The sequence below is a fragment of the Rhineura floridana genome, chromosome 9, assembly GCF_030035675.1.
Source record: "Rhineura floridana isolate rRhiFlo1 chromosome 9, rRhiFlo1.hap2, whole genome shotgun sequence".
NCBI classification, from domain to species: domain Eukaryota; kingdom Metazoa; phylum Chordata; class Lepidosauria; order Squamata; family Rhineuridae; genus Rhineura; species Rhineura floridana.
The window spans coordinates 186,887-300,925 of record NC_084488.1 but is presented as its reverse complement, the minus strand read 5'-3'; the positions used below and the strand labels follow the sequence as shown (position 1 = coordinate 300,925).

Below are 114,039 nucleotides of genomic sequence, written 5' to 3'. Positions count from 1 at the left end.
GTTCTCAGGTTGGTTTGGAAAGTGGTAATTTGATAGCTTTGCCTTTAAATTGAAACTAAATTGAATTTTATCCCTATCCAAAACTCTGTAGAGCCTTGGCCAGTCGTGCAACTCAGCCTCCAGATTCTCCCCCTCCATCTCTGATTAGAAAGAATCATGCTGAAGAGCACCGCCAGGGAGCTGTTTATCAACCTGCTTATTAAACATGTTTTAGTCACCAGCTTCCGTGTAAGAGCCTGAATATGGTGAAGGTTTGACCGAAACATGTTTGTGGGCTTCCCAGGGGTGTAGTCATCCAGAGTTTTGGTGGGCCTGAGACCTTTTACCTTTTTGAGAGCAGAGTCCCAGCAGGGTCCCTTTGTCTCCAGCATCCTATAATAAGCCAATAAGCAGGAAAAAGGAGTGTGTTGGTCACTGAGAAGAGTCTTCTAACATGCTTCCTTGTCCTTTTCTGCTCATTGGAGCCAATCAGAGTGAAAGGAGGTGAGTCAGCCACTGAGAAAGCTCTTCTCAGTAGCTAACATACTGCCCTTTCATGCTCATAGAAGGTTGTATAATCTTAGAAGGTGTGGCTATGAGGGGGCATGGCTGTGACTATCATAAAAGGACCCTGCACTTCTGAATTTGCCACTACACCTCTGGAGTTTCCCATGATAGCCCTACTTAGAGCAGCGAAGCCATTGACATTCATGGAGATGACTAACCTAGGCCTATTAATTTCAATGGATCTGCTCTAAGTATGACTTAGCGCAGCCTTTCCCAGCCTTGGGGTCCCCACATGTTGCTGGACTTACTATTCCCATCATTCCTGACCATTGGCCATGCTGGCTGGGGCTGGTGGGAGATGTAGTCCAACAACATCTGGGGGCCCAAAGGTTTGGAAAGGTTGATTTAGTGGGACACGACCCACTCCTATTTGAAGTGGCATTTAGGAAAGGGATCAGCTGCAGCTGATTCTAGCCATGCACAATTTGTCACAAAATAGGCGTCTATGCTATTTTCATACATACAGACATACATGTTTTCCTCTACAAAATGGACACCATGGAGGCAAAATGCCATGCGGCATCGTATGCATGCCCTTGTACTCAGAAGCAAGTGAAGCTGAATGCGGGAAGGTCTAGGACAGACACAAGAAAGCCCTTGCATCTGCTCCCACAAGCGGTGTAGTGACGGCCACCAACTTGAATGGCTTTGAAAGGGGATTATACATATTCATGGAGGACAGTGCTATCGGTGGATACTAGCCACAAAGGCTATGTTCTGCCTCCACTGTCAGAGGCAGTATGTCTCTGAATATCAGTTGCTGGGAATCGCAGGTGGGGAGAGTGCTCCTGCACTCAGGTCCTGCTTGCAGGCTTCCCATAAGCACCTGGATGGACACTAGGGTTGCCAGGTTCCATCCCTGAGACTGATCCTGCATCTTTAGGAGAAGAGAAAGTCAGCCAGGTGCAGGTGTTCTTGCAACCCTGTAATAGGAAAAACCACAAGGTGGAATTCTCCCTTCCCCCTGCACAACTTTTAAAGATATAGGAGACCTCTTGGTTGCCAGGCCCACCCTCCAAGAGGTCTTTTGTATCTTTAAAAGTTGTGCAGGGAGGAGGGAGAATTCCACCTTTTGGTTTTTCCCATTACAGTGTTGCAAGAACACCTGCACTTGGCTGACTTTCTTTTCTCCTAAAGATACAGGATCAGTCTCAGGGATGGAACCTGGCAACCCTAATGAACACTATGAGAAGAGTATGCTCGACTAGATGGGCTTTGGACCTGATCCAGCAGGCTCTTATATTCATATGTCCTGTTGTGTTTTTACTTTCCTGAACTTGAGCAGGACTAGAACTGCTTTCAGACATGGAGCTTATTGCATTAGTTTAACAGATTAAAATGGCAGCACTTCTGTCCCGATTTCTAATATTCCTTTCACACTGCAATACCTGTTGCATTAAGGAACAGTTGCTTTTTCAGCCGATACGCCGGCATTTCGCACAAATGTCATTCACACGGCTGCAATGAACAACATCTTGTTTTCGTCCCTCTCCAATCATACACATGTGCACTGTAGTTCCCCACTGTGTAGGAGATCTAAGTCGCCATGCAGCCCTTTCCCTTTAGCATCTGACTTTTATTTTTTTGAGTTGTATAGACACAAGTGTGTGTGTGTGAAATGCTGCTGCTACCTGTGCTTAAGACGGAATACCGGTACAATTTTAGTCAGGCAAAAATCTCTGCTCTTCTAGAGGACAGGAGTGCACTGAATGCTGGGGTGCCTGTCACATGAGCAGCTGAAGCTAGTAAAACCCCCCCCCAATTTTCCTGGTTCCCAGGCTTGCAAGCAGATTGTTTCTGGTATTATTTGTCATGAAAATTAGTGCTAAACTTGCACTATATTCCACAAGATTTCTGGAAGTAGCTTGTACATCGTGCGAAAGATAAAATATAATGCACAAATGACGAGGTCAGAAATCATCAGAATAACTGAATAACTGCAGTGTGAAAGCAGGCCATATGAGACAGCTCCAAAGGCACAGTGTCCATATCACATTCTTCACTCCGGAGCTAGCGGAACCCTTGGCTTTAATCAGCAACTAATTCCTCTTGTCACTGGGGTTGCTAGTCCGAAAGGTCAGCTTCCTAGCTTCCGTTATCAGCTTTTTCCTTCTGTCTCCCTGGAGAAAGATCATGATAAGAGAGAATAAGTTTCTGCCTGCTAGCTAGTTATGGCCCTTTCCCTGACTAGAGTCGCGGAGGGTTAATTGGCTCAGAGTCAGCCCAAAACAATTTTGTGCAGCCCCTGCTAACTCCCCTGCATTTTAATCCAAAAGAGCAGAAAGTAAGAAAATTCTTTTCAAAAGAGGAGAGAGAAAGGTGTGTGTGTGTGTGTGTAGAGAGATATTTTACACTGGAATGTAAATTACCTAGAAGGGTAGTCATCTGGGGTCTTGAGGGGGAGGTGTCTTAGACCCCTTAGTTTTTTAGGAGCAGGGTTCCATCAGGGTCCATATGTCTCCAGCATTCTACAAGCCAATCAGCATGAAAGGGGAGTGTGTTACCACTAAGAAGAGTCTTCTAATATGCTTCCCTGTCCTTTCCTGATGATTGGAGCCAGAGTGAAAGGGAGTCAGCCTCTGAGAAGGCTCTTCTCAGTAGCTAACACTCTCCCCTTTCATGCTTATTGGCTCCTAGGGAGATCTGTTGTTATGGGAGAAGGCATTAACAAAGATCTCACTCTCAATCTGGCAGCAAAAGGGGGGCATGAAGGGACCCTGCACTTCTGAATTTGCCACTGCACTACTGGATTTGTCCAATCTCTCTTGTGGCTTCTGCAAGACCCTTTCAGTCTTTACATTTAGCCCTAGGGGTCTCTTTCCTGTGTTATGAGTTCACAGTCCATGGGCTGCAGCCTCCTCACTTCCTTCCTGAGCCTTCCCACTTCCTCTACGCCAGATCCTTTGCCAAAGCTGTTGGTCTTGCCCTTTCCAAAATTTACTCCCTATTGTCTTTTTCAGATTTCAGCATGTCAAGGTGGTGTTTTTTTAGGGGGGGGCTGCAAAAGCAAAGGGGAAAGTATTGTATCCACTGCGATAACCTCTGTATCTCTAGTACAATCTGCAAAGTAATACATCCAGGAAAATGCATCTGATGTGTGCATGTGCATAGACATTAAAACCTTTCTCTTCTCTGAGGCATTTTAATCTAAGTTATTTATGTAAATGTTGTAATTTTTATTTTAGATGGTGTACTTTTATATTTGTTATACTGATCTTGTAATTTTATTATTGTATATGTTGCTATGTTTGCCGCCCAGAGAGCTGTTTGCTAGTCGGGCGGGATATAAGCTGAATAAAATAAATAAATAAAATAAATAAGACAGAGACACGCGAATGGCTGGTGGCCATTGAAAGTGGAAGGAAGGAAGGAAGGGAGGGAGGCCACCTGTAGGAGGAGCTGGAGCCAAAGATCAGCAGAACCAACCTGTTCTAGTTTTGTCCCCCTCCTCCTCCCGGTAGAGTTCTGCAAGGGCAACACCAAGCTGAAGGAGGAGGGAGCTGACAGCCAGGGCCACCACCCTCTGGTTGTAAGCAGCGGCGGCTGGTGACGCCATGTCAGTGGGGCAGTGGAATCTGCTCTGGGTTTTAGTCTGAACTTTCAAGAGTTGTCCAAGGTGCTTTCAAGGAGCTGTCCAAGCAGATTCCACTGCCCCACTGATATGAAGCCACCAGCCGCTACTGGCTGTAAGTAAGACAGCAGGCGGGATTGGAGGATTCAGTTTGTGGGGCAGTGCCTCAAATGCCATAATGGACTAGCCTCCAGTGTAGACACCCAAGCAGATCTGGTAACACTCTACCAACTAACTGGTGGAACGAGCCCTCCATCTACGTACTTCACCTTCTCTTCCTCTCTTCCTTCCTTCTCCACAGATGGCAACTCCCTCGGATTGTATTTGGCGAATCCAAGAGCATCGGGAACTGCTCCTGTGCTGGGTCGAACCCAACCAAGCCCCTCTGCTCCGCCGGCTCTATGACTGTGGGCTCCTGACCCAGCTGGAGTACTTCTCCTTGCTGGAGACAAACCCCAAGACCAACCAAGTCATTGCTCTTCTGGACAGGGTCTGCTGCAAGCCTGAGGAGAGTCGGAAATTCCTGGAAGAGCTGAAGGAGCTACAACAGGGCTACTGCCCTGAGCTTCAGAACTGGCTGCATATCAGCCATCCTGAGGATTTAAAAGAAGAAGCTTCTCCAACCCAGCCGGGTATGGCAGTGATACAACTAGCTTGTAGGGCAAGGGGTGGGGAACCTTTTTCAGCCCAAGGTAGGGATGGAAGGATCTGTCAATTCAATTCTCAGTTTCTCATTTTCCCCCCAATCTTAAATACAGTTCTCCATATTTCTGCAGCAATTTGTGATTCCCTTTAAAAAAACAAAAACAAATTTCTCCTGCATTTTAGTGAGAATTTCTCCTACTAAGCATATTTTTGTATGCTGTTTTGACTAATGTACACATTTTTGCAAGCAATTTCTCCTAACATGCTTCATTTTGGTATGTTGTTTTCAGTAATATATTCATTTTTATGCACACTTCCCCGTAATATATGCATATTTGCCCACAGTGCCTAGTTAGAGAACTGTATTGCAAAATTTGGATCAGTGCGAATTTTGACAATGGCTCTGTTTTGGTTCTTACGTTGTTTCGGAAAGTGCGAATTTGATAAATTTGACTTTAAATGTGAACTGAATTGAATTCCTCCCCCATCCCTAGCCCAAGGGCCACATTCCCTTCTGGGCAAGCTTCAGGGGCCACATGCCAGTGGTGGGTGGAGCCAGAGGCAAAGGTGGGCAAAGCAATGCATGCAAATGTTACCTTGGTACAGTAGGCTAGCTTCTAGTGGTGTGTGATGCATGCCATGCTAAAACCGATGTGGGGAAGGGCCATAGCTCAGTGGCTGAGCATCTGCCTTGCATGCAGAAGGTCCCCGGTTCAATCCCAGGTGTCTCCACGTAGGGTTAGGAAAGACTCCCTGTCTGTAACCCTGCAGAGCCACTGCCAGTCAGTGTGGATAATACTGAGCTGGATGGACCAATGGTCTGACTTGATATGAGGCAGCTTTCTATGTCGCTGTGCTCCCAGTGGTGTGTGATACATGTCATGCTAATGTAGTCTGGCCCTGAGATTTCACTGTTGTCTTGTCCACACACTTTCAAGCCTATCCTTGCAAACATAAGGATGCTTTCTGCACAAGCCCACTCCACATACCCATATCTGGGATGGTGAGAGGGGGATTAAGTTCTGGTCCAGAGATGTGACCTGCCAAGAGGCATCTGCCACTGCACTGATTCACCTTCATCATTGCTCTTGTCCCTGTTTCAATCTAGATCCTCCTCCTAAAACCCACAAAAGATCTCGACTGAAATTGTGGAAGTCAAAGAAATACAAGATTCCAATGGTGTCTGCAGGCAAGTCATTCTCCTGCATCACTCTGTAAGAGGGGGGTGCATGTCTGTGTTTGGTTATATTTGTATCAAGTAGAGGATAGTGTGGTGGGGTGGTGGGGCTTACCTGACCTCTTGTGAGTTGCATTGCTGCTGCTCACCAGGAAGTGCTGGGGAATGAGCAAGGTGGTGGCCAGGTTTGCTCTCTACAAACACACTGGCGGGAGCACCAAATTTGCTCTACCAGTGTGTTTGCCACAATGTAGGATCAATTTCTTGCATGTGCAAAGCAAACATTATGTGGCACTTGTCAAAGTAATGATAACGCAGATCTGTGGACAGTATGGGAAAACTGACTGAACTGAGACAAGAATTGTCCCAGTTTCATACCAAGGCAACCCTTTCAGAACCCTTCTGAAAAGTGGTATGCCAGTCTGTGGGCAGGTGCTGCTGGTCCTACCATTAAGCCAGGTATGGGGAACCTTTGGCCCTCCAGATGTTTCTTAACTACAGCTCCCATCATCCCTGCCCATTGGCTATGCTTGCGGAGAATGATGGGAATGGTAGTTGAGCAATATCTGGAGGGCCAATGGTTCCCTGCGCCCGTGTTGGGCAGAGTGTGGTGGTTGTCTCAGGTGGAACATGATGGGAAGTAGAGTGTAGTTTCGAGGTGTTGGAAGCCGGCCTGTGCCCCCTAAGCTAGCCTGTTTCCCTTAGGAGGACACTGTCCTATTGCTGGTGTCAAAATAAGATTCAACTGCTGATGAAAGCAACTTCTGTACAAGACATGAGGGCACCATCTCATCTTTCATCTCAGGCAACAAAATCTCTTGGGTGGGAGGTCTCTGCAGAGTGCCTGTTCCACACACAGAAAATACCTTCTCTTGTCATAGCAGATGAAGAAACGAACAATGACCTGACTTTCCGAAGAGCCCTGAGCCGACAACTCAAAGGTAAAGAAAAGAAAAGATAATGGCATAGTAACGGAGGGATGAAAGAAGCAAGTATTCAAACAGAGGTCAGGACTAAGCGGGGCTATGGTGCAGAACAAGGATGGGGAGCCATTTTCGGACTGAGGGCCAGAGGCAAAAGTGAGCAGAGCAACAGATGTGACTCTTACCTTTGTACAGCAGGCTACAGTACAGCCACACAAAGACCAGAGGTTCACACACACACACACGCATGTACGCAAGCCAGCAAGCCAGAAGCATTATCAGAGTTGAAGGATACATTCTAGCCAACCACTTGAGATGACGCAGCAGAGGTCTGGTGAGGGGTGTGAGCTGGGAGAGTCCTGAGTGCTGGACAGAAAGCCTAGCAGGCCATATTTGGCCCACAGGCTGGATGTTTCTTATCCCTTGGTATAGGAAGATAATCCTAGGTTTGGGAAACCATGAACTGTGTAAGCAACTGGGGGCCCTTGGCCAAATCTGGCCCATTTATGACCACCCTAGTTGCCAACCCCAGATGGAAAGGTGGGATCTGGATGAGCAAGCAAAGGTGGGATCTGGGTCAATAGGACTTGGAAACAGATGTGGCCTCAGAGCCTTCCAACATAGATATTTTTCCAAATGGGAGTTTCAAACTAAAGGGGGGGATCCCCTTGCTCGTGCTTGTGTTCCATCAGAATTATCCTCCATATTTCTCTGGGTCTCTTCCTACCCCTTCATTGCCACTGCTATCCTCCTGCCAGCTGCTCTGCAAAACCACCGCTGCTCACTGCTGACCCGCACAGAGAAGCTTTGCACCAACATGGATGACAGTGAATCCTGCGGGCACATTGAGATCCGCTACACCGACCTGCTACTGTCTGACAGCCCCCAATCTGCTTCCACCAGCCATGACTACTTGCAGCTGGCCTCTCGCCGGGCTCGCCTCTACTCCCTCCATGCCCCCCGTCGCCTGGCCCTACGCCAGCTTTTCTCTTCAGTTTCCAAGGAGAGCCCTCCACCTCGCCGTGTGATGCTGAGTGGGGCTGCTGGCATTGGTAAGAGCGTAGCAGCCCAGAAGATTCTCCATGACTGGGCACTGGGTGCAGCCTTCCAGGATTTCCTTTGCCTGCTGGACTTTTCCTTCCGAGAGCTCAGCCTCATCAGGACGCCCCAGAGCCTCGAAGACCTGATCATCACCAAGCACATCCACCTAAACAGGGTTCTTCCTGAGCTGTTGGATCGGCCTGGAGAACTTCTGGTGATTTTAGATGGTCTGGATGAGTTCAGGCACTCTCTGGAGAACAAGAATTCTTGTTTCCAAATGAACCAGCCAGCTCATGTCAAAGATCTGGCGCACGGGCTCCTCTATAGGACATTGCTACCTGAGTCCACCATTGTAGTCACATCCAGGCCTTCTGTCACCCTTCCAGAAGATCTCTTTGATCGCCATGTTGTTATTCTTGGCTTTCAAGAACAGCAGATTAAGGACTACTTCCTCCGGTTCTTCCGGAATCCAGAGCGTGCTACGGCTGTGCTTGGCTACATCTCTGCCCATGAAGGTTTAGCCAGCCTCAGTTTTATTCCTCTCTATTGCTTCATTCTTTGCACAGCTCTGGACGAATTCTTCCCACATGTTGGAGTGAGGAGGCCTCCCCACCCAGCACCATCACCGAGGTCTACCGCCAGTATTTATGCACCATCCTTCGGCTGCACCGGCATTCGCTGCAGCAAGCTGGAGGACCAAACTGTGCTCTAGAAAAAGCCAAAGACTTGGTACTGCAGCTTGGCAAGCTTGCCTACGCTGCTCTGCTGAGAGGACAGATTGTGTTTCGGCTTTGACCCAGAGAACCTGCCTGGCACTTTCTTGAACCGGATCTTCTTCAAGGAGAAAGATGAGGTCCATGGCTTCTTCCACTTGACCATACAGGAGTTCTTAGCTGCATTGTACTCTGTGGCTATCTTGGACCCTAGTGGTGAGGAGCTAACTTCTTGCCTGGATCTTTGGTGGGATGGAAACATTCAAGAATATGGTGAGACCAAGAGATTTCTATCCCTACCAGATGGATCTGCTGTAGAGGGACTTCTCGGCTACACCAAGGAGTTCCTGAGTGGAGGCCAACAGTGGGACAATCTGCAAATGTTTTCCAGGTTCTTCATGGGCCTCTTGAGCTCCAGGATGAAGGGCAAGCTGGAGGGCTTGGTTGGGGGCTTGACAGGGGACCCCCCTTGTGCCTTTGGCAGAATGGCTAGGGAAGAAAGTTCAATATGAATGTGACAGGAAGCTGCTCTCCTTGCTGCACTGCCTGGCAGAACTGCACCAGGATGGGGTGACCCGGAACGTAGCTTCCAATCTGGATGAGGTGGATCTGTTCAAGGTGACCTTGAACCCAGCTGATTGCGCTGCTCTGGCCTATGTCTTAGGCTGCTCAGAGCATAAGACGCTCCGGAATCTCAACTTGTTACAGCAACATGGGCGTGGGAGGATTGAGGCGGCTGCAGGGCCTTCTCCATCGTTGTGAGACTCTGCAGTGAGTATGTTCTTGGCAGTTTTCTAGCCTCAGCTTTGGCCTTATGTGGGAGGGGGAGGCTGCAGGACCCCAGCATCCTATTCCCAGCTGTGCAAATGTGGTGGCATTTAGGTCAGGTCTAGTTAGGATCAGTTTTCCAGCTCAGATGAACCAGATAGGTGGCCAGTGCAAGCCATGTTGGCTGCAGCTCATCCGGTCTGGCCAATTTGTGTCAATGGCCAGTCTGTCTGTGGTTGGTATTTCTGGATTCTAGACATGATATAGGGCTTAGCAACCGGCAGGAGATTAAACGTCTGGGTCCCTGGAGGCAGCGGGAGTGGAGTGACATCTGCAGTGTCTTTTTGAATGGACTGAGAAAATCAGCATTGTCCTATCCAAATTAATCTCTTATTTTCCAGGTTGCGATACAATTCTCTGGACTGCAAGGCAGCAGTAATAGAAGCTGAAATACTGAAGTCCCCGCAGTGCCAGGTGAAACGACTGCTGTGAGTTGCCAGGCCACCCCACTGGCCCCTACTGACCTGTAGCACGCTGTTTGGCTCACTTGTTCGAGTTATCTGAAGCTCTTTGCTTTTGTATACTGCCTTGGGATGGCAACCTATCTTAGATTTCATAGGTTGTTCTCGGAAGGATCCTTCCTTTCGCTGGGAGATTGGATCATGTGACCCTCTGGCCACTTTCAACTCTATATTACATTGCGTTTGAATTGACATTGGACTGTTATTGTAATGCTATATTGATACTTTTTTTTCTGTGGTGTTGTGTGCCTCTTTATTTTATTTATTTTATTTTATTCGATTTCTATACCGCCCACAGCCCGAAGGCTCTCAGGGCGGTGCACAACATAGGATAAAATACAATAGAATCACAAAAACAGTAAAAGCATACATATTAAACAATTAAACGACCTGATATACATTAAAAGCTAAAAGATAGAATTAAAATGCCTGGGAGAATAAAAAGGTTTTAACCTGGCGCCGAAAAGATAAAAGTGTAGGCGCCAGGCGCACCTCATCGGAGAGACTGTTCCATAATTTGGGGGCAACCACCGAAAAGGCCCTAGATCTTGTTACGACCCTCCGAGCTTCTCTGTGAGTCGGAACTCGGAGGAGGGCCTTAGATGTTGAACGTAGTGAACGGGTAGGTTCATATCGGGAGAGGCGTTCCGCTAGGTATTGTGGTCCCGCGCTGTGTAAGGCTTTATAAGTCAAAACTAGCACTTTGAATTTGGCCCGGAAACAGATAGGTAGCCAGTGCAAACGAGCCAGAACAGGGTTATATATGCGGACCGCCTAGTCCTCGTCAACAGTCTAGCTGCTGCATTTTGCACTAGCTGTAGTTTCCGAACTGTCTTCAAAGGCAGCCCCACGCAGAGCGCATTGCAGTAATCCAATCTAGAGGTTACCAGAGCATGCACAACTGAAGCGAGGTCGTCGCTTTCCAGATAGGGACGTAGCTGGGCTACCAATGCTCTTTGGGTACATTTGGGTGGAAAAGTGGGATGCAAATTGAATAAACACACAAACAAATAAATAATGTGATAGCAACGCCTAATCCCCAGATGATCTGTTTTTGCTTTATTCATTCTGATAATTTGGGTTTTCCTGTACAAGAATGCTCAAGGTGTTAGTTTGAAATCCATTATTAGCGGGAGTTCTTCCTTGTTTTAAGTTAAACTTTCTTCTCTCTCTGTTTCTCCTCTCCCCCCCCCCGCATTGTTAAGGTTTTGTGGAAACTGCCTGGGTTCTGAGGGGGTGAGAAGCCTATGGGATGCCCTCCAGATCAACAACACTCTTGAAGAGCTCTACCTGGATATCACAGGAATCACGGACAGTGGCCTGGATAATATTGTGGATTCCCTGATGGGCAACACAACTCTCCAGCTCTTGACGTGAGTAACTTTGGTTGATATTTCAGTATAATATTTTTGCAAACATCTGGAAAAAAACCCCAAAGCCTGGCAGGATAGAGTTTTAGTGGGGCAGGCAACATGGAATCAATGAGACATGGCCGCTTCCTCCCCCCCCAAAGATCACACACTCTCACACACTATACTGCAATGCTATGTAGGTAGAACCTGGTGATACAATATGTTACAAATAAATGATTAATCAATGACCAGATAATACTTTCATGAACAATTTGAGTCCAGGAAAGACAGCCTGAGCTCGATCACTAAGATCACCCAGAGGAGTGCGGTCGGTTGTCCGCTGTGTTACAGAGCCCCAGCTGGCCGCACCAGAAGTTGGACATTTAGTGTTGCCCATTTCATGCTGCGGAACATTCTTCCAGTGCACATCTGACAGGCACCCTCCCTTTTGACTTTTATGTGTCTCTTGAAGATTTTTTTATACTAACTTGCCTATTTATTTATTTATTGTATTTATATACCACCCCATAGCCGAAGCTCTCTGGGCGGTTTACAATAACCTATGCACTGGTTTGAAATGTTGTTGCGCAGCCAGTTGCTTTCACAATTGTTCTGTATTGCTTTTAAAGGTTTTTTCCCTTCTGTACACCAGCCTGTTGTTTTGTGAGAGGTTTATTTATTTAATAAACAAATAAAGGAACTTACAGTATTTTTACATACAGGAAATTTGTTGTGTCACATTCCTTGTTAACCTAACAGGTGCTGTAATTGCTATAGCATTTGTTTTCAATGTGTGTATATTATAGAATATGGAAACATGTGTATCTTTTATACACAGACACATACGTATGCACACACAACATCTTTTGTGTATGCATATCGTATTTGATTTTCACCTCCTTAAAATAAAATAACCATAGTTGAAAAGGGGAGGACAGATTCCTTGAGCTGAGCTGCAGTGAGGAGGAACAGACGGCCATCAAGGCAGAAATGCGGAGCCTGTGGCCTGCCAGCTCTTTGTTGGACTTCAACTCCCATCGTTTGGCTGAATGGCCTGTAGCTCAGGGGTAGAGCATCTGCCTTGCGTGCAGAAGGTCTCAGTTCAATCCCCAATGGCATCTCCAGGTAGAGCTGGGAGAGTACCCAAGCTGAATCCCTGGAGAGCCACTGCCAGTCTGATTCAGTATAAGGCAGCTCCCTGTGTCCCCTACCTCTGACCACTGACCATCCCTGGGGGTAATAGGAGTCCCTTCTTCCTGCGCTTCCATAGGCAACACCTTCATGCCATGTTAGAAGCCCAAGCCCAAGCTCCACCCCACAGTATCTGCCAGCACCAACTAGGGAGGCCAAGAGAAAGCTTCCTGCCACGCCCCACTAGAATCTACTCCAGAGATGGCTAACGTGTGCCCTCCCGATGCTCCTGCACTACAACTCCCGTCATCCCTGATCTTTGGCCATTCCATCTGAGGTTCATGGGAACTGGAGGCACGGAGGAGAAGGCTATCAATAGCTACTGTGTTTCTCAATAACCACAGGAAGGGACAGTGCTCTTTCACTCAGGTCTTCCTGGCGGGCTTCTCATGGGCTTCTGGTCAGCCAAGGTGAGAACAGGATGCTGGATTATATGGGCCATGGGCTTATCCAGCAGGGCTCTTCTTGTGTTTTTATGTTCTTATGAGTTCAGCAACCTCTTTAGAGGGTCAGTAGTTAGCCTCCCCGACCTGTTCTATGACCTTTTTAAGAAGGCCCAGCCATGACCCTTCCCAGACACCAACACTTTTTAAAATCAGACATGATTTATTTATTTATTTATTACATTTTTATACCGCCCCATAGCCGAAGCTCTCTGGGCGGTTTACAACAATTAAACTGTTGAAACCGTTGTTGTGTAGGCTGGCTACCCATGACCCAAACTCTGTTTAATATTTATCATCATCATCATATCCATCCATTTATTGCAGTATAATCACTTGCTGCTATACAAATGAGGCCATATATCAAAGAAACAAATCTTATCTATTAATAAAAGTTTCATGAAAAAAACCATTTAAAAATATCAGATCTTGACCTCAGAAGAAAATAAGGATCTTAATCAGCCTTTGCTATCCTGATGCCCTCTAGAGGTCATCATCCTCAGCTACCACTGAGACAGCATACACACGTAACTAGTAGCCAACATTATTATTATTATTATTAAAAAAACAATATAAAGCTAACCCAAACAGAAAGTAACCCCCCCACACATACACACACAATACATGGATAAGATGGTGGAACAATTCACCTCCTAAAAGAGGCCAAAACGTCAAAAGGTCTCCAAGAACCCTCCAAATAGACAAATGCTTGGGAGAAGAGGAATGTTTTTGCCTGGTGCCTAATGATGGATAATGATGGTGTCAGGTGTGCCTCTCTGTTGAGAGCATGCCATAAGCGGGTGGCCACCACTGAGAAGGCCTGTTCTCGTGTCACCATCCTCCGTACCTCCCTCGGAGGAGGCACATAAATGAATTTGTTAAACCCCCTTTTACATTCATAGACAAGAGGGATAGCCACATGACGTGGCCGCCCAGAGCTCCTTCTGGAAGGAAGGGTGGGATAGAAATTAAATAAACCCTCCTCACATATTTCTTGAATTTGTGGAGCAGGGGTTTGCGTGTCAACTGAATGCTTTCCTATTACCGTATAAGATCTGCTTGTTTGCATATTATGGGTTGAATCCAGGCTAAGTTAACTGCCCCACTGAAAATCTATGGGGAAAGTTAGTCATGGTTAACTTAAGTTTCAATGGGACCTGATTACTTTAGTATAGACCCAACCCCATGTCTAGCCAACCTTTCCCAGTGTCCTTTACAAGCCTTGTTTACTTTTCTCAGCATCGTGGGGAACCGCCTGAGCAAGGCTGGGAGAGAAGTACTCTCTGAGCTGAGTCGCAGGAAACCTGAGCTCAAGATCATAAGCAGTTTCCTATCCGACATGGGATTGCTACAGGCATATTTGGACTGGGTGGAAGAGAATTCAGAGCTTGGAAAAGTTACTTTTTTGAACTACAACTCCCATCAGCCCCAGCCAGCATGTGCTGGCTGGGGCTGATGGGAGTTGTAGTTCAAAAAAGTAACTTTTCCAAGCTCTGAAGAGATCAAAGCGGACCCAGAACAGATGGAGTCGGTCAAGAACGCTGATGCCTTGCGCTCAGTCCTGGAAGTTTTGGTGGAAACAGACGATCCGGGAGCCAGCCAGGAAGCTCAAGAAAGAGCCCAGCAACTGAAGAAGCAGATCAGTGCCCTCCTAGGGGAGGAGAAAGGAAGAGAAAATGGGACCCCATGATGTCTACTTGGCTTAATTTGACCTGCAAATCGAGGCACCTTCTTGGAGGTCAAAAGGCACCACCTCAGTGGAGAAGTTCATTCCTTAATGTGTCTGAGGGCCCCTCCAGACTGGTGTGCTTTTTATGGGTATATTCCGCAACATGGCACTGACACAATAATAGTGTAGAAATGGTGGGTTTATGCTGGACCGCCAACACAATGTTCAGCTTTATTTGTTGTTCGGCGACGCTTCCTCAGCATTACTGCATTATTGCCCTCCGGAGGGGCACTCTTGTGCTACAGCCTGACAAAGGCGGGACTGAAAAAAACAACATCTGGAACATTTGTGATAGGACAAGTTACAGCATTTCAGCAGGAAGCTACAGGACTTGCACTGATTGGAAACAGAGAAATTGACCACCCCTAAACATTTGCAGGTGCAAATAATGAGAACACATATAACCGCCTGATACTATCATGAGCACAAATCATCACGAATGCATAGTTCATGCCCGGAGGGGCCCTCAGCCGAGCCACACTTTCTCCGCATAGAGCGTCCTCAGACTGAGGCCCATCTGCACTACACATTTAAAGCAGTATCATGTCCCTTTAGACCAGCCTTTCCCAACCAGTGTGCCTCCAGATGTTGTTGGACCACAACTCCCATCAGCCTCAGCCAGCATGGCTGAGGCTGATGGGAGTTGTGGTCCAACAACATCTGGAGGCACACTGGTTGGGAAAGGCTGCTTTAGACAATCAGAGCTTCTTCCAAAGAATCCTGGGAACTATAGTTCGCTAAGGGTGCTGAGGGTCATTAGGTGACCCCTGTTCCTTCTACAGAGCAACAGTTCCTAGAGTTCCCTGGGAAGAGGGATTGACTGTTAAACCACTCTGAGAATGTGTCATTACATTTGAACAACACACACATACACACACCAAACAAATATATTACCAGAAGGCACATCAGGCATGATGTAGGAGATCTGTAATCAGGACTGCTGAAAAACGTTTATGCTAAAGCAACTGCTCTAATTTTGATTATAGCAGTGGTACATGGGGAGTTTGCCACCATGCAATTTTTTCCCCAGTTTACGTGACATACTGATCTAAGGCCCCATCTGCACTATGCATTCAAAGCAGTATCATACTGCTTTAAACAATTGTGGCTTTCCCCCAAGAATCATGGTAAATGTAGTTTGTTAAGGGTGCTGAGAGCTGTTAGGAGACCCTTATTTCCCCCTCAGTGTTACAATTCCCAGAATTCCCTGAGAAGAGGGATTGATTGTTAAATCACATGGTAAACTGTGTCTGGGTAAATCACAGGATTTAAATTTTACCCACTATCTCTGCCCCGATCACTACCGTGCTGAAGAAAACTGTGTACAAACCATCCATTTAAAGCAGGGGTTCCCAAACTCACCCCTCCCCGTGGATCATGTTAAAATTGCTGAGGGTCTTGGCGGGCCACTTAAAGATTTCTCTGCCTCTTGTAGCAATTGTAATGTGCTATGCTAGGCACTGTATGATTTTTAGTTGTATTTTTCTTGATCCTTTCATTTCCTATGTATTGTATTCCATACAATTCAAACTGTAATAAAATACAGTACAATATAAGAAATAAAAGAAGCGATTAAAATAAATTAAAAATCAATGTGAATATTTAATGTGATGGATGTGCTCTCTCCTGTCTTCAACTGCAGATCCACAGGCATGTCACTGGCTACCTGAACGAAACTCACGACCACTGATCACAGTTTGGGAATGTCTTATTTAAAGGACATTGAAAGTATATAACCACCACCACCCTGTCCCAACCAGTCCTGGGATCCATAATTTAATCCTCACAGAGTTTTAGTTCCCCAAATCCTTAACAAGCAACACTGCCCAAGATTCTGTTGGGGAAGGAAGGAATGTGCTTTTGTCATAAATGAATGGCATGCGGTGTGTGTATGCAGCCATGAAGGAAATCTCTCTAATCCAAGGTGAAAAAGAAAAGGAAAAGAATTGTCACTTTTCCCCAACCCTCCCAAAGGGGGCTCCTAAACCTTTTGTAGCAGTGCTTTTCGGCCACTCTACCTCACTCATTCACTCCCTCTCCCTCCCTCCCTCTCTCTCTCTTTCTCACACACACACTCCCAATCCCTGCCTTTTTTATGCTGGGGGAAAAGTCCCTCCAAGCATGAAATTGCAGGAATGGGAGAAAAGGTCAAAGTCAACCTACTAAACTTCAGCTTGTTATGCAGCTTTAAAAGGCACAAGAGCCTTGTTTACCAAGGGGGGGGAGTGCGGGGGCTGGCCTATCATCATCATCATCAAACAGGATTTATTAACGGAATAAATTTAATTTTCCATAACTTAGTAATAACTGAAAATACAATCAGTAAATAGGGAAGGGAAAAATTATATAGATTTCTGTGCATTTTAAAGGAAAGAAAGGGGGGAAATCACATTTTTATATAAATAAAGATATTTCTCTTTTTCATATTATTTTCTTTTTCCTTTTATAGTAATATATATAAAGAATATGGATAAATATTATCTTGGATCTTGTTCCAAAACATAATAAATAAAGACCACAGTTCTACAAATCTATTTACTCTTTTTTTTCTCTTCTAAGGTATGTTAATTTTATGATTAATATTGTCTCCCAGACTTTATTAAACCAATCCAAGATTAACAGAGCTTCTTTTCCCCCCATACCTATTGTCATTTTTGTTACTATATTATTATTTAGTCTTCATCATCGTAGTAGCATTGGGTTGCCAGGGGTGTAGTCATCTGGGGTTTCAGACACCTTAATTTTGTATCTCCATCATCCTATGAGCAAATCAGCATAAAAGGGGAGCGTATTAGCCACTGAAAAGTCTTCTAACATGCTTCCTTGTCTTTTCCTGCTGATTGGAGAGTGAAGGGAGGTGAGCAGCTAACACTCTCTTTTCACCTGCTTGGCTCCTGTGTTGTTAGGAGAGAAGGTATTAACAAGGATCTCATTCTCAACCCCGCAGCAAAAACAAGGGGGGTAGGGGCGTGGCTGTGACTATCATGAAGGGACCCTGAATTTGCCGCTACAGCACTGTATTCAAGTGTAGGCCCACTGAAATGATGGACCCTAAGTTAATTATGGCTATTAAGTTAAATGGGTCTACTTTGAATAGGGCTAGCACTGAATACCACCCATAGTTAATTGTCATTGCTATTAGTATTGTGGTTAATAAGAACTATTACTACTAGCAGTATTACTGTAGCAGTTGATTATCATCATCAGTATTCCTCCCCTCCTGATCTTCAGGCTTCGTTCTTATCTTTTTTTTGCTATTCCTCCAATCACACAGCGTAAGGTGAAGCTCCGCCCCTTCTGCTAGCTTTATAGACCCCTCCCCTCGCTAGGCTCCTCCCAGCACTCCACTTCTTTTTCTTGTTTGTAAACAAAGCCTCTGGGTTCCACCCTCCGGCTGGAGCCGCGCCTATAGCCATCTTTAGGGCTAATGCGCATGCGTTGTGTACCCCTTCCTCGTGCGACAGTTGCTGCTTTGGCCGCGTGGAAAACAACGGAAAAAGAGCGTGAGAGGGCAAAGCGGATCGCAGGTAAAACACACGGATGTTTCTCTTTCCTGTCCCCACGATTGTGTGCGCCATCTGTAGACTGCAATGAAGGAAGCTGCGCTAAACCGATTTATATCCCTAAGTGCCCAAGCAGGCTACCTTCTTTAAAAAAAGAAAATCCGCTCCAAAACCCCTTCATTTTATAGGCAGAACTCCTTCCTTTGCCCCAGTGTGAACCGAGGTGGGATTCCTCTTTCCTCAGGAAGCCCCTCGGTCAAATCGGATCTGATGTGGGGCACCTTGCTCCAGCGCCCCAGTTGCGAACTCGAATGCAAAATTATAACGAACAACTCTATAGATTACTCTTCTGTATGCAGGCTAAATATACTTCCCCAGGGAATAAGTCCCTGCATAGGATTGCGCTGTAAGGCAGCGGGGGAGTTGGTCAGGTTCCAACTTGCTTGCAAAGCCATGTGCTGTGAATTGGGAGGGGCTTCCCCTGAGTCCCACATCTGTGGGGGCTGCTTATAAATTCAGATGTTAACAGAAAGAGCCACTGTGCACATGCAAAGATGTTTTCTTTACTGTTGGTTTCTATACTGTTAGCTCTGGATGGTTAAAAATGTTTTTACTATATATGTGTGTTTATATAATATATACAGTATGTGTGTGTGTTTATTTATAGTGCCTCCTAAAAATAATTTGGTGATATCTGAATGTAATCCAAAGCATCATAATGAGTTTACATGTGATCCCATCAAACTGAATCCATGAACCTGTATCAAACACATTGAGTTAAGGTGGCGTTTCCCAAACTCTGGTCTGCAGACCACCAGTGGCTCATCAGCTTCCTTCAAGTGGGGTGTTAGTGGATTTGTAGTTGAAGATGGGAGATGGCACATCTGTTGCATTACATATTCATATTGATTTTTAATTGCATTTGTATTGCCTGTTTTATTTCATGTATGTTTTATTTTACTGTACAGTATCACAATTTTAATTCCATAGAATTCAAATTGTAATACAGTAAAATACAATATATATCAGAAATAAAAGAAGCAATAAAATACAGTTAAAATATGCAGCACCTAGCACAGCACATTATAATAGCTATAACAGGCAGAAGAATCATGAAGTGGGTCTGCCAAGACCCTCACCAATTTTCAAGTGGTCCTTGCGGGGGGGGGAGTTTGGGAACCAAGTTAAGGTAACATTTCCATCTTTGCCAGATCAAAATGTCTTTGCTCATAGAGCACAAATACAGTAAAAGGTTCTAGTAGTCTTTTACTTTCTGTTTCTCTGTGTGCAGGGAGTCAAACACAATTTCCCTCCTCTGTTGCAAACTGAAATTATATGACTTCATACAGGGTGATTTATTGTCATGTGCAGAGCTATGCTTACAGTGCAATCCTTTGCATGTCTCCTCAGGAGCAAGTTCCATCGAGCTCAGTGGGGGTTCCGTGCAAATAAGTGGGTATGTCATGGCAGCCTTGCTTGTCCTTATAGGAAAAGGAAATGGATTGCCTTCAAGTCGATCTCGACTTATGGCGACCCTATGAATAGGGTTTTCATGGTAAGTGGTATTCAGAGCGGGGTTACCATTGCCTTCCTCTGAGGCTGAGTGGCAGTGACTGGCCCAAGGTCAGGTGGCTAATCTTTTTTTTTTTTTGAGCCAACCTTTGTGAGGGTGCATGCTAGCGGTGGGTGAGACTGGAAGAGCCCCACACATGCACACACTCATGCACACACAGCTCCCCCAGCTCATCCATGCAAATCTGTCAGGGGTAGTAGTGATTGCCCACCTCCAGCTTATTAGATCGGTCTGAACGTTGGGAGGACAATTTCTCCTCCCAATCAGGGTCCTGATCTCCACCCACCCCAGCACTCTCTGCTTAAACTTTTTTCATTTGGGGGCCACCACCAAAATTGGTGGTGCTTGTGGGGACATGAAAATGTCCTTGAGGTTCCAAATTAGGCTCTGAACCTGGGGGTTAGCCACTTCTGTTTTATACTTTCCTACCTCAGGAGATTGGGGTGAGGGGAATGGTCATAAAGATCTTCTGAGGTAGGACTTTTCTCAGGTAGAACATTGTATTGCTGCCATAGAAAATAATACCTAGAAAATAATGAGACACTTGTTTTATTCTTTGTTCTGCAGTTTCTTCATTCCAGCTACCAGTGCCAGCATCGCACAGGAGGCCCCCATGGCTCAGAATCACCAAGCCAATAGCAGTTCTCCTGAGAGGAGACCAGTCCTGGTGTCATCTGGTTCATCCTCCAGTGAGCTCTCCTCATCTGGGCCTACCAACCTGCAGCCCTTCTCCCTGGGCCGTGTGTCATCCTCCTCTTCAAGCAATCTCTCCTCCATCACGGTGCCTGTGCGCTTGGATGTCCTCTACTTCCTCCTCAACAGCGCTGCCAAAGGAGCACAGTATGCTCTGCGTCCAACACCCATTCATGGTGGACAGGGGTCTTTCGCCATGTGCCATTGTCCGGCTGCTCATAGCACAGTGAGCTGCTGCCACTCGAGTTGCCACAGCGTGCCGAGCAGTGCTGGCATCCAGCCACAGCCGGGCGGAGTCCACCAACAGGGAGCACCTTATGGAGGTTATGGTGGCTGTGGAGGGCTGAATAGCGGAGTCAGAGAGCGTCAAAATGATGGATGCCATTGGACCAGTGTGGCCCAACGAGGTGATGGAAAGAGCTGGTCTGACTGTAGCCCATCCCACTTGGCAGGGGGTTGGAAGAGAACTCAGTCCCCAATGGGCTGGAAGGAGAACCAAAGAGGAGGAGGAGGAGGAGGAGGAGACCGTGCTACTGGGGGTAGTTGGCAAGGCAAGCAGCAGAATTTCAGAAGGTTCTGGGGTGACCGGAGGCAAGGCACTGTTGAGTCGAGCTCTTGGAAGTCAGGCTTGCAAGGCTGGAGGAGAGAAGGGTCTCCTTTCAGGTCAAGCACCAGCAACGGTAAAAGTAACCCAGAAGGGAGCCATTGGCAGAGTTCCAGGGAAGCCCCCGAAGCAAAAAGGAGTTTGGATGGTGCCACCGGGAAGGGATGGCAGAAAACTCAAGGAACTGGAGAATCTGCTAGCTTTGTAGGCAAGGCTAAAGATGCTGGACTGGCCAAAACAGCAGCTCAGGAGAGCGGAGAAGACTGGGAGGTGGATTATGAGAGTGGGCAATCGGTTGTCCCTGCTACGGGGAGTGTTCCCTGCACTCCCCACCAGAATGACCATTCCAACACTTCCGAAGCAAGTGAAGATTGGGAAAGGGAATGTGCTTCGTCTGCTGATCCTCCCAAACTGAGGCTGTTGACCTCTCCTCTTCCAGAGTCGGCTTCCAACGACCAGGGAGTAACTGCTGCAGATTGGAGCAAGAACGGCGGGTTTGTCAGATACCTGAAGAACCTTTATACTGACCTGCCGGGGAAGTCCAGCTCTGAAGGCTCCATGGATCTGTCCATTGACACCGAAGTGAAGCCATCCGAACCAGATGAGGAGGAGCAGTCCCTAGAGAATGCCGCTGTTGCGGAATCTAAATCTTGAGAGAGAAGAGCGAAACCACACGATTTGGCTGGGAAGGGGTTGAGAGAAGAGATTGATTGCCAGAAATACAGATCAGCAGCATGGAGAGTCTCTGTATGATGGCAGCCACTGACAGCCCTAATTCAGGTGTTGTTGCAAACTAGAAATTCCATACCTAGGTTGGAGTGCTGGGATGAGTGCCTTAAGGATATCTGTCACCCTCAGAGTTCAAGGACAACTGTCTGCAGTAGCAAAGTCTCCTGTACTTACGAAGTCTCTTTCATGATGTAGCAGACTTCTACATTGCACAGGGAGCCTAAGCAAGTAGGCCCTGCTTCACACAGGCTGCATGCACACCACGCATTTAAAGCACATGGCTTCCCCCAAAGAATCCTGGTATTTTTTTACCCTTCACGGAACTATATTTTCCAGCACCCTTGACAAACTGCAGTTCCTGGGATTTTTTGGTGGCGGTCTGGTGGTTTTAAATACAAGATGTGTACGCAGCCACACTTGCTCTTGAAACTTGCAGCTTGTCCCTGTGCTTCCCCCACCCCACTCCAGCACACATGGGATTTCCAGTTTGCAGTAACACCTGAATAGGATGGATGTGTTTAGTTGTTCTAAACAATAATAGTTGGGGTGGGTAGGTGCCAGTGGCCAAAGATGCCATTTTTGGTGGCATTCGCTGAACAGTTGTAATATGTGCTCTGTTCCTCTGTCGATGGTGTGCTATTGTAGTCAATTTGAAAAAGACAACTGTTTGTTTCAGCAAATGGATGGCATGGTTTGCAAGCCATTGAAGACAAAAGAATTTGGATGGATGCCTGTGCAATCCATGGCAGGAATTTTACTGCAGTATTTCTTTTTGACGGGTGTGGGCGTGCATTTGATCTTAACTATGAAGGGTTAAGCTTTTGGTTCTGTTTGTATTTAATATGAGAACAAGTTACATTTTGAAGGCGAAGGGAGAAGCACACACACACAAATCTTCTAAACGTTGGTTGATTCAGTCGTTGATATATGTAGCAGTTATGTTAAAGTGAACTAGGTGTTTTGCAGAAGTTAATTATCATTGTAATATTTTGATAAAGAAATCCAGAACTGGAAAGCTCAGAGGGTGAGACTGCATGCAGATAAACCACGTGATGCAGAGATCCTGAGAGTACCATTTCAGACTCTACATGGGGGAATCATGTTTGAATGCTTCTCCATGTAAAAACTGAAAGGAAATTCCTTCCTGTGGAAACTCTCTCATGTGGTGGCCTTTATGTAGGGAGACTTACTTTATGTGGAAGAAGCATTCAGACATGAAGTTTGTTGCCTACACTCTGAAATGGTATCATCCCAGGAGTACTACATTGCACTATTTGTCTGCACGTGTATATCAGCTCTAAGATGATGATGTTTGGTGTAGCTGGCAAATCTAGGTGCATTAACCTAGCAATCTAAAAAACTTGGGGTTTATGTTGGGGATTTCTGTAAAGATTTTTTTTAAAATCCCTATACTTCTAATGTAGTGAACCTGGCTTGCTTTGAAAGGTCCAAGATAAATACCACTGTGGTGAGTTTGGAATGTATGTTACATCATCATTTTCAACTTAACTTTTCTGTGGGCTCAGCCTTTTATCCCCTTCAAGCCATGTACACCAAGATGGTTGTTTGTTTAATTACAAATGTGTAAAATCACATTTTTCTGTAAACTTACTGCAATAAAGATAAAGTTGGCGTCACTTTGTAGCAGTGTGGGCTGTTTTCAACATAGCAGCTGCGGCTGTATTTTTCCCCTCCTGAGTGTGCTTGGCCAGAGGGGTCATTTTTTTTTATTGGAATAAAGATGCAAGAGCATGGACAAAAGATGTGGAGACAACAGAGTAAGGCTGTATGTCATGGATGCATGCTGACTTGGGAGTTGATACCACTGAATTCGGAGGAATTGCTGAGTATCAAGCAAAGTGTCTATTTGTTTAATCCAGTGCTTTCTCAGGCTGTGTTCTAGGGAACCCAGGAAGATTATCAAAGATTCCTCATTCGAGAAGTTTGGGAATGGGGGCCAAGTTCTTCTTTTAAAGGCCCAATGTAGGGGCAGCCACATCCTGGCCCCTCTACAATTCCCCCTGGCAGTGACAGAATTTCATCAAGCCCTGTTGCTCAAAAGGGAGCTTGTTCTGTGTTCATTCATGGTACCTGGTGGTGGCATCTGGACGACGTTATTTCAAAAGGTCTAAAGAAAAAAAAGGGTTTGTGGAGGTAGCGTGCAACCCTTGGGCCACCTCCTAAGTAGTAATTTGAACTGTTTTAAACCCAGAGACCCTCATAATGGAATCTGCTGGATTGTGAAATAGGAGATAGGTCCAATCCATGTCATGGTCCACCCAGATCTGGTCAGGTGAGTTTGCTGTGGAGTCTAAGTAAGATCAATTCCTCCATCCCTTGATGGCTGGTGGCTCAGTGGCAGCAGCTGCTGGGAGCACCTTGAAAGTTTGGACTAAAACCCGGAGCAGATTCCATTGCCCCACTGACATGGAGCCACAAGCCACCTCTGCCATCCCTATTAGAGCGTCAGATGTGGATTGGAGAGACTTATTCAGATATCTAGTTAGCTGAAGCTCACTGGGTAACAGTCTTGGCCAATCCTTCATAAGAACATAAGAACAGCCTGCTGGATCAGGCCAGTGGCCCATCTAGTCCAGCATCCTGTTCTCACAGTGGCCAACCAGGTGCCTGGGGGAAGCCTGCAAGCAGGACCCGAGTGCAAGAACACTCTCCCCTCCTGAGGCTTCCGGCAACTGGTTTTCAGAAGCATGCTGCCTCTGACTAGGGTGGCAGAGCATAGCCATCATGGCTAGTAGTGTAATTTGCAGAGTATTTGTGATGATAAATGGACTGGTGGATGAATATATACACCACCCTGAGTTCTTTGGATGGAAGGTGGGATATAAATTAAGATTTTATTTATTTATTAAATTTGTGTCCCGCTCTTCCTCTCAAGGGAACCCAGGGGAACAACCGTCAAAATGTTAAAGCAATACAATTAAAAACAAACATTAAACCAACTGCAACAATCAAACATTTAAAAGCAATCACATACACTCATAGCTGCACATTTCAAGATTTTTTTTTTCTGGAGGTAATCCTACCCTTATTCAGTGCTGAAACTTGCAGCTACGGCATCCCTGACAAATAGCTGGCTAGCTGTGGTCAGAGGCAATATGCCTCCCAATACCAGTTGATCAAAACTGTAGGAGGGGAGAGTGCTGTTACACTCAGGTCCTGACTGGGCTTCCCATAGGCATCTGGTTGGCCACTATGAGAACAGGATGCTGAACTAGATGGACCATTGGCCTGATCCAGTTGGGCTTTTCTTACGTTCTTACCAAGCCTTTGTTTAAATACCCCACACCTCCAGCGTGACAGCTCCTTGACGGTTTGGGCTGAAACCCGGAGCAGATTCTACTGCCCCACTGACATGGAGCCACCAACTGCTGCTGCTCCTGTCCTGATGCAGTTTGTTCTACTGTGAACCAGCTCTCAGTGTTAGGAAGCTTCTCCTAATGTTCAACCAAAATCTGCTTCCCTATAATTTCCACCCATTGATATGAACTGAATTGAATTTCTTCCTCATCCCCTATTCTAATCTAGAGTGGCGATAGACTGCAGACAGACTTGATTTTTTAGTGGGTTGAGTTTGCGGTCCATTGTCAAAACGTTCCAATGAAATATAAATTGCTGGTTCCCCCTTGCAGCACTGCATCTTAAAACATTTAGATTTCGCTCTTAATATTCGTTTACTTTCAGCATTGATGACGGAGTGTATCAGCCTTGTACTTCATTGATACACGGTCACAGACCTGCTCAAATAAAATAATCAATAAAACATCAAAACAGTTAAAATACAGAAATGTAAAAATACAACATAGAAGAAATAACGGTTAAGAAAAAAAATTCTCAGCTGATTTTTTGATATACTCTTTTGTCTCCTAACAAATATTCAAGGTGGTTTATAGTGAAAATCAGACACTACAAAATGATTTTCAACATTCATTAAAGCCAAGAGGCAATCTTAGCAAAAAGTAAAAAAGCTATAGCGGTCAGGATACGCGGGGTCATTTACAAATGCTTGCTGAAATAAAAGTCTCGATGCCCATTTTGCACCCTCAGGCCATGAGGGGCAAACACAAGGACCTACCACCACATTTTCTGATGCATTTAGGAGGTGGTTTGGGGATTGGGGTTAGTACTGTAGGACATCAGCCAATTCCTTTCTATTGTGGCAGAGTGAAGGAGACAGATTTAGGTTTAAACATGAAATCCTTACAAAGGCTGCAATGTAACACTGTCTAGGGAACTTATAGTGGAATCTCCTGCCTTGCAGACATGGAAGTGATGCTCGCCATATCTCAACCTAGCCTACCTCAAACGATGTGATAAGGCTAAGATTGTTTAATTCCACATTTGCCATCCTGAGTGTCATGGAGGGAAGAGGGAAGGGCAGGATTCCACAGGTGGGATGGTTTAGGTGAGACTACTGATGGAGGGAGGGTTCAGTCCCTCCGTTTGCCTGCCCATGCTTCACTTCAAATATCTATTCCCCCATACCCTGTGAGTTTTGTATAGGAGTAGTGGGGAACCTGTGATCCACCAAATGTTGTTGGGACTCCAATTCCCATCAGCCCTAGCCAGCATAGCCAATTGTCGGGGATGATGGGAGATGAAGCCGTCTGGAGGGCCATAGGTTCCCAGCCCAATTTAGGGTTTGTATTACGACCTCATGAACACAGCTAATCAATACAATTGATCAGGCACTAATATATATCCAAGAAGCCCAAGATTTAATTAGCCAACAAATGGGTTTTTTCCTTGATTTCAGAGATTGCTGCTTCATTTGAGCAGTCTATACAGGGGAAGAATGGTTAACATCAGAGAGATGACCCCCACAAACCTGAGCCCAGGGGTGTGCATCACAGAACTAGCCCAAGAGCTCTTTAAACAGTACGCTGTGCAGATGCATCAAATGTGTGTATCGTACAGGTAGAGGGAGCTAGAATTGGCTGGAGTGCCCTGCTGAGTATCAGGTTTGCCCCATGTAATGTATGAATGAGCACTCACGGCTCTTTTCACAACTTTTATGTTGTGATGTAGGACCAAAGAAGGAGACCTGGTGAGCAACATGATTCAATGCTGGAAGGATCTCAAGGCAGACGTGGAACAAGTCGAGAGACAGACATGGCCATCCCCTGTGAATTGCCCTCAACTTTTGGTAAACTGCCTCTGACCATGGAGGTTCCATTCCTAGTTAGTATGGCCTCCATTCATTCCTGGCTTGTGAGCCCTCCAGAGGCATCTGGCTGACCTCTGTTGGAAGCAGACTGCTGGAACGAGATGGACCCAGCTTCATCCAACCCAGCAAAGCTTTTCTTATGCTGTTTAAAACTTTGCCAGTTGAATTTCTGCCAGTCTTGCAACCTCAAGAGTCCTGCTAGAAGCAAAAGAAAAAAGAAAGAAAAGCTTCCCACATTTATCTCCACTGAGATCTCTGTTTTTTAAGGGGCTCTAGTGAAGTTAACCCTTTTATTGTTTTCGTTGACAGGGCTCTTGTACATTTAACCAACAGCTTTGTCAATTAGCCCAGGAGGCCTGCCGGTGGGGGGGGAGTGGCACCTCCAGAAATCCTGAAATATGAGAATGAATTCAGCAAAAGGGAGATGAGTGGTTGAGCTGAGAGGATGTGGTGATGGCCTAAGAGTCTTAGGGCCAAGCTAGATAAGACACAATTTACACAATTAGCATGGAAATGGGGCAATTATTATTGGTGGGGCACAGATCAAGACTGGGACCCTGGAGGTAGGAGGTATAACCCTTTGCCCCCTGCTGTGGTCCTGATTCTGACTGAGGGGGGCACTCCTGCTGATTATGTTTATTGCTCAATCAGCCGCTGCAGAGAGGACTAGTTCAGTCTCCCAGCATTCTCCAACTGACATAACCAACATAGGACTACCCCATTAGTGCATTTGTGCTGGCTGAGCTGGGCCTTCCTGAGTAGTCACAAAATACTCATCTACATCAGCTCTCGTGCATAAAAGGGATCTGCGCCCAGCTCAAGCACTGAATTCCTCCTGTCTAAATCAGAAGGGCGTGAGCACAGCTCCTTTCAAGACCGAGGACTGGTAAAAAGAAGGGAGGAAAAGATTAAACTTCTGTGCATATACCTTCAGGTGTAGTAAGATTTCTGTTGCTGGAGAAAGGAAACCTCTGTGTTAAGTGGGAGGAGAAGACTGAGGCCAAAAGCACCTTAGAGCTGATCTGCAAAGTGGATTTCACTAAAGCTCCTAACTCCAGCCGTGGGAGAGGAAGGGGCAAAGACACCTCCCAAGGCCAAGTTAGAGGATGACAATTTCACACTTGGTGAGAAATCCTATAGAGCTAAATCATAAATCCTGAGCATGAGAAAAATCACACGACCCAAATCTTTGCAGAAGCAGGAGCAGGATTCGGGGATCTGGTGGGCTACTGATGCCAGGGTGGGGAACCCAGGGGCTGGATGCAGTCCTCCAGACCTCGCTCTCTGGCCCTTGCAACTCTCTCCTGGTTCTGCCTGCTGGAAGGTGGCGTTGAACTCTTGCTCTCCAGGACGGAGGATCAAAAGCTGTGTGTGGAGAAATGAGCCTACTGAACAAAGGCTCACTTTTGCCTCTGGCCCTACGCACCACTGGAACGCGGCCCCTGGAAGGTTCCCCAGATCAGAAAGTGGCCCTCAGCCTGAAAAATGTTCCCCATGCCTGCTTTTTAGCATGGTTCGCTGTTGATACATGGATAACTGCTGGGAAATGGTTAGTGGGTGGGCATTTGGGGCTCCCTTCTGCAACGGGCAGGTGCCCTCTTTGTTCCAGAGATACCTTTCTAGTAATCTACACTGAATACGTGTCTCTGGACTTAAAACAAACAATACAGCCCGGCCTGCATTTTCACTGTTCCTGTTGGGGAACACACATTCCTGTTTCTTCTAACCAGACCAGTCGCTGTCGCCAAGTGTTCATCCTCCACCAGCCTCCTCTGTTGGCATCTGCAGGTCGACCCAGTCACTGAGCGGGATGGAAAATCTGCTGGAGATGTTTTAAAGAGAACGGAACAAAGGCAGCTGGGTGCTGACCTGCATAGTAAGCAACATTTCCCAGCCTCTTGCGGACTGTTTTTGAACCACTCCTAATTATTGTGTCACTAAAAGCCAATTTGCACCCAGGCAGATTGACATCTGTTTGTCGGCAGCAGTTGCCTTTCCTGGCATAATTGAAATTATTGTTTTTAGCGTACATTGTCAGGGAAAATGACATTCTTGCTGATATGACAGAAGTGACTTGTATTCACTGCAGGGCTAAACAGATATTGTCAGGTGCAAGATGCCAAGTTGTTCTCCTCTTTCAGGCAGAAATATCTCATTATCGCTAACTGTAATGATGATGGCAGAGAGGCATTTGGATACCAGGGGATGGCAAGGGGACTTTGCATGCCCATCAAAGCTCAACAGAGCCAGGTGGAGGGCACCCTAACTGGATGTTCCGCATGCCCCAGTTCTGTGAGCGAAAAGAGGTTCCAGCACTTACCCTTGGAATGAGGTACCTGAGACATCAGGCATTTTGTAATATTTTTAGGGTTGCCAACATGGAGCCTGTGGTCACCAGTGTGCCTCCCAGTACCTCCAGTGGTGCCTGCAAAGGTCTCAGTGAATATCTCCTCAAAAATCCACAATACCCAAGAGACTGTTTGCTGTTATTTGTTTTCTTTATTTATTGAATATATCTGTATACTGCTTAAGACAGTCTGTGAGAGGTTTGCAAGATAATAAAATAATTATATTTAGTAAACAGTGAAACTGGGCAACCACAATAGAACCCAATACAGTTTGTTTGTTTCTTTCTTTCCCACCCTTCCTCCCAGTAGGAGCCCAGGGCAGGAAACAAAAACACTAAGAACACTCTAAAACATCATAAAAAAGACTTTAAAACTTATTACAACAAAACATCTTTAAAAATATATTAAAACAAGACACCTTGAAAAACATATTCTTTTAAAAAGCTTTAAAAACATCTTACAAAGTAATTCCAACACAGACAGTCTCTACTTAAAAGGCTTGTTGAAAGAGGAAGGTCCTCAGTAGGCACCAAAAAGATAACAGAGATGGCGCCTGTCTAATAGTTAAGCGGAGGGAATTTCAAAGGGTAGGTGCCACTAAACTAAAGGTCTGCTTCCTATGTTGTGATGAGACAGTATCTGCAGGAGGCCCTCCCCTGCAGAGCACAGTGATCGACTGGGTATATAAGGGGTAAGATGATCTTTCAGGTATCCTGGTCCTAAGATGTATAGGGCTTTGTACACCGAAACTAAAACCTTGAACTTGGCCTCGTAGCAAATGGGCAGCCAATGCAATTCTTTCAACAGTGGGGTTACATGTTGGCGATACCCTGCCCCAGTGAGCAGGCACACAGCCATATTTTGCACCAGCTGAAATTTCCTGAACAACCTCAAGGGCAGCCCCACATAGAACACATTACAGTAATCCAGCCTGGAGGTTACCAGTGCATGGACAACAGTGGTCAGGCTATCCTAGTCCAGAAATGGCCGCAGCTGTTTTACCAACCAAAGCTGGTAAAAGGCACTCCTAGACACTGAGGTCACCTGGGCCTCTAGTGACAAAAATGGATCCAGGAGCACCCCCAGACTATGGACCTGCTCTTTCAGAGGGAGTACAACCCCATCCAAGCAACTGACCAATTATCCAAACTAGGAACCACCCACTGTCTTGGTAGGATTCAGACTCAATTTATTAGCCCTCATCCAGCCCACCACTGAGTCCACGCAGTGGTCCAGGGCTTACACGGCCTCTCCTGATTCAGATGTTACAGAGAAATAGAGCTGGGTATCATCAGCATACAGCTGACACCTTACCCCAAATCTCCTGATGACCGCTCCCAAGGGCTTCATATAGATGTTAAACAGCATGGGAGACAAGATGGTACCCTACGGCACCCCATAGCACAACTGACAGGGCTGAAAGACAATCACCCAGTGCTATTCTCTGAAAATGACCCTGGAAGCAGGATCAGAACCACTGTAAAACAGTGCCTCCAATACCCATCTCACCAAGTCGGGCCAGAAGGATGCCATGGCCAATAGTATCAAAAGCCACCAAGAGATCAAGTCAGAATAACAGGGTTGCACTCCCCCTGTCCTTCTCCTGATAAAGGTCATCCATCAAGGCGACCAAGGCTGATTCAGTCCCATAACCAGGCCTGAACCCAGATTGGAATGGGTCAAGATAATCTGTTTCATCCAAGAGTACTTGCAATTGGTGCACCACAACCCTCTCAATCACCTTCCCTAAGAAGGGGATATTTGTGACCGGGTGGTAGTTGTCTCAAACCAATGGGTCCAGGATGGGCTTTTTCAGGAGCAGTCGGATCACCTCCCCTTTCAGGGTGGCTGGAACCACTACTTCGTGCAATGATACATTGACCACACCCTCGTTCCACTCGGTCATACCCCCTTGGCAAGCTTTAATAAACCAAGAAGGGCAATACCTTGTCCACATCATCATGCTAAATCAACTGACACCATTCCCAAGAAGTTGCAACAGATGTTGCACTGGACACCTCATTGGGGACTACAATAGATGTGGATGGGGCATCAAGATTGCTACGGAGGCAAGCAACTTTACCCTCAACGTGCCTTGCAAACAACTCACAGTGGGCCTCCAAAGGGTCTAAAAATCCATTTCTTGATGTTGATGTCAACAGACCCCTGACAATATGGGAAAGCTCCACTGGACAGCTACTTGAGGATGTGATGGTGGCAGAGAAGTGGGCCTTCTTTGCCGCCGTCACTGCCACACAGGAGGCATGGCTATGGTGTCTTACTCGTGCCCAACCAGCCTCACAGCAATTCCTGCTCAGTTCTTGTCCAAACTGGCTCAGCCCCTCCTACTTTGGAATCCATTATGCCACACCCCTACAGCAGCCATTTTGTGACTGGCAGCCACAGTACTTTCTCAAAGTTCCAAATGTGCCCCCTGCCCTCAAAAGGCTGGCAACCCCGATTTACAAATGTGCAATACTTACAAGCATAGGTGGCAATTCACAGCATCAAAATCCTAACAGACAATCCCTATCAGATTTCTAGCAGGAATGTCAGGGCCCTAAAGATCCTTCCAGAGCACCAAGTGCAGTTCTGTTTCTGTCCCAGACTGCCATCCAGAATCCCACAGCCTGCCTGTGTTGCTCCCTCATTTACACATTTGCTAATTTAATTAGCACACTGCCCAGCTGGGAGGAGGGAGAAGGAAAATAAGCCCTGATTCTTAGAACGGTCCACAGGAGAAATACCCACAGAGAAGAAATGGTATTTGGCCACTTTGCCAGGCCCATCATGATAATCTTCATTAGTTTTATTGGTTAGACCAGTCTGGAGTATCACACTCACCTTCCAATCCCGTTACATTTCTCATTCTAGGTTCTTGGTGGGAAGAGGAGATATTTGCTCAGGTCTCTGAGTGCTGGAGGTTGTCCATGCCATCTCTTCAACTCAGCTCCCTGAAATCAGTTACTGGGAGGTTGAAGAGTCAAAGGCATTGAAGCTCCACTGGCCAGGCCAAGGCAGAAGTCTAGGTTACCATGAGGGCTGTCGGGGAATCCAAGTGAAGACAGAGACGGGAATGGAAATTGTCAATGTTCGCTTATGCATCCCATGTCTGAAATCATCATTTTATTACTGTCTGGCCGTAGGCCTCAAACAGGTCATACACTTAGTGAGGTGAATCATTTTGAAATTACAATTGGGATCTTAAATATTATTACTATAAAATAAATGGTACATTTTCTATCAGGTAAACATTTTTAAAATATAATTAAAATCATTGTTATTATAACAATCAGTATAGCAACATGTATTATCTAGACAGTAAGTCCTAGTTCCTCTATACGTTTCTTCCGTAATTTCTGCGCTGCTAGGGCAAATAAAGCTACCCTGTATGTAATGCCTGGGTCCCTGTCTGAGAGAAGGAAGGAAATACGCGAGAGTAGGTCTACGGGCGCATGTGTCAGCGCCTCGTCCAGGAATTTTGACCGGGGGTGTTTGTATAGGGAGCATTCTAGCAAGTAGTGTGGAAGATCTTCCACCTCGGGAGTGTCACAGATGCACAGTCTTTGGGCACGGGGGGTCCCGTTATATCTGCCAGTCAAGTATGCCGAAGGCATCGATTGGAATCTCAAAGCTGTGAAGGCATGATGAAGATTTACTGCTGTAAGAAAATCTAAATAGTTCGCTTTGGTTTGATCTGATTTGAAAAGACTATACCATCGTGTGAAATTAGAATTTATTATAGTTAGCCTATCCATCCAAGCAATATGCCGGAGAAGAACCTCCGTGAAGCTGGTTTTGTTAGAAGGGTCTTGTAGGGCTTTAGGGTCTATGTGGTAAAGTTGGCAAATTTTTGTTAGTTGGGCAGACCAAAATTTGTCCGACCATACACTTATTGAGCTGATTTTCAAAATTTGCCTTGGGGAAGATTGCTTATTCGCCTTCCAGTAATTTACCAGGGTTGAATGAATTTTTGCCCTAACTGATGAAATCCCTGTCTCGGCCCGAATTAGCACCGCTGGGGTCGCTGATGGTAGAAGCAGAAGTTTTTTTAGAAATTTGTTTTGAACTATCTCTAATTGGTCAAGTAGAGGGTTTTCCCATCCCCAAATAGGTGCTCCATATTGCATCATAGGAACAACTTTGGCTTGAAATAATTTTAGAGCCGGGGAGACTAGGTTGCCACCTACTGAGCGATAGAAATTCTGGATAGTTCCACTAGCTCTAAGTGCGGCCAGTTTAGTGCACTCTATATGCTTTCTCCAAGAAAGGGAATCGGAGAAATGGACACCAAGATATTTAAAAGTTCGACATTGCTCGATTGGGTGACCATTGATTGATCATTTGTGCATTGGTGACCTTTTGCCAAATACCATGATTTTTGTTTTGGAGCTATTAATTTGTAGTTTTTCGGTAACACAATATGATGATAACTTTACTAGAGCCCTTTTGAGTCCGTTGCGGGTTATTGACAATAAAACCATATCGTCTGGGTATAACATGAGGGAAACTTTCCTTTGACCCAAAGAAGGGGGGAAAAGGTCCATTCCCGAGACTGCCGATACAATATCGTTTAAATAGAAGTTAAATAAGAATGGGGCCAAGGGACATCCCTGTTTAACTCCTTTAGTTATTAAAAAAGGGTCTGTCAGGGAGCCTGTTGGGCCCACTCTGACTCTGGAGCTGGTGTTAGAGTATAATGATTTTATTAAGAATAGAAGACGACTATCTATTTTGGAATTTTTAAGTTTCTCCCATAGTCTTGGTCTATCTATTGAATCAAACGCAGCCGCTAGATCTACAAAGGCTACGTATAAACGTTTTGTCGGACCTTGCATTGATTTTTTTGCTAGGAAGGAAAGAGTAGCGCAGTGATCTGTAGTGCTACAGCCTTTCCTAAATCCTGCTTGTTTGGGGCAGATTATCTGATTTTCCTCCTCCCACTCCTCTAGTTTCATCATAAGAAATTTTGTGTACAGTTTAGCTCCAATATCTATCAGGCTTATGGGTTGATAGTTATTCGGGTCTGAGCGATCACCTTTTTTGTATATTGGGATGATTATACTTGTATTCCAACCAACTGGAAGAACGCCTGAGATGTTTATTTGTGTGAAAAGCTTGGCCAAGACAGGAGCCCACCAGTCTGGGAAGTTTTTATAAGTTTCTGGGAGTATCATGTCCTCACCAGGGGCCTTCCCATGTTTGAGAGAAGAGATTAAGTCCTTAATTAAAAGTGGTGAGACTGTTGGCCAGTGAGGCATTGATGTCTCCTGCCGTGGGAGGGGCAGGGGGTGTGGTGAAATTTGTTGATTATTATGACCGACATAGTAATCGAACCATTGTTTTGCTGTAATCTGACAAGGCTCTCGGGGTCGGTTTGTCCCTCTAGATATCAAATCCCAGAACTTACTCTCGTTTCTGTCCTTAACCGCTTGTGCTAGAGAGAGCCAGCCGGTTCTGGCAAATTAGTTCTTTTTCTGTGTTAACAACTGCTTATAACTTGATCTGCGTGACACTAAAGTTATTCGAGTAAAGTTTGTCAGATCTCGTAAAAAACCCCTTGCATATTTCATTAACTGTTTCCTGGCCTTTTTGCAATCTCTGTCAAACCATGACTTGGCCCAATATCTATGTGGCTCCTGTAAGTGTATCTTTATTAATTTTGGTCTTAGGGCTTGAGTTATGTTTTGATAGTGGGCCAGGGCTTCACCAGAATCATTTATAAGATTTTGTTTGAGGACTTGAAGTTGGGAACTTGTCAGGAGATGGTCAATAGAGGTATGTACCTCTTGAGACCAGGGCTTTCTCCGTTCTGTTAGTAAACACCCATCCCTCACGAGCTTTTTAGGAGGAAGGCTGGGAAGGGGCGTTTTTAAAGACAGCAATAGGGGAAAGTGATCACTCTCTGGCCTGTTGTCTACTTTGAACCCAGTGACCTTTGAGTAAAGGGGCATCGAAATAAACATGTAATCGATTACGCTTGCCCCTCTACTGGTCATATATGTGTGTGTTCCATTAGAAGAGTCCTTTTCAGAGCCATGTGGACTATGGAGAGATGACAGTTTCAAGAACTCTGCTAGCCAACGTCCTTGCTTGTTGGTGAATATGTCTTGCGATGACCTGATTTCTATGACTGGGGATGGGAAAGGATCAAAGTTCGAAGTGACTTCCATCCATGTACTTATTTGGCCTAGTCTGGCGTTAAAGTCCCCACAAAGAATGAAATGGGATTGTGGATGTTGTTTCTTTATTTCGCTCATTATGTCTGAAAGGTGTTCCCACGCTGATTCCATTCGAGCTATTTTAGGTGGGAAGTAGATGTTTATGCATATAAGTGAACCAAACTTCTCATCAAATAGTCTTACAGGTAAGGCATATTGTGAATCACCGCAGGGTAGTATCTCAGACTCCAGCAGTAAATCCACCGAGATTAATGTAGTAAGGCCCCCGCTTGCTCTCCCTTTGTTTTTGATTTTTATTGCCGGTATATTAAAAACTCGGTAGCCTCGGAGAAATGGTGCATCTTCTGCAGGAAGCCATGTTTCTTGTAAACATATGATCTTAAATTTTTGTAGGTATAATGACCATTCAGCGTCATGGGATTTGTTGTTCCATCCCATGATATTCCATGAAAGAATCTGAAAGGGTCAATTGCTATTTGTTCCAGAGGTACTATCAAAACTAATATTTGAACACTCTTTCTGTTTCGGCAAATTTGTTATCTCTTTATGCACATAGTTGGATGTCGGTGGAGATATCCTCTCTGATTGGGCTAAGTTCCACTCATTTCCGGCTCCAGTGGTACTGGATAACGGAGAGGGAACATTTGGCATTGGGAGCTGGATATGTGCATTCACCAGGCGAAATTTCATGAGGTCCAGTCTGGCGAGAATTGCAATTCTTTCATTGAACGGAAGTGCAGCAAAAGCTTCCAGGAGTGATATTTCATCCTCATCGAGAGGTTCCTGTGACCAGTATAGAGTTTGGTTCAACTCTTGTGCGGGTGAAGTCCTCGAGGTATCCGAATCTGATGTTATCGTTTTTGGAACCGTGGATTGCTCTGCGTGGTCCAAGAAAGTTGAATTCTCTGGTGTTTTGGATCTCATGTTGTATGTCGGGTATGGTAGAGAACTGAAAGTCTTTTTGACAAACAGAGGTTGAGGAGTTGCCTTATTTTCAAAGTAACGTTGAGCATAAACCCCCTGTCGAGCAAGTGAGAATCTTTCTTGCCAGAAATTTTTTGCCTTCCACAGTGTAGCAAACGAGATCACTGCCCTGGCATTAATTCCGTTGTAATATAGGTATTCGACCCTTTTTATATCTTTCATGTGGAAATTGAATTGGGAACATTGTTGTAAAAACATTAGGAGGTGTTGTTTCCTTGCCGTTTGAAATTGCAAACCAGTTGGTTTGGGATAGTTGACAGGGACTATTTTATGTTGAATCCATCTCAGGTTCCATGATTCTTGTTGGTATGCATGGTCATGGTCATCAATTGGGTGGTCATGTGAGGTCTGCGGGCTTGCTCTTAGATTATTCGTCTCCTGAATGTCCATGTTGCCCTTTGTTAGAGTGGCTTTCTTTCTCCTGCCTGATTTTCCTTTCATATGTGATGTATTCTGATCCAGTCTCTTGAATAACTTGTGAAAAATTATTTTGTTCCCTTTCACTGATTTTATGTTTTTTATGTTCTTTGTTTTTTTTTCTTTTTGGTGGGATTTTTGTTTTCATCTTTTTTCCTTTCAGTTGTTTTTTGGGAACTAGTACTTTGTCTTCGGGAAGATGAACGTTCTTTGAGCTAATTACTGGTTTTTGCTGATGAGGAGCCAGAAGTTTTAAATGAAATTCCGCTAGATCTGTTAATAGGCGATTACACTCAGTAAGGAATACTCTTATCTGTCCTAACTCGACATTTAACTTAGACAGGCTTGAGGGGTGTAAGTACTGTTGATCGTGTCTTTGTGCTGTGTGTTCTATGAAGGTCATGTTGCCATAGTCTTCAACTGAGAGTAATGCATTAGCAGTCTTTTCAGTGGGAGTGTCCCCCTCGAGGAATTTATTACCTTGAGCAGATAATTTGGCATACTCCCGATCCTTTTGTTCAGCCATCTCCAGCTCTAACGCCAGGTTAGGGGTTGTTGGAGAGGCATCTTCCCATTCAATTAGATTTTTAGTATCTATTGACCATTCATTTGGGCATAGGGGGATCCACCTCTCTGAGTGTTCCTTTTGGATTTTTAGAGTTGGCTGGAAGAATTGGGTTATTTTTTGCTGACTCCCATCCTCTTTGTTATCCTTAACAACAAGAGTTATTGTAGAGGGCTGTGGCTGTTCTGTTCCCTGACCATTTTGAGATGTTTCTGCTGCTTTAAATGGTGAGCTTGCTTCAAGCACTTTTCGTGCCCTCCTTGTCAATACCATTTCAGGTTTATTAGGTAGATAAATAAGTAACTCTTCAGGAGTACGAGGTGTTCCCTTTGCTCTGATAAAGGAATTTCCTGGGCTCTACTTCGTTTGTTTCTACTGCTTTCAAACGAAATGTCGGCAGCCAGGGGCTTAATCTGTTTTCCTGCTTGCTGTTATCTGCCATTTAGCCGTTTAGCTGTTAACCTCCCTTTACTGATAGCATGTCTGAAAAGGAAACTAATCCAGTGTATGGGATCAGCATTCACTGCTGCTGTTGTTGCTATCAGTCCATACCTCAGTTTTTTCACCATTTGCATTGTTTCCTTTCCATTTCAATGAATGGGGTGGAATAACGTCATGACAATGTAATTTATGTATTTTTTTAAATTACGGAAGTTATGTATTTTCGCCATAGTGGACAGCGAGATAGTTTTTAGAGGAAGAGGAACTGCAACAGAATGGAAACAGTCCTGCATGCGATGAATAGTGGGCGAAACAGACAAAATCCCTAGTTACCATTGCTTGTACCAGGCCTATCTAGAGCCTTCTTACTGCCTGCCAACCAGTCACAGGGACTGTCGCTGAACACATGTGTTCCATTTAGTGCCTGAAAAGAGCTCTGAGCAAACACAGTCATAGGTTTCCCCCTAGGCTGAGTCTCAGGTCCTAACTATCCCTTCCATTAATAGCATGGCTTGCAACTGCATAAGAGATCTTTCCATTGAACATGAGGTGTGGGGAGCCTATTTCAATGGAGACCACACCACATGGAAGGACAGGCTTATACAGGAAGAGGTGGTCTTCCAGATATGCCACTGGACAGCACCAGTACCTTGAATTGTGCTGACAACTAATATTGTGCTGATATAGGGCTGGTGTTATAGGAAAGCAGCGTGCCTCTGTTGCTGGGAATCACAAGTGGGAAGAGTGCTCTTGTGCTCAAGTCCTACTTGCAGGCTTCCCTTTGGGGCATCTGGCTGGTCACTGTGAGAAGAACAGGACGCTGGACTAGATGTGCCCCCTTTGATCTGATCCAGCAACGCTCTTTGTATCTTCTAATGCCCATAGAGCACGCACAAGATGACAGCCTATCTTGTCCCAATGAATATGTGACAGGACGTCTCATAAGAACATAAGAACATAAGAAGAGCCTGCTGGATCAGGCCAGTGGCCCATCTAGTCCAGCATCCTGTTCTCACAGTGGCCAACCAGGTGCCTGGGGGAAGCCCACAAGCAGGACCCGAGTGCAAGAACACTCTCCCCTCCTGAGGCTTCCGGCAACTGGTTTTCAGAAGCATGCTGCCTCTGACTAGGGTGGCAGAGCACAGCCATCACGGCTAGTAGCCATTGATAGCCCCGTCCTCCATGAATTTGTCTAATCTTCTTTTAAAGCCGTCCAAGCTGGTGGCCATTACTGCATCTTGTGGGAGCAAATTCCATAGTTTAACTATGCGCTGAGTCAAGAAGTACTTCCTTTTGTCTGTCCTGAATCTTCCAACATTCAGCTTCTTTGAATGTCCACGAGTTCTAGTATTATGAGAGAGGGAGAAGAACTTTTCTCTATCCACTTTCTCAATGCCATGCATAATTTTATACACTTCTATCATGTCTCCTCTGACCCGCCTTTTCTCTAAACTAAAAAGCCCCAAATGCTGCAACCTTTGCTCGTAAGGGAGTCGCTCCATCCCCTTGATCATTCTGGTTGCCCTCTTCTGAACCTTTTCCAACTCTATAATATCCTTTTTGAGATGAGGCGACCAGAACTGTACACAGTATTCCAAATGCGGCCGCACCATAGATTTATACAACGGCATTATGATATCGGCTGTTTTATTTTCAATACCTTTCCTAATTATCCCTAGCATGGAATTTTCCTTTTTCACAGCTGCTGCACACTGGGTCGACATTTTCATCGTGCTGTCCACTACAACCCCGAGGTCTCTCTCCTGGTCGGTCACCGCCAGTTCAGACCCCATGAGCGTATATGTGAAATTCAGAGTTTTTGCTCCAATATGCATAATTTTACACTTGTTTATATTGAATTGTATTTGCCATTTTTCTGCCCATTCACTCAGTTTGGAGAGGTCTTTTTGGAGCTCTTCGCAATCCCTTTTTGTTTTAACAACCCTGAACAATTTAGTGTCGTCAGCAAACTTGGCCACTTCACTGCTCACACCTAATTCTAGGTCATTAATGAACAAGTTGAAAAGTACAGGTCCCAATACCAATCCTTGAGGGACTCCACTTTCTACAGCCCTCCATTGGGAGAACTGTCCGTTTATTCCTACTCTCTGCTTTCTGCTTCTTAACCAATTTCTTATCCACAAGAGGACCTCTCCTCTTATTCCATGACTGCTAAGCTTCCTCAGAAGTCTTTGGTGAGGTACCTTGTCAAACGCTTTTTGAAAGTCTAAGTACACTATGTCCACTGGATCACCTCTATCTATATGCTTGTTGACACTCTCAAAGAATTCTAATAGGTTACTGAGACAGGACTTTCCCTTGCAGAAGCCATGCTGGCTCTGCTTCAGCAAGGCTTGTTCTTCTATGTGCTTAGTTAATCTAGCTTTAATAATACTTTCTACCAGTTTTCCAGGGACAGAAGTTAAGCTAACTGGCCTGTAATTTCTGGGATCCCCTCTGGATCCCTTTTTGAAGATTGGCGTTACATTTGCCACTTTCCAGTCCTCAGGCACAGAGGAGGACCCGAGGGACAAGTTACATATTTTAGTTAGCAGATCAGCAATTTCACATTTGAGTTCTTTGAGAACTCTCAGGTGGATGCCATCCGGGCCCGGTGATTTGTCAGTTTTTATATTGTCCATTAAGCCTAGAACTTCCTCTCTCGTTACCACTATTTGTCTCAGTTCCTCAGAATCCCTTCCTGCAAATGTTAGTTCAGGTTCAGGGATCTCCATCCTTATCAAAATGCTTTTCGGATTCTTTAAAAGCAGAAGAATGGCAGCTGGGCTCCAGTTTGCTCTGAAACTTTGTGCATCTAGCAAATTAATACAGACACACACACAGTTTTCTAAATTAGACTCATAACTAGATTATTAACCCTATATTTAGATCAGGTGGCTGGTCAGCTTTGTGGTACCTCTGCTCTGTGTGCTCTCCCTCTTCCTTCCGTTGTTATGACAAAACAAAGATACAAACAAATGTCTGGTCCTTTCCCACAGCACTCAAATATTTATGAATGAGGGTTTTTTTCTCCAGATGATGAGGCTTTGAAGATTTGATCCTGTTTCACTTGCTGACTGTTTTAAGAACTCAGGAAATGAAGCACCCACTATCTCTCTTCTCTTCTCTCTCTCTCTCTCTCACTCACTCACACGCACACTATTTAAAAGAGTCTTGCACATTCTCTTCCATCTTTCTCCTGAGTCTCTTGCAAAGGAATCATTTTCTTTGGATGACTGAAGTTCCAATGCGACTTGACAAAAGTCTGACATTCTGAATGCTTGAATCCATTACCATCCCTGAGCTCCAAAGTGATTTGGGCTGCAGATGCCAGATCATCTACATTACAATTTTAAATGTTTTCAGAAGAACAGAACCCCCTGGAGGCAATTTCTATTCCATTCTTTGGCCCAATGCATTTGGGAAAGGAAAATGCAATAACAGATCAGGGATCAAGTTGATGTCGATGGTTTAAGGTGCTGATATATATATATATTAAAAAAATGGATGTGATTCCTGCACTATCCAATCCATTTTACAAGAGACATTTAAGGCAAGAGAAACAAGATACTGACCCCAAAATTCTTGTGCTCTCTCTCTCTCTCTCTCTCTCTCTCTCTCACACACACACACACACACACACATGTGCCCTGCTCTATCCATAGGAGGTCAGGGCATGTAACAGCTGTGAATGTCTGGCAGTTTTGGTTTGTCATTTTTCGGTCTTAAAATTCTGTTTGCTACATTTCTATCAACATACATTTATTGTACTATTATTCCACTTTAAACAGTCATGGCTTCCTCCAAAGAATCCTGGGAACTGTAGTTTGTGAAGGGTGCTGAGAGTTCTTAAGAGACCCCTATTCTCCTCGATGACCTGCAATGACCAGAGTTCCCTGGGAAGAGGGGCTGACTGTTAAACCACTGTGGAGATTGCAGCTCTGTGAGGGGAATAAGGGTCTCCTAATAACTCTTAGCACCCTTCACAAACTTCACTTCCCAAGATTCTTTGGGAGAATCCATAGCTGTTTAAAGTGGAATAATAATGCAGCAAATGTGTGGTGTGAATATGGCCTATGTCAGTTTGTGATTTATTTTTTTTAAAAAGTCATCATGAAAATACAGCATCATTTCAGTGCCAATTTCTCCTAACGTACATATTTCACGCATGAGTAGTATCAGATTTCTTTTGGGAAACTGTTTTAATCTGTCTAACTCACTGTATTTTTACTGTCATACATTGCTGTGATATTTCCTAATGTTTAGCAGTCCAAACATTTTTCAACTAAATAAATCTTTGTATGCAATTTCCCTTTTTGTTTTGCAGGTTATTTGGGGGAATGAGCCATAGCTCACTGTTAGAGCCCCTGCTTTGCATGCAGAAGGTCCCAGTTCCAATCCCCAGCATCTCCAGGTAGGGCTGGAAATGACTCCCTGTCTGAAACCTCAGAGAGCAGCTGCCAGTCAGTGCAGACAATACTGAGCTAGGGGGACCAGTAATCTGATTCGGTATACAGCAGCGTCCCATGTTCTACTTATATATGGATATTTATGGACATGTTTCCCTAATGCATTGTTGTACACATTTTTAATTTGATTGCAAAGTTTGGAGAGGTGTGACTTTCCAAGGACAGCTGTGTTTTGGTTCATGGATCGCTTCAGGAAGTGCAAGTTATGAAAGGTACACTAATCAAATTTCTCTGCCATCCCTAGTAACAGCCACCCATTCCGAGCACCATATAAGATCCTGATTATGAATGCTGGTTCCAGGATGCATGGGGCCCTTTGGCAAGTGGCCCTTGGTGCCCCACACCCCCTGCTTGACGGCTGCTACCTCCAGCTCACCACTGCTGTCCCTGCCTGTTCAGCTGGGCCCAATCAGTGCCACCTCCAAGAGGACAACAATCTGGAGGTCCCTGCTCCTTCTCCTCCATCTGCTCACTCGCTCAGAGAGAGCAGGTGCACAGGCAGTGCCCCCCTAGTGAGGAATACACCTTGGCAAATGCCCAACAATGCCAACTTCTGGCACTGGAAGTAACCCTAAGAAGGTGTGGCTTTTCATACCTGCATCTCTCTGCCTAGTTATGACCTCAGAGATTCGTGAAGGAGGAATTCTTCATGCTAGGGTGAGGAAAATCAGGCCTAGGGGACAGATGATGCCCCACAGGCCTCTCTGCCTGGCCCTTGAGGTCCTCTCTTGAGGACCTTGCCAAGCCTCACCTCTCACCAGCCCCACTCCATGCCCCATTTCAGTGTCTTTGCCTGGTCGGAGTGTGGCTGTGATCATGCATGGTGGGATCTGAGTCGGATTTCAGAATCAAAGAGGCATTCTGGGTGAACGTCCTCCCACTCCAGACATGTCAAATCCCACACCTTCTCCCTCAATGGCCCATTTACCTGGAACTCAATTCTTCTGCCTCACCTTCTTTCCCCTCTCTCACTTTGTTGTACCTCCTGCTGTCTAAAATTATTGACTGTAAGTTGCATGGGGCAAGTACCCATCTTCACTCTCTGGACTCGTCCATACGACTGTATAATCTGCAATGTTATTGCTTTGTGTCCTCATTACTTCACTGTCGTCCATATGATGTTGCAAGCTAGTACGGATTTTCATGTTCACAAATCCACATTAGAAATACCACCACAAAACCAATATGCACTCAGAAGCAATGCCGCAGACTTTCCTGCAATAGGCAGTCCACGGGCGTTCCTCCGTCACATGCCATGCCCCCTGTCTCCTTCCCACCCAGTAGCACATCCACAAACCTGCACATGAGTGGGAATTTTAAAAAGAAGATCAAAGTTTCTGCACTCTTTTGAAAAAGCACACTAAAAGCAAACAACTGTTGTGGACCAATCACTGAAAAGGGGTGGGCTTTGGGGAGTGGCCAATGGTAAAGCAATTTAGACCAAAAAAAAGCCCACACGTATGGATGCTTGATCATCACATTTTCACGATAATCCGACCACAAACGCGTGGTCACATGTGGATCTCAAGGCCACCAACTGAATATGGAAAACGTGGATTCTGCAGTTAGGTATGGATGGGCCCTCTCTGTCATCTTATCTGAGAACTAAACAAAATGTTGCTCGTATGCATTTAATGTGTCCTGGTGTTACATTTTAAAAAAAAACAGACAGAGAAAATCAGAAATGGGATTGCAAGGAGGGGTATTTAACCCTTTTCCTTGCACCACAGTAATGCCCCCTCCCCAAAGCTGCTATTTGCCTCAGAAAGGAAACTAGCATTAGTGTCCCGAGGTGGTATCAGCCATGCCACACAAGCCAGAAAGGAGTAAGGACTGGCACATTCTTGAATGCAAGGACAAGTGAATGCCACCCGTTGAACTCCAAGCGTGTCTTTCACGAAAGCAGCCCTCTTTGTAATTACTTTGGCTGCCTTCCAGCAGGTCCTCCTCTCTGCTAAATGGGCTTTTAGCAAAGGTCAGATGAATGGTTGCACCTTTGCACCAGACCACCAGGTCACTAATGCTCTTGGATGTAAGTTGCAGGCATCACTCCTGCGAGACACACTGATTTCCCTAACGCCTATTTAAACCAAAAATGTGTGATCAAAACTGATTTTTAAAAGAGGGAAAGAGCTTTTTCTCTGTCTCCCACACTTGGGATCACTGAGTGGATCACAGCAGAAAGTTTACTTCTCACTTGGAGGGATTAAGAGGTCATGGAGACCAGACCCCCAGGAGCCACCAATTCTCACCCACAGACACCCAACTCCAGCATCAGCTGAGCCATAATTAGGGAGGGGGAGTTCACTTTGTTTGTATTTTAATGGGAAAGTACTTAATTCACTTCTCCCACCAATGTGCAAACATAAGGACAGTACATTCACACTTCTCTGAATTTTGCAGTGCAGTTGTCCTACCAAATAACAAGTACAAAAATGTGTATGTTGGGGGGAAAGTGTGCCAGAAAATACATATATTTGTGGAGAAAAACAGTTTTATGTGTTCCCATGTAGTTGATATGAAGGCATAGAAATGAGCTTTGTAAGGTAAACCTAAAGAATTTTGGGATGATATAAAAAAAACCAGAGGGAAATGACTAATAGGGGTGGGATGATTAATAGGGGTGGTGAATCTTTTTTCAGCCCAACGGCCACCTCTCCTTCTGGGAAACCTTCTGGGGGCCACATGCTAAAATGCCAGAGGCAAAAATGCACAGAGCAATATATCTGATGCTTGCCTTTGTAGAGCAGGGGGCATTCCTGCTATAAAAAAGCCAGAGGTTTCTACAAACAAGAGACATTAACAACCCTCAGGGCCCCATCCCAGCCAGACAAAAGCACTCAAGGAGAGGGTGGAGCAAAGGCAGTGAGGGGCGTGGCATTGGGAGAGGTGCAGAATCACAAATAGGGAGAGCACTGCTATTGCACCTGGGTCCTGCTCACAAGCTTCCCATGATGGGCATCTGGTCGGCCACTGTGAGAACAGGGTGCATCTTACGATTCCTGGAGGACCACTTCCCCGCTTTTCTGCCCTGATCATTTCCATCTGGCGTATCAGAGCAGAACCCTGATCAACTTAGAAGTTGTTGCTGGGGGCAATATTTAGGTTTTGGAGAGGATGTATTATTTTATGTATGCAATGGAAATGGACTGTCTTCAAGTCGAACCCGACTTATGGCAACCCCATGAATACAGTTTTCATGGTAGGCGGTTTACCATTGCCTTCCTCTGAGGCTGAGAGGCAGTGATTGGCCCAAGGTCACCCAGTGAGCTTCATGGCTGTATGGGGATTTGAACCCTGGTCTCCCAGGTCATAGTCCAACACTCTAACCACTACACCACATGGGTTCTCTATTTTATGTATGCATGTGTTTATTTATTAGTCTGGATCAGGGACAGCCAACATGGCACCTTCCATTTGTTTTGGACTACAACTCCCACCATCTCAGACCATTGGCCATGCTGGCTGGGACTGATGGACTATCTCAGGGTGCAGCAAGAATAATGCTCGTTGGTCCATAAGAACATAATCAAGATCAGACCAATGACCCATCTAGTCCAGCCTCCTGTTCTCATAGTGGCCCACCAGATATTTATGGGAAGCCCACAAGACTGAGTGCAAGACCACTCTCCTCTCCTGCAGTTTCCCACAGCTGGCATTCAGAGGCATCCTGCCTTCAACAGTGGAGGTGGTACATAGCCCATCAGGGCTAGTAGCCACTGAAAGCCTCATCCTGCATGCATTTGTCTAATCCTCTCTTTAAACCATCCAAGTTGGTGGCCATCACTGCCTCCCGTGGGAGCAAATTCCATAGATAACTGTGGACTGGATTAGTCACATGGTTTCTTCCCTCTCCTGTTAATTCTGTTCTTGCTCTTGCATTAGAATATTGTGTATTAATTAAAGCGTGAATTGATGGGTGGATTGTACCAAAATTATTGAACATATGCTACAATTATTCACAGCATATTAGGTCACAGTCATTAAAGGAAAGATGAGTCAAAATTGTATTTTGAGCAGTTTCTTGTTGTTCGTGGATTTTGTCATACTGCTATTTCAAAGAAAAGTATGGATATATATATAGACTTTTTCTGCTATGGATGCCTGGATAGTCCAATGCCATTTTTGAATGTTTATGGTCTGCAGATACAGATGGGTAAACCTGTCAGTTTTGGTTTCCTCTGTTTCTCATTTTTTTCAATCTTAAATTCAGTTTGTTTATTTATTTATTTATTATTTGATTTATATCCCGCCCTTCCTCCCAGCAGGAGCCCAGGGCGGCAAAGAGAAGCACTAAAAACACATCAAAACATCATAAAAACAGACCCTAAGATACACCAAAACAAAACAACTTTAAAAACATTTTTAAAAACATCTTTTAAAAAGGGTTAAAAAACATATTGGGTTTTAAAAAAAAAGTATTAAAAAGCAATTCCAATTTCAGTTGTCTGCATTTCCACATCAGTCTGTGAATTGTTTTTTTTAAAGTCCTCATGAAGCATCACCAGCATTTTAGCGTCAATTTCTCCTAATATACACGTATGGCCACCATCTTTCCTTTGTGATTGCCTCTTGGCTAATCTACCACCTGGATACCTAATGCTGCTTCCTTGTGAGGCCCAGTTTCCCCAAAGGCCTCCCACAATTGGCTCCACTTTGGTACCCTAAATAAAAGGGAGGCACCTTTTGATGCATGGGTGAGAAAGAAAAAAAGGGGGGGAGTGATGCTCACGAGCCAAATGCATCAGAGCAAAATGCTTTCTTGGCACATCCCGGCCAAGCTCAGGAGCTTAATATCCAGCAATCTCTTCGTAGTTATGGTTAAATGCCTTTTTTTTTAAGTATGCGGTGTGCTCTCCACAGAAGAGCCTATTGGCATCCCAAAGTGGCATCTTTCCCCATAAGAAATGCAAATGAAGTCACAGGAAGCAGAGACCTTGCATTTTAGTGCAGAATGCAGAAGCCATCGCAATAGCAAGAAGATCCATAGTGGAGCCCGTAGGAAGCCCTCTTACAGTTACGGCTCATCTACACAGTGGTTTAGTGTGCGTTTGGTGCTACTCACATCCCCTTTTAATGTGCATGGTTCACATGATGTTGCAGGCAAACAGAAGCTATCAACATCCATACTAACCCAATCCTCTAATACAATTAGGGAAGGAAAAAAAGTCTTCACTCTAGTCCTTGCAGACGTTTTGCTCCGATGCTTTTAGGTGGATGTATTGATTATTCCCCTCCCCGCACCCACTCCCTCCTCCTCCCTTCATTCATTTTATTTCCTGTGGGCTGAAGAGAAACCTCTGCTGCTCTCTCCCATTCTGCAAGACTTTTTTATGTTGCTGCAAACGGTGCCTTATTTTTCTGTTCCCCCCAACCTGGGTGCAAAAGCATAACACTACTCAAATGAACATTTATATTTCAGCTGTATCTTACCAGTGAAAATACAAATATTTGCACTTATGGGTTGGTTTTTTTTAAAAAAAATGAAACTAATTGGTAGAACAGACTGAGCATGCTCAGTTGCCAGGTAACCAGAGGAAGTTGAAATGTTGAATTAGAGGGTGTGGTCATTAGGAAACTGTGTGATTGATCCTTCCTCTCAGTGTGAATAGAAAACACTGTGTTTGCAGCTGGCATTGAGCCCTTACTGTGGATGGTGCAAACAGAAAACGGAGGTATAAACAGCATCTTTAGCACAAAATCATGCTCCGATGTGGATAAGCCCTTAGATCAGCATCAGATGTGGAAGGGCCACCGCTGTGTGGTGAAGCACCTGCACTGCCTGATGACCTGAGAGAGATGCTGCCAGTCAGAACAGACAATATCAGACTAGTCTAGCTTGGAATAAAGCCTGACCTCATACTCACAGACACCTACAGACCCACATGCCATGCCATGCCCCAGCTGCATCCTTTCCTGATTTAGAAAAACAAACATACCTCTCTGCCAGCCCCCACTCTCTCTATACTGCTTAGAAACAGGCAGCTTTCTGTGTCTGGTGTTTTTAAAAGGCTCTGTGATCAGGTAGATGCTAGTTCAGACATGCTGATGGATACCCTGAGGTCATCCAGCTCCAGTGACAAGGGAATGCATTCCTGGGTGCTCTAGTTCATATTCACTCATTGTGATTAAGTTTTTTAAAAAGGCACCCACAAAAGTCTGTCATTTACAGCAAGTACAAGCCTTTTTTTTACACTTTGAAGGAAAAGAGGGCTCCATTTCTGCCTTCTCCTGTTCAAGAATTACATTTCCTGGTGATTTGGATTTGCTGTGGCAGTTTCTTAGAAAGACCACTTAGAAAGGTCCGCCACTGGAGACTAATGGAGCCCACCGGATTCCTGAATGCTCTGGGAGATTTTCCATGAGAGAGAGCTGGAGATCCTGCTGAGGCTCTGGTCTCATTCTGGAATGGAGAGATGGAATGGGCCGTCAACAGGATTGCACCCGAGTGTCCTCTCTGGTGCTCAGAGCTCGCTTTGCTTCCTGGTACACCAGGGACTTGCAAGTGATGAAACAGGGTAGTGTCATGGGAAGATCCAGATAATGGCTTAAAATATGCATATAATGTGCTGAAATCATTTACACATGTTTCGATTTGCTTAGAAGATGCTTGAGGCTTAGAGAGTGTTTGAGAACATAAAAGTAATGTTTCTATATATTATGTATGTTAATGGCCTACGGCCATACTACCCAGAACATGCCCGATCTCATCTGATCTCGGAAGCTAAGCAGGGTCAGGCCTGGTTAGTACTTGGATGGGAGACCACCTGGGAATACCGGGTGCCATAGGCTTAGAGGGAGGCAATGGTAAACCACCTCTGAATACCTCTTACCATGAAAACCCTATGAATATATCCAAAAAAGATTCATAGGGTCACCATCAGTCGAAATCAACTTGAAGGCATAACAACAACAATATATGTTAACGTCTTTATAAGTGAATATCAAGGGTAACAGGTAAAAGCTATACTATATCATGTTAGTATATAGAGCAGAGCCAGCTGCATAAAACAGGCTGCACAAATCTAATCTAGATAAACTAAGCCTCCAGTCCTGAAGAAGCCAGCAGAGAGAATCCATTGAAGGTGTATGATATTCCAGGAGCGGTGTCCCTGAAGAAGATGAATCAGCAACCCCCAACACAGACGGAAGACGTGAAGACACCAGAAGAAGTAATGATGTTATTGTGATTGACTAAGAATCAATAACTATATGTATTTCAATTTTATATGTCAATGATTTCACAAAGTGGGGATATAATGGGAAGATCCAGATAATGGCTTAAAATATGCATATAATGTCCTGAAATAATTTACACATGCTTAGATTTGTTTTGAAGATGCTTCATACTTATTGAACTAGTGTATAAAGTCGCTATAATAATAATAATAATAATAAATAATAATAATAATAAAATTTTATTTGTGAGTCGCCTATCTGGCCGAATAAACATATAGGTACAAGAACAGTAAAACAGGAGTAGTTTGAAATTGGGCCCCCTCAGAGTTGGAGAAAAAGCATTTTAAAAAGAAATGTACCCATTCTCCCCCTCCAAGAAGTCTGGGCGTACAGCCAAAATAGTAGTTTTCAAATAAACACGTCTAAGTTAGAATATAAACAATGAAGAGAACAGGAAACATTTTAGTAAGGTTTTCTGAATGGCTGGCAGTAACCTGGCCGATTCACCTATGAACTGATATGAATCTCTGAGAACATCTATGTTTAAAAACAGAAATCTGTGAGAACGGAAATATTTTTGTTAGTAAGATTATCCCATGAGAATGTTTATGACAGATCTGTGGGAATCATGAAATCTAGGGAATGAGAAAAGACCATGGGAACATACCTTCCCCTTAGAAGAGAGAGTGTATAAAAAGCCAGGTTTCATAGCACTCAGGGCCTTTTCAGTTCTGCTGGGGGTGGTTGGAAAAAAGCAGAACCATCCATCTATTCCATCCATAACATCTGATGGGTGATGTATCATAACATGTATTCCTATGTCCTTTGTATTTTGGGTCTGTGATATGACTTATTTATTTATTTATTATTTAATTTGTATCCCACCCTTCCTCCCAGCAGGAGTCCTTCCTCCCAGCAGGAGTCTAACTCAGTCCTTCATCTATTGTAGTGTTGTTTTAATTAAGATGTGCCTTCAGAGTTTTATACTTTGATGTTAAATGGATATCCAGCAATTTCTTTTGTGAAGATATATATATTTCTATTTTTCTGTTTTCTTTCTGCAATGATGGCTAAGGCCATCTAGAATGCATTTTAGTAGTTGTAGTGTGCACGATATGAATAAATAACATATATTATAAAGACTGTTCTGCTGTCTGAAGTCTGACTCCCAACTAGAAAATTTCTGGTACCTCCCAAGAGTTCTTGAGTGGGGTCTCTTCTATGCTATTCTCCACCTACACTAGATGACTGCTGTTGATAACCTGTGAGCTTAGGTGACCTACTGTTCGACATATAAGGACTTTGTGTAGATATGAGGGTAGGGAGAAAGCAAGAACCCTCGACCCTATGCATACACTGGCAAGGGGGTAGTGTTGCCAGTACCAGTAGACAATGACTAGAGTGTAAGTGGTGGAAATCTTGTGCCAAAACCGACTGAACTTTGGTTAGAGCACATAACTGTGTCTACCATGTGGCAGTGAAGATGGCAAAAAAGGCCTACTTCTCTGCCTCCCTTGCATCCTCAACTAGCCATCCAGTGGAGCTTTTCAGAGTGGTTTGGAGGTTACTGGCCCTGGAGGATATTTCCCTGGACTCCTCAGAGCAGCCTTTCCCAACCAGTGTGTCTCCAGATGTTGTTGGACCACAATTCCCATCTTCCCTGACCATTGGTAATGCTGGCTGAGGCTGAGGTTCGCTGTGATGCATTTATGAGACACTTGGAGGGTAAAGCCACTCAGCTTCACAGTGATCTTGATGCCATAGATGTTGCAGAACCAAGTGAGGTCCCCAGTGCCATATCTGGTCAGGTTGTATGGAATCAATTTCAGTTGATGCAGCCTGAGGATGTTGACAAAGGGCTTGCAGTTTTGTGTCCAGCCATGTGCTCCCTTGATTCCTGTCCTTTATGGTTAATAAAATCTAGCTGGTAGGGCATGTCTAGGTAGGTCCAGGGTGTGGTGAATGCATCATTACATGATGGGGTGGTGGTGCCCACCATGTTGAAAGAGGCAGGGGTGCATCTGCTCCTAGAAAGGCCCACCCTGGACTAGGGATGGGTGAGAATTTCGATTCAGTTCGCATTTCAAGCAGAATTTCTCAAATTTGCAATTTATGAAACAGTATGAGAACCGAATCACAGCCATCCTTCGAAATCCGCATTTATTAGAATTTTGGGATGCAGTTCGCCAACTAAACAGCATTTCCAAAAATGCATATGTAACGGGAAAGTGTGCATAAAAATGAATACATGAGTGAAAATAACAGGCAAAAAGGCATGAAAGGATGAGAAATGGCTTGCAAAAATGTGCCCCTTTGTCAATTATTTTGAGAAATTCACACTAAAATTGTGAAGAATTTTCATGAGAATTTTTTTGTAAAACAAATTCACAGATCGCTGTAGAAATGTAGAGAACTGAATTTAACATTGGAAAAATGAGAAACTGAGAGAACTGAACAGACAGATCTTTCCGTCTGTCCAGTTACTAGTATGCCATTTCTTGGGAAGGGGATTGACAGGGTTGTGGCACAGCAGCTTGCAGATATTCTTGGATGAAACTGGTTATCTAGACCCATTTCGGCCTGTTTACAGACCCACTGCCTTCAGAACCAAATCGGCCTCAGTCACCCTCATGGATGAAGGAGTGCAATCTTGCTTCTTTTGCTGTCTCTGTGGCTTTTGAAACTACCGACCGTGATATTAGCTCTGTGGGAATGGATGTCAAGGGCACTGTTTTGTGTAGTGCCAGTCCTACCTGCAAGCTTTTAGAGAGTGGCACTGAGGAAATGCTTATTGGCCCCTTGACATCTATGTTATGGGATGCTGCAAGGCACTCTGTTTTGTCCCCAGTGCTATTTAACATCTATATGAAGCCACTGGGAGCAGGCATTAGGAGGGTTGAAGCAAAGTGTCATCAGGTTGCTAATGACACACATCTGTATTTCTCCATAACATCTGAATTGGGTGTAGCCATGCACGCTCTGGACCAATATCTGGCCATAGTTGTGGGCTGGATGAGGGCCAATAAATTGAATTTAAACCCTAGAAAGACAGAGGCCCTGTGGAAGAGTGGTTCTCATGTCTGTGTGATAGGTTGATTATCTGTTCTGGATGGGGTTGCACTCCCTCTGAAGGAACAGGTATGTAATTTGGGGGTGCTCCTGGATCCATCTTTGTCACCTGAAGTGCAGATTGCCTCAGTGGCTAGGAGTGTTGGTTGGTAAGATAGTTACGGCTGTTTCTGAACTGAGATGGCACGGCCCCTGCAATTATGGCATTGGTAACCTCAAGATTGGATCAGTGCAATGTGCTCTATGTAGGGCTTCCCTTGGATTTAATCTGGAAGCTGCAGCTGGTGCAGAATGCAGTAGCTAGGTGGTTGACTGGGGCACCCTGTCGTCGCCATATAACTAACACCTCTGCTGAGGGAGCTGTGCTGACTGCAGTATACTACCGGGCTCAGCTAAAGGTTTTGCTTTTAGCATTTCAAGCCCTAAACTTGGGACTTGGATACCTAAGGGATTGCCTCACCCACCCTGCCTGACAACTGCACTCCTCAGATGGGGCACTGCTGCAAGTATCCTGTATCCCAGAGGCACGCTTAGCCTGCACTTGAAACCGGGCTTTTAGTACTACAGCTCTGGCCCTCTGGAATAAATTACCAGCCAAAATCAGATAAGCACCAACACCAAAACGTGATGTTTCTTCACCTACTGAAGACATTTTTGTTTCAGAAGGCTTTCCTTGAGGAGTAACCCAGTTACCAAATTATCCATTTTAGATCTGATGCCATTGTTTTGTCGCTTTTAGAGTTTGTGTGGATGGCTTTGTTGTTTGTAGAGTTTGTTGAATTGATTTTATTGTTTGTAGAGCTTGTGTTTTATTCTGTTTTCATCTTGTACACCACTTTGATGGCTTTATGCTGTGAAGCGATTTATACATTTGCTAAATAAATAAATAAATTTAGCATATGGCTTAAATTTTCGCAGCAACAAAAAGGAAATCTTCTCAGTATCATACGTGATGGCCTTTTGCTCCCACCTTCCTCCAGGCCCCATCAGTGCTACACAGTAGTTAAGAACATCAGAAGAGCCCTGCTTGATCAGGCCAGTGGCCCATCTAATTCTCATAGTTGTTGTTGTTATGTGCCTCCAAGTTGACTACGACTTATGGCGACCCTATGAATCAGTGACCTCCAAGAGCATCTGTCATGAACCACCCTGTTCAGATCTTGTAAGTTCAGGTCTGTGGCTTCCTTTATGGACTCAATCCATCCCTTGTTTTGCCTTCCCCTTTTTCTACTCCCTTCTGTTTTTCCAAGCATTATTATCTTTTCTAATGAATCTTGTCTTCTCATTATGTGTCCAAAGTATGATAACCTCAGTTTCATCATTTTAGCTTCTAGGGATAGTTCTGGTTTGATTTGTTCTAACACCCAATTATTTGTCTTTTTTGCAGTCTATGGTATCCGCAAAGCACTTCTCCAACACCACATTTCAAATGAGTTGATTTTTCTCTTATCAGCTTTTTTCACTGTCCAACTTTCACATCCATACATAGAGATCGGAAATACTATGTCTGAATGATCCTGACTTTAGTGTTCAGTGATACATCTTTACATTTGAGGACCTTTTCTAGTTCTCTCACAGCTGCCCTCCCCAGTCCTAGCCTTCTTCTGATTTCTTGACTATGGTCTCCATTTTGGTTAATGATTGTGCCGAGGTATTGATAATCCTTGACAAGTTCAATGTCCTCATTGTCAACTTTAAAGTTGCATACATCTTCTGTTGTCATTACTTTAGTCTTTTTGATGTTCAGCTGTAGTCCTGCTTTTGTGCTTTCCTTTTTAACTTTCATCAGCATTCGTTTGAAATCATTACTGGTTTCTGCTAAGAGTATGGTATCGTCTGCATATCTTAAACTATTGATATTTGTCCCTCCTATTTTCACACCTCCTTCACTTTGGTCCAATCCTGCTTTCTGTATGATATGTTCTGCGTACAGAGTGAACAAATAGGGTGATAAAATACACCCCTGTGTCACACCCTTTCCGATGGGGAACCAGTCGGTTTCTCCATATTCTGTCCTTACAGTAGCCTCTTGTCCAGAGTATAGGTTGTGCATAGGGTTGCCAGATCTCCGGTTTTCTGCCGGAGTCTCTGGCAAAAGGAGGCTGTCTCCAGCCTCCAGCCATAGGTTCTTTTAAGACGTCAATCTCCGGCTTCTGAGCATTCCCCCAGCCACGCATGCGTGATTGACATATGTGGCTGACCGCCTTCCTGCCCTTTCTCATTGAGGCGGGGACTGTGGCTGGAGAGAGAGGAGGGGAACTTGAGGTGTTGCCAGGCAGCAGCGAGTAGAGCACCTCGTCGAATCTGCTGTGGGGTAATAAGGCCTCTCAGTCGCAATAGCCTTGCACAGCCCTTGGTAGCCCAGAGAGGCCTTGCACAGCCCTTGGTAGCCCAGAGAGGCCTTGCACAGCCCTTGGTAGCCCAGAGAGGCCTTGCACTGCCCTTGGTAGCCCAGAGAGGCCTTGCACAGCCCTTGGTAGCCGAGAGAAGCCTTTCACAGCCCTTGGTAGGCCAGAGAGGCCTTGCACAGCCCTTGGTAGGCCACAGAGGCCTTGCACAGCCCTTGGTAGCCCAGAGAGGCCTTGCACAGCCCTTGGTAGGCCAGAGAGGCCTTGCACAGCCCTTGGTAGCCCAGAGAGGCCTTGCACATATTTTTTAAAGGCTTATTACTCTTGCTCAATTCATCTCACTCTTTCACCACTGGACTACTATTGGTTTTAGACAAGCCCTACAAGAGGCATAAAAGGCCCCAGGTTCCTACTGAACCCGTCATGAATTGTTCTTTGCATTCATGGATAGGGGATGCCCTCTAGGTCTAGAGCAGGGAAGGGGAACCTGTGGCCCTCCAGATGTTGCTGGACTCCCAACTCCCATAATCCCTGAGCCATGCTACCTGGGGCTGATGGGAGTTGGGGTCCCCATTGTTGGGCTACAGGGATGTAAGGTTTAAATATAATAGTGAATCCAGGCAACCCATGTACTGTATCCTATAGTTTTGGTTGTGCACCCTTTACAGTGCTAGCTTAGCCTAGAACCTGCTTTAGTAGAATTTCTAACATAAGAATTTCAGTGTTGTAGACAGCATTGCACACCTTAATCAAGCTAAAGAACAGGCTTTTGCTGTTGTTTCTTCAATTACCTTAGCAAGTAAGCAGAGTTTTTATATATGTACTGCTAGGAGATTATAGACTAGGATTTGATTGCTGTGCATCAGAGACTGACATGCTAATTATAAATTTTGAATGCAAACTTGGCGCATTGTTAACAAACTCAGAAATATTATTTTAATTGTAAGCTTTTGAAAAATAAAAATATCCCACTAGTAAAGTGTTCTTGTCCATTGACCCTTTTAACATGCTAGCAGTATACTAGAACATCATTTGCAGAATTACCTCTTATTTAAAGAAAATGCTACCATAAAATCAATGCATTCTACTCAACAATTGCTTGGTGTGTGTTTATGGCTTGGCATGCTTAAGCAGTTTCCAGTTTGTTCTGCTTGGCTACATAGTCGGAGGAAATGAAATAGACCAAATGGGAGACAACACTGATGAAATCAAGCCTTCCTTTTCTGTCCCTGCACGCTTCAGAAAAGAGCGCTCTCTAAAAGATTAAATTTGCAGCACAACCTTTAGCATGGTTGCTCTGAAGTAAGTTCTATCAAGTTTATTTATTAAATTTATATCCCATCCTTCCTCCCAGAAGGAGCCCAGGGTGGCAAACAAAGCTTTAAAAACACTCTAAAAAGGTTAAGGTGTCCCCACACTTATAGTGCGAGTCATTTCCGACTCTTAGGGTGACGTCTTGCAACGTTTACTGGGCAGACCGTATATATGGGGTGGGATTGCTAGTTCCTTCCCCGGCCTTTCTTTACCCCCCAGCGTATGCCAGGTACTCATTTTACCGACCATGGATGGATGGAAGGCTGAGTGGACCTCGACCCCTTTTACCGGAGATTCGACTTCCTCCTTCTGTTGGAATCGAACTCTGGCCGTGAGCAGAGCTTCGGAATAAGGTCTCTATTTAAAAGGCTTCTTGAAAGAGGAAGGTCTTCAGTAGGCACCAAAAAGATAACAGAGATTGCACCTGTCTAATATTTAAGGGGAGGGAATTCCAAACGGTTGGTGCCACAACTAAAGGTCTGCTTCCTATGTTGGGCAGAATGGACCTCCTGATAAGATGGTATCTGCAGGAGCCCCTCACGCCTGCATCCCTGCCATGAACCAAGATGGCAGCAGAGGCTTCAGCTCCTTAGGGAAACCTCAGCTGCCATCTTTCTTAAGAGCACCACTGCATGCGCAACCACAGGACAAGGTAAGTTAAGCAAGGGAATGGCAGAGTCCCGAAGCTCTCGCCATTCATGAATCGCTGAAGGGGAGTGCTGGGGCTCAGGGCAGACTTTTGCCCAAGGGCCCCAGCATGTCTGGTGCTGGCCCTGATGGAGGTGAGCAACTTTACCCTCAAAGTGCCTAGCAAACAATTCACAGAGGGCCTCCAAAGGGTCTAAAACTCCATTTCCTGGAGTTGATGTCAACAGATACCTGACAATATGGAAAAGCTCCACTGGATGGCTACTTGAGGATGCGATGCAGGCAGAGAAGTGGGCCTTCTTTGCCACCCTCACCACCACACAGTAGGCACGGTTATGTTTTACTTGTGCCCGATCAGCCTCACAGCACGTCTTTCGCCAATTGCGTGCTAGCCGTCATCTAATTGGCAGTCAATGCAATTATTTCAGCATTGAGGTGACATATTGGTGATACCCTACCCCAGTAAGCAGTCGCACCACCACATTTTATTTATTTATTTATTATTCCATTTATATCCCACCCTTCTTGCCAGCAGGAGCCCAGGGTGACATTTTTTACCAGCTGCAGCTCCTGGACCAACCTCAAGGGCAGCCCCACATAGAGCACATTACAGTAATCCAGCCTGGAAGTTACCAGTGCATGGACAACAGTGGTTAGGCAATCCCAGCCCAGAAACAGATACAACTGTCTTATCAGGTGAAACTGGTAAAAGGCACTCCTAGCCACTGAGGTCACCTGGGTCTATAGCGATAAAGATGGATCCAGGAGCACCCCCAGACTACTTAATTCAGCACACATAACCAGGCCTGAATCCAGATTGGAATGGGTCAAGATAATCTGTTTCATCCAAGAGTATTTGCAATTGCTGCACCACAGCCCTCTGAATCATCTTCCCTAAGAAGGGGGTATTTGTGAGCAGGCGGTAGTTGTCACAAACCAGTGGGTCCAGGGTGGGCTGTTTGAGGAATGGTTGGATCACCACCTCTTTCAGGGTGTGTTGACCACACACCCTCAGCAAGCTTTAATAAGCCAAGAAGGGCAAGGGTCGAGAGGATATGTTGCTGACCGTATCGTTGCAAAGCACCTTGTCCATGATGTCAGACCACATCAGCTGAAACCAGTTTATTGGCCCGCATCCAGTCCACCACCAAGTCCAGGCAGCAGTCCAGGGCTTGCATGACCTCTCCTGATTCAGATGTTACAGAGAAACAGAGCTGGGTATCATCAGCATACTGCTGACAACTCACCCCAAATCTCCTGATGACCGCTCCCAAGTCTTCATATAGATGTTAAACAGCATGGGGGACAAGATGGTACCCTGCAGCACACCACAGCACAGCTGCCAGGGGGCTGAAAGACAGTCACCCAATGCTATTCTCTGAGAATGACCCTGGAGATAGGATCAGAGCCACTGTAAGAGTGTCTCCAATACCCAGCTCACCAAGTTGGCCCAGAAGGATACCATGGTCAACAGTATCAAAAGCCGCTGAGGGATCAAGTAAGAGTAACAGGGTCGGACTCCCCCTGTCCTTCTCCTGATATAGATCATCCATCAGGGCGACCAAGGCCAATTCAGTCCCATAACCAGGCCTGAAGCCAGACTGGAATGGGTCAAGATAATCTGTTTCATCCAAGAGTACTTGCAATTTCTGCACAACCCTCTCGATCAACCTCCCTGAAAAGGAGGTATTTGTAACCTGGTGGTAGTTGTCACAAATCAATGGTCTTGCAGGACTTATTCCCAGGAAAGCATGCATAAGATTGCAGCCCTAGTCATTGTGCTAAGTAAGCTACAGGAAGAGGGTCTCAAACTAGGGGCCCTGTCATAGCATCAAATGGCATCTATTTGTTAAACAGAAGGGTACTTTTAATCTTGTTCTACTCCTTTATTTTGGTACTTAAACGTTCCTTGAGGTCAGAGCATGAAGCTGCTTCCTTAGCAGTTGTTGGCCAGTCCCCAGCACTAGGAAAATCTAGAATTTAGATTTCTTGTTGACTCCAAGGGCAAAAAAGGACAGTAAACATTGCATAGGATTTAAGGGGCTGGGCAGATACAATGAATTAAAGTGGTGTGTAGGTAAAGGCAGTGACGGTGCATGAACAGCAGAGGAGTTCTCTGTCTTACAGAGATTGTTATTGAATAGTAGCAGTTGCTACAGTGCTGCTGGCTTACAATCCCTTGGTCATGGAACCGACCAGAGGGACGGCAACCCTGGACTTAATCCTCAGTGGGGACCGGGACCTGGTGCGAGATGTAAGTGTTGTTGAACCGATTGGGAGCAGTGACCACAGTGCTATTAAATTAAACATACATGTAACTGGCCAATTGCCAAGAAAATCCAACACGGTCACATTTGACTTCAAAAGAGGAAACTTCACAAAAATGAGGGGATTGGTAAAAAGAAAGCTGAAAAACAAAGTCCAGAGGGTCACATCACTCGAAAATGATTGGAAGTTGTTTAAAAACACTATATTAGAAGCTCACCTGGAGTGCATACCGCAGATCAGAAAAGGTACCGCCAGGGCCAAGAAGATGCCAGCATGGTTAATGAGCAAAGTCAAGGAAGCTCTTAGAGGCAAAAAGTCTTCCTTCAAAAAATGGAAGTCTTGTCCAAATGAAGAAAATAAAAAAGAACACAAACTCTGGCAAAAGAAATGCAAGAAGACAATAAGGGATGCTAAAAAAGAATTTGAGGAGCACATTGCTAAGAACATAAAAACCAACAACAAAAAATTCTATAAATACATTCAAAGCAGGAGACCATCTCGGGAGGCGATTGGACCCTTGGATGATAAGGGAGTCAAAGGTGTACTAAAGAACGATAAGGAGATTGCAGAGAAGCTAAATGAATTCTTTGCATCTGTCTTCACAGTGGAAGATATAGGGCAGATCCCTGAACCTGAACTAACATTTGCAGGAAGGGATTCTGAGGAACTGAGACAAATAGTGGTAACGAGAGAGGAAGTTCTAGGCTTAATGGACAATATAAAAACTGACAAATCACCGGGCCCGGATGGCATCCACCTGAGAGTTCTCAAAGAACTCAAATGTGAAATTGCTGATCTGCTAACTAAAGTATGTAACTTGTCCCTCGGGTCCTCCTCCGTGCCTGAGGACTGGAAAGTGGCAAATGTAACGCCAATCTTCAAAAAGGGATCCAGAGGGGATCCCAGAAATTACAGGCCAGTTAGCTTAACTTCTGTCCCTGGAAAACTGGTAGAAAGTATTATTAAAGCTAGATTAACTAAGCACATAGAAGAACAAGCCTTGCTGAAGCAGAGCCAGCATGGCTTCTGCAAGGGAAAGTCCTGTCTCAGTAACATATTAGAATTCTTTGAGAGTGTCAACAAGCATATAGATAGAGGTGATCCAGTGGACATAGTGTACTTAGACTTTCAAAAAGTGTTTGACAAGGTACCTCACCAAAGACTTCTGAGGAAGCTTAGCAGTCATGGAATAAGAGGAGAGGTCCTCTTGTGGATAAGGAATTGGTTAAGAAGCAGAAAGCAGAGAGTAGGAATAAACGGACAGTTCTCCCAATGGAGGGCTGTAGAAAGTGGAGTCCCTCAAGGATCGGTATTGGGACCTGTACTTTTCAACTTGTTCATTAATGACCTAGAATTAGGAGTGAGCAGTGAAGTGGCCAAGTTTGCTGACGACACTAAATTGTTCAGGGTTGTTAAAACAAAAAGGGATTGTGAAGAGCTCCAAAAAGATCTCTCCAAACTGAGTGAATGGGCGGAAAAATGGCAAATGCAATTCAATATAAACAAGTGTAAAATTATGCATATTGGAGCAAAAAATCTGAATTTCACATATACGATCATGGGGTCTGAACTGGCGGTGACCGACCAGGAGAGAGACCTCGGGGTTGTAGTGGACAGCACGATGAAAATGTCGACCCAGTGTGCGGCAGCTGTGAAAAAGGCAAATTCCATGCTAGCGATAATTAGGAAAGGTATTGAAAATAAAACAGCCGATATCATAATACCGTTGTATAAATCTATGGTGCGGTCGCATTTGGAATACTGTGTACAGTTCTGGTCGCCTCATCTCAAAAAGGATATTATAGAGTTGGAAAAGGTTCAGAAGAGGGCAACCAGAATGATCAAGGGGATGGAGCGACTCCCTTATGAGGAAAGGTTGCAGCATTTGGGGCTTTTTAGTTTAGAGAAAAGGCGGGTCAGAGGAGACATGATAGAAGTGTATAAAATTATGCATGGCATTGAGAAAGTGGATAGAGAAAAGTTCTTCTCCCTCTCTCATAATACTAGAACTTGTGGACATTCAAAGGAGCTGAATGTTGGAAGATTCAGGACAGACAAAAGGAAGTACTTCTTCACTCAGCGCATAGTTAAACTATGGAATTTGCTCCCACAAGATGCAGTAATGGCCACCAGCTTGGACGGCTTTAAAAGAAGATTAGACAAATTCATGGAGGACAGGACTATCAATGGCTACTAGCTGTGATGGCTGTGCTGTGCCACCCTAGTCAGAGGCAGCATGCTTCTGAAAACCAGTTGCCGGAAGCCTCAGGAGGGGAGAGTGTTCTTGCACTCGGGTCCTGCTTGCGGGCTTCCCCCAGGCACCTGGTTGGCCACTGTGAGAACAGGATGCTGGACTAGATGGGCCACTGGCCTGATCCAGCAGGCTCTTCTTATGTTCTTATGTTCTTACACTTCCTCTTAAAACTTCCTCTTAAAACACTCCATCAACTGAAACTAGTCCAAAGAGCAGCTGCCAGGATGTTAACAGGAGCGAATTGGTGAGCCCACACTACCCCACTCCTAAAACAACTACACTGGCTCCCAATTTCTTATCGAATTCAGTTTAAAATTTTGATGTTAACATTTAGAGCGCTATCTGGCTCAGGCCCTAGTTATCTATCAAATCATATTTATTTATTTATTTATTTATTAAATTTATATACCGCCCGACTAGCAATAGCTCTCTGGGCGGTGAACATAAAACAGCATAAAAATACAATAAATAACAAAACAATACTAAAATACAAGCAACAATCCAACACAATAAACATTTTTAAAATTAAATATCTCTTTTTATGAACCTGCTCATCCCCTAAGATCATCATCAGACCCTGGCCTTAATATTCCTTCCTTTTCTCAAATTCATCGGACTGGCATTAGGAATAAATCTTTTTCGGTGGTAGCTCTAACTCTTTGGAATTCTCTCCCGCAGGAAATTTGTTTTTCCCCGTCCTTGATTAGTTTTCGTCGTCAAGTTAAGACCTTTTTATTTCGGCTAGCTTTTGAAGTATAATGTGAGAGATAATTGTTTTTCTATATTGTTATATTGTATAATCTGTTTATTCTTTTGTTATTGTTTTTGCCGCTTAGAATTCCTTGGAACTGAAGCGGGATATAAACTTCTTAAATAAATAAATAAATAAATAAATATAGACATAGCTAGAACTACCATCAAACAGAACTACAGAATCCAAGTGTTTAATTTTGAACTGGCTGCTTTAAGAACAGTAATGCACTCTGGCCTTGTACTATGAAACGTTCATGTTAAATATTGATGTTTTGGGATAAATTTACATTTTTGCTACATTCAGACATCACACTGCTGAGCCTCCAAAGCCATGGTTTGGAGACTCTTTTATTGAAGTGGGTAGTGTTTCTGTGGGGATTATGATCGTCTCTTTATTTTCAGTAGAAGAGAATTACTGGTAGCAATTTCTGGGGGTGTAATTTCCACTCGTGACACAAGATTTTTCACTTCAATTTTATTCTCCTTTTTCACCTCTGAGTCAGAAGAGATTTCTTGATGGAGTTTGCACAATTCCAACGTTGGTTGCATAGACAGTGTTTTTGAGAAACCTTCTGCTTTTTCTACAAGGGATGATAGAGCTTTAAATGACTCTCCAATGTTTTTGGATGCAGTTTTTGCTGAAAGCTTCAGGTCGGCCATACGAGAATCTTGAGATGGTTCTACTTTCATCTCTTGAGGATTCACAAGATGTTGATAGCAGCCCAAGAATTCTTGCTTTGCTTTAATGGCTTTAAACACATGCACTTGTATTTTTCTGGGATACTGATTACGTTTGGAAGCCACCTCAACTATTAACTCATCAAGCTGATCTTCAAGGAGTTTGATATCCGTATCATTTTGAAGATCATCTGATGACTCCTGCCATGGTTGTCCATTAACAGTGATGTTCTCTTGAACAGCTGTTTCAAAATTCCATAGTGCTTCGCCAAGAGCTTGTTCCAAGCTCTCGGCCTCCACCGACTGTCCATCCCCGAGCTTGCATACAAAAGGCGTGCAGTGGCCGAGCAACTCAGCCATCCAGCGGCGCGAGGAACACTGCACACGAGGACCAGGAGAAGAAGGAGCCGGCAGCGCCTCCATTTCGGCTGCCTTCTTACTCCCCTTCTTTTCTGCAACTGTGGCACAGGGGAGTGGGATGAGGAGAGTAGGATGGATTGAAAAGCACCATGGGCTGCATCTAGCCTGTGCCCCCACTCCTGCTGTGGATGGAGTTACCCGGAGCGTTATTGCATTTGTTTCTTCTTCTTCAGAGTCAGAATTATCACTTGAATCTTCACTGCTGCTCTCTGCCTTTTTTAGAGCTAAAACATGGAAAAGATAAAGGCATTTATGATGAATCCATTTAACATAAGAGAACATTACATGCAATTTTATAAAGGTCCAAGAATGAAAAGAAGGAAGCTTCTACATCATTTTTATTAGGGCTACTATGATTCCAATTGTCAGATTTTTCTATACTTGCACAGACCAGTTTTAAAGGGCCCCTCCAATAATAAGAGATCATTTAAATTATCTAAAAATCTTCCCGTTTTGAAAGGTATGCCCTAGTTGCTTGCTACTCTTCTCTAGAAATGAAAGAGAAGCTCTCAAGACACGAGAGCTGTGTTTTCATTTATTTATTTATTTATTTATTTATTTATTTAGTTTCATTTATAAACCGCCCATAGCGAGTAGCTCTCTGGGCAGTGTACAAAAAGATTAAAATACAGAATATCATAATAAAATCAGACCAACAAATAATAAACACAAGCAACCACAAAAAATATAAAAGTTAAAATTATAACATTAAACTAATTAAAATGCCTGGGAGCATAGCCAGGTCTTAACCTGGCGCCGAAAAGATAGAAGCGTAGGCGCCAGGCGTACTTCTTCAGGGAGGCTATTCCACAGTTCAGGGGCCACTACAGAAAAGGCCCTAGATTGAGTAACTGTCCTCCGGGCTTCCTGATGGGTTGGTACCCGGAGGAGGGCCTTAGATGCTGAGCAAAGTGACCGGGTAGATTCATAGCGGGAGAGGCGTTCCACAAGATATTCCGGTCCCACACTGTGTAAGGCTTTATAGGTCAAAACCAGCACCTTGAATCTGGCTCGGAAACAAATGGGTAGCCAGTGCAAACGGGCCAGAACAGGTGTTATATGCGCTGACCGGCTGGTCCTCATCAGCAGTCTGGCTGCTGCGTTTTGCACTAGCTGAAGCTTCCGAACTGTCTTCAAGGGCAGCCCTACGTAGAGCGCATTGCAGTAATCCAACCTAGAAGTTATCAGAGCATGAACAACTGAGGTGAGGTCATCCCTGTCCAGATAGGGGCGTAGCTGGGCTACCAACCGAAGATGGTAGAATGCATTCCTTGCCACCGAGGCCACTTGCGCCTCAAGAGACAAGGAAGGATCGAAAAGAACCCCCAGACTACGAACCTGTTCCTTCAAGGGGAGTGTAACCCCATCTAGAACAGGGTAAACATCCACCATCTGTGCAGGGAAGGCACTCACCAACAGTGTCTCAGTCTTGTCTGGATTGAGTCTCAGTTTATTAGCTCTCATCCAGTCCATTATCGCGGTCAGGCAATGATTCAGCACATCCACAGACTCACCTGTAGAGGATGAAAAGGAGAAATAGAGCTGTGTGTCATCAGCATACTGGTGGCAACGCACTCCAAAACTCCTGATGACGGCACCCAGAGGCTGCATGTAGATGTTAAAAAGCATGGGGGACAAAACCGACCCTTGAGGGACTCCACAATGGATAGTCCAAGGTGTCGAGCAATGTTCCCCAAGTACTACCTTCTGGCGACGATCCGTGAAGTAGGAGTGGAACCACTGCCAAGCAGTGCCTCCAACTCTCAACTCCGCGAGTCTCCCCAGAAGGATACCATGGTCAATGGTATCAAACGCCGCTGAGAGATCAAGGAGAATCAACAGAGTCACACTCCCTCTGTCCCTCTCCCGACAAAGGTCATCGTACAGGGCGACCAAGGCTGTTTCAGTGCCAAAACCAGGCCTAAAACCGGATTGAAACGGATCCAGATAATCGGTCTCATCCAAGAGCGCCTGGAGCTGACCGGCAACCACCCGCTCCAGAACCTTGCCCAAAAAGGGGACATTCGCCACCGGTCTATAGTTATTCAAGTTATCTGGGTCTAAGGAAGGTTTTTTTAAAAGAGGTCTCACTACTGCCTCCTTGAGGCTACTAGGGACTACTCCCTCACTCAAGGAGGCATTTATCACTTCCTTAGCCCAGCCGGTGGTACCAGTCCTACTAGCCTTCACTAGCCAAGATGGACAAGGATCTAGTGCAGACGTGGTCGCCCGCACCATTCCAAGCACCTTGTCCACTTCCTCAAGCTGCACCAACTGAAACTCATCCAATAACGAAGGACAAGACCGTGTTCTGGACACTTCAATGGATTCATCTGTCATAACGTCAGAGTCTAGGTCCCTACGGATGCATGCGATTTTATTTTGGAAGTGCCCTGCAATGTCGTTACAGCGAGCTTCAGATGTTTTAATGGTATCTTGAGGACCAGAATGTAGAAGTCCTCGTACAACCCTAAAAAGCTCTGCTGGGCGGCAGAGAGATGTCCTAATAGAGGCAGCGAAGTAGGACTTCTTCGTCGCCCTTACCGCTTTTATATACGTCTTAGTGGAGGCACTTACCAAAGCATAATTGCATCCGTCTGGAGTTCGTCTCCATCTGCACTCCAGCCTCCTTCTCTCTTGCTTCATCACTCTCAGCTCCGGGATATACCACGGAGCTGTATGAGCTCTGCATCGAAGAGGGCGCGCGGGAGCAATCGTGTCAATACCCCGGGCCATCTCCGTATTCCACAGTTCGACCAAGGCCTCGACAGGAGCGCCAGTACTATCAGCTGGAAAAACTCCCAGAGCCGTCTGAAAACCAATAGGATCCATAAGCCTCCGAGAGCGGACCAACTTAATAGGTCCCCCACCCTTGCAGAGGGAAAGAGTCGTTGTAAGTCTAAAATTCAGCAGGCGGTGATCTGTCCATGACAATGGAGTAGATGAAAAACACCCCACCTCCAGATCACCATTTCCATGACCAGTGGCGAAGATCAAATCAAGAGTGTGACTCGATACATGCGTTGGGCCAGTAACAAATTGAGACAGCCCCATGGTTGTCATGGAGGCCATGAAGTCCTGAGCCGCCCCAGATAAAACAGTCTCGGCATGAATGTTGATGTCCCCCAACACCACAAGTTTGGGGGACCTCAACAACACCTCCGAGACTATCTCTGTCAGCTCAGCTAGGGAAGCTGTTGGGCAGCAAGGTGGGTGGTACACCAACAAGATTCCCAGTCTGTCTCCTTGACCCAGCACAAGGTGGAGGCACTCTAGACCAGTCGCCGTCTGGACAGGATGCCTCGTGAGAGAGAAAGTACTCCTATAGACCACAGCGACCCCGCCTCCCCGGCCCTCAGATCTGCCATAGTGCTGCACTGTATACCCAGGTGGGCAAAGCTGAGAGAGGGCAACTCCTCCCTGCTCACCCACCCAGGTCTCGGTTATACACGCCAGGTTGGCACCCTCATCCACAATTAAATCATGGACAAGGGAGGTTTTATTATATACCGACCTGGCATTCAAAAGCAGCACCTGGAGATCTAAGGGCTGGCTGATAGGACAACCAGCAGTTCAGCAGTTGTTCCAGTGATCTACCCTGGAGCAGAGCAGGGAGAGGACAAACAGCACAGTTAACATCTGGCAGACCAAAGGAACGGGCTCCTGACATGGGAATCTAAGAGCACACACACTTAGAGGCCACATCCACACCAGACGTTTATTACACTATCATTCCACTTTAAATATTCGTGGCTTCCTCAAAGGATCCTGGGAAGTGTGGTTTGTGAAGAGGGCTGAGAGTTGTTAGGAGACTCCTGTTTTCCTCAGAGAGCTACAATTCCCTGAGTGGTTTAACAATCAGTCCCTCTTCCCAAGGGACTCTGGGAATTGTAGCTCTGTGAGGGGATTAGGAGTCTCCTAACAACTCTGAGCACCCTTCACAAACTACATTTCCCAGAAATCTTTGGGGGAAGTCATGACCGTCTAAAGTGGCATAATAGTGGAATAAAAGTACAGTGTGAATGCAGGCTATATGTGCAGAATGTCCCGTGTTGAACACCTGATATCTCTGGCTAAAGGATCTCTGGAGCAAGGCTGGAAAAAAAGCAACCCTACTACAGGTGTGGGCAACCTTTGGCCCTCCAGATGTTGCTGAACTACAACTCCCATCAGCCCTAGCAAGCATGGCCAATGGCCAGGGATGATGAGAGCTGTAGTTCAGCGACACAAAGGTTTCCCCACACCTGTGCTACTAAATCAGAGTGGCCTGTACTGAGGTAGATGGACTAATGGTCTCATTCAGTATAAGGCAGTGCCACCTCTAGTTTTAGTTTTGCCTAATATACACATTTTGTAAGCATATGAAATATGCACATTTTTGCAAACAAAATACAATGCATTTTTCTTTGTTATTTCCATTAATATATGCATTTATATTTTCCCCTAATAGACACTTTTGTACACATTCTTTGTTTGGAGAACCACATTGCGAAATTTGGAGAAGCGTGAATTTCAACGGATAAATGCTTTTAGGTCCAGGTATTGGTTTGTGAAGTGCAACTTAGGTTTGACCAAATAAAAATGTGAACCAAACTGAATTTCTTTCCCATGCCAGCTCAGAAAAGGCTGTCTTTGAGGCTTTGTGAAAACCAACCCTTCCTACAAAATCTTTTAAAGTTGATATACTTGAAAAGATTCTTCATTTGGCATAATTAGCATTTTCAGCAACATCTATTCAATTTTGCTAGTGTTTAAAACTTGAACTTACAAGATCTGAACAGGGTGGTTCATAGGGTCGTCATAAGTTGTAATTGACTTGAAGGCACATAACAACAGTGTTTAAAAATATTTGTGTGTAAGAGAGAGGCTGTAAATACTTTTATTGCCTTTCCCATAATAACTTATCCTTTACATACATCAGGCTTCGCCCTCCAGATTCTTTGGACTACAACTCCCATCAGCCCCAGTAGCATGACTATCCAAAGCGGGGTGGGAGGACCAGGTTGGGGAAGTATTTGCAAAACTCCTCATCTCAACTTCTATGAGAGAATTCACTTTGCACCCACCAGGGGGCAGTGCATCAAACAGAAAATAAATCCTGGTCAAATAATTCACCAGGCATCGATTCTATCTACAGCACCTTTCATATCGCATTAGATGTGACTGAGACTTGCATGGTTTATAATTAAACGGTCTCCAGAGAAACCACATCTGCTAAGGTGTTCTTTCTCACCATTGTTGTGTTTTGCTTCCTGTACAAAGGCAACTGATAAATTTAAATTAAAACAGCAGCAGCAGCAGTGAGGAGTTTTGCAGGAAGCTCAAGAAAATTTTAAAGTTGGGAGGGTTTTTTGTTATTTATATACAGCACCATCTGTATACATAATTCTTTCCAGAGCTTTTTTTTCCCCTGGGGGTACTCAACGGTACCGAGTTCCGGCACTTTTTTTTTTAAGCGCAATGTCACATATCCATCTCCTTAGAGGCGGACTTGAATTTGGATTTAATATGCTTTAATTGAACATGCTTTAATTTGGACTCCTGCATTGAGCAGGGGGTTGGACTCGATGGCCTCGTAGACCCCTTCCAACTGTACCATTCTAGGATTCTATGACTACTCAGTAAGCATGCCCAGGACTGTACTGTTAATACATATAGGGTAGACACAGAAAGGAAGCCGCTCTCTCTGCCTGGGCTATAGAACAAGGCTGGTGGGTGACGCAGAATTGAGCAGCACTGGGAGCATCTTGAGCAGGAAGTGCCCCTTAGTGCTGGGTGCGGTGCTGTAGGCAGAGATGACGGTGGGCCTTCCAACCGTGCACCCAGCAGCAGTGATTTCCAAGGAATGAAATTGCAACTCCCTGGCACATTCCTTCCAGAGTAGTTTCCATTGACAGCAGTTGTCTCCTCACCCCTTGCCTTCTCAAGTGATGAGTAGCTGAAGAAGAAGCGTAAGGAACAGCAGCAGTGCCAATACCACCATGAGGGTGGTGCCCCCCATAGGGTGCCCCCGCTGCCCTTCGCCTCACTGCTTCCTCCTCCTCAGGAGGTCTCAGTGCAGGCTCTGCAAGCCTCAGAGACCCACACAGTGTAGGGCTCTGCCAGAACGGTAAAGAAGCCAGGCCATGGGTGGATGTGGAGAAAGTAGTGTAGGGTGCAAGTCTGGGGTGGCAATAAGAAGGGGAAAGAGGGTGATGGCAAGTAGAAGAGAGGGTTGTCAGGTTGGTGGGAGGGGATGGTGCCGAGAGCTGATGCCCCATGGAATTAGGGCGGTTCTGTGGTTTGAGTGCAGCAGCAAGCAAGAAATAAGGGTTGAGTTCTTGCAAAAGTCAGGGGCTGCAGATGGGAGTGATTCAGGTGTAGAGGGGCTGGAGCAAGAGCAAGAGATTCTGGAGTGAATGCATGGCATCTAACTTTCAGGGTTTGGGGGAGGTCGTGTGTCAGGCTCTTTAGGTATATGGAAATGGTAGTGCATGAGAACATGAAAGGATCACTTCTGGGTCAGACAGGATGCTGTACTCAGCGGTGGCCGAGAGTTGCCTTTTGGAAGGCAGCAGGGAGCATGAAGGCAAGCCCTCTCCCCTGTCCCTTTGCTCTCCAGCAGTTGGTATGCGGTGGTATACTGGCACAATTCAAAGAGGTTTCATTTCATTCTTAGGGCTCATAGCCATGGATGGTGTGTCCTCCACCGCTTTGCCTAATCCCCCGTTAAAGTCATCTAAGCCAGTGACCATCAGTGCATTTTCTTCTGCCTGTACTGGGAACTCCTGGCAATCACTTTCATCAGACGACTCTGAGAACTAGTATCCTAAAAGAGGCATTAAAAACTTTTCTCTATCCACTGTTTCCACATTATACATCATTTTTATTAACTTTGGTCATCCCCACCCTGTTGTTTTAAGAGGTGCCAAACTCTTAAGTTTTTTTTTTAAAAGGAAAGTTTCACCTATCCTTTGATCATTTTAGCAGCACTTTTCGATATCTTTTCCAGCTGTACAATATCCTTTTTGATACTGTGTGGCCAGAACTTTATGCAGTTACAACACAGATTTGTGAAAAGGCTTGGAGATAATGGCTCTTATTTTCAGGCCCTTTCCTAGTAATCCCTAGCATGGGATTTTTGCTGCCGCTCTCCTTTGAAAGGATACATTCATTGTTCATTTTACCATGACACCAAGACTGATCAGCTTCTCCTGCAAGTTCCAAACAGATCAGAATCCCACTCTCCAGTCACTCAGAACAGGGCTTTCAGTGTGGCTGCTCCAGTTTTATGGACCAACAGTCCTCTTGAGGCATGACAGATGCCTACTATCTGCACTTTCCGGAAACAACTGAAGACACCTTTGTTGCAACAGGCTTTCCCAGCTGGGTGAATGGATCTCCGTCATGGGTGTCAATTTTGCTTTGTTTTAAATATATCTGCTCTCTTTTGTGTTTTAATTTTTTTTTTTTGCACATCATCTTGAGATTATTGTAGAAGGTGAATGGTAAATTAATAATTATTTATTTATTTATTTATTTATTACATTTGTATACCGCCCCATAGCCAAAGCTCTCTGGGTGGTTTACAACAATTAAAAACATTAAAAACAAATATACAAATTTAAAAACACATTTTTAAAAAGCAATTTAAAACACATGCCAAAATGCCTTGGAGAAGAGGAAAGTCTTGACCTGGCACCGAAAAGATAACAGTGTTTGTGCCAGGCACACCTCGTCAGGAAGATCATTCCATAATCTGGGGGCCACCACTGAGAAGGCCCTCTACCTTGTTGCCATCCTCCCAGCTTCCCTTGGAGTAGGCACCCGGAGGAGGGCCTTGGATGTTGAGCGTAATGTACGGGTGTGTTCGTGTCGGGAGAGGTGGTCCATCAGATATTGTGGTCCTAATAAATAATGGCACTAGCGCAAGGATTCGTGCTAGCACAATGGGACTTTCTTCCCTCTCCTCCCTCTGTGTCTGTTCTGGGCTTTCCCCCAACCATTCAGAGCAGATTTGGGGGTGGTGCAGGACATGCATGGGGGGAGAAGAGGGGAACTCCATTGCGCTGGCACTGGGGCTTATGTAGTCAGAGACAAAGCATTCCTGAGTCAGATCATTGGTCCACCTAGCATGGCGTCTAACTGGCTACACTGGCTGACAGAGGATTTCAAGGGTTTCAGGCAAGGGGCATTATCAGCTCAACCTGGAAGAGGCCAGGGATTTATACATGCAAGCAGATCCTCTACCACTGAGCTACAGCCCTTCCCCAAAATCCTGGCTGCCTGACACACCCTACCTGTTCAAGGTCAGCCTGGGAATAGCCCGGTTGGTTAGCAACACTCTAGATACTGGAAATGAAAATGAGCACGTGCTAGAAAGCGTTTCTACAGAGGAAACGTTTAATCATGGCTGCCCATTTGCTACCGGGCCAAGTTCAAGGTTCTAGTCTTGGTGTACAAAGCCCTCTACAGCTTGGGACCAGGATACCTGAAAGACCATCTTATCCCTTCTATACCCAGCGGATCACTGCGCTCTGCAGGTGAGGGCCTCCTGTGGATACCATCTTATCAGGAAGTCTGTTCCGCACAACATAGGAAACAGAGTGTTAGTGTTGTGGCACCAACCCTGTGGAATTCCCTCTCACATCTCTGTTATCTTTTCCGTACCTATTGAAGACCTTCCTCTTTCAACAAGCCTTTTAAGTAGAGACTTTAATCCCAGTCTGCATATGTGTTGGAACTGTTTTTTTGTTTTTTTTAAAAAAATATGTTTTTATTGGCTTATCACTTGTGTGTTTGCTGCCTTGGGCTCTTTTGGTAGGAAAGTCAGGATGTAAATTCAATAAATATTGAATATTCTGGTTCAATGGGATCGGTTTCAGCCTCTTCCTTCTGAGGAAGTGGACAAGGTGCTCTCTTCTGTGAAGCCAACCACCTGTCTACTGGATCCTTGCCCATCATGGCTCATTATGAGCTGTAAAGAGAGACGGAACGAAAGGATCAAGGCAGTGGTAAATGCATCCTTGGAAGAGGGTGCATTGCCATCAGCCCTCAAGGAGGCAGTAATAAAGCCTATTCTGAAAAAGCCCTCCTTGGATCCACAAGAACTAAATAATTTTCGTCCAGTCTCCAATTTACCATTCTTGGGCAAGGTGATTGAGTGAGCGGTGGCCAAACAGTTACAGACACACTTGGATGAAGCAGATTATTTAGATCCATTCCAATCGGGCTTCAGGACTGGACATGGAACTGAAACAGCCTTGGTCGCCCTGGTGGATGATATGAGGAGGGCATTGGATAGAGGAGAATATACCTTCCTCATCCTCCTGGATCTCTCAGCGGCTTTTGATACCGTTGACCACGGTATCCTTTTAGATCGCCTGGAGGGATTAGGAATAGGGGGCACTGTTTTACAGTGGCTCTGTTCCTATATCTCAGACAGGCACCAACGGGTGGCATTGGGGGATGAGGTTTCAGACCCTTGGCCTCTCAATTGTGGAGTGCCACAGGGTTCTATCCTCTCCCCCATGCTATTCAACATCTATGTAAAGCCGCTGGGGGCTATCATCAGGAGGTTTGGGCTGCAGTGTCACCAATATGCGGATGATACTCAGCTCTACCTCTCGTTTAAATCTTCACCAGAGTTGGCTGTAGATACCGTGTCCAAGTGCCTGGAGGCCGTAAGTGGATGGATGGGACGGAATAGGCTGAAGCTGAACCCTGATAAGACTGAGGTGTTACTCGTGGGAGATAAGAAAAGGCTGGGAGATATAAACCTGGTGTTTAATGGGGTAAGATTGCCCCTGAAGGACCAGGTCTGCAGCCTCGGGGTCATTCTTGACTCACAGCTGTCTATGGAGGCTCAAGTATCAGCAGTGAGCCGGGCAGCTTGGTATCAACTCCATCTGATACGGAGGCTGCAACCCTACCTTCCTGTCCATCTTCTCCCACGAGTGATACATGCCCTGGTCTCCCCTCGCTTAGACTACTGTTATGCGCTCTACGTGAGGCTGCCCTTGAAAACGGTCCGGAAACTACAGCTGGTACAGAATGCGGCGGCACGTTTGATAAAGAACAGCCATCGCCGTGATCATATCACTCCAGGATTAATAGATCTTCACTGGTTACCAGTTGTTTACTGGGCCCAATTCAAAGTGCTGGTATTAACCTTTAAAGCCCTATACGATTTCGGCCCAGTTTATCTGAAGGAGCGCCTCCAGCATCACCAATTATGCCGCCTGACAAGATCAGCCATACAAGACCTTCTCTCGGTCCCACCAGTTAAAACAGCTAGGCTGGTGCGGACCAGAGAGAGGTCATTTTCGATTGTGGCCCCCACCCTCTGGAACTCCCTTCCTTTAGACCTCCACCATGCCCCCTCCTTGATGGCTTTCCGCTGATCCTTGAAGACCTGGCTGTTCAGGCAGGCCTATGGGGTTTCTGGGGTGGGTTAGTTTTTAATGCTGCCGATTACATGTAAGAGTGGGTAGCTTAATTATTGAATGTTGTTGTTATGGTTTTATATTGTATTTTACCCTGTTATTGTACGTCGCCTAGAGTGGCCGTTAATTCAGCCAGATAGGCGACTCAAAAATAAAATTTTATTATTATTATTATAAATAGATAAATAGATATAAATTTAAATAATAAAGTCATCAGAGGGGCTTACTCAGCCAGAAGCCAGAAGCTGTGGGCAGTCTCTCCCATATTTGACATCACATGGGCCTTCAGGTCATCCATGGCTTGATCAAATGCGCCGGGCTAAAAATGAAAACAAACCAAGGGAGCTGATCTTAGGGAGGCAGCTGCAGAGGAAAACAATGCGACAGCAAGGCGCTGATATTGCCTGGTCTCTCTGCCTGCCCACTTCCCTGCCCCTTGTCAAGACCATTGTGGGTAAGCCTAAAGCAGCCGCCCTGGGCGAGGACTCCAGACCTGGCAGGCTGCATCCATCTCTGAGGGAAGGCCCCTCTCCTGACTTCAGTTTGAAGAAGGCCAAGTGGACTCTGGTGCAGGGTAGCCCATGGCTCCTGTCTGCAATTCTCACCGCTCCAGGTTGGCATTAGAAGAATCATAGAACCATAGAATAGTAGAGTTGGAAGGGGCCTCTAAGGCCATCAAGTCCAACCCCCTGCTCAATGCAGGAGTCCAAATCAAAGCATTCCCGACAGATGGCTGTCCAGCTGCCTCTTGAAGGCCTCCAGTGTCAGAGAGCCCACTACCTCTCTAGGTAATCGGTTCCATTGTCGTATGGCTTTAACAGGTAAGAAGTTTTTTCTGATGTCCAGTCAAAATCTGGCTTCCTGCAACTGGAGCCCATTATTCCATGCCCTGCACTCTGGGACGATCGAGAAGAGATCCCAGCCCTCCTCTGTGTGACAACCTTTCATGTACTTGATTAGGTCAGGAGCAGCCAAGATGGTGCCCTCCCAATGTCATTGGACTACAAATCTCATCAGCCCCAGCCAGCATGGCCAACGATGAAGGCTAATGGGACTTGGAGCCCAACACCTTCTGGAGGGCACTACATTGGGTGCTGTACAAAGTGTGGATATCAAGTTTCAAGTTTATGAAGTTGAATTGCAGGGCCGGAGGCCAACGCAAGTAATACAGTAAAAATACAATACAAACATGATATAAATACAATAATTTATAATCAAACAAGGGGAATTAAAAACGTGCCTAGATGATATTTGTTGAGGCGATGTGATTTGCCCGAAGTTTTCTGGCTGCTATTCTAAAAAGGGATACATTATGGGTTACTTCTCGGATATGGTCAGCCATTAAGAAAATAATTTTTTCATCAGGTGAGCTAAGCCAGGGAATGTCTAGCCATTTCTTAAGGAATCTAGATCTTGGTTGGATATATATTGGGCAACAGAGCAATACATGAGGGAGGTCCTCCAGTGTTGGAGAACCACAGACGCAAACCCTTTGATCCTTAGGGACACCAGCTAATCGACCTTCCCTATCAGCATTTGGTAGGGGGGAAAAGCGTAAGGCTGTAAAAGCCTGTCGAAGAGCAGAGGGTATAGGTTGTGTGAGGTACGTAGCGCATTGAGGGACGAATTTAAAACGCCAGAACCAAGGAGAAACCTTTGAGTTGGTAAGAGTTAGCATATCTAATTTCAGGGAGTAAAGAAATATACGTTCACGTAAAGATTTGTTGTTTAGGTCTGAGTTAAACTCCAATGCTGAGAGATGGTATGTAGCTAACAAGTTATTTAGCTTAGAGCTCCATAGGGCAAAAGCAAAAGAGTGTTTAAGGCACAGCTGAAGTAATGCCCTAGACTGAGGCTCTTTAGTAGATCTTAGAAACTTCAAAAGAGTGAAATGTATATGTGCTATAAGGGGAGGGGAGCCAGTCTCAGCTCGTATCATTGCTGCTGAGGTACCCATCGGGAGAGATAGTAAGCGCCTGAGAAAACTGTTTTGTATAGTTTCTAGGGCTTTAACAATGTGGTTATCCCAACCCCAAACTGAGGCTCCATATAAGATCTGTGGGATCACCTTGGCATTATAAATTTTTAATGCTGGGTGGATCTGATTGCCACCCATAGTGCGAAAAATTTTTAGTATTGACCCTGCTGTCTTAGACGCGAGCAGTTTAGTATATTGTCGATGGTATTGCCAAGAGAGGGTGTCCGAAAAGTAAATTCCTAGATATTTGAATTCACGAGGTTGCTCTAGCTGATGTTCAGCTATATGCCAACGATGGCCTTGGAATTTCTTCCCAAATACTAAAACTTTGGTTTTAGCGTAGTTTATGTTCAAGTTTTCCTTTGAACAATAGGTCTGTAGAGATCTCAATAACTTTCTAAGTCCGATAGGGACTAAGGAAAGGAGGACCATGTCATCGGCGTAAAGAAGTGTCGAAACTTTCCTTTGGCCAATAGAGGGGGGGGAAATTGAGGTCCTGATAAGAAAGGGATAATATCATTTAAAAACAGGTTAAAAAGCAGGGGGGCTAACAAGCAACCTTGCTTAACACCTCTCTCTACCTCGATCGGGTCGGTGAGGGCTCCAGAAAAGGGAATTCTTACCAGTGCAAATGTATTGACATATAGAATACGAATTAAATATAGAAGGCGGGGGTCAATGTTCAGTTTGTACAGCTTGTGCCACAGAGCGTTCCTGTCAATCGAATCGAACGCTGCGGCCAGGTCAACAAATGCTGCGTATAAATGTCGGGTGGGACCGGCGATGGACTGTTTTGCCAAAAAATGGAGAGTTAGGCAGTGATCGATCGGGGAGGAGCCTTTACAGAAGCCTACCTGCTCTGGGTGAATGATCTGTTGTGTCAGAGCCCAGTCTTCTAATTTAATTAAAAGAAATTTGGCGTAGAGTTTAGAAACTACGTTCAGCAGGCTGATTGGCCGGAAGTTGGCAGGGTTAGAGGGATCGCCCTTTTTATAAATAGGGATGATGATGTTACATCTCCAGCCCTCGGTGTGGATATGATGCAGTCCATTCTCAGCAGGGCAGAGGGCTCCCCCCAAGGTGTGTGTGTGTGATGGGGAGTGTCCTCACCTCTCAATCCTTCCTTCTAGGAACATAGGAGGATGCCTTGTACTGAGTCAGTCCACTGGCGCATCTTCCCCAGTATTCCCTATACTGACTGGCAGCAGCTCTCCAAGGTTTCAAACAAGGAGTCTCTCCCAGCATTACCAAGTCTGACTCACCACAAGGCAGATTCCTACGTTCCACGCTGGAACTGATCCCCCACCCCTGCCTTCACTGCATAGCGAAGATCCCAAGAATGCACTCCAGCTTTGAAAAATTAAAACACAGAAGATCATGAGAAGATTGTTAAATGCCCCCCCAAGAAAGACCATGCACCATGTCCCACCTCTGTAACAGAGGGGTCTTTCTGGTCTCTGCCTTCTTTTACATGCTCCCACCCCCACCCCAAAACAAAAAGGTGATTGCATTTGGGTTGACTCACCCTTGTGGCAAAATACTTCCTTGAATCGTAGGGGTCAGCGTAAGGTCGTGGGTAGAGCATGGTCTTGGAAGCAGAGGGTGGAGCAGTTGTAGAGTTTGGTCCTGAGGCACTTCCAGCATCAGAATTCTCTTTGTTTGACTCTTCCAGCTCCTTCCGCATTTCGACAGTCTGGAACTCCTGGTAGTTTCCACTACCTGACATTTTGACAGCCTTGAAGCCAAGCAAAGGCATCCCAAAGGGTTAATGCAGTGGCCTCTCCTGGACCTCACCTTGAGCACCTTTTCATCTATTTCTCTAGTAGAGGCAAAGGGACGTTTAAAGCCATAAGGGGAAGGAGAGAAGGAAACTCCCCTCACCTCTGCCTGCCAGCGATGGTCAAGTCTGTCCAGTTTTGGAGTTACACTTTCTGTATTATTGGCAGAACCCATACATAATTTCTCAATTAGAAGTACTGACTTTTTAAAAAACCACAGTCTAAAATTTGGAACGTTCATTTTCAGGTGTGCGCTTTTTAACTGTGAAATGTAGTATTCAGGGATGCTTACATCTTTTGGAAACATCATGAATTAACTTCTCACTCCTCTCTCTGAGGTGGAGGAGAGTGGCTGCCATCAGCCCCAGCCCCGCCCCATCGAACCCTGAAAAAGTCTTTTGTCTAAATCAAGGATGGGGTACCCTGTGGCTCTCCAGATGTTGCAGGGCTCCAACTCTCCATCACCTGGCATCTTCACACGGGGCTGGGGCAGACCCCCTCTCTGAAACCCTACGGCACCCTTTGCCAGCCAGCTTGGGGTGCCTCGAAGAGTATTGGACGACAACTTCTTGCTGATGGGAGTTACAGTCCAAAACGTCAAGAGGGCCTTTCAACAAAAGTATCGTTCCCAAGATTCCTTGTGGCGAGCCAATCCCTGCCAACCCACTTTGTACCGTACAAACCCTCACCTCTCCCCATCTCCCCCCCCAATATATTACAACATTACAGTATGGGTCACACATACATTCAGCACTGCCTTGGCCCCTTTTTTCTTCCAAGGAGAATCCCAGACCCTCTCCCCCCCCCCCGATTCCCTCTGCCTCTGTGCGGCTCAAGACCACCACCACCACCCCGGCAACTCTCAAAGCCTGCTCCAAATTGCTTGGGCAGAGCTGCGACATGCAAAAATGCAGCACTGAGCAAACAGGAGCCTGGCTGTGTGTTGTGGCAACGGCGGGAAGGCAACAAGAAAGGCAAGGCGAGTGCGAAGCCAAGGCCAGCCCGCAAGCTCAGACTCACAGGTGGAGGCCAAGAATAGAGCGGCTGCCTTTACATAAGAGGGGGAAGGAAGAGCAGAATTAAGCGGGGGGGGTGAGGTTGCAGTGGACAGGCAGTGTCTTGCTAAAGGCAACGGTGACCGTTTTGAAACCCTCCAAACTGAGCCAGCAGTCAGAACTGCAAGAGGACCAGTAACCGGTAACCGAAACCTGGCACAAAACCACCCACAACGCCCTTTGGAACATGCATAAGCTGAATTAGGTTTCCTCGGAAATAATCATCGCAATTTTTTCTTCTTAAACCACACAAGGTCCTAGTCCACTTGAGTGCAGAGAAACACTAAACAGCAGAGACGGGGATCCTCCGGCCCATGGGCCAAATCAGTTTAAACTCCACCCAGGAGCAATCCAATCCCTGCTGAAAGTAGCGAGGGTTGCATTCAGTGCTGAATTTAGACAGCCCTGCTGCTTTAGGTGGACAAGGGTCCCAATGGCCACTAGCCATGATGGCTATGCTCTGCCTCCATAGTTGGAGGCGGGATGCTTCCAAATACCAGATACTGCAGGAGAGGAGAGTTGCTGTTGCGCTCAGGTCCTGCCTGTGGGATTCCCGTTGAGGCATCTGGTTGGCCGCTGTGAGAACAGGAGGCTGGACTAGATGAGCTCCCTTTGGCCTGCCCTAGCAGCAGGGCTCCTCTTACGCCCCCAGTGGGCTCACAACCACCTGGTGCCATGCGATGGCGGGTGACGGACTGGGGGGGGGGAGACTCACCCACCTGTCAAAAGTGACCTGGAGAGGGGTGGCTGCTTGTTGATCCTGCCTTTTTTGTCAGACAAAAAGAGATTCCCCAGCCCTGCTAAACGGGACAGACTCTGAAACACGAGGAGGTGGTAGGGGGCAGGGAGAGGAGGGTGGCACGGCCCCTTTGGATGCAGGGGCTGTTATTACAATAAGAGGCCAGAAAACAGTCGTATTCTGGACCTTCACACTCCATCAAACCCTCTCCCTCTAGACAAGGGATGGGGAAACGTGGGTCCCTCCAGATGTTGCTGGACTCTAGCTGCCAGCAGCCTGCATGGCCATCGCTGAGGGATGATTGCTGGGAGCTGGGAGTCCAGTAGCATTGAGGGCCATAGATTTCCCCGTGCTTATTTTATTTGCTTATAAGATTGCCTCCCCGCCCTTCACCACAAGGTCCCAAGGTGGTTTGCAATAATATAATATCATTATAAAAAATCAGGTAAGACACTTAAAATGGATTAAAAACCGTTCCAGCTGGAACAGAAGGGTATAAATTCAGCAGAAGTGTGGGTCCCACAAAACAAACACCTTAACTGTCAAAGGCCAGGGTGAAGAGGATTGAAGATAGCCTTGTTCAGGGCATGATGGGATATGTGTGGGGAAGAATAAGGCAATTAGTCCCCTCCAGGAAGGTCATACTTGTATGTGATTTTAAGGTGCATCTTTGCAGGAGAGCAAACAGGAAATTCAGTGGCCGGGGGCAGGCGTCAGTGTTAAGGAAACAGTGGGGAGGAAAAAGACAGAAATAGAAACGGGGAGAACCCTCATCGTTTGCCAGATCAATGATTAACGGACCAACGGTTGCTCAACGCTCCTGAAACGATTCCCGGGAACTAGCTCTGAAAAAGAGCAAGCAATGAGCCCTGCCAGTTGGGCAGAGCAGGAAGTTGCAGTGGCAGGAAGTAGCTGTGGGGCAAAGGTCTCTGGGGTGGGGGAGATGACTGAAGGAACCTGGCCAGGGTGGCACAGGGAGGCAGGAGGGCAAGAACCAAGGATCAAAGCAACTCTCCGCCAATCAGCGCCTCCCACTTGGGGAGAGCAAACCACGCACAGCAACTCACACAGAGGTGCGGCAGGCCGATCTGCCAAGTCTGGATCCCAAGGTGAAGCTGCCAGCCCTGAGGGAGAAGGCCAACTGGAAGGCGGCAAAGTGAGAGCACAGGACTGTATAGGCACAGCGGGCAGCCTCTCCTGCAAGATGGTTACTTTGGGGGAGGGGTGGGGGATTTATTACCAACAAGCTATTCATGCACAGTTCAGCCGCCCTACAATTTGATAATTACTAGTATTAATACTGCCAGATTTATTTATTTTTTGTAAATGGAGGAGGGTACAACAGGCAATGCCAAGTGATTTTAAAACAGCCATCCCCAACTCGGCACCCTCTGGAGGTTTTTAGGCTACCAATCTCATCAGCTCCAGCCAGCAAGGCTTGAAAAGCAACGCCAGACAACCCCTGCCAGCCTTCAGGGTCTGCCCCTTTCCACTCAGCTGCCCAGAGGCCGAGATTCTTGTCCTGCATGTGACCTGTGGGCTGCGCGCTCCCGGCCCAGGCCTTAGACCCATCCAGCTGCAGGGGAGAACAAGAGGCGACTGTTTCTGCTACTGCTGCCACCGCCCACGGAAGGACAAAATTGTAGCTGGCGTCGTCCACCGCCGCTCAAAGAGGCCTCAGCCTCTTTGTGTCCTTCCCCTTTGTTTTTCTCCACTCCCCTTTTTAAACGGGATCCCAGGTCAATTTTCAGCCAGCTTCCACAGCCGCCTTGGCTCGGGGCTGCCTCTGCAAGCTCACGTTCCTGCTCAGGCCCCACAAAGCCGGGTCAAGAGTTTTGTCACCAGAGAAATGGACGCAGCACGTGGAAGCAATGAAAGGCTTTCCAAGTCAGGCTCCAGGCTGGACAGGTGGTTTGAGGGTGGGGCGAGAAGAGGCACTGAGGAGATCTGGAGCCTTCTGGGGGCACAGCACGAGGCCCGTCGAATCCAGCAGAACTGACACCTCCAAAATTCTCTAGAAGAAGAGGCTAGAGCCCTCCTCACCCCGCTCTTGCCCCCTACCCCCAGCAATCCACTTTCAGAGGTACTCTAACTCTGAACATTATTTGTTTATTGACAGATTATTGCATTTATATCCCACCTTTCTCCCCAAGGAGCTCAAGGTGGCATACATGGTTCTTCCCCCCTTCCCCATCTTATCCTCACAACAGCCCTGTGAGGTGGGTTAGGCTGAGAGACAAGTGAGTGACCCAAGGTGGGTCGGTCAATAATTTTATTACAATCATAAGACGTGTTCAGATTAAAATATGGAGCACAAACAACAGTGCACAGAAGATACCATTTCTCTAATTTAGCTAATACAGCCTGGGCCAAGATCACTCACTGAGCGTTCATGGCTGAGTGAGGATTTGAACCCAAAGCCAACACTCCAGCCGCTATACCGCAACTGACCTATGCATCATACATGCCACGACAGAGCCAATGTTTCAGATTGGTTAGAGCTAAAGAGAGTTTATGTTCTGCAGCAAAGGTACACACATCTTCCTCCTGCTCTCTAAAAAGATTAGATAAATAGACAGACAGACAGACAGACAACAACTTAATGGAGGTTGGTCAGGAGAGAATCCTGATAAACTTCACTCCAAAAAAAGCCCTCTGACAGTGAAATTCACCAGGAATCTCTCTCCTGCAAGATTCACCATAAGGAACATGATCAGCACCCTTTGATCCACAAAAACTTCCTTCCCAGGTCGAAAACAACTTTTATCCCACAGTTGAGATCTTAGCATCTTGCAACAGGAGAGGATTAGTCAAGCTAGCATTAAGCAAATCAAAGTGTACGCGCTGTTCCTGAAATTTTAGTAAGGAGTGAGCGCTGTTAAGAGGAAGAGTGTGGATTTCAGTTTTTCAAAGTTCTGGTGGCTCAGGGCAGTAAAATAAGCCACAGCAAGAACATCTCACACACATATACACACGCACACCCCACACACACTGTGTGCGGAAATACACACTGAATGACTGGCAATCCCCAACGCTCACCCCCACGGCTGATTTAACATTACAAGGAGGGGGGAACAGAGAAGGCAAAGAGCTAAGGAAAGAGGTGCAAATTACAGCAATATTTGCCAACCGGGTGCCCCCCAGATGTTTTGGACTGCAACTCCCATCAGCCCCACAAGCAAGGCGCAAAGGCCCTCCCCAGCCTCCAATATATCCTGAGGTACACTGCCTCAGAACATGGAGGATCCATTCAGCTAACATACTGTGGCATCTGAGCAGCAAATTGCCCAAAAGGTGTAGCCCACTCTGTGGCTTGTATCCAATGTTAGACCTGTTCAGAAGTAGACACACTGAAATTAATTGACATGGCTCACTTGGGTCCATCAGTTTCAGCAGGTTTACTCCAAGTAAAACACAGCTGGAAACAGCCCTCTGTTTTATTTTAAAGATCACTTACTGTGGATTTGGGTTTTAATTTTGATTAATGACTTGGATGAGGAGGTGCAGGGAATGCTTATCAAATTTGCAGATGATACAAAATTGAGAGGGATAGCTAATAACCTGGAGGACTGAAACAAAACTCAAAGGGATCTTGATAGGCTGGAGCATTGGGCTGAAAACAAGAGAATGACATTTAACAGGGATAAGTGCAAAGTTCCACACCTAGGAAAAAGAAACCAAATGCACAGTTATAAGATGAGGGATACTTGGCTCAGCAATACAACATGCGAGAAGGAACTTGGGATTGTTGTTGATCACAAGCTGAACATGAGCCAACAGTGCAATGTGGCTGCAAAAAAGGCAAATGCAATTTTAGGCTGCATTAAAAGAAATAGTTTCCAAATCAAGTGAAGTACTAGTTCCCCTCTTTTCGGCACTGCTTAGGCCTCAGTTTGAGTACTGCGTCCAGTTCTGGGCACCACACTTTAAGAAGGATGCAGACAAACTGGAACAGGTTCAGAGAAGGGCAATGAGGATGATCAGGGGACTAGAAACAAAGCCCTATGAGGAGAGACTCAAAGAACTGGGCATGTTTAGCCTTGAGAAGAGAAGACTGAGGGGATAATGTTAGTATTCTTCAAGTACATGAAAGGCTGCCAAGGAGGGCCAAGAATAATGGGCTCAAGTTGCAGAAAGACCGATTTTGACTGAACATCAGGAAAAACTTCCTAACTGTTAGAGCAGTACAACAATAGAACCAATTACCTAAGATTTGGATTCCTGCATGGAGCAGGGGGTTGGACTTGATGGCCTTTTAGGCTCCTTCCAGGTATACTATTCTATGATTCTAGTTGTGTTGGTTTTACCTGCTCATGTTTGGAACTCGCTGCCTACTAGCATCAGGCAGGTGCCTTCACTATGCTCTTTCCAGTGCCTCATTAAAAAATTTTGTTTAGGCAAGCCTACCTAAGGTGGCATATGCTTTAATCTCTCTTTAGTTTATTGTTGATTATAATTACTTTTTGAATGTTTTTAAATACCTGTTTCTAATGGTCTTTTACTTTTGATGTTCAATCAATCAATCAATCGATTGATTGATACTTTTGATGTTGTATTTTATGCTTTTTGTAAACCACTTTGAGGTTTTATTACAATCAAGCGGTATCTAAGTTTTGTTAAATAAAAATAAATGTTATTTTATTTAGTAAGATTTACAAACCGCTTAGCCAAAGAGCTCTCTAAGTGATGTGCATAGTAAAATTGTAGTAGATTAAAAACAATGACAATGCACAGTTGAAATCCACAAAACCATTAAAAAAACAAATATACTAAAATAATGACACACTAAAAACACAGATAAAAATCAGTAAAAACAAATATTGGTTAACTATATGTCGTAACTGACTTGAAGGCACATAACTACAACAAATATGTCTGGGTAGGCTTGCCAAAACATTTTTTTAAAAAAATCAGCAGGCATCTATTTAGTAGATTTTTTAAATTTGTGATTTGTATGAATTGACTGTGTTTTTAATTGTATTGGATCCCGCCCTGAGACTGGCTGCGATAAAGGGCGGGTTAGAGATTTCCTAAATAAATAAATACAGATTATTTATAGCGTGAATTGGTGCACCACAAAACCTAGAAAACGCCTCTCTTTGGAAGGACCCTTAATTTTGCTTCCCTGGACAGAAAAAGCTGAGACAGGCATATTTCAGAGGCAACCCCCCCCCAAACATACACCCCCCCCCCAGACAAGCAGGCCAAAGGGAATCTGAAGCTACTTGGAGAGATAACTGCCAGTTTCTGACCAGGCAAAGCTTGCAAGCATTAATCTTTTTACAGTGGTTGTAAAATTTTAACATGTCAGATCAACAACAGAGAGGCGCTCACTCGCTCTTTCACAGCCGGCCCAGACGCCACAGTAAATGTGAACAAGATGCGAAACTCAGAATCTTCTTCCCCCCTCCTCTCTTTCTCTCTCTCTCTCACACACACACATTTGGGGAAATGTCTTTAACATGCTCACCAAAATTTACATGTACAAATCAAAGTAAAATATATAAGAAGTGTTTTAAGGGGGATGGGAGATTTTTCCCACTTGTGCACACTGGGATGCATCCAAATTTAGTTCTGCTCATAGAAGACCCACTGAAACTGAGGGACCTAAGTTAATCATTCCCATTAATTTCAGTGGTTCTACTCTGAGTACAACCAGCGTTGGATACAACCCACTGTGAGTTTTTGTGCGTGTGTGTGAGAGAGAAAGGCACCTTGAGGACTAGTGTGGCTGAAAGGAAGCCTAGACCCTTGGAGAGAGCATGTCTGTTTCACTAGGCAAACACACATAACCACCCTTCTTGTTTGCCTCTCTCTTTGTTTCTGAAAGCGGAAAGGAAAATTACAAGTAATTTTAAACATGAAAACCAGGAACCTGCCTCACACTTTTTCTACAACAGCAAGACAGAAATGCGTAAAGATCACAATGTGAAAGCCAGCAACTGGGCCTCGCAGCGGACCCTCTCACACACTTGGTCACGGCTGCTAATCTCCGAAGAGGATGCGGCAGAACCTGTTCCTGATAACCACAAGCGTTTATCTCCCCGTTCCAGGAGAGGAAAGGGTGGGTACCCCACAGCTGGTCGTAAGCAAAGGGATTTGCACTCCCTGTTCCTCTACTATCAGGACCTCACCAAGCCACTAGAGGAGGAACACTTTGCAACTTAATCACTCTGCCCTCCTCTGCAGGCGCCTTGGTCTAAGTATCTTATCTGTACAACAAACCTGATTTTAAAAAAATATGTTTTAAGTCAATGGTCAGAATCTCCTAAAACTGTGGCTATGCTACTATAGAATATATCAACTAGCCGTGTCAGGCAGATTTGCCTTTTGAAGTTGCCTGGCTGCTGGATCAGTCCAAAGGGGGCCAACATAGTCCAGCTTCCTGTTCTCTGTGGCCAACCAGATGCCTCGATGGGAAGCCTGCAAGCAACACCAATTCTCCCTGCCTGCGATTCCCAGCAACTGGTATTCAGAGCGCACAGATTGGTAGCCTTATCGCCCACAAATTTGCCTAATCCCCTTTTAAAGCCATTTGAGTTAGTGGCCATCCCTAAAACTTATTTTATTTGTTTATCACATTTATACCCCGCCTTTCTTTTTCACGATAAAAACTCAAGGCGCCTTCCATATGGTTCCCAGGCGGTCTCCCATCCAGGCACTGACCAGACCTGACCTTCAGCAGGGAGCTGGCCTCATATGCCTTCAGACCACAGCCTGGGACTTGTGAGAGCAAATTCCATAGTTTTAACTATCTGCCTTGCGTGAAGAAGCCCCTCATTTTGCCTGCCCCAAATCTCCCACCAACCAGTTTCAACATTCAGCTTTTGAAGTCAGGCGTTACAAAGAAAGACACAAAAGGGTCACATACTGTGTTTGTTATAATGCCTTCTTGATCCTGTTCCATTCCCCCACCCAGATATCAAGATCTCCCTCTGCAAGCACGTGGGCAAAGAACTCACTTATCAAGTCAAGTTTCTAACACATTAGGATCGCAAAAGGCACCACAATTTAGGGCTACCGCAGTCCTCTAGCTTCATAACCTGGTCCACGAATCAGTCCTCTGCCTTTGAAGTTCTGCAGCAGAGTTTATCCACTACTTTTGGAATTGCGTAGAGGAGTTTATCAAGTAACTATTATTACTGTTATTATCACTATTTATTTAGATGCTATTTTAAGCCCCCAGGCCCCCAACTAGTACATTAAAAACATTCAAGAGCAGTTGTATGGGATCGGACCATAGATCCAGTATGGGGAGCCTTTGGCCCTTCAGATGCTGTTGAACTACAACTCCCATAAGCCCCAGCAAGTATGGTCAATGGTAAAATTCAGCAACATCTGGAGGGCCAAAGGTTACCCCCAGCACCTGTCAAAGATCCATCAAGTCCAGCAACTGAGTCCCAAGGCTGGGTGCCTGTGGACTCCAACAAAATAAGATATGAAGGCGATTCCCATCCTGGTATTTGTCACCTAATGCCTGACACTCAAAGAGGAAGACTGCCTTGGAACATGGAAGCTCTTCTCCACGATCAAGGCTAATGTCTCCTTGCATTTTCCTAGCTCTACTTGAAAGCCATCTAGGCTAGTCCTCGGCGCCATGACCTAGGGCCCTGCACTCCCAAAGTTAATGGTGCGTTGCGCAAAGATGACATCTGTTTTTCTCCATCTGGCAGATCGCACTGGATGACCCTGAGTGCTATTGTTGTCGTAAAGGGAGAAAAATGTCTTGAGGTGGGGAAAAACCTGTCAGTGACCGAGGCTCTCATACGTCACTTGGTTACAGCTTTCTGTCCATCTTCCCCCATCTCAAATAGGCAGCTCTTGTTTGAGAGGTGCCAGAGGCCGGCAACTGCTGTTGGGAGAGGGGACAGCAAAGGCCTTGATTTCTTGAGCCAGGCAAGCCATCAAAGGGGAAGTCAAGAGGCAACTTTGGGAGCCCTGAAACACAGTAACTAACTGCAACTCATTTTGGGTCAAGGGTGCCCACTTGGAAGGGCCTCCTTAAAAGGCACAACGCTAGCAAATGTCCTGGGATGAAGATGCAAGAGGAAACCAGTGCCGCCAGGACTGGATTCCTGAAATAGGTACAAATAATAAAAAGAGCCACAGTTCAAGGCCGCGGGCAGAAGGAGCATTTGTTACTGGGCTGTGTTCTGGGGTTTCAACGCTGCACTGTCCGCACAAGCCATGCTTAGGGCTGTAGCTGAGAGCTCAGGGGCAGAACCCCTGCTTTGCATGCAGAAGGTCCTGGGTTCAATTCCCAATGGCATCTCCAGGTAGGGCTGGTAAACACCTCCTTGCCTGAAACTCTGGAGGGCCGCTGCCTGTCAGTGCAGACAATACTGAGCTAGACAGAGCAATGGCATAATTCAATATAAGGCACCTTCCTATGTTCCTACAGCAGTAATCCATTGATTCAGAACTTGTGCTAGAATCTTACTTTAGTTTTTAGAAGAAGGGACTGCAGCTCGTAATAGTGCACCTTAATCCGAGAGAGCGTCTCCAGGTAGGCTTGGAAATTCGCCTCCCTGAAAAACTGGAGAGCAGCTGCCAGTTGTGTTGATAATACTGAGCTAAGGTAGACCAATGGCCTGATTTGGTATACAGGAGCCTCTTATGCTTTTATGTTCTCAGGGCAAGGCCCTGGAGATGCCAAGTGTGTTTGCTTCTTCTCGGCAGGGCCCAGGAGCTTTCAACAGCCTCACAGCAGGCAGAAATTCAACATGTGTAGCTTCCCCCCAGCACAGAGATATAGCAATGGCGAACACTACATCTGCTGAATTGCAGTATCTGCTGAAGTTGGGGTGGGGAGGAAGAGATGGAAGTGAAACCCCCCATCCCTGGTAGTGGGGCTGATAAGTGCACCTAAAGTTGTCTTTAGAGGCCTACAGCATTTCACTTGCTTCTCCTAGACATTAATCTCAGAAGGCAAAATTCCACTGGCTAATTATTTAACGTGATTGCTCAATTAAAACAAAACAAAAAACAGAACTTCAGCCATTCTAGGAAAGGGCTCCCAGCACACACAAACAGCAATCCTCTCCCTGGATACATCTTGATGCAGACCTCAGCAACACACAGATATCTGCTGCCAGTTACTGACAAATTAATATGCCTGTGCCCCATTTCCGTCCCCCTCCCGAAACAACGGAAAAGCTGCAATGTCAGAGACCAGAGTCTGCTGTTCTGCAGAAGGCAAGAGGCAGAGGCAGAGGCAGAGAGAGAGAGAGAGAGAGAGAGAGAGAGAGAGAGAGAGAGAGAGAGAGAGAGAGAGAGAGAGAGAGAGAGAGCTGGCACACAACATCCTGATTTATCATGAACAGTGACTTTTAATAAAGTCTCATTCTGAGCTTCTTACTGGCAAAAAGACAAAGCAAGCTTATATTCCTGAGCAACACATTTTTTTTGTTCTTCACAAAAGCTCATTCTTTTTGGTATGGTATCCCTTGCCATCTTCATAAGTATCTTAGAACAAGTGACAAGACACCTTCTATTTGAAGCTGGAGGTGCCCAAAATGCTGTGTACAGGACTCTCTTTCCTTCCTAACCAGGATAGACTAGTTCTGTGAAAGCCAGAAGCTTGCTGGTTGCATTTTTGGATACTAGCTGATCCAACCGGGGGGGACGCGGACCTCTCTTGCACATTCAGTCTGTGGAATCAACAGCACTGCCAGGATTTTGAAGGAAATCACGGATGCAGATGGGACCCTACGATGAACTCTGGATTTTGGAATTTCTGCCTGTGGGGGTCCTTTCCTGCATGAAGCCTCAGGGGGACGGGACATGCCAGCTTCTGCTTCCTACCCCTTCCCTCTGCTGATTCCGTCATGACAGAAGTTTAGATTGCAACCTCCTGGGCGGGGGACCTGATCCCTTGTACTCCGTAAAGCACCAGGCACACCAAGGGCACGATATAAATAAAAGCAACCGCCGATTCTGTCACTAATGAATCTCCCAAGCAAGCATCGCAAGATTCACAAGGCTCCTTAAGAAGGATGTTTCAGAACACAACGGTGCTTGGAGAAGGGGGTCGGCCCAGTTCCTGCATCTGAAAGCAACACGCCTGCCAGGAAAGGCTCTTGGCCTCCCTTGTGTTCTCCAGGCAATCTCAAGAGACACCCGTCCAAAGGAGGAGGCCTCCTGTGCTGGCTAGCATGGGGGAAGTCCGCAGCTCAGTGGAGGAGGGTCTGCCTTGCATGCAGAAGGTTCAATCCCCCCACAGGGAAAATGTCTTGCCTGAAACCCTGGGGAGCGGCTGCCAGTCAGTGTAGACAATACTGGGTTAGATGGACCAGTGCGACTGATTCGGTATATGGTGGGTTCTTGGCTTCCTAAGCATTAAACGTCATCCGAAGCAGCTAACCCAGAACTTAAGAGCCTCAGAAGAGCCCTGCAGCTGGATCAGGCCGAAGGAGTTGCTACTTAGTCCAGCAACCTGTTCTCGCAGGGGCTAGCCAGATGCCCCAATGGGAAGAAGCTCACAAGCAGGACCGGAGCAAAACAGCAACACTCCCCACTTGCAATTCCCAGGAACTGGCAATCGACGGCATACAGCCGCCCCAAAGCTTGTTTTCCAGAGACTAGTGTTTTAATCGCCAAGGCTTTGTTTGAGGAAGAGGTTGAACTGATGGGGTTTTGCATGGGGGGGCATGGGGGGGAAGAACGGTATTAAAAGGCATCCCCGCTAAGGCTGGCAACGGTCCCATTGTTGTTCAGAGACCGCTCTGCAAGGCCCTGCAACTGTACAAGCTCATTTAGCTGACTTGGAACTTCTTGTGTAGCTATTCCCGGACAGTCGACAGCAGGAGCCCATCGCTCCGCTTCCCCACCCCTCGCACTGCAGGGGTGGAAGACCGTTTGAGAAGCAGGCTAGAAAAGGACCCCTGGAGTTATAGGTGCAGGGAGAGAGTTACAGGGCCCTCTTGTGAGTCCGGGAAAGGGCGTGTGCTGGGACGCAGTAAAGGGAAACCACAGTACCTTTTACCAAATCAAGTGGAAAACGGAAAGAACGAATGAAAGAAAGGGTGCGCGCTTCCCCCAGCACAGGAAATTAAGAGCACGGAAATAAGACAGGCAGACCAAACATAACTCAAATTAACAACAAGCCTGGATATTTGATATAGGGCTGAAGAACAGCCAGGCCAGCCCAGAAGAGAGAACTCCAAACCTGCTTAAAGGGGGTCAGGCAAGATGAGCCAAAAGGAGAAATAATTCTCTAAGATGCCAAACCTTATAACCAATGTTTAACTGTTGCATGATTATGCTTTAGATAAGCTATTGATAAAGGCCATTTGGCCAAAAAGTGTTGGGCAATTTGTCAAAATCAAGATTATTTTTTTGTATCTTTGAGAATTATTTCTCCTTTGGGCCCATCTATCATTGGATGCTTCCCATTTCTGGTGTGGTTTCAAAAAATTTGCAAGCAAAATTGCAAATTATTATCAGTCATAATGGGCAAATCATTTGCAAGCAAGATTACAAAACATTACTATTATTATTAACTGCCCACTCTTCACCCTTCCAGGGAACTCTGGGAATTGTAGCTCTGTGAGGGGTCATCTAACAACTCTCAGCACCCTTAACAAACTACAGTCCCCAGGATTCTTTGAGGGAAGCCATGACTGTTTAAAAGTGGTACGATAGCGCTTTAAATGTATCGTGCAGATGAGGCCTCAAGCATCAGGTCTGCTTAAGTTCTGGTCAACACACAGAGGAATCAGACTAGATCAGCCTAGGCTAGGGGTGGTGGCCCTCTTCCGGCCCAAGGGCCACATCCCTTCTGGGGGCCCTGTACCAGTTAAGGGGGGGCAGAGGCAAAAGGGACAGAGCAACAAGTGTAAATTTTATCTTTGTACAACTCACTAGTTCCCACGCGTACCTCTCTATTCAAACAAGCAAGAATCACTATCAGAGTGCAAGGGCACATTTCAGCCAGGCAAAGACATTAAAGGGGGCAGGTGCAAAGCAGGACTGTGGAAAGGTGTGGCCTAGGAAGAGGGGGTGTGGCTCCGGGAGAGTCTCCAGGGCCAGACAGAGAGAGACATGGAGGGCTATCTGTGGCCCTATGGTATACGCTAACCTGGTGTCCTCCAGATGTTTTGGATGACAAATCCCACCAGCCCCTGCCATGATCGCTTTAGGGACATAGGACGCTTCCCTACACCAGGTAAGTATTTGACCAGCTAGCCTAATATTGTCAGCTCTGCCTAGCAGTGGCCCTCCAGGGTCACAGGAAGGCTCTTTCCCATCACCTACTAGGCAATCCTTTTTAAGAAATGAAGATGCCAGGGATGGGATCAGGCACCTTCTGCGTATAAAGCCCGTGCTCTTCCCCTCGAGGAAGCCTCTCAGATGCCATCAGTAACCAACCTGCCCTCTGGATTGTTTTGGGGAAATGATAAATCCTCAAGCAACTGTCTGAGAGCAGGAAATAACCCTCCTCTTCTCTTGCCAGGGCTACAGTCCTGACCATGCTTCCGTGAGGTTAATCCCCAGGGCCCACTGGGCCTTCGACTGGGCTCCAAGCACAAACCTTTGGAACCACGCAGGTTACAGTCCAAAAAAGCACAGGGTTGTATTCAGCCAAATCCTACTCAGTGTAGACCCATCAACATTAATGAACCTCAGTCAGTCGTGCCTATTAACATCAAGGGCTCTACTCTGAGCAGAGCCAGCACTGAATGCCACCCATTGGTGCTTAGGCAGCTACAGCCCATTCAGCTAAGGCAGACTCACTCAGAAGCAGGATCGCTCAGGGGGAAAACTAAAATCGCCAAAGAGCGCTCCTGAGGAGGGGTTTGCTTGACAGCCACCCTTGGTAGCTCTCTCTCTCTTTTTGGTCAGGAGAAAAATCCTCCAGACCAGCCTTTGCCAACGTGGCGCCCTCCAGATGCTTTGGACTTACAGTTCCAGCCAGCAGAGTTTCATTCCAAAACATCTGGGAGGGCACCAGGTTGGCAAAGGCAAGTCGAGACAACACACGGCTGAGCAAACTCGCTTCCAAACTCCCCGTCACGAAGTCGCCTGTCTCAAACCCATTCCCCCTCTCTCCTGCCTCTTGACCCATCCCCAGGGCGCACGAATTTTCGCTGGGGCGGCGGCGGCACTTTCAACCGATCAGAGAATCCAGTTTCTTCTCCCTCCCCCCAAACAGGAATGGGGCGGAAGAGAGAATCATCAGAGGCTCGACTTCCCGGAGTATCCTCTACTCTTTTGGTTTTTTCTTTACCCGAGACGACTTCTGAAAAAGCTGGCAAAAAAGGTAGGAGGGAAGGAATCAACCGGTTTCCCCCTTGCCGTTCCCGGAGGCACCGCTGGGGCTGGCCGGCGGGAAGGAGAGGAAAAAGTGCGAGAGAGAGGGACAGAGAAGCCGCCCTCGATCGGTGCCTGGAACCAGAACGCAGCGGCCCAATCCGCATCAGCCCCCCGGGGGCCAACTTCCTCCCCGCCGCGGCCGGTACTCACAGCTGGTTGATGGCGTTCTGGGAGATGACGGCGTCGTCGGAGAAGTAGGGGATCATCGTGCACGGGGGGCGGCGGCGGCGGGATCATCGTGCACGGGGGGCGGCGGCGGCGGCAGCAGAGAGGGCAGGCCGGGGCAGCGGATGGGGAGCTGCTGCTGCCTCCGCCGCCGCCTTGCTGTCTCCACCGGAGACCGCGCAGGGTCATAGGGGGCTGCCCGGAGCCGGCCGGAGAGCGCGGCGCATGGCCAAGGCGGGCAGCGCCACGGCGCACGCCGGGAGTGGAAGGGCAAGAGGCGAGGCGGAGGCTATAGGCGCTGGCTGGCAAAGCTGCTTGTGCTCCGGCGCCGGCAGCGGCTTCTGGCGTCCCTGGAGCGCCCGCCCTCCTTCCCTCCCCGCGGGCCGGACGCGTCGCGCAGTGCGCAAGAGCAAGTCGGCCCAACCTCGCCCCGAGGTGGGGCGGGGCTCAGCGGGGGTCTCTCGCCGGCCACGAGGAGCAGGAGACGCCGGGCGCGGGCACCTGGCCGAGCCCGAGAGGCCCGACAGCGGAGGCGGCTTTCCTCCCCTCGGCTCTTGAAGGCGACAAAAGGCCGCGGCGTCCTCGGGAGCAAAAGTGTCGCCCGACTCTAAGGGGCGCGGCTGGGGCGCCCCCCGGAAGGGCCTGCCTGGGGTAGCGAGGACAGAGTGATAGCCCTCCTGGATCAGACCCCCGCCCCCAAGAGTCCCTACCCCAACGCATCCGCTTCCCCGCAGTGGCCAACCGCATGCGTTTGGGAAGCCCACGAGCAGCGCTGGTATGCAGAGGCAGCAGATGGGCACCGCGGCTACTAGCCACGGGGAGGGGGGGTAGTAGCCGCCGCCATGAATGAGTCTACCCCCCCCCGCTCAAAGCCGTCCAAGTGGCGGCCCCCGCTACATGCTGTGGGGAGCGCAATCCAGTCTAGGAGGATGATGATGCGCCATGTACGTTAAGCCCCCTCCCGGGTCAAAGGGCGGCGTTGCTTCACTGGCAGAGCCTCTGCTTTGCATACGAGAGGCGCTGCCTTCAACCCCCAAGGGCATCTCCAGGGAGGGCTGGGGATGTCCCGTCTGAAACCTTGGAGAGGCGCTGCCGGTCAGTGCAGACATCACGGAGCTAGATGGATCCATGGCCTGACCCGGCATAACGCGGCTTTCTAGGTTGGCTGCTCTGAATCTCCCACCATCCACTTTCATGTGATGACTCAGGTTTTTTGGGGGGAGGGGGGAGAGAACTTAATATCCCGCTACAAGCCGAGGTCACCCAGTGAAATTAACTAGCAGAGGCTTCAGAACAGGCAAAAAGGACTGATTTCTTCACACAGCTAGTTTACAGAACGCACTCCCAGAGAATGTGGCTTTAAAGGGGGATTAGGCAAATCCTTGAAGGAGGAGGAGTTGTAGTCTATAGGTGGCACAACACCTGTCACGAGCCTCCATGTGTAAAAGCAGTCTACCTTCTGGTAAGTTTGTTAGCCTCCTTGTGGGTTTCTTAGAAGTGGCTGGCTGCTGCTGTAAGCAAGTCCCTGGAATAGCTGGACCTTGCTCTGTCTTGAGACAGCGGCACTCCTCTTACCTTATGAGGACAGCGGGACAGCTGAGGGCCTCCAGCGCAGCCAGCAGGGCCGGCGGCCAGGGATAACGGATGAGTGCTGGAGTCCAACAACATCTGGAGGGCCACAGCTGTCCCCCAGCATGCCCCTGCTGCATGCAAGAAATGGAGAGGGGCCTTTATGTAGAAGAGGCACCTCCCCAAGAGAGAGGGGGTATGCCTCTTGGATCTTCCACCAGTGGCTGGACTCCCACTTCCCAGCAGCCAGCATGGCCAGTGCTCACGGATGGCGAGAGCTGTAGTCCAGCAACATCTGGGGAGGGGCCCCACAGGCTCCGCTTCCAACTCCTATCAGCCCTGACCCATTGGCTGTGCTGGCCACTGAGAGTTAGGAGTCTAACATCAGAGGGACCACACAGGCACCCCCACCCTGCATTAAGGTATGGCCACAAAAACCAGCTGCACTCCTCTCGCTCTCTCCCCCCCCAGCTTCTTAAACATCTAACTTCCAAGAAGAGTCTTCTGTGTCACAGGTGGGGAAAGGAAGAGCGTCCTTTCGTTTGCACAGCATCTGTTAGGACCCAAGGCAAAAAGGGAGGGCTGTGAGGAGGAGGAGGAGGTCACCACAGTTGCGCTCAAGCCCTGTCAGAAGACTTGCAAGGCATTAGCCACTTGCACCTGATAGGCTCCTGCTGCAAAAAAAGGGAGGCGGTTGCCAAGGAGGGTGCATCGCTGAGAAAAAGCAGCTTGCCTGCTGGGTGGGTAGCTGAGAAAGTGGATGCGCAGGCCCTTCCTGGCTTTAATTCAGTCCCAGGGAAATCTTTGTGGCCCTCCAGCCGGGGAAAGGCTCAGTGACACAGAAGTATAATCTCCAGGTAGAGCACCCAGCCTGGAGCGCCACTGCCGGTCAGTGTGGCCCATACTGAACTAGATGTCCTGACTCAGTACCAGGCGGCTTCCTAGATTCCTGTGACTCCATCTCCCATGGTCAAGGATGACGATAGGAGTTGGGAGTCCAGCAACAGCGGAAGGGCCACAGATGGACCCCAGCCCTGCTCGAAGCAGCAGCAGCAGCAGCATCCTCTGCCTCGTGCCAGAGATGGAGGAATGCCTCTTAAGTAGAAGAGGCATCCTGGCCTGGAAAAGGGGCAATGCCGCCTCTTAGATCAGGGATAGGGAACCTGTGGGACCCTCCCAGATGCTGTTGGACTCCAACTCCCAGCAGCCAGCATGGCCAGTGGTCAGGGATGATGGGATCCCACCAACATCCGAAAGGAAGGCCACGCAGGTCTGCCATGCTGCTTTAGTTCCTAAGTGCTTGGGAATCAGTATATGAATAAGTCTTTATTAATATTAACGGAAGCGGTGCTGGCAAACTTGTGTGGCCTTCTGGATGCTGGTGGGCTCCCATCATCCCTGACCATTGGCCATGCTGGCTGCTGGGAGTCCAGCAACCTCTGGAGGGCGACACAGCCCCTCTATGTCTGCTTTAAACCAAACCCTGCACTCTGCCTAGCTGGTGATTTCCTTCCTGCCCAGCAAAGAGTCCTGAAAGATGATGTTTCCCTGCGCGCCAGCAATACCGGTCTGGTATTTTAAGAGGGTGCGACATTTCCTAGTTCCCAGCTTCATCTTTTCCAGCAGAGCCTGAGCCCAGGCCCAGCCCTCAAATCGTGTTCTCAGTGGTAGGCGGTAGGGCTAAGTGGCCAGAGACTGCCTTTAGGCATGGACAGAGTGTCCTTCCCTTACCACACAAGATGGGGGAGGGCAGCCAAGCAAGACTGAAATTCTGTCACTTTTTTTTACTTTAAGAAGTCAAGAACTGAATATTCCAGCATGCTATGCCTCTCCTTGGTACCTCCCTGCCATGAAGAGAGAGCAAGCAGATGGTGGGACTGGCTAGCCCACTCCCCACGTACACACTACACAACAAGATGGCAAAAGGTCATAGGAAACCAGGGAGGGGGAGAGAGCCAGCAGGCAAATTCTTGCTTTGGCTCAAACTTGCAGCTAGAAAAGATCACCTCTCCTGTTTCCCTCCCTTCCAAGGATAAATTGTGTGTGTCGTGGTGGTTTTCTTCTTCCCAATTTAACTATTTTATTTTCATTTGGAATTTGAGGAAGATCTCAAAATTTATTTATTTAAAAACCCCAATACACAAGAGATTTTTACTGAAATTACCCCACGTAATTTTTTTAGTAAACACCCTCCTCCCAACTTCTGGGGGGAAAAATCCAGACATCAGATGTGCCCCCTCATGTGTAAATATTTTATGGAAGTCAGTAATGGCTGCTAAGATGGCTATCACATCAAGCTGTCTTGGAAACTGGCCAGAGATCTGCTGTTTAGGAACGACAAGTGTAACAGCCGCCCTGCCTAACTCCCCAAAAGTGATATGAGACACATAGCCTACCAGCTACTTCCTAAGTCACCCACATTTTTTCCCTCTCACTATTAGGCTGTGCACAAATCAACAAACCAACAGATGCTTTTAAAATACTTTGCTGTCAGCGAGCACTTTAATATTTATTTATTTATTTATTTATTAAACTTATATACCGCCCCATAGTCGAAGCTCTCTATTGAATATTGAAGGTTTTTAACCAGTAGTACAAATGCGATTCTTTGGCAAGAGGACCGGGGCATTATCTGAGGACTGTCAAGTCCACTTTCCCTTTAAGAGGGGGCAACCTCTGCCTCCCCCCCCCCAATCCCGAGGATGCTGCTGGACTCCCAACTCTCATCAGTTCCAGCAGACAAAACAACTAATGGTCAGAGACAATGGGAGCTGGGAGCCCAGCAACATCTGGAAGGTCGCAGGCTCTCCATCCCTGCTTTAAGGTAACTCAGATCTCAGCCCAACTATACTGCCAGGAAGGGGGGGAAAGCCAGTTTTGCCAGGCAGAAGTCCATCTGTGCAGCATCCCCCCAAATTACACAGCTTCCAGAGATAAGGGCAGAATGAACTATAGTTAATTGCAATTCTCTGCTGGGCTTTAAAAAAAACCCAGCCACTACGTAATGGCACACACTTCTCCATAACAATTAAATCAAAACCAGCACCTGCCACCTGCTCCGGCTAATTAACATTCTAGCCGATGCCTGCGAACAGCCCTGAAGACGTCGCACCCGATTTATTAAGATGCCATCCGGCCACTGGAACGAATACAGCTTCATATCTCCAGCCAACATTCACAATAGGTGAGCCTCTAACTCCGAGGCAAAAACCCAGCGCTGCGGTGACGCATCATCCCAGCGCAGGCACTTGCTCCAGACTGGGGTGGGCAAGCGGCCAGGTCTAGTTGCTGAGGCTGCCAGTTAAAGGATATATCGGCCATTGGGCTGGAAACGACCTTCTTCTCTGCCCAAGACCTCGCGGCTGGGCAGTTTTAGGCCAAGTGGTCTTACGGAAAAGGAGAAGGGGGGCTTTAATGAGTCCTGCGCACAGCTTCCGTTGTGAAGCACGCAAGTAATCCTTTTTTTCTCACTCAATCGCTGGCACCTCCAGGTAAGCCTGAGAGAGACTGCTTGTCTGAAGGCCTGGAGAGCTGCTGCCAGTCAGTGCAGACAATACTGAGCTAAGTGGACCAATGGTCTGACTCGGTACAAGGCAACTTTATATTTTGCTGTATTATTATTACTAATCCTCCTACATTTAGATCCCTCCTTTCCTCCAAGAAGCTTATACGTGGTTCTCCATTTTATCCTCACAACAAGCCTGTGGGGTAGGTTTGGCTGAGAGACAGTGGCTGGCCCAAGGTCCCTCAGTGAGCTTCATGACCAAGAAGAGATTTGAACCCTGGTCTCCCAGGTCCCAGCCCAGTATTCTAACCATTACACCAGACTGTTCCTATGAGAATGGCATCGATCACAAAGCCAACACAGCTCTGCCCTGGGTTCTGTCCCCAGTCACGCTAGAGTGTGACAGAATGTTGACCATGGACATTTAAGATCAGACCAACAAATATTTACTGCTGTTTCTGACTGGATATCAATTCCTGTTTTATATTTCATTTTTAAAAATTATTATTCCTGTCACACACCCATTTGGATAATATAAAAGCTGTTTTTGAAAGTTCAGCTATCTGTAGTGTGAGCAGAGTCCCCTGAATCCATCTTGCATTTGTATGGTCAAGTGAGGGAGTCTGCTAAGGAGCGATACTGGGGCCTCTATATAGACAGCCTAATTGGAAACGGTTAATTTGCCCAAAAGATGATTTGGGCTTGGAGGTACAGTGCGGTGTTGTAGAATTTCAAGATTTTAAAGAAATTCCAGTCTTATTGCCTTGAATTTCATTTGCAAACTTTCCTCCAGAAAGTATAAGCAATGCTATTGAGGCCAATCCATTCTGAGTCTCACAAGCCATTAACCAGGCAGTGTGACATAGCAGTTAGAGTGTCAGACTGTGACCTGGGAGACCTGGGTTCAAATCCCTATTTGGCCATGAAGCTCACTGAGTGATCTTGGGCCTGCCGTTGTTCCTCAGCCTAACCTACCTCACAGGGCTGTTGGGAGGATAAAATTGGGAGGGGGAAGAACCATGTTTGTATGCCACTTTTGAGCTCCTTGGAGGAAAGGTGGGGCATCAATGTAATAATTAAAATAAATTACAATACAGTTTTTTTCATATGGAGAGGGTGTAGCTCAGTGGGAGAGTACCCAATTCGGTCCTCTGACACCTCCAGGTAGGGCTGTGAGAGGCTCCTGCTGAAGACTCTGGAGACCCGCTGCCTGAGCTAAATCAGGACAGGGAACCATTTTTCAGCCTGGGGGCCGCATCCCCTCATAAGCAACCACCTGGGAGCCGCATGCCAACGGTAGGCAGGCCCAGAGGCAAAAGAAGGCACAGCAACAGACAGGACCCTCACCTTGGGCCCCCTCTCCATCCTTCACCCAGCCAAGCAAGAGGACACATGCCAGCCACGGGAAAGCAGTCACAAAGGGTGCACAGCAGGGCCAGGAAGGGGCATGGCCTGGGGGGAGTCCTGAGGGCCGGGCAGAGAGTACTAGAGGGCCATGTTCGGTTTCCCATTCCTAACCTAGACGGCCTGACTCGGTATCAGGTGGCTTCCTACGTTCCGTATATATAAAGGAATAGGGTCTAGCTTGGGTCCAGAGCTCCTGATTTGCATGAAGTAGGTTCCCGGTGCAATCCCTGCCCTCTCCAGGCAATATATATATATATATATCTGGGCCATGGATCATTCCTTTTTCTGTGCAAGCCCTGGAGAGCTGCTGCCACTCAGATGAGTAATGCTGGGTTGGACTGACAAACAGCCTGGTGTGGTGGAAGGGGCCACCTTGCCCTATAAATCCCTGCTCAGCGGCTCCACTCCTCAGACGGCACCACTGAGGGTTAGGCACAGATGTAAGGATGGGCCAATGGGTCAGCGTTAGTTTCTTGTCTTTCCCTTCTGCAGTTTAGTCTTCCACAGTGCAGTCTGCAAAGGTTCTCATGAAAATTCAACATTTTGCATTTTGGTGCAAGTTCCTCCTGATATGCACATCCAGTGTTGCCTGACAGACGCCCTTTTGCAAAACCATTTCCCATAACATAATGCACTGTTGTATGTTATTTTCACTCATGGATACTTTGCATGCACATATTCCCTGAGTCTGTGCCTTTTTGTACACAGGACCTGGCTGGAGAGCTTCACTGCAGAAACCGGAGAGGTGCGAATTTTGAAGGACAGCTGCATTCCGCGTATCATTCTGGGAAGTGCGAATTAGGTAAGTTTGCCTTTACGTGCAAACTCCACTGAATTTCTCCACCATCCCTGTGAGTAGGAACTAGAAACTGGGCTTTTGGTTTTGCAAGCTCCAGCCCTCTGCTGGAAGTGTATTGCATCGTGACGTTTAGGCAGCTACTGGAAGCATTTTTGCTTAAGGAAGCTTTCCCTGAAGTGTGTGGCCCAGTCATTTTAGGGAATATTAACCGTACAATTGCAGAAATGTTTGTAATGCTTTTTTAGTTTACCAAGTCCATAATATTTTGTTGTCATTTTATCATATCTGGTTTTTACCTTATCGCCCACCACTTTGGAAGCTGCTGGGCTTGAAGCAGTTTAATAAATCTAAAACAAACAAGGTGAACCCCTACTGTTCCCAACTGCTGTTTCCCTAGCTGGAATGGCTCTGGGCATGTGCAAAGTGCATGCACTCTCCTTACGCCCAAGTAGTGAAAAATTAGCACCAGCGACTTGAGGAGGACGCAATCAATAGGACGCAACACGGTGCTGGAAAGATGGGTTTCTCAGAGATAGCCTGAATATTTTGAAGGGAATGTGTGTTGTCTTTTCTGCTTGAAGCAAGATGAGTTTCTGACTCGCCATTGCTCTTGGAGGGGGGCGCTAGTGTAATTTCCTGGACAGCAGCAAGGTTGGAGGGGATCAGAAATGCTCACAGATGTCTTGTCCTGATAAGAGGCGCAGAAGGGAATGCAAATGAACAGAGATAAGTGGCCTTGCCAACTCAGAGATGGGGAAGGAATCCACTCCAAGGTACATTCTCCAACTAGAGGGGGGGGGAGCATACCATCTTTCTACACCACACAAGAGGATGGAGGAAATGGCCCCCCAGGTCCTCTTGCCCTCTGTCTGCCTTGGCTAATCATGAAACTAGACACAGACCAGAACTCTGAAGCATCCTGAGATTGTCAAAGTGGTTTAGTCTCTTCCCACCCCCAACTCAAGCAGGCCCCTTGCTTGGCATGCAAAATCCCCAGCAGCATCTCCAGGTAGGGCTGGGAAAGACCCCTTGCCTGAAGCCCTGGAGAGCTGCTGCCAGTCAGTGTAGACAACACTGGGCTAGATGGACCGAGGTTCTGACTCGGTATAAAGGCAGCTTCCTACGTTCACCCAGGGAGGGCCGTAGCTCAGTGCAAAGTCATTTAAATTGCATGCAGAAGGCCCCAGGTTCAATCCCTGGCCGGTCCAGGTAGGGCTGGGAAAGACCCCTTGCTTGGAACCCTGGAGAGCTGTTGCCAGTCAGTGTAGGCAATACTGAGCTAGATGGGCCAAAGGTCTGACTCGGCATAATAATAAATAATAAATTTAGTTGCCAGAAGCAAGGACAAGATGGGGCTCCTCCTCTACATCCAGAGGCCAGCCAGACCGGCAGCTGTCTTACTTCGATGCCAGCAAAAGGGTGGCATCTTCCACCACAGGGCTGTGAGCAGGGAGTTATCTTCTAGCAAGGGCGGTCAAGGTGCTGCCCTCTGGCTGTTGCTGGGCTCCTGACTCCCACCCTCCCTGGCCATTGGCCGTGTTGGCTGATGGGAGCTGGGAAATGTCAACGGTCAGATAACTTGGGAGGTGCCCAGAATGCCTTATGGGACACACACACACAGCGCTGTTTTCCCAGACCTCTCTCTGCTCCTGCCTGTTCCCCTCCTCGCACCCCCCCAACAGCATAAGATGTGTGAGTCAAGCTTTCATTCAGATTTACAGCACAAACTCTTTGACTCTGCAAAAAAAGAAAGATTAAAAAAACCCTCCGCAGTACTTTGCTTTTATCTTTCCAGCCCCCCCTTCTCTCTCTCCCCACCCCCACCCCTGCAGGATCGGAAGAGGAAATCCCAGGACAGAGGTCGGGCCCAGCAGTGGCGGCCAGTCATTTCCGTGGCAAGAAAGTATTTTAAATATGCCAGAATCGTTATCTCACAAGCGCACATGTCAAGATTCAGCCCAGCACATAATCTTGCAACGTAAACGGAGGTGGGGTAACAATACATGAATCTCTCCCCCCCCCGCCCAGATTGGGCAGCCACACCATTTTGTAAAACAGCACAAGCAGGGCAGACGTCCCGCCGTGCAACTTAGAGATGGGCAAATCTGTCCGTTTTCAGTTCTCATTTTTCTAGTCTTGAGTCTAGTTCTCCCTATTTTCACAGCAGTTTGAGAAGTTTTTTTTTTTTAAAAAAGTCTCCATGAAAATTCATCAATATATTAGTGTGAATTTCTCCTAATATATACAGGTTTTTTTAAAACATACACGTTTTTACATAGCAATTTCCCCTAATATATTGCATTTTTCTGTTATTTTCACGAATGCACGCAGTTTTATGCAGACCTTACACAAGCACATGCCTTTTTCGTAGACATTACTTGGACGGAAAACTGCACTGCAGAATTCGGAGAAATGGCTGCATTTTGGCTTGTGCATTGTTGCAGAAAGTATGAATTAGGCGAGTTCACCTTTAATTGCGAACTGGACTGATTTTCTCCCTCTTCCCTCTCTGTATTTCATGTGAACGAATGACCACACACACACACACATATATTGTTTGTTCTTGTATGCCTTCAAGTCAGTTACAACTTATGGCAACCCTATGAATCTTTTTTGGATATATTCATAGGGTTTTCATGGTAAGAGGTATTCAGAGGTGGTTGACCAATTCCTTCCTCTAAGCCTACGGCAACTGGTATTCCCCGGCGGTCTCCCACCCAAGTACTAACCAGGCCTGACCCTGCTTAGCTTCCGAAATCAGAAGAGATCGGGCGTGTTCAGGGTATTATGGCCACACATGTATAGGGGGGGTCTTTGTCACAACAGCTGGTATAGCACAGTGAGGAGGAGAGCCTGGCTGGGAGTCCAGAGTCTGTGAGTTCAAATCCCCGCTCGTATCTCCTGGGTGTCAAGGGCCAGCTAAAGATCACCCCTCAGTGAGTGGCTCAGGGGTTACGTGCCCTGCCACCTGTGCAGCCGTGGGCAAGCTGCAGAGTCCCAAGGAGCCCAGTTGCCCCCCAGTGGGCACTTGCGGACAAGGAAGGGGCTGGCTTGTGCAGCTGTGGCAAGCTGAGCAGGCCCTAGCCAGCTGGGGAGGACCAGCCTCAGAGGGACACAATGGTAAACCCCCTCTGAATACCACTTACCATGAAATCCCTATTCATAGGGTCACCATAAGTCGACTCGAAGGCAGTCCATTTCCATTTCCATTTATCACAACCCTGTTGCCTGGTCAGCACTACAGAGTATAAATTCATTTAGACAATAATGGGCGAGATCACAGGTGGGAAACTGAGGCCCTCCCGACGTTGTTGGGACTACATCACTCCTGACCACTGGCCATGCTGGCTGCTGGGAGCTGTACCCCAAAGACTTCTGGAGGGCCACAGGTTCCCCATCCCTGGTCTACAAAAACAAGACAGCAGAGAATCCAGAGTTAAAACAAACCCCTACAAACTCGGGGGGGGGAGGATAAAACCATAAGCTGGAGAATGAACCAAGGATTTTCTGCTGGGTTCCTCCAGGAAAGAGTCCCTGCCTGAAGCCCTGGAATGCCGCTGCCTGCCCATCAGCATAGACAGTACTGAGCTAGATGGGCCCAGTGGTCTCACTCCGCATAAGGCGAGTTCCCGAGTTTCTTGTTAAAACCAGCCCCTTTATTAGGAATCATGAGGACTGGAATCTTGCTTTATTTTTAGGGGCAGGGCTGTATGCCAAATGGTGGGGGAGCACTTCCTTTGTGTTCAGAAGGCCCCAGGTTCAACCCCCAACATCTCCAAGGTGTGTATGCTTCCTGTGTGGAGGACAACAGTGATCAAGAGCAGCCAAAATGTACAGAAATGCACAGACACGTACCTCCTGGGCTGGAACCGGCAGTCGTCCTCCCCGCTGTCCGCCTCCTGCATACACAAGAGGGGGGAAAAGGAAATTAAGATGCTTATTAAGAGGCAGTGTGGTGCAGCGGTTAGAGTGTCAGACTAGGATCTGGGGAAACCAGGGTTCAAATCCCTAGTCAGTCATGAAGCCCACTGGGTGGCCTTGACCCAGTCATCCTCTCTCTTTCAGTCTACCCTACCTCACAGGGTTGTTGTGAGGATAAAATCGAGAGGTGGGGAGGAAGAGAAATGCATATGCCACCTTGAACTGCTTGGAGAAAGAGGTGGGATACATATAATACATAAATAAATATTGTAGTTCTTTTAAAAACACATATGTTAAACATTTTCTGCCAACACTTCATCACAAGCAATCCCAGGGTGGAATACAGCAGTTTAAAGAATAATATCCATTAGTGTAATAATATTCAATGAGAAAAGAAAAAACATCTAAGGGTTGTATCCAGCTACATGGTACTCAGAGTAAACCCACTGGAATGAATGGACCCAAATTAGTCATGTCCATTATTTTCAGTGGGGTTTACTCTGAGTAGGACTACCCGGGACTGAACCTTCTGCATGCAGAGCACCTGCTCTGCCACTGAGCCGTGGCCTTCCCTAGCACTGGACGCAACCCTAAAAGCAGCCTCTTAAACAGCAAAAACATTTCTCCTTCCTACCGAGCATTAACAGCAATTAAGCACATCTTACGAGGCATAACATTTCTCCGGTGAGGCTGCTTTTACAGACGCGCAGGAAGGAGCTAACGTTGATCACGCTGTAACATCACTGCAACGTGGGCTGCCCTCCCAGGCATCGCTGGACTACAACTCCCTGTTCCCGTGGCCCAAGTGCACGGTGGGCCACAGGCGTCCCCACCCCACCCCCAATCCCTGCTGTAAAGACTCCGCTTCAGTCCTTGACATCCCGTTAAAACATCTGTCCCTCTGTCTTTTCATTCAGAGCACTCATACACGTCGTACGACCTGGGAGACCAGGGTTCGAATCCCCACAGCCGTGGAGCTCAGTGGGTGACCTTGGGCCCTAGCCAGCTGGGGAGGACCAGCCTCAGAGGGAGGCAATGGTAAACCCCCTCTGAATACCGCTTACCATGAAAACCCTGTTCATAGGATCTTGCTACATTTAGCAAGAGGACATTATATTATTTTAGTTATATAGTCCCACCTGTGTGCCTGGCGCTTTACAAAAAGAGACCAAGCAAATGTTACCCCACAATTTCCTGGTCACAAAAAGTGTGTGTGTGTGTAGGGGGAGCAGGATTGTTGCACAAGAGCAGCCAATCATCTTTAATTGTTCCCAAGGAAGGGTTGTAGCTCAGTGGTAGAGTATCCTGCTTTGCATGCAGAAGGTCCCAGGTTCAGCCCCTGGCGGCATCTTCCGGTAGGGCTGGGAATGCCTCCTCCCTGAAACCCTGGGAGTCAGTGCAAAGGCAAAATTGAGCTAGATGGACTGACTCTGCTTAAGGCAGCTGCCTATGTTCCTATGTCAATTGTGCAACTGGTTTGTTGTTGCTGAATCCCATCCCAAAACGGTGATAGTCTAGAAGCACCCAAAGGTACCTTTTTCGTTGAGCCGTTTTTTAAAAAAACATGAAACGTTCTCCCTTCCTAGGGCTCACTCACACGGAAGAGATTTGATCAGCTGGATGGAAAAAAAAAAAGGGGCGAACTGTTTTGTATTCCCCCGCAAATGTTTTAATGCCACCTCCTGGCGACTTCCGGAAGAGTAAGGGCGGGAAAAAGGGACGCGCACGCATTCGTGAGGAAGCAATAGAAAACATGTCAGAGAAGGTCAGGAGCGCCGCACACCAGAAGACACAGCCACGACATGCTGAAGCATCTTCCGTGCACAGTTGGCAAGGAACGGACTTCCGTTTTTCCTCCCTGAGCAGAGTCGAGTGCAAGAGTAGTTCTGTAGTGAAAGAAAATGCCTTCCGTCCCAGACAGTGCTGAAACCAGGGTCGAGGATGCTTTGGCAGCCCGAGGGCCACATTCCCTCATGGGCAACTTTCTGAGGGCCACATGTTAGTAGCGGGCAGGGCCAGAGACAAAACAGTGTGTGTGTGTGGGGTGGGAACCGAGTGGGATTGTCAGCCTTGTACAGTAGAAGCCTGAGGTCTCTGCAGGCACCCACACTCATCCAGATGCCATTGGGCTCCAACCCCCATTATGCCTCCCCATTGGCCACGCTGAGTGGGGCTGATGGGAGTCCGCAGGTTTCCCATCCCTGCCTTAAGCTGTGCAGGGCTTTATTTAGAAATAAACAAACGAAAAGCCAACAGCTACCTTTCTTTCTGAGCTCAGTTCCAACTAACAGCCAACAAGGAGCAACGTGCTCCTAAGGGGCCTGCACCCGGTCAAATTCCAGCCACATGTTTGCACCAACTGCAGGTTATCCAAAGTTGACCCAGCCTTCCAGGCACCAGCTTGTGGATCTAACGTGCATTTCGCATGTTCCCAAAAGGCCAAGAACAGCCAGGCACATCTGGTGAGGGTTTCTCCCACACACACACACACTCTAGTCCTCCCTCTTGCAAGGGAAAAGCAGTGAAGCACGTCCCAGATATAAAAAAAACCGCCAATTTCCCCCCCCCCCAAAATTAGGGCAGCACTCCCTACTAGGCCTCACACTTGGCAGGGTAAGCGTCTTCCCCTCCGCCAGCCGCCAAGCCCCAGCTACCACAACGAGGTGTCAAAATGTTTCACCAGCTGAGTGCATGCCCAGTGGCACAAAGCATTCTGGGCTGCATGAGAGGCAGAAAAGGCAAGGCTTTTTCTTCCATCATCCCAAAAAGCGCAGAAGGGAAGGTATGACTCCCACTATGCTCACATCACTGGCCTTCCACTTTTAAGAACATAAGAACCCTTTAAGTGGATCAGGCCCCCTAGTCCAGCATCTTGTTCTCACAGCGGTCAATGATATGCCTCTTTGGAAACTCACAGATACCCCAATGGGAGCGTGCAGGTAGGGCCTAAGTGCACCAATGCGACTCCCAGCAACTGGTACTCGGGGACGTACCTCTTTCAACACCAGAGGTAGAACGTAGCCCTTTCCTCGCTGAATTGGTCCGATCTTCCTCTAAAGCCATCCAAGCTGGTAGCCAAATACAGGTGGGCTGAGAGAATAGGGGTTTGCTTAAGATTGTAGCAGAAGCAAGATTATCTGGAAATTGTACGGGTTGCCATTTATTGATTTTAAAAGTTTTGTGAACTGCTTTGCGATTTGTAACTTTTATAAGTGAAAAGCAACATACAAGCTTTTTAAATAAATGAAAGGTTGGACCTGGGGCCAGCTCATCCCAGCCCAAAACTGCCTGTCCAAAAGCACCTCCAACTGCCCCTTTCCCGGATGCAAATGAAGAGATTTACACTCTTAAATTTTTGATTTCATTGCCTGCCATATGGGGCGGATGGGAGCCAGGGTCCAAACAGCCGGAGGGCACCAGGTTGGCAAAGGCCGCTTTACTGCACTCCTACAAATTTGTTTTAAATTTGAACACATCCCAATCTTTATCTTCAAAAGGAGGGTTAAGACACAATGACTTTTTAAAATATGGGGTTGTCTTCAACTAAGTCCTAACCTGGGTAGACCTACTGAAATTACTGAACCTAAGCTAGCCATGTCTATTAACATTGTTATGTGCCTTCAAGCTGATTATGACTTATGGCGACCCTATGAATCAGTGACCTCCAAGAGCATCTGTCATGAACCACCCAACTTTAATGGGTCTATTCTGAGTAGGCCTAGCGTTGAACCTACTTGCCCATCCTTGAATCCTTTTAAAGACACAAACGTCTGGATCAACCAACAGCACATGGAGGAGGACACAGCCCCCGCGCAAGTCATGTCGAGAGGCTGTCGGAGTCCAGCATGCCTCTCTCAGTCAACCCAGGAATGTGGATCGCATCATTTCTGCCTTGGACCAAGCAAGCAGCAGCACGAGCAGGACGTTGCAACAAACCCTCCAGCCAGAGAAAGGAGCAACCAGGAGAGGCCAAAGAAAAATTACGGGAGTATGCAGAGCATTTTAATTGTCTGGGTCCTACACGCTCTCAAAATGCAGGCATGGCCAGGAAGGACTCTCTATCACACACACATCACCAGAGATAGGCAGCAGCTACAGGAGAGGTCATGGAAAGATAAGGCAGAGCGCTCCGTTTTCCCACGCAAAGCCCCGAGGAACGGAGATATTTGGAAACTTGACCATCTCAGGTCAGGAAGAAGTAGCTGAAGAGCCCTGGCTCACTGGCAGAGCATCTGCTTTGTGCGCAGGAGGAGGAGCTCCCCGGTTCAACCTCCAGTGGCATCTCCAGGCAGGGCTGGGAGAGACTTTCTGTCGGAAACCCTGGAGAGCTGCTGCCAGTCAGAGCAGGCAATTCTGAGCCAATTGGGCCAATAGTCTGACTCAGTAATGAGGCAACTTCCTTAGCGTCTTAATCAGCGTTTGGGGAGGGGGGGGGGCTCGTGCATCTTTTTTTAAAAAAATATGGTTTTGCTTTCAAGTAAACAGAGAAACAAACAAACAGCGGTGGAGCCCCTGCGTTGCATGCAGAAGGCTCCAGGTTCAACCCCCGGCAGCAGGAACGAAGGTCAGGACACAAAAGTGCCTACAAAATCCAGAATGGAATCAGAACGAGACCTGCTCTCTAGTCCAGGCCTCCGCAGTGCTCCATGGGGACATGCACATCTTCAGATGGAGCGCATACTGCATGGAAGCTTCTGCAGGGTGTGTGTGGGAAACATCTTTCCCTTGGAATTTCCTTGGGACTCGTCCCCGTCTGTATGATTCACAGACCGTGCAGGAAACAGCAGCCGATGTGATCCAACAACTCCCCAGCCATAGCCACAGTGTGCAATTTTAGGGTATGCCTCTAGAGGGAAGCAGACACAAGGCGGAGGACAGAGGTGGCTCCAGATGGTTGCTGGGGGTCCACAGAGGACTGAAAGGCTCTCTCGCTGGTCTGGGCTGGTTTTAGTGACCAGAGAGAGCAAGTATAGCAGGGAAATGAATCCCTCTCACCTATTTTCCTGTTCAGTGGGTATGGGGCATTCAAGTAGATGCCCTTGATTTTAAAACAAAAGTCAGAGGAACATAGCAAGCTGCCTTTTATACTAAGTCAGACCATGGGTCCATCTAGCTCAGTGTTGTCTGCACTGACTGGCAGCTACTATCCAGAGTTTCAGGCAGAAGGTCTTCCCCAGCCCCACCTGGAGATGTCATGGGGGATTTCGTCTGGAGCCTTTTGCAAAGATGCAGCTCTACTGTTGAGGTATGACCCTTTCCCTAAAAAGGGGGGGTATTTGCTACCCACTGCTCCCCAATGGAAAAAGGTAGTGCTGCCTAACAGGCAACGCCAACCATTAAACGGCCACAGTCACCCCTGCTGAAAAAGAGCCACTTAGAAAGCAGTGCTCATGTCAAATTCATGCTCGCCAGGACAATACCAAAAGAAAAATAAGGGAGGGACGAAAAAGGATTTGAAACAAAAAATAAACTTTTTTTTTAATGTGGAAAGTAGATACTTTGGCTAGTGATTACACGGGATGTCTAGGAAACCACCGGGTTGACTGGAAGCCTTCAGGAGGTCCTCACCTCTGGATGTGAAACATAAACCGCCATGCCCCCCCCCTTGAGTTCACGCCCTAGCCGCAGAGCCAGCCCATGAGACCAAGGGACCGAGCTAAGCCCAGACTCACTCCCTGCCAGGCCAAAGAAACTGCAGAAAGGTCACCCAAGTGTCTTGAGTGCATGTCATGGAATCCACAGCTGGACCGTTTGTGCTGGTGTGTGTAAGGCAGCCTTTTGCTAAGCGGGTGCCTTCCAGATGTTTTGGACTACAACTCCCATCAGCCCCAGCCAGCGCAGTGTTCTCTCGGCTTGGGCATAAAATACATTGCACAGGCCTTGACTCAGTGGCAGAGCCCCTGCTTTGCATGCAGAAGGTTCCGTCCCCGACAGCATCTCCAGGCAGGGCTGGGAAAAGAGTCCTGCCTGGAATCCAGAGAGCTGCTGCCAGTCAGTGTAGACAGTCCTGAGCTAGGTGGACCAATGATCTGACGACAGGGTAGGGCAGCTTCCTATGTCCCTAAACATGCAGGCGCCTGGCTAGCCTCACTAGGCTCTGTTCAGACCATCTTTTGAAGTTTTACGCAAGAGAATGACAAGCTGCATCTCAGAATTAGGACAGCATATGTAAGCCTGCACCAAAGCAGCATTTAGCACCTTGATGTCTAACAAAGTGGCAGAGGGATCCAGGCCAGGGGTTAGGAACTGGTGTCTCTCCAGGTGTTGCTGGATGACAACATACGGCCAGTGGTTCAGAGGATGACTGGCGTTGTAACATGGGGGGCACCAGGTTCTAGTCCCCCACCCCTGGGCTAGGTGCATGATTTGATGATCCCTCCCCATTGGCAGTTTCACACGAGTTCAACCACCAGTCCACTACATCTGCACACCAATTTGCAATTTTTTAATTTTTTAATTTAAAACTGCTTGAAACTCAGCATTGAAATCCCTCTGCTAGCAGACTCCTCCTGATTCCAAAAAAGAAGTCGTCATTCTCCAATGAAGGAATTTCAAAGGGGTGAGTCCAGGGTGAAGGGAACTTGTTTTATTAAAACTTAAAGAGATTTGATTCCACACATCAGGGGCATGAAGGGGGATGAGGGTTTCGTGCCCTGTTACATGAATTAATTAGCTTAACAATTGTATTGCTAAACCTTATTCTCTCTCAGAATGCAAATTCACAAACATATTTTGGTGCTTTCTTTCGAGCTGAAAACGGCATCGGGGCATTTGGGAGTTGGGACACTCTAAAGCTGGTGGAAAACCAAGCCCTGCATATAGTTCCAGGAGGTAGCAAGGTCAGTTTGCAATGGAATTTGCAAAAATCAAATTCCTCAAGCATGCCTATTACATATTGAGAGAGAGAGAGAGAGAGAGAGATTGCCAACAATGAGCAGGGTGTCAAATGCCAATTCAGTTCAATGAACATCCACAGCAGCAGCTAAGGGAGTGACTGACAGCACCAGCCTAGTGTCATTCATGCCTGGAGTTATGGGAGAAGAAACCCTCATCCCGATTCATGCCCTAAGCGGATAGAATCAAATCTTTTGATAAGCATAAATGTATTCTATTTTTATTTATTTATTAATTAAATTTATATCCCGCCCTTCCTCCTAGTAGGAGCCCCGGGCATAGATTCACGATGGACTCTCCCTCCTTGAAATTCCTCTGATGGAGAACGGCAACTTCCTTTCTGGCTGGGTTCTTTGCCTCTTTTGATAGTCTGCAGAGAAACCAAGCAACTGCGGATGCTCAATAAGTAGCACTATGCCCAAGCCGACCTAACCCTCCCCCCCACTGACATACTTTATTAACACCCTATATAGGTCACAAATGTCTTTTTTTAAAAAGCAACAGCTGGCATTACTCGTTGACTGCCAACACACTCTTTGTGATTCTTTTGCGCCATAAATTAGCACATTCAGGTCAATGATGCAGGGTCCTGCCTGTCGCAGAATTGTAACAGAGAAGACTACTCTGCGGATAGGGCCATGTTTTCCTAATGCAGGGACTGCGCTGACTTTTGTGTGTGTTTTAAAATCCCATTGGGACTGAAAAGTTTGAAACAACAGAAGAAGCTTTTATGACCTTAATGACTTCTCTCTCTCTCACACACACACTGTAAATTCCAGGAAGCAGGACCCTGTTTAGGAAGTGAAACATGAAGACAATCCTTCCTAAACCCACTTCCCTGGGAGTAAGCCCCATTGAATTAAAAAAGGGCTTACTTCCAAGTAGACAGGGGTAGGAGGACTGCGCTGCAAGGGCACCTGCAGACTGACAGCATTTTGCGGAAGGGGGTCAAGCACATGCTGGGAAAGTTAGGCTTCCTCAGCAAAAGTGCAACAAATCTACTTTCCAAAAAAGAAAAATGCATTTAAAAATGCAAAACAGACAAATAATGAACGGGAAGACAGACCAGTAGTCTGACTCCGAACAAGGCACCTTTCTCTGTTTTGATGACGTTTTGGGGAACTGATGGTAAAGTGCCCAATTCCATCAGGTATGGGATTTTGGGAGGGGGGGGAAGGACTTACATTGCAACATTTTACCTGTGGGGTGTAGAAGCCAACAAACCTTAAGAGGTGTGAGAACGCCACGTGTTGTTATTCCAGTGGTTAAAATCTCACCCAGTCCAACCCCCGGTGCTTCTAACGGTGTAATTAAAGGGAGCAAATTACTACCTAGCTCTGCTGGGTTAACAAAGAGAGGCAGGTATCCAAGCAACGGCAGGGTACAGAACGGTCTAGATGTATTTGCAGAGAGCCGAAGGTATTTAAAGAAAGGAGAGAGAGAGAGAAAGGAATATGTTCAGAGAGCCCAACCTCTTCTTGATTGAACCAGGTACCCGGGCGAGCAAGGAGGTGGCAATCAAACAAGAGGCTATCTACACAGCCTGACAACAGGCTTTTTATTTGCACGGCAACAGCCAGGGGCTAGCTTCATGGCCCTTGAAAGCACATCAAAATGACCAGCCGGTAATGTATCGATGGGAGGAGCCCATTGAGGATTTTGCCACATGCCTCACACTCCGGATCATGACCCGTGGGTAGTCCTAGCCTTGCTAAATGAACCACACAAGGGAGACGCAGGCAAGGATGCAGATAAGAGCACACCCATCTTGAAGGAAAGGGGCCGGAGCCCAGTAAGAGAACACCTGCTTTGCACGCAGAAGTTCCCCAGGTTCAGTCCTTGGTGGCATCTCCAGAGAGAGACCTCCACCCCAAACCCGGAGAGCCTTTGCTGCCAGTCAGTGCAGAACATGTGTGGGGAGCCCTTTTTGGCACGAGGGCCGCATTCTTTTCTGGGCAACCTTCTGGGGGCCGGTTGCCACTGGTGGGTGGGGCCAGAGGCAAAAGCGGGCAGAGCAATTAATGTAAATTTCCTTTCTCTGTCCTCCACTCAGGCAAGCACTGTCAAGAGTTCAAGGACACATTTCCAGACAGGCAAAAACAGTTTGAGAGTGAGGGAGGGCCTGTGATGGGTGTGGCCTGGGGAGAGTTCCAGGGGCCAAACAGAGAGGCCTGGAGGGCCACATCTGGCCCCCAGGCCTGAGGTTCCCCACCCCTGGTGTAGAGAATGCTGAGCTGGATAGACTGATGGCCTGACTCGGTATAAGGAAGCTTCCTATGTTATGCCATTATTACTGCACCAGCAACATACAAAGGCCAGGTAAAGAGCTTATGATCCAGCCCAGACAGCGGAGGAAAATAACAGTGGGAGGGAGGAGGAATGGTGCTGCAGAGAGATGCTTGGCAAAGTGTTTCTCTCCAACCACATCTAAAGCAGAACAATTTATTATTTCCTCTACAGAAGCCACATTTTTCTATGAAGCTCTTGCTTAACCCTTCCGGCCGTCCTCCTCAATTGCATCCGAGCCTTACACCAGCATTTCTCGATCTTTGATAGGGATGTGCGGCCTCATCTTTCTTCCCCACCTACCTCACCTGAGCTATTTTAACACTTATCCATAAGCATCCACAGAAAGGCTGCAAGACTGACCAGCGGAAGCGCTTGAAATAATCCAACAACCCCACCCCCACAGCTGCTTAAAGCCATTCAACCTCCCCAGTGGCTTCTCTCCCCACAGGATTCAGTATCTTTTTCTTCCGTGGGGGAAAAGCATTGGGAGGGGAGGGGGGAGATTTTGAGTGACACACACAGTCACAAGGGAAGAGGGATTATTTTTCCCACCCCAACATATCATATCCTGACTTTTTCTTTAAAAAAAACACCAAGAGCCAGAGGAAAGACCCACACAACCATGTTTCATGCCTAGCCTTTCCCAGAACTAAACTTGCGAGGTGCGCTTTATATTCTTTTACACTCCAAAAGTGAACTCTCCCTCCTTTTGGGGGAGGGGAGCTCAAAATAAGAGGAAGAATGGTCTGCTTCAAGTGAAGCCAACTGCTTTCCTTTTCTGCATGTGCCTGAAAGAAGAAAGCCCAGGGCACCGACTCACACAGAGGAGCAATGAGCACCTTCTTCTGAAGGGCTGCAAATCTCCCATCCCTCTGCACTAGGAGTGAATGAGCCAGTCCCACAACCAGAGATCTTCCTTCCTTTTTTTTTTTTTGCTTCTTATGCTGTAAGCCACCAG

General features: G+C 46.6%; 2 protein-coding genes, 1 non-coding gene and 1 pseudogene across 13 annotated transcripts; 2 read left to right on the top strand and 2 right to left on the bottom strand.

The window, feature by feature from the left end:
- Positions 1-17,973: 17,973 nt before the first annotated feature.
- LOC133363991 (uncharacterized) lies at positions 17,974-23,354 on the top strand. Of its 2 annotated transcripts, XM_061583885.1 has the most exons (3): positions 17,974-18,147; positions 19,534-19,678; positions 20,264-23,354. In XM_061583885.1, exon 3 carries the CDS (start codon positions 20,310-20,312, stop codon positions 21,645-21,647), a length of 1,338 nt encoding a protein of 445 aa, XP_061439869.1. In that variant the 5' UTR covers positions 17,974-18,147; positions 19,534-19,678; positions 20,264-20,309; the 3' UTR covers positions 21,648-23,354. The 2 variants fall into 2 exon arrangements, with proteins under 2 accessions (XP_061439869.1, XP_061439868.1); XM_061583884.1 differs by lacking the exon at positions 19,534-19,678.
- Positions 23,355-31,902: 8,548 nt separating this feature from the next.
- Positions 31,903-93,621, bottom strand: LOC133364423 (kinetochore-associated protein NSL1 homolog). 10 transcript variants are annotated; one of them, XM_061584917.1, is made up of 5 exons: positions 92,683-93,621; positions 77,172-77,381; positions 66,759-66,842; positions 65,822-66,055; positions 63,380-63,468 (listed from the first exon to the last, which is right to left on the bottom strand). In XM_061584917.1, the coding sequence occupies exons 1-5, from the start codon at positions 92,884-92,886 to the stop codon at positions 63,463-63,465; spliced, it is 738 nt and encodes a 245-aa protein (XP_061440901.1). In that variant the 5' UTR covers positions 92,887-93,621; the 3' UTR covers positions 63,380-63,462. The 10 variants fall into 10 exon arrangements, with proteins under 10 accessions (XP_061440904.1, XP_061440903.1, XP_061440905.1 ...); XM_061584924.1 differs by lacking the exon at positions 92,683-93,621 and adding an exon at positions 77,847-78,091; XM_061584920.1 differs by lacking the exons at positions 63,380-63,468; positions 65,822-66,055; positions 66,759-66,842 and adding exons at positions 31,903-32,297; positions 73,896-73,987 and having other exon boundaries at positions 92,683-93,602.
- Positions 48,987-49,105, top strand: LOC133364746 (5S ribosomal RNA). The gene has a single exon (XR_009758021.1). It is a non-coding gene; the product is annotated as a 5S ribosomal RNA (ribosomal RNA).
- Positions 93,622-102,657: 9,036 nt separating the features above from the next.
- Positions 102,658-102,776, bottom strand: LOC133364642 (5S ribosomal RNA; annotated as a pseudogene).
- Between the last annotated feature and the right edge of the window lie 11,263 nt (positions 102,777-114,039).

Excerpts from the sequence above, each read along its gene's own strand:
- LOC133363991 (XM_061583884.1), top strand. The coding sequence starts at position 20,310 with ATGGCTCAGAATCACCAAGCCAATAGCAGTTCTCCTGAGAGGAGACCA.
- LOC133364423 (XM_061584916.1), bottom strand. The coding sequence starts at position 65,936 with ATGCAGAGCTCATACAGCTCCGTGGTATATCCCGGAGCTGAGAGTGAT. Across the intron at positions 63,469-65,821 it reads ACGGATGCAATTATGCTTTG|CTCTAAAAAAGGCAGAGAGC; the intron begins GTAAGTGCCTCC and ends TCCATGTTTTAG.